The 144,179-nt window shown below is 38.8% G+C and overlaps 4 protein-coding genes and 1 long non-coding RNA gene across 7 annotated transcripts; 3 read left to right on the forward strand and 2 right to left on the reverse strand.

Moving 5' to 3' along the window:
• Positions 1-5,044: 5,044 nt before the first annotated feature.
• Positions 5,045-19,931, reverse strand: crip2 (cysteine-rich protein 2). The gene is made up of 8 exons (XM_027172885.2): positions 19,774-19,931; positions 13,700-13,794; positions 9,032-9,089; positions 7,654-7,788; positions 7,357-7,425; positions 7,171-7,265; positions 6,487-6,544; positions 5,045-6,185 (listed from the first exon to the last, which is right to left on the reverse strand). The coding sequence occupies exons 1-8, from the start codon at positions 19,814-19,816 to the stop codon at positions 6,118-6,120; spliced, it is 621 nt and encodes a 206-aa protein (XP_027028686.1). The 5' UTR covers positions 19,817-19,931; the 3' UTR covers positions 5,045-6,117.
• Positions 19,932-31,383: 11,452 nt separating this feature from the next.
• Positions 31,384-63,844, forward strand: mta1 (metastasis associated 1). Of its 3 annotated transcripts, none has more exons than XM_027172442.2 (18): positions 31,386-31,652; positions 40,609-40,676; positions 41,024-41,117; positions 51,012-51,138; positions 52,746-52,809; positions 53,115-53,232; positions 54,970-55,072; positions 55,317-55,416; positions 57,074-57,262; positions 58,048-58,122; positions 58,212-58,270; positions 58,411-58,538; positions 58,668-58,918; positions 59,883-60,072; positions 60,484-60,573; positions 61,500-61,652; positions 62,601-62,751; positions 62,867-63,844. In XM_027172442.2, the coding sequence occupies exons 1-17, from the start codon at positions 31,625-31,627 to the stop codon at positions 62,711-62,713; spliced, it is 1,950 nt and encodes a 649-aa protein (XP_027028243.1). In that variant the 5' UTR covers positions 31,386-31,624; the 3' UTR covers positions 62,714-62,751; positions 62,867-63,844. The 3 variants fall into 3 exon arrangements, with proteins under 3 accessions (XP_027028246.1, XP_027028243.1, XP_027028244.1); XM_027172443.2 differs by having other exon boundaries at positions 31,389-31,652; positions 58,668-58,819; XM_027172445.2 differs by lacking the exons at positions 62,601-62,751; positions 62,867-63,844 and adding an exon at positions 61,965-62,041 and having other exon boundaries at positions 31,384-31,652.
• A 1,246-nt stretch (positions 63,845-65,090) lies between these two features.
• On the forward strand, positions 65,091-80,283 carry tmem229b (transmembrane protein 229B). The gene is made up of 2 exons (XM_027172100.2): positions 65,091-65,412; positions 78,049-80,283. Exon 2 carries the CDS (start codon positions 78,092-78,094, stop codon positions 78,647-78,649), a length of 558 nt encoding a protein of 185 aa, XP_027027901.1. The 5' UTR covers positions 65,091-65,412; positions 78,049-78,091; the 3' UTR covers positions 78,650-80,283.
• A 36,822-nt stretch (positions 80,284-117,105) lies between these two features.
• Positions 117,106-122,666, forward strand: LOC125145995. The gene is made up of 3 exons (XR_007144476.1): positions 117,106-118,936; positions 119,138-119,222; positions 120,674-122,666. It is a non-coding gene; the product is annotated as an uncharacterized LOC125145995 (long non-coding RNA).
• A 1,957-nt stretch (positions 122,667-124,623) lies between these two features.
• On the reverse strand, positions 124,624-129,539 carry zfp36l1a (zinc finger protein 36, C3H type-like 1a). The gene is made up of 2 exons (XM_027172447.2): positions 129,344-129,539; positions 124,624-127,974 (listed from the first exon to the last, which is right to left on the reverse strand). Exons 1-2 carry the CDS (start codon positions 129,398-129,400, stop codon positions 126,919-126,921), a joined length of 1,113 nt encoding a protein of 370 aa, XP_027028248.1. The 5' UTR covers positions 129,401-129,539; the 3' UTR covers positions 124,624-126,918.
• Between the last annotated feature and the right edge of the window lie 14,640 nt (positions 129,540-144,179).

Genomic DNA, 144,179 nt, shown 5'->3' on the forward strand with positions numbered 1-144,179 from the left:
AATAAATTATACACATCTGTAAAGCTGCTTTGTGGCTATTTGTAAAAAGCTGTATACAAATAAAATTAAATTGAACTGAATTGAATTTTGGTAGAAGAACCAAACATGGTGAGAAGTGTATCAGCAAGATACATATTGTTTCATAACTGCATAATAAAATTGTAATGCAGTTTATGGGTTAATGCTGTAATTTTAGCATACAGTAGTGATGGTCAGAGGGGTTTGTGAACTTTCTCGGGTGGCTACTTGGATGGGTCTCGCTTAGTCCTAGCTCAGTGGTGTCAGTAGTTATGTGTTCTTATGTCTGCTGTGTTCACTTTCTAGATCTACTGCATTTTTTTATTGACTAGTGGGCAAACATATATAGAGGACTGATAGATAGAGGTTTCTGGGTGTAGCTTTTATCATTCTGAGCAACTAAAATCTACAGGTCTAGAAGAAAAACAGCCTACATCCACAGCTACATGCTGATACCGTTTAGACACTTTGCTAGTTCCCCTAACCAAAACAACTGTGATCCCTCAGGGATGGAACTAATGAAGAGGATATCTGGTATGGGATGGCTGCCCAGATTAAATGCCGCAGTGGGAAGATTTTAAGTATACACATGGCAGGCAGGAGACTCAGAGACAAAAAAAAGCTATAAACCACAGAAAGCACCAGTTTTTACAGATACAGAGTATCTAGCAGAATTTCTGTTGTTATAAATGGCTTTAAAAATGTCTTCAATTGGTACACTACTCAGTCACCAGTGGGCGTTCCTACTACTGGTTGCCATAGTGATAACGTTTATAAGTGGTGCAATTAGCATTTCAGAATCAGTTTTCCTGAGAAGCAGTGTATGCTTGGATCACCTGTGCTCTATGGCCTTGTCTCCCATTGGTAGACATAAAGTCGCTCCATATTTGCATAAAGTTAAATTTTTCTCAACATTGTCTCGTTGCTGGACACGTCCATGTCTAGTCGTTAACCCTTGCTGTCACTCATGTTGCTGGAAGTTGCCAAAAAAAGGCTTTGTCATTGCGGGTCTCTGTATGCATGCATGAATGTAGCATAAGACTTTCCAGTGGCTTTAGAACTAGAACTAGAATTTTTTCTATGACTTCCTATAGCAATAAATGAATCATTCATTACTTCCTCACTGAAGTTTCAGATGATGTCCTTGCAATGAAAGGACACTGATCACTCTTTAGGGGCAACATGAATGATAAAAACAGAAATGTCCTTTCCTCAGCCCATGAGTGACTACATTAGGACCATCTTTAAAAGACAGATAACAATAAGAGCTTCTGTTTGGCTCAGCATAAGCATTCAAGGAATTGCGTGCCCTCTTATTTGATCTATGAGTTGGACAGCAGGAAGTCAAGCCCAGATCTGTTTATCCCTGGCTATCAAGCCCAATCTGCTTACTTAAGCCCTGTCACTGGCATGCAGTAGGAGTGAGAGGATGTTGGTATTGCTGAGAGATAGTGTCTGGAAATTCTTAGCTCAGACAAGAGCAAAGAAACAGGCATCATTTGAATGTCTTCCAGCCTGCACTTACAACCAGGTCAATGAAAGCACTCGCTTATATTCTTACTGACTGAGAGCTTTGCAGAAACACTAGTTTTGGTTTAGTTTTATTGTTATTGTTTGCTTCAAATAATCATTCAGCTGTCACACAGGTATCAATACTGAGCAGCTGTATACTCTTAACATAAGACCAGCAGGAACATTTTGGAGTGAAAAGTTCAACTTAATAAAGTGTTATGTCTTTTCATAAAGTTTAGTAACAGGAAATAACAATGAATCATTTGACTAAACCAAGACCGAAGTAGCATAATTCAACATTTTAAGATGGATGGCCTTAAATCTCAGTGACCCATTTACAACAGAGTATCTGTATAAACTAATGTTCATAGTTAGAAAAATAAATAAATAAAATAACAAAAAACACATGAGACCATCTGTTAGTTGAATCAATGATTTCCACCCTGAAGGATGACATCTTAATTCTGGACCACGTCTGCACAAATGTTACTATAGCATGTGACTGAAAATACAGTACAGTAGATACAGTGTTCCAGTGGAGACATAAAAATCAATTTATTTGACTTTTAAATATTCTACATTTCATCAACAGGGCTTCTAAATGATGTCTTTAGCTACTCAGAGTCAATATTATCTGCCTCCTTTGTGTGAGGGTGTATAAGCACAGCTGCATCAGACGTTCTCCAAAATAAATCACACTTTATCTGGCCAAACCCTGTTGCTTTTGGCTGCTAGCATCAGAAAACTTTCATGGACCCTTGTGTGTGTTGCATGGACAGGACTGCATTGCATCTGTTATAAGAACAATACATCCCTAGTGGATAACTAAAACGCTCTGGAGTATGTATCCAGCCCACAGCATTACTTCCTAGGGTGTAGTTGGATGAGACAGAGAGTGCAGTGGAGTTACAGACAGACTTTTCAGTGCTCCTTAGCTGTAGGCCTGGGTACAAGATAGATATAGGATTCAAACCGTTTACTATAATGATGTGATATGACTTAATTGTTTTAGTATTATGAGATGTCATTAGACAACATTTATAGCATTGGTCCAATTCTTTATGCTACACTTGTGTGTGTTAGAGAACCGTGGCACAAACTAGCCCAGGATAGCATTAAGAATTTTATTTGCTAAAAAACGGATAGATGGATTTTGGATTTTTAAAAAGTCAGTATTGAGGAAACTGTCTGTTTGTACACTATGAAAGTATAACAATCTTCTTCTTCATCTTGGAACAAATCGTAGCAGTTTCTCCAGGGGTGTCAATAAGTCTAATGTAATCCAAAAAAATGCAAGCTAGAAGAAACCACAGTATGTCATCATACTGTCTTAATGAGTGCGCATTAGCATTTTACCATAGATTGCCTTCCTAATAAAATCGTTGGATTAAATCCAGCCACCCCATTGTATAAGCTCTGGCTGAACCATCGGTGATCACATTTTGAATCCTTTTTACCAGTACGCTGGGGTCCCATGATGCCAGGAGAAAGTAAATCAACTTATCTGACATTTTCCATCAGGATAAACAAATGAATTGTTGTATTCACTCACTCACTCATTTTCTACCGCTTTATCCGAACTACCTCGGGTCACGGGGAGCCTGTGCCTATCTCAGGCGTCATCGGGCATCAAGGCAGGATACACCCTGGATGTAGTGCCAACCCATCGCAGGGCACTTGTTGTATTCAATTCAATTCAATTCAATTCAAATTTATTTGTATAGCACTTTTTACAATTGACATTGTCTCAAAGCAGCTTTACAGAACATAAACACAGAACAAAAGGTTATTATAAGGAGTAATATAAAGATTAATAGAATACAAAATTCTAGATTAATATTAGATATATTTAAATGTGTATGTATTTATCCCCAATGACCAAGTCTGAGGTGACTCAGGCAGCAGTGGCAGGGAAAAACTCCCTTGAATGGAAGGAATAAACCTTGAGAGGAACCAGACTCAAAGGGAAACCTGATCCTCATATGGTTGACACTGGAGGGTGTGATTATAAATATAGAGTCTGACAAATGTTGTATTGATACAAAAGACCACATGGCATCTCTTCTTTGGTATCGCAGAGTCTAACTAGAGCTGGTAGATCTCTAGATGCCTCAGGATTCTCACAGAGTCTGCCTCATCTCAGTGGAGGTCCAAAATCCCTTCATCGCATGGAAGGCAATCAAAGCTAGTACAATTTCTGTATGTCTCAGTATGGGTAGAAAGAGAGAAGTATCGGGGAGGTATGGCTGCAAGTCTGATATAAAATGAGTCAGGACACTGTAGGACTTCAGTATGAGACATTTTTATACAGAAGCAAAGAAATGGGTTTGATATCTCCATATACTTTGAAGATATATACATTTGTATGAAAAAAAACCTAATCATTTTTATTTTTTGAAACTTTTCTATGAATGTATTGCACCTAGAAGGAGTGTAGTGTGACATGACAAGGAAATTTAATGGTGAACGTGGGCACCACAAAACAGGTGCAAATTCAAATTCTTTGGCCCGCTGGTAAAAACAGTTATGGGCAATATGTAGCATTGGCAGTTTTATATGCATACACAAACTTGAAGGTTGGTGCTGCTGTAGCTGTTATCACATTGTCCCAGGATGAGGTCAGGATGAAAATTGGCTCTTACACAGTGTGTGTACATGGCGTGCCAGTGAAAATCTGTTCCTCCTGTTCCCATGAAGCTAAGACATGTACAGTGTCATACCATTTGGTTTGTTCTTTGTTCTTATCCCACTTTTTTATCTGTTGTCGACAGGCTTTGCTCCAAACATCAAACACAGCACTGCAAAAGCTTTAACCTCGGCCCTGCAAAGTACTGTAATTAAAAAAAAAATGCTATTGACTTTGCATAACTAGACTTCAGTTAGCTTATTAGAATATAATAGTCAGATCAGCTGGATATTATTTGTGAGCTTGGTGTGACTGATGTGTTTTGTCACTGCAGGTCGTGTCTGATGAACTCGTGAAAAGTTATCTGTAAAATTTACTGCCAGGTCTGCCTTTGGCTAATAGCTGGGTGTGGTAGAGAAAAGGTCCAAGAATCAGCCTACTGTGATCATTATCCTGTGGTTAATAAAGCAGCTTACCCAATAAGGCATTTGGTGATAAATCATAAGTAGCACAGTAGAAAATACATAGTTTAACTCTTTTGGTATTCTTTGTCGTGTCATAATCCACAGTGGTGATTAATGGCTCATATGAGTGAAGACGCTGATCAAAGAACCTGAAATCCATGTGGTACAAGGCAGGAGACACCGTGAACAGGATGCCAACTCACAACAATCTCACACACTGCGGACAGTTTTAGAGATGATAATCAGCATATCTTGGGACTGGGTGAGAAAACCCAGAGCGCCCCATGGACACCCCTGAAGCAACTCCACACACAGACACACAGGATGGAGGCAGGAACCAAACCTCAGAGGTGCAGGGAAAACATGCTAACCTAATCAACCTACAAATTTTATAAAATGTTGAAATTAGACAATCATAGCAAGGAAAGGTTGTATACAAATTTATTAAGAACAGAAGCAATAAGTGGCAGCATTGTTCTGATTTCTCAACCAACTAAAAATACATCATACTATCAATAATGCACATTCGAGAAGAATGCATTGTCATTAAAGTTTAACTTAAAGCTTCCTATCAGCTAATTCTGACTGGCAATGTGTTTTCATGCAAGCAATTCTTCAAAGTTCAGACCACATTAATGGAATACAATGAACAAATTATTAATTTCCCTTGTCAGACATAAGCTAAAATGGTCAGCTACTAGTCTCAGCTACTTGATCATTAGAGATCCATCACAAAGCCACACAACACCCTTCAACCTCCTGGAGACAGGATTGGCTCCTCTAATAAAAATAAGATTTGACCCATTTATTTTACTGTATGAACACATCTTGGTTGAGTTAGAAATGCTGTGAGACCGCCAAAGTGTAAATCTGGCTTGTTGAATTTACTTTAGATTTATGGTAGACTTATTCATTGTTGATTTACGCACTGCAGAGCTGCACCTGGGCAAAGAGGTTCAAGAAAGTGCGACCAATCTGCCTGCATGCAAGGCATTAAACAAAACAAACAAACAAAAAAAAGATATAAAACACTTTTGATTTTTTTTTTTTTTTAACCTTCAGCTGGAAAACCATCATAGAGATAATGCTGTAAAATGCTGTGTGACCGACGTTGTTGTAGACAGTATTGTTCCATATTGCTGAAGGAACAGGGTACAATAGACAACAATAATGGGTTGAACAAATGCATAAGCTCTATGTATAAGAGTTTTTAAATAGACTACCATACTCTAACACAAATATAAGTGGATGGTTCAGACGAACAATATCTGTGTGTAACAAGAATGAAGATATCAGAAAATGCTGGGTTATGTTATGTGGTATCGAATTTCCCTACACGTCCATGTTGGCATTGCGGTCAGTCAGTGTGGCTAGAGGCTGGTTGTGATGGGGAATGTGGTGGAGAAGGTGTGCGTGAGTCTGTATGAGCTAATGTAGTGGATGTGTTTGTAGTGGTGTTGTGTGACTGTATTGCAGTGATGGTTTGAAGGCGCACACTCATGGCTGGGCCTCTGCATTCACCTCCTTGTCATAGATGTAGCTGCCAACACCACCTGTGTTCACTCCTGAAAGCAGCACAATGAAACAGTCCGGTCATATGACAAAGGATGATATTACACACACAAACATACACACACAAGCACACACGCGCGAGTGCACAAAACTGAACTAAAAGCAAGAACTGTGTTAAATTATAAACTGAAAAATTAGCTTAGACCATTTCTTAATAACTTGTATTTTACTCGAGTGCACATGCTTCCTCTTACAGTCCAGCTCTTGCAGTATATTTTTAGAATCTATATCAATGTACACTGAAGAGAATGATGAAGTGAAGAGCGCCATCTACAGGGTAAAAACAGATTGTACCTTTTGGTCCGAACAGGACAGCGTAGCACGGTTTGTGGCAGTAGGGCTGGCCTTCATGCTGACAAAATAAAACAAATACATCAAAATCTGGATAGTTCAGTAAACCCCTAACCAGGGGTTTCACAGTTACAGTCACAGTATAGTAAACTGGTCTAAAGTTCTTAGAATCTCATGGTTTTAATGGACTATTTAAAAACACAGTGAACACAAAATAAATAAAGGTTTATTACCAACAATATTATTCTTATCAATATTATTTATTACTATCCTTATTTGCAAGAACATGTTTTCTATCAAATAATTATACTCTCTAATTTTACTGTCAAGATTTTATCAGGGTGTTGTTAAAAGCTAAAAGCTAATTGTGCCAATGAGGAACGGTGGCATGTAGAAAAAATTAATTAGACGTCTAAAAACTGTGGCTGGGTGCAGTGTTGTTTTACCAAAAATGTAGTCAGCAATTCTTTGTTCCTCTTTATATTTGATAGATGCTGTGTACGTTAACATTGCGATATGCTAATGAGAGTGAAAGTAGTGTGTACAGTATACTGCAGTAGTGGATTACACAGGAAAAGGGTTTGCAGTGAGGACTATCAGATCATCCTGCTTCCACTGTTAAAAGGGAAATCACACAGTGATAAAACTATGAGTTTATCTGCTGAGTCTTTCTATTTTACTCCTCACCTCTGCATGACTGCCTGGAGCCAGCGTCTTGCTGCACCTCTCACAGCGCAGACACGGCCGATGCCAGTCCTTCCCAAGAGACGTCACCTTCTCGGCTGCCGCCACACAAAAAAATGATTACTTACTTACTTACTGAGTGTTAGATTCCATGTTAGCAATTAACGTCAGATTACGTGAGCAACCTACCAAAATAGACCCTCTTATTGCACCTAGGGCACATGTTTGCCTCCCCAGAAAAGGTGGTGATGCTTCCAGCTGAAATGAGAAAACCAAATGAGAATTCCATGTAGATACCCAAACACTTCCCTTTCAGTCTGTGCTGTGGATTTCACTGGAGACTGGGTAAGGATGAGAAGAGAGTTAAAAAAAAAGTGTTTGATTATGCCTCTGAAAAGCTGTTGAAAAAGTTGTTTGAAAAGCTGGGCTCAGAGGCCCAGACTGCCCCAGGTTTTATGATAACAGTCTAAGCAATTCTTTTTGTACCTTTAGAAGGAGGTCTGTTGGGTGCTGAGGCTCGTTTCTCGTCAGGTTTGGCTTCAGAGTCCACAGTAGCTGGGGCTGGGTCTTTGTTGACTGGTGCTTCATACACATAAGAGCCTGCACCGCCAATGTTGACGCCTGGATATCAAAAATTAAATCCACCCATGAAGACAAGTGCTTAAAAGAAACAGCATCATATAATAAAAAATCTTCAATCCAGTATTATTAATAATGCAGATTAATATGACATTAATAAAAGAACATCCATCCCCATTTTAACAAATAGCACCTAATACGTTTTGTCCAGCAGAGGGCCCTCAGTCACACAATACTGCAAAGAGAGCCATTTATATTTTGTCATGAAAAGCAACAACCGTAAACAGGTGGAATAACATTCGTTTGTTTCACTTCCGTTAACTTCAGCTTACATGCAGACAAGACAGCCAGGTGAAAGCACCGTCTATTCATTACTCAGAACTTACTCAGCACCTGTTATACTGAAAAAACCCACTGCTTACAGTTTGAAGTGGAAACTTAATAATCTGCAATTAGTTCAACTCCATTTATGACACAGTTGCGTGCATTTGGAAACCAAATGTACAGATACTTTCTGAACAGTTCAGTGCTACAACAGTTGAAGTAGCATAGAGTAAGTGATCATATTAAGCGTATCACTTCTGTATAGGCACATTAGTATAATAGGCATATCAGGTTACTGATACCACCCCAATTCACATGATACTGGGTGAAGTGGGTGTTTCCATCTACTGTTACACTAAGCTCTGGACACAAAGCGACAGCCATCTCAAAATATTGCACAATTACAGTTAATGATAGCAATAATGTAAAGCAGACTACAAATTGTGCTGAGAGAAAATATTTGCTTCAGCATCTGCCTACAATACAAGTAAGAAGATAAAACATCTTACAGCATTTTAATTGAATTTGAAGTGGTAAAAATATGAGGGTTGCTGATCTGATTGTGCAAAGCAAGTGTGGTGAACATAAATGTATTTCTGGAGCAGATTTTAAACCTTCACCTGTGAGAGAACGTCATTTCTCTGAGCAGTGAGACGTGTGTGTCACTTTGCATATGTAGTGCAATTCACGGCACCTTCAGCTAACTTTGAGCTTTAGCTGCTCTAAGCACTCACTGCTGCTTTAAACACTCAGGATTGCCTCCCTCTATTAAATCCACTGTTAGCATAAGTGGTTCAGTGCTAGCAACCAAAATAAACAAAGATAAATAAAATGTCCCATGATGCCCTTGATGGCTTAATACCAAGTAAGTTCTTCATTTCATGTTTTGTACTCAACAAGTGTTGTTTTGATGCAATGACTCTATGTTACTACCAGCATTAGTCATGAACTGATTTCTCACCTTTTGGCCCAAAGAGGGCAGCATAGCAGGGCTTGTGACAAAAGGGTTTCCCATCATGCTGAAAAAAAGAGGCAGAAGAATGTGAGCAAGGCATGAATTAAAACTCGGCATCTGTTTCCATCCTACTATGTTCCATCGGTATATCCTTCTGTTAGAAGTCTGAAGCTGTCTCAAGTCGTAAAGCTAATTGTCTGAGCTTTTGAGTGCATGTTTTCATTTACTATGGCATTAATGTTGCTAGATGCTCACTTTCCATACTAAGCACCTCCAGAACCAATTCACCTGAGATTTTTTTAAAAGCCAAAGAAATGCTTGCTGTCCTGCGATATTGGCTCCGCTATAACAAGCAAGTGTGTTCAGAATATGAATAATCTTTACTTCTGTGACTGGGATGAGGCTGGGATGTGTTTATTATGGAAACAACTACTGGCCAGCTGTGAGGATGTCAGGAGGAAATCATGAACAAGGCCACTGGCCCTGTTAGCAGATGTCTGCTGGGAAATTTTTTTTTTTGAAATGCTTACAGTCTCAACATAGCAGACAGATATACCACACATGGTCAAGACTGAGTTTCAATGGCAGATTCTTACTTATCAGGAATACCGAACTGGGTAATAAGCCTAAAACTATTTCCACTGAACACTGTACTGGTGCCATCACTGTGGCTCTTGTGTGATGGCTTGTTCTGCCTTCCGCTTGAGGCAGGGATTAATTTCATTCTATTTCAAGCCAGGCTGCTTTCTCTACTGGTACCAGTGAAATGAATTAGGAGGTCCCAGCCCACTCACTTCCCACAACCTAATACCAATGTCTTTGCCGTTGTTTTTCCATCAGGAACCCAACCCCACGCTTTCCAAGAGTGCAGCCTCATTAACAAGCCTTTCAAGAGGTAGATATATAAATGAACCATATCTTTTTGGATGCCAAAACACAAGAATATCTTGTAGATTGTTTGCAATTAATGACAATTTTCCAGATTTGTCATAGGCATTATCCAACTGGAACTGTGGTGCTTTTTATTCTGAATAGTACAAACGCACTGAGGAAAAGTACACTGCTTAAAAAAAATAAAGAGAATGCCTAATCGCCGCAGATTACACACCGAGTACACCAGGTGCTAATGCTGGAGGAGAAAAAATTTCAAGATGTCCTCAACACTCCGGTGAAAAAGACATCTTACAAACCTCTTTTCAATTAGCCCACAGTCTGGGGTTTATTATTTAACATTTTAAAGTCACTGTGTTCTGCTAAAGCTAGCCGCATCTCATTACAAGAGTCAGTGTTCCATCTGAGACTTTACTACACCACACTAGAAAGCAGAATAGATACCAGGCATAGTGTAAGTGAATAGTGTGTCGTATGTAACTTGGGACACAGGTAAAATTGAAATAAAAAAATGATACCTTAATTTCTTCACTTGTCTATTAGTTTTAGAATAGAAACTACTCGTGATTGGATTTCACTGATAACTGTTTTATTTGATATGTATTTTAAAGGCAGCAGTGTACTGTAGTTCAGTGGGGAGTTTTGCAAGCTCACAGCTCCAGGGTCCCTGGTTAAATCCTGAGCTTGGGTTTCTGTCTTTGTGGAGTTTTTCCCTATGATGTCCCTCACAAAATCATGCCCCTAGTCTGATTGGCTACTACACCAAGCTACCCTTAAATGTGAACATGGATCCACTGTGACTTACTATGAGATGAATAAATTCTGTTGATGCCTTACCAACAGCCAATAGCCATCCTCTGATGATGTCTGGAGGCTAAGGTATACAGCAGATGAAGGAAATTGGGAACAAGTATAGAGCTATAGAGCATCTTTAACCTATTAAGAAATATACAACATATAAAAGCTAAAACACTTTTAAATATAAATATATATTTATTCCTTTATTCATCTCCAGTATGAATGTTTGAGGTTTTTGGTTAGAGTCATATTAGATCCAGAGCGTACTGACACCAGGGGCAGTTTGGATTAGTTGGATTAGCTCATCAAACATTTGGGTTAAATTATGTTAGCTACCTTTCCAGGCTGTCATGGAAACATGGCACCCACTTTGGAGTACATACTTTGAGCTAGATAATTACTGGGCCCTTGCAAGGATTGAAGGTATAAATACTCTCACTGAGAGATTACTGATGCAGACCAGCATTCAGCTAGGGATGGCAGAGGCTCTGCTTTTATATTAAATGCAAATACCAGCTTCTGGAAGCATAAATAATAAAGGAGAATATGTTTTGGGTTCACAAAGCAATACTCATTGTAGAATGGAAAAAAAAAAAAAAAAAGCTTAGACATGACTCCTATAAAACATCACACACTCATTTCAAACTTTACTATCTGATCATGAGGTGCAAGATAATCAAATCAACAATGCCCAAAATATGAAACATTGGTAGACTGTCCTCATGGGATGGTTAAAAGGGTAACTAAAGTGCTGTATCTGGCAAAAGGCAAGGCCTCAAAATGACACCACAGAGGAATAAATATTAGTTAAGGTAGCGTTGTTTATTTAATGATTTAAAATTTACTGCCATTGCAACGTAGACCCTGATTTTAATGCTAAAGGAAAACTAACTAAAAAAGGAAAAGAGTCCAGCAACACACTCGCCTGACACTACACACACACACACTCTCTCTCACACACACACACACACACACATATATATACATATACACACACACACACATACTGTACACACACACACACGTCATGTTCCCAGTGCCCTAAAGCCCTTTACAAATAGACCACTCCTGCCCTAAGAAAATGAACATATGCTTTACACGTGATACACAGCACATCAGCTGTGATGCAATTAAAACAACACTAGACCGACTCATCATCTTAATCATATGCTATATCACACAGAATAGATGTCACTGATATAGATATCATACCTCAAAGCAATGGTATCACAGACCATTGCCTCATACTGTACACACTACCTGTAGAACAAACTAATAATGTCTCACCATGTTATCGCCTCGGTAGAACTATTATTCCGACCACTAAAGACATATTCACAAGTAACCTGCCTGATCTGTCTCAACTACTTACTATACCCTTAAACACAAACAACCTAGATGAAATGACTAACAGCATAGGCACTATCTTCACTAGCACATTAGACACTGTTGCCCCCATCCGATTAAAGGAGGTTAGAGTCAAAACACCTGCACCATGGTATGATGTTCATGTTCACACCCTCAAGAGAGCAACCCGTAAACTCGAGCAAAAGTGGAGAAAAACTAAATTAGAGATTTTTATAATTGCGTATAAGAACAGTATGTCCAGCTACAGACAAGCTCTAAAAGCTGCTAGGGCTCAGCACCTGAGCAAACTCATAGAAAATAACCAGAACAATCCCAGGTTTTTATTTAGCACAGTGGCTAGATTAACACAAATCCAATAACCTGAAAACACTATTCCATCACAGTTCAGTAGTGAAGACTTTGAGATTCTTCACTGATAAAATTGAAAGTATCAGGAACAAAATAGTTGATGTTGAACATATGAGAGCATCTTGTGACCCAGTCTCACCTAAAGCTCTACACTCACAACTACATGGCTTTACAAGTACAGGACAGCAATAAGGTTAAGGTATTTAAATATATCTAATATTAATCTTGAATTTTTGTTATATATTAATCTTTATATAATTCTTTATATTAACCTTTTGTTTTATGTTTATGTTCTGTAAAGCCGCTTTGAGACAATGTCAATTTTTAAACACGATATAAAAATAAATTTGAGTGTTATTTTAGGAATATGATCATTTACTGATATAACAATTTTATTACAGGTATGACCCTCGAGCTGTTAGCCTTTTGTTTTTGTAAATATGATAAATTGGCATTACCAATTCCAGAATTTTTAATTGTGCCACTAAAGTGTTAATTGTGCCACTATTATGTCACACCAACCTATTTTACCTAGTGAACTGTCCTCTAAACCCAGTATTTAATTCAGTTACAGTTAAAGTATCATTAACAGAAGACTATAACGATAACAGATACTCTTGAAAATATGATTCAGTCAGATGAGTAAACAATGTGCGTATTAAAGCAGAATGACAGGGAGATATATAATACATCGAAATGAAGCAGAAGTACTGACGTCTTCATAATTATATTTCTAGGCCTGAGATGAGCCGAGGAAGAAACTTAAAGAGGAACCAGATTATCCTGGGTGACATCTGATAAGGAAATTATAAATCATTACTTCTACAGAACAAGATTAAATGTTTTAAAGAGATGCTTATCATGAGTCTCTATCATTACAGGAGCAGTTCTCAGACAGAAGGCTATATAATATCCAGGTGAAATTAGCCAATATATATATATATATATATATATATATATATATATATATATATATATATATATATATATATATATATATATATATACGTATATATATATATATACGTATATATATATATACACACGTATATATATATATATATATATATACACACACACACACAGTATATATAACACTTAATCTCCAGGTACAGCACTGTAACTTTATATTGGGTGTGATTTTTTTTAAATATAATTTATAATGGGTCTTATATTCTGGAGTGAGTGAGTAAACAAGGTAGTTCTGACTGCTAGCCAGGGAAAATGGAGCTCTCATGGAGCTCTCAGTGTGATGTTGTACACTCTCACCTCAGCATGGCTTCCTGCTGTCAGGGTTTTGTTGCAGCGGTCACACTTCAGGCAAAACTTGTGCCAGTCTTTCCCCAGAGATGTCACCTTTTCAGCTAATGGAGAGAGAGAGAGAGAGAGAGAGAGAGAGAGAGAGAGAGAGAGAGAGAGAGAGAGAGAGAGAGGGGCAAGAAAGTAGATTAGATCGAGAACAGACAAGGAAAAAAAAAGAGGCGCAGACATTAATAAATCTTACTTGACCCATCATCAAGTCAAAGTGGTTTACTCTAATCATGACAATGAAGGTCTACCGGATACATTCAAGAATTGTATGATTTACATTGTGCTCTAGTGAGAAGATAAATCTTGAAACAGAGGTTCCTGTACTTTATCAAAAGCTTTTTTTGGCACTGCTGTCGAAAAAGTACTTAAAATAAGTACATTGCTGTAAGCAAAGCTGGTGATTTTGACACATTCTATGAGAATTGTCTATCCCAGGCTCCATCGAAACACAATGATGAATCATGAGTCAGAAAGTATTTAGTACTGGTCAGAAGAATGTAGATGAATATAGACATTTGGAGAAGTCACACAAACACCAGCCAGAAGTAAATATTGAAACTTCTACCCAGGAGCTTTGAAGTAACCAGACTTGTGCCACTGTGCCACCCAATAAGCTCTGTGTTTGGCTTATTTCTTCAGGGTTGATCTGGTTCAGAATATCTTAAAGCACTAGTGACAATTCTCCGATTTTGCATTCTTTTTTTTAATATAACAATTTTCATTACAAATGATATTACTGGCAACAACTTAAGTGAAATGTCAATTAAGGAATATCTGAAACCTTAGCATGAATTACAGAGTTGTGGTATTTTTATCACGTCTCCCTTTTTTTGCTTCTGATACAGTGTGCATACAGCTCGTATATCGACTCCGCTAATTTGTGTAAAGTTTTACAATCGAATTTAGGTACAAATCCAATCAGAGTGTCATCTGAATACATGATTCGTTAAGAGATTAGACATGAGGAAACATTTAAAACAAAGCAAAATCACACTGTTGCTAATATTTATATAAATAATGAACAGTCGAGACTTTTAACAGTTACTTTCTTTGTTTTTAAATATTTAGATTTGTGGTTGTGAATAAACAAACAAACAAAAATAATTTCTCATTAAAAAAAAAAAAGCCATTTTTTTCCACTCTGTCCCCAGACTTCTGAACTCCACTGAATCCTCACAATATATCTAAAGTGGAACTGCACCATTTATTATTAAAAAATGTGGAAAAAAAGGGGAAATTGCCTTGTTGTTGCAGCTGTAGCTTTATTTTTGCATCATGTGCATCAACACTTCTCCTGCTGATACACTGGAATACTAAAATTGAAGCTGCAGCTGAACAACCAGTTTGTCAACTTCTCACTCGGATTCTTTTGTAGCCAAATCTCTGCATTTCCTCTCGATCATTTTCCCTTCCTTCAGTAGTGTCCCAAGTGGCATAACCCCAGTCCTAAGAATACTCCTTCCAATTATAAATCTCCTCTTGTACACAATGTAGAAGTCCTGCTGGGGCAGCATTCATCCACAAGAGGAAACACCTCGTCTTATCAGACCCGGACACAAGCGACCAAAGAGGGCAAGCGGTTTCCTCCATCTTTCTACTCTTCCAAGGCTTTTCCGCCAGAAGAGGGAGCATTGTTTTAGGTCTGTCAGTCCTCGTACTCTCCCTTGGGAGCAGCAACAGGGATCATTTTCACTATGAAATAAAATTCATCACAGCACAATAAAAGTGCTGGACTCCAACAAGGTCATATAAAAGACCTGGTAATAATGTAGCTACGATATTGCTCATCCTCCATGAGTACAATGTTACACCTGTTCACCAGAGATTCAATGGCAGAATGCAAGTTCAACACAGCGTAAATTATTACTACTAAAACGAGAGACTAATCTGTTCAAACACAGATATTATGAGTCAACGTTCTGCAAATGTAATAGAGTGAGACATGAAGCAGTACCAGACCTAAGAAAAATAAGTAGAATAAAATAAAGCAGACGTACAGACTTGTGGTTAAACAATACAGCTGTTATTATGAGACACAGAAGGTTGTCTGAGTGCCTGTACAATGCAGTAATTACTGTTTCATCCAGCTAGTTAGCAGCTCACCACAGTCCAGCTCCTTAAACACATTTGAAACCGTGTGTAGCCAATTATTTCGGCATAAATCTATCATTTCAGTTACACACAGTCAGCCCTGTGGTCAATACCAATCATCATCATCCCAGATAATGATTTCTCCATCACTGGGGACCATTGTAGTTGTTAGACTTGCATTATGGAGTCATGTTTCCTGGAATGAAGGACACCAAAGCACAGGACAACAATGAAGCACTGCGTAAGATTATCCATGAGGGGACTTTAATCTAGTGTATAGAGTACAACATGCATACACTGCAGATAATAACACAACGATATAATATAATATAATATAATATAATATAATATAATATAATATAATATAATATAATGTCACAAGCATCATTTGCTAGCTGCAAACATCTATGTGCTGGATGTAGCACGTATTATGAAATTACATGAACAAGCATTAATTTGTTTTAATGCCCATCATATAAAATGGAAACATCTAAACTTGATATTATTATCCCATTAAAAAGGTTGTTAACTCTTTTTAACAATACTTTAAGTGCAAACAATTTAACCATTACACTGACTCAGATCATTTGACACTGCAACATTTTCACAGAATTAGCAACTACTTTAATTGTGTGTGGCCTGTGATAATCCAAGTAGGGGAGTTGTTTAAGTGGGTAATGGAGAGAGGGGAAATCGCAGGGCACTGGCAATTTACAGAGGCTCTTTACGGGGCTTGCTGAAAGGAGGGTTTTTTTGGTTGGCTAATTGCTTTCCCATGATTATCTTCAACAACCTACGCTAGAGAAACTGAAGAAAAACAAGAAGGAGGCTGGAAAAATATAATTCCTGATTGCTGGCTCTGCATTTAGGAATTGGGTAATGCATAATCACAGGCAAATAACAGCAGGGGCTCCAACAATATTTGCAAAGAAAGCTGAACTTCAAATATTATCTCTGACTTCTGTTCTGAATGCTTGCCATTTAACATTCCAGTTACAGGACTCTGATTACTGCATGATCTGCTCGCCTCATCTGTTAGGACATAGGACTATCCCTCCCCTACACTGAGGATGCTGACGCTACTGTTACAGCATAAATGACCTCTACAAAACCCATTCCAGCACCTCCTCTCCAATCTCTCATTATTAACAGCGTATTTGTTCTGAAATAACATTATCCGCTTGAACAGCTGTGCCTCGTCTGATCTATGAACGCATGGCCTTAACCTTATTTAAGAGAGGAGACATTCTACTATTGTCTGGAAACAAATCATAAATTTTTCAGGCAAGTGGGAGCTTTGGAGTTACACTTCGAGTTAATTTCGGAACTCAGGCGTTACATGGAGCTAGCGATGGGTGTGGCAGGAAATCTCTGGTGTGCAGATGTGTCTGACTTTCTCAGACTGATGCAAGGGCTCTTCAAACCAGGCTACATAAGGCCAGTGTTGTGCCAGAAAGGTGAGGTTTCCTTACTCATTATAACAGGCCCTTGTGGAAGCATTACTTATGAAGGGCACGATTACTGAAATGTGGAATCACCAGGTTGAGTAAACCAGACACAAACACATACAGACACATGCACACATACATATACAGTATACACATACATATACGCATATGTTTGTGTGTGTATGTGGTACTATGTAGCCAAGTATAAATTGCTGAATTACAGTTACACTCTTTATACAGTACTGTGTTATGATAATCTTGTTTTTCTGTTGTTACTGGATGCTTGAATTTCGTCTGAGATCAAAATTGTATGTACTGTATAAATGTCTATCTATGTATCTCTCCCTCTCTCTCTCTCACAGACACACACATACACATATATATCTATTCTGTCGGTCTGTCTGTCTAACTAAGTAATGAGGCAGATGTGTGAGGGTTAGTGGCTTGACTTATTGTGGAATACATATAAAGCCTTCCTTCCTTCCCTCCTTAGCTACATTAAATATTAAAGTACGCTTAAAATAAATATTTAAAATAAGCTCAAAGATGACATGTTAAAGAGGGTTCTACAATGCAGTTGCAGACCTACACAAAATAAGATTGACAATGGGAAATGTGCCTTTTTGGCCTTTTATTATGCTTACACCATCTGTAGGACAGAAGCAAGAAAAGAAAAAAACAACTGAGTAATAAAATGTAGGCTTTAAACATTAAAATGCTTCCTTAAAGACATCGGTTCACCACTTGCATTTTAAACAGGACACACAATGTGTAAAAGCTCATTTGAAAATACTTGTTGATGTTTGGGACAGAAGATTTTACATCCAGAGCCTACATGGTAAAATCTAACACCCAGTTTACAACACCACAGTTCATTTCAATTCCTTTTATTAAACGGAAAGTCTAAATAGTGCATAGAACACTTCCTTTCTTGTTTTCCTGGTGCCGGGCTGTAAAAAAGATGAGATAATTAAAAAGTCCCGACTTTTCTACACATTATAAGGAACGGAAAATCTTACATTCACAAGACACACTGTAATATTATAGTATAACGTTACTTTAGACGGCCAGTGGTGTTTTTAATGAAGTGGGTCGCACTCAAGCAGATTAGAAGGTAGATATATAAATGACATGGGAACCTTAAAGAAATTCCTACATCAGACTTTCAGAGCAGCGCTTAGACAGGATGGAGTGGGACACACCCGAGAGTCCACAGTTGCCATGATTTCAGCTGGGCGCTAATAATAGTACACTGTTTAATTGATCAGGCCCACCACCCTATGACGTAGACAAAACCAAACGTGTCTACCAAGAGGTTTAGGAAAATCTAGTGCACCCACATCCTGAACCATAAAGTCAAATAAATGATGTGATTACATACAGCCGATCCTGAAAAAAGCAAATTGGAAATCAGGCACTAACAAAACAACACAACCCAGTGTAAAGTCAAGTGTCACTGCTATGACTTCTAGACCAATTACGCAAATAACAGAACCAAACAGTCTCTTGAGGGAAACTGCTGGATTATACGAGACTAAAGGATGAATGGATGCAGGGCTGTGATTGCTCTTATATAAACCCTGATTCCATTCAACCAATTGATTTTGTTACATAATAGCATGACTGACAGGACAGGTTATTTTTCCATTCCATGCAGTATGAAGAAGGATAGTGATCGGTATTCTACACACAGATACTGTACCATTAGATCCGGTATTAAATACAGATCAATTAAAAGGTTCCTTATAATAAGACAGACGGAACAGGAAGGAAGTGCAACAGAGTACAATGATAATGGATCAATCATTTGGGTGTGAAAAAAAAAATGCACAGGGCAAATACTGACCTGCACTTTCATTACAGTAAAAAAAAAAATCTATAATTTAAAAGTCTGAACAAAATCAGAGGGAAAAATTATCATTCAAATTCTCCAGTAAAACAGTAGCAATATTAAACAAATGGCTGTCTGAGGGTGTGTTCAAGTTCCTGCTACTTTAGGGGCCAACATTAGTAAATCAATCAATCAATCAATCAATCAATCAATCAATCAAATAAATAAATAAATAAATAAAGATTATTTATAAGACGGGGTGTGAGTGGTCCTTACGTTAACACAACCGCACTTAATAAAGATGTTAAGGTTCAGAGCTGTACATCAGGTGTCAGTTCTGCATGCATTGTGGTCTTTGTGTAAAGTGAACGCACCATCAGCTAAAAGCAGAAAGTATTAAGCTAAAGTGCTAAAGGTGATTTACACTAGTGAGTGTAGACAGCGATATTGACCTCCTGTTTACATGACTGGTGTTTATTAAAACCCTGTACAACCTGTTTTAATTTAGCTTTTAAAGCCACACAAAGCGGGATGTTAAGATGAAGCCATTTTATATTTTATACACAACAATTTCACCCAGAATTCATATTTCATCTCTGTGTAAAGACTCAAAAATGTCATCTGATTTAAAAAACAAGGCAAATTGAATTGAATAAACTTACCAAAATACACCGTCTTTTCGCATTTTGGACACTTTGACGCCATGTTTATTGTCTGGTTTGAATTCAGGAAAAAAAAATGTATGGTGTTTAGCCGAAATTTACAGCTTCCCTCAGTAGCGCCAGAAGCGTTCACTGGAGCATCCCGCTTGAGAAAGGCTCTATATTTGCATAGCCCCGCCCATCAGGCGTGCCTGGTTGAAGGTCCCGACGCTCATTGGTTCGACAACCTGTCAATCTCAGTGTGGTTGCCTGGCTGGGACATCCACACAGCGTGCCTATGAGGGGTCCATGTCTCTCTCTTTTTCCATCCTTGAGCTGGTGTGCAACAAAAGCTCCTTTCACTGCTCATGAATAGAGATTCTTCAGGACACGCCAGACCGTTAGCAATGTGAAATCTTTCTGAATGACATTGGCACGTCCTAGTCATGCTTAGAACACTTTTCCTTTTTGTTTTCATTGAGCCAGTTATAAATCTGGACCATTTAATTTTTGCCCTAGTCAAACATAACCATCTTTTTAACCAATTAATTCTTTTTCCTTTATAATTCATCAAAAGAAATAGTTTTCCATTGTGTGACGCTCTTAACGCTGCTAGTCTCACAGACCCACATGCTGTCTGATGACACTGAGCAGATCCCAGCATCATTCTGTTAGATAAATATAAGATGCTCTTTTTCTCAGCTATCTCGGACCGTGAGACCGGTTAAGTCACTGTTTTAAAAAAGCTTACCACTACAGGAAAATCTACACATCTGCATTGACTGTTCAACTGTCTACAGATAAGCCTCTGTGGTGTTTTATTCTCACAGTGCCTGGGGAATCTGAGTCAGTAAGCTTGCTGTTACTGCAGCTTTGTGTGGCTTGGTAACCTGGACATTTGCTGCATAAGCATCGTAGGCCGGAATTTGCCCTTAGGCAGGCAATACACGCAGATTTGTGACACGAATAAATAGATAATTTTATGAAGAAACATTAATCCTGGGTATAATATTTAGTCCGAATGCTGATTACATTGCAGTGTATGTACTTAAGTTGTTAAGTTGTATGTAAGGTTTTATTTTCTTTGAAATGTGTATAGCATGCTTCATGGATGTATCTTTTCGTTTGTGTTCTAATACACAGGTATAAGAGCCAAACAGGTGCTGAATGCTCCCTGTCCTAACTGATTACATGCTTCTCTTCCTGGGACACCAGCCCACAGCAAGTGAAACTTTATGCTAGTTTGGGATTTCCAGCGCTGCCCTCTTTGCAGGCTCCACCTAAATCCACACTACATAGCATTACTCAGTAAGAGGGACATATTATAATTCATGTGGTATTTGGAACATCTGAATCTTTAATGTATATGTGCATGTTTTCACAAGGGTACTCAAAATAGCAAAAGGGATTTTTGGGCTGTGGTTTTTGTTTGCATGTGCCTCTTTTAAAAAAGATGTTAAAATGATGGGGATGTTAAAAGGAAGGGGTTTGCAATTTTAGTTTTGAATACTTCACAAAAAAAAGGAAAAATGGAAGAGGATTTTGGTGCTTATTTAAAAAAAAATATGTGAGAAAATTTATGAAAAAAAACAAACAAAACAAAAGTAGAAGAACTGTTATCAGACATTTGAGAGCACATTAGACACCAACTGTCTGGGAGTGGAGCAGCAGTGTCTGTGTAGACTGATAAAAGCCTGCACAGATCAGATTAGCAGCTTTAGTTTAAAAATTTCATTATTTTAGAAAGAGACAGAGAAAGACACAGTGAGAGAGAGAGAGAGAGAGAGAGAGAGAGAGAGAGAGAGAGAGAGAGAGAGACAGACAGACAGACAGACAGACAGAGAGAGAGAGAGAGAGAGAGAAAGAGACAGAGACAGAGACAGAGACAGGAGACAGACAGACAGAGAGAGACAAGTCCTAGTTTTCATGTTGTTTTTGAAACCTATTCATGGGATTGTAATGCTCTCTTAAAGAGTAAAGCTCTCTTCTCCTCCCCCAGACTGAACACATGGCCCTGTCACAGCTTCTGCTCAGCAGAAATGGCGACTCTCTCAGCACACATCCTTCCTCGGGGAGCTGCCCTCTCCTCTATAACCTCATGCTCTTGCTTGAGTAATCTGGGCCACTATATTTAGCCTGGGTATTTACAAATCTGTCCTAGCATTGTCAAGTGAATGTTTGTCTAAGCACACAAGGAGAAACTAATGCTTTTCCAAAGGCTAGTCAGAAGGGTGGGGCAGCCATGAGGTCAGATAGTTACTGTATGGGCAGCTTGGTGTTTCTGTTCAAAAATACCAGTGGTTCAAAATTCCAAGGTATTACCTACTAGTCAGATGAAGGAATCCTTCAGCTAGCATGGGTTGATGTGTGTAGTCCACATCAAAATTATTGTTCAGATAAATAAGCAATAATTAATATTTAAAATAAATAACACAATGCAATCACAGCACAATCTTTTACACCGAGTACACTGAACATTAAAAAATACTGACAGGTGAAGTGAATAACATTGATTGTCTTGTTACAGTGGCACCTGTTAAGGAATGGGATATATTAGTGAAATCACTAATTGTGAAAAGTCAGTTCTTAAATTTGATGTGTTGTAAGTATAAAACGTGTGCAAGCATAAGGAACTGATCGACATTTACCAGAGCCAAATTGTGATAAAGAACTTTGAGCATCTCCAAAACAATAGTTAGTGGCTACCAAATATGTTCCAAGGAAGGACAGCCAGTGAACCATTGACTGTGTCATAGGCACCAAAGTCATACTGATGCGTGTTGAGAACAGCCTTAAAGTCTTTTTTGTCATATATACATTACAGCAGAGTGAAATTCTTTGTTCACATATCTCAAAATTTAGAGGTTGTAGCCAGAGCACAGGTCTCTCGGGTCAGATCTGTTTTGGACCTACACAATAATGCTGATCAGTGAAGGCTTAAACATAACATATTGAAACTTATATTGTGATACTATGTGATATGCATTCATTAAAATACATTAGTGAAAAAAATATTGCATATATATTCTTCTGGTTTTGAATTATTTGCACACCCTCAATTAATACTAGTCAAGTGTCCTGTGGAATAACAGCACTGGACCTCTTCCTGAAACGTCTAGCAAGTCTGGAGACTTGGATCTTGGACACTTCTCCATGCATAACAGGTGTCTTTAAAATTGTTAAGTTTGCTGTTGTTATATTGTTACGTTTCTACATGTAATTTGACAAAGTTACTTTTCTTTGTGTTTTGTGTCATTTTGATTGTGTTTGCTTTTATCATCTGGCTGAATGCGCTATTGTCGAGTCATAACCTCCTTGGCAGAGGCATCCAGATACTGAATCTAATATCCTGGTTGCAGAATACTCAAGATCTATGATCTTCATAAAAGTCTTTAGACTATGTACCTGTTCCAGCTGTATCTCTACCAATTGTTCTGCTATTCAGAAAAAAATATTTCTGGTAAAGGAAATTTTAATTTAGTTTCTCCAGATGTTTACCTTGTATAAATCCTTGGGTGTAATAATGTGTTAAAAGGCACCCACCAGGAGATGGGTATATGTCAGAACATTTTGTAACAATAAACACATGATCACATGTGCATGATACAAGTCCTGAAGTCATCATGGCTATCATAAGTCATCATCTGACTGAGATGTCATTGTACTGTGTATTACTTTTAATAAATAAATTGCTTAATAAACTCACAATTTTGAAACTCTGTCTTCTCACTTACATCTAATGGGTTTTACTGCAATAGAATTTTGCTGTCAGTTTCCCAAAAATAATGGCGTATTCATTACATTATTGATTAAACATGATCTGAGTATTGATTACATTCTGGACAGTTAGTCACTTAAGAAACTACTACGTATTATACCTATATAATTTTGTTAAACACATTTGATTAGGTCAGGAGTTTGCAAACAGTGTGTGTTTTGAATTTAATTACATATATTGTATGCATTTATGTGTTCACATGGGGACTGTAATGGTAAGAGAAGTGATTCCAAGGGCCATAACTACACAAAGCACAAGGGGATCTAGGGAACGGAAACGTTCCCTACTGAATGAAAATGTCCAGGGCTGGGAGCCCAGTGGATTAGCCAGTCAGAGGCCCTAGAATTCCTCCTGGCATTCTTCTAGCAGTGGTTACTTAAACTCGGGGCCAGCTCAAAGGGTTAGCAAATGTTGTAGTTGTCCATGGCCTCAGACTGGTTTTGCATCACAAATTTGTTTCTGGCATGTTTCAATGGCAGAAGGCAGCAATTATAAAAATGAATTGTACTGTTGATTAAAATGAGTTGATATCAATGATAACACGCTGGCTGCTTTGCTGGAAATAAAACTGGGAGAAATACAGTGTTGGCGGAAACATCTTGGGTCTGCTGTCATAGTCTTGCCCTGTACCCACTGTTTACTCCGAGTGAAAGAACTGCGTTGATGGGGTGGTAATGATGTTTGTTACATGATTTTATTTATGCACACACACGACACACAAGCCACATTTCCTCAACCAAGGCCCCACAACAAAAAGACCAACCCCGGACCCAAACACCACTTCAGAGGCATTGCCTGCCAGTGCAGCTGGGTGAGGGAAATCCCTGAGTGTTGCATAAAGTTTATCCATAAATCCTGGATGAAATTACATTCATACACACTTTGTTCTGGGTATATCAGTTGGACAGAAGAACATGCAACATTATGTGGGTCTGGAGCCACTAATCCTGGCTGTACCTCCATCTGTTCAACTACAGTAGCTGCTATCCTTCTTTGCACTTCTTGATTTCTTTGTTTCTCTGCCAACAGCAGAATGGACAACACAGGCCATGAGGGGGCAGCTGTCCTCTTTTTTTACAGCCATGCTCCCTCCTTGGATTCCTGGCACTATCCCTCATGCTGGAGGAGGAGAAGAGAGGAATTTCCCAGCAGGGCATGGCAGGGCAGATGGACACTGAGCGTGTGCTTGATCAGAGCAGCTGAGAGTATGAACTTCCAAGTACACCAATACTCATAAAAATAATAACCACCCACATGGTGATCATCAACAAAATGCGAGCAAATTTATCAATCATCTATGATAATTTGCTCCTGACATTTGACTCTTGTCCTTGGATGTTTATAGAATACTTTACAAGATATTAACCCCTGTGTTATGTTCACTCTTTGGACTCTTCGGGTCAAAACGACCTGTAACGTTAGGGTTTTAAAAGCACTACAGAAATAAAAAGACAAACAAATAAAAGTGCTTTACTATTTTGCTTTACATATTGTCTTTATATAAAACCCCAAGGAATATAGATAACATGAGTGATTAATGTTTGCAAATACTAGATCACATTTAACAATAAAATTGTCATCCGTTTTTGTGATAATGTTATATTTTGTGTAACAAAATATATTATAATAAACCTTGGTGGCATAAATCTAGAAAAAAACCTAAAATGGATCAATGGTTTCATTATTGTATATTTTGAATATTCATAATACAATTGATGAACAACAATAAAAGCATGAGAAACAAAATATTACTGCAGTCAAACATTTGCAAATTTTCAAATGCGGATAATACATATGCAAAACACTAGTAAAAATATAAATTTGTGAATTTGACCTGAACAGGACACAATGAGTGTAAATTACATTTATATATATATATATATTTTTTTTTTTACAAAACTTGGGAGTATTCTGAATGATATATTAATTATTATAAAATTATTTCTGGCAAGCCTTACTGTCAAATTGTTTTAGAACAGACACACCAAGATATAGAAAAAGTTTTTACTTCATCTTTGTCATCGCTGCTGAGATTAAACTTCAAAGATGTGTCAAGAAATGTGGGTGAACAATCAGTGATGAAGGATTCTGAGCTGAACAAAGAATATAAATTATTCATGGAAGAATTCATTCACGCATCTAAGGGTCAGGTTACGATAATGAACCTTAGCATTGATGGTGACTGTGTCATGACATGAAGCTTTTGTTGTCATTTCAGCCAGATACAACTGGTACAGTAAAATGAAAGCATTGTTCATCCAGGACCATGTTGCTGCATAAAACACAAAACTACAAGAAACGCCACAGAATTACATTTACATTTACAGCATTTAGAAGACACCCTTATCCAGAGTGACTTACAACTGAGCAATTGAGGGTTAAGGGCCTTGCTCAGGGGCCCAGCAGTGGCAGCTTGGTCCTGGGGTACGAACCCATGACCTTCCGATCAGTAGTCCAACACTACGAATTAAATACACTACACAGTACTACATAAAGTGCATGTAGTGCAGCACCATCAAGTACACAGGTTTCACTGACAGAATCTTTTTGATAAATGTATTTGTAGTGTAGAATTGAGTTGATGAACTGAATTGAACTGTAGAATTGAGTTGAGGCACATGCTGAGACCGTTGAGTGTCAAAATGAGAGACCGAGATGAAATGCTATCCACCAGTGGTGGGAGTAAGTCACACATGTGCAAGCCACAAGTAAGTCTCAAGTCATGAGTGTCAAGTCAAAGTCAAGTCGAGACTTTTTTTAGTATTTGTCAAGCAAATCTCAAGTCTCAAATTTGCGACTTAAGTCTGACTCGTGTCAAGTCGAGTCCCCCATCTCTGAATCATTTAACTCAAGTCAGAGTCAAGTCTCAAGTCATGAATGCCAAGTCAAAGTCAAGTCGAGTCTTTTTTCAATTTTTGTCAAGCAAGTCTCAAATTTGCCACTTAAGTCTGACTCGAGTCAAGTCATATGACTCGAATCCCCCATCTCTGCTGTCCACACACACGCCCTTTGTGTATTACAATTCATAAATTTCTCCCTCCTGATTACTTTAAGCCAGCGGTGTCCAATGTTATCCACAAAGGGCTGGTGTGGGTGCAGGTTTTCATTCCAACCAAGCAGAAGCCACACCTGATTCCACCTGTTTTATCAGTTGTTCTTGGCTTTTAGTAGACTCTGGGGTGGCTTCTGCTTGGTTGGAATGAAAACCTGCACCCACACCACCCCTTTCCAGATAAGATTGGACACTGCTGCTCTAAGCCATGACTTTCTCTGGTCTTCGTTCAAGCTATGACACAAAAGGACACAGCAAAAGCTTTTAATCTTCAACTCAACCATGGTTATTGTTGTAGCGGAAGTAATGTTACCCTGTGAAGGCTAGTCCTGGCTGCAAAAACTCTGACGTGTGGAAAGGAATGCATTTTGTGCTGTCTCCTTGCCAAAAACCCCCAAAAGGCTTAGACCATCATCTTAACAGAACACACGATCTGTATGTAAAGAGTCCAGGTTATGTGTACTCCTTAAAAAGGAACGGAAATGGTTCATGATGAAAGAAGCACAATGAAACCATTATTTCATTGCTGTTTTCTCCTGTCAAAAGGCAAAACAGTACTGATTTGTGTTGGCAGTGCAAGCGGTATTATATAGATTGGGAGTTTTCATTATTATGCTCTTGTTGGATGAGGTCCAATGTTTCTAAAGTTTCTTATCTGTGTTTGGTCAATGCTTAGCACTCAAAGTGATTGGATCCAGCCTTTCAGTATCCTTGCTGAGGTAAAGAAACCTCCTGGGGACTGGTCCAGTTCCTGGTCCTGAAGTTCTCCTTGATTTCATTTACACTTGATCCACCTCATAATGAGCTCGTTAGTTGGCTCTGGTGAATCAGTTGAAGGAAATACTCTAAACTCTGCAGAGCAACCAGTCCCTGAGATTAGATCCAAGAAACCATACAATAAGGAACATATTAGAACAAAGGCTGGTCAGAGACTATAAATGAGTTAACAGCGCCCTCTGATGGTGATTCATACAAGTTACATCTAACAGGATAATAATTTGCTCTGACTATTCTTCTACTAACACTTCTACAACGTGCCAAACCATCATTAAACAGATGTAACATATATGCTGGTTGATTGTGTAACCTGGGGTTATTAGACACGTGCTGTTTTCACAAACACGTGTTGTTTAACTGCGTTGTGAGCCAATGCTGCCATCTAGTGACGTGTAAAAAAACTAAACACATTATTTATACCTTTGTTCATGCAGGTTTTACACCATTTACCACTTATTTGATGCATCTGTTACATTATTATTGTTGTTGTTGTTGTCCTTTGTTTTTTTATATATCTCTTTAGAATATCTTTTCTAATTCAAAGTAAGCTTGCATTGATATTCTCTCATCTTTAGCTGCTATGCCTATGCTGTATTAATGATGCAAATTTCCCCAATTGTGGGACGAAAATTTTTTCTTATGTTATCGTATTACACCATATCATAATTAGAAATCTAGAATCTCAGGTGAGTGTAACAAACTGTAATCACTTCACATGATTGTGAACAATAGGCTGTATGAATCTATAGTATGGGCTAGAAAGAATCAGCACAGTCTCTACTTTATTATATTTTGTATATTTTTATGACCATTACTGGTGCTATTGGACACAGACAAGTAAAATAAATAAATAAATAAATAAATAAAGCCAGTGAGGGTATATAACTGCTGGTATATTTATGTCAGCCAGCCCTGATACTATTTTATTATAATGTGAGGAATTTCTAATAATACATTTAGAATAAATATTATAAAATACAAACTTGCACAGTTTTATCTTAGAGATAACTTTTTAGGCCATAAATCAGACTTTATGGCTACATCTCTCTTTTTGGGTTCATTATGAATAATCACAGATGCTGGTGTTTGATCATAAAGTTTGTCAATTCGTCGATTTGTCAGATCACTCCAGGGGAGGAGATTTTACAGTTAGGACATTCAGCTTTCACCAGCATGAATTAATGAAAATCAATGTTACTACATGCCCAAGCATAAATTCTTGTGTGTGGTGTGTGTTTGTGTGTGTGTGGTGTGTGTGTGTATGGTGTGTGTGTGTGTGTGTGTGTGTGTGTGTGTGTGTGTGTGTGTGTGTGTGTGTGTGTGTGTGTGTGTGTGTGCGCGCCTGAATCTCATCTCTACATATCCAGCAAACTGTTTTACAATGTTACACATAGGAAAGAAGGAAAGGAACATGGATATAAAGTTGTGTAACCTCCTACACTCTGATGTGTAAGTACACCTGTTTACAATGCCTTTTAAAGCAGAACTCAGTGGAGTGTGTGGTTTTGCTATTTACTGCCTGTAAATGAAAGATTCCCATTAACAAGAACTGTGCAAGAACTTAAGGCTAGATATAGTGCATGTTCTCCTAACTGACTGAGGGTACTAGACAGATTATGAGATCAAGCTCAGGTTTGGATATATTAACAACCAAAATTATGACAAAATAAAGAAGATAGAAGACACACACACACACACACACACACACACACACACACACACACACACACACACACACACACACACACACACACACAGACATGCAGACAAAGATCAGCAGTATGGAACTGGTAGTTTGGTAGGTCAAAGTCTCATTGGTTGAGGCCTGTCACATGACTGCAGATTACAGATGGAGGCAGAGCTGCATTTGTTGGGGTTTCATATGGTGTGGATCAGACATGCACACCACAGCATTCCTCTCAGTCTATGCTAATGATAACCACCCAACATGCTCTTCTGTTCCAAAACCAGCACCGCCAAGGGACCCACCAACCTTAAAATACACAACACTTATGTTGAATTATTTGTGATGTTTTTTGTGATTTATTTATTTGTGTGTGTGTGTGTGTTTGCGTTGATTATGAATATAATGGTTGGTGTTGGACTTTTGTTATTCCAGTGAGAAGTTAGACGTTTTCTACCATGCTAACATCACTGGGGAGCATTCATAGATTTTAGTAGAATAAAACAGATGATTTCAACCATAAAAATATAGGAAATAGTGTTTAGGTTATTGTGTAAGCTCTTAAAATTGAAAAAGCAATTCAGTTTCATCTCATTGCTATTATTTTCAAAATAATGTTGAATGCTATACAGATGAGGATGTGAGAGAGATGGACAGACTGAATGATAAAGAGATGCTGCACGGCTCTCTTTAGTTACTGACAAATATGCCAATTAAATAAGTTTAAACTAAAAAAAGCCAACATTAAATAAATTTCATTAACACAAACATTTGCACCCACCGAGGTTCCTGTGCTAACTGTGAAGAGCTGGTTAATGAAAATCATTTGACTCGTGATTAAACATATTTGAAAGTATTAATGAATGCATGTATTTATTTTCTATTTAATCCCACTGTAAACAAACTGTAGTGTGTCTTGTTAGTGCATCCTGAACCGATGAAAAAGAAGTAACAGCAGATAAGTCACTAAGTGTGAACTAAAGAATCTAATAACACAGTGTTCCCCAGCTCTATAAATGATATATACTAAACTTCTTTTAGTAATAATTGTGAAAAAATATCTCCACAAAACTCACTGATTACAATCAGCCATCATTCACTGAATCCAGACCCGGTGTGCCCTGTACCTAAAACTTATGTTTTTTGTCAGTTGTAATGAGAGCTGTTGGTCTCATGGTAATACACAACTAAGTGTTTCCTGCTGTCACCCCAATCTTCGCTCAGCTTTGCTTATTTACATGCTGACTCACTCTCTTCAGAAAAGCTCTGGAACTTATGCCACCCACAACGGCAATTTCTGAAATGCAGTGATTCAAATTTTCCTTCCGTCAAAGGAAGGCGAGTTTTGGTGCTAATGTAGGGAAGCTGGGGCGTTCCACAAATTCTGGGTCTTGTGCAAATACAGACTTTGGGGTCCCTTAAATACAAATGTTATAGTCTTGGGTATTAACTTGCACTATTTCACTATAGTGTACTCCTGTGGTACAGTATTCTTATTTGAAAATTTGTGAAATTGATAGTGGTATGTATCATTCTGAGAGCTACAACATAAGGACACAACTCCCCCCATTGTTTTTTTGTTTTGTTTTGTTTTACAATCACAAACCTTAGCACAGTCTGAAAGACCTTTCATTTAATAGAATAACAGACAGAAAGAAACACTGCAGTTACCAGCATTGATACTACGGTTGATGACGACCAATTGATGAAGATGGTGAGAGTAGTTAGTCCATATCATCGTGTGTTGCTGACAGATTTGCTGACATACTATGGGGGACAAAGTGAGGAGTAAATAAATGGGTGCAGTTGTTTTACTTCAAGGATTTGATCTTGAGGCTCCAAGTCCCTGGTTTGAGAAGCTTGTCTTACGGTCTGTGTACAGTTTTCCCTGTGCTTGCAAGGATTTTCTCTGGGTTCTCTGGTTTCCTCCCAACTTTCAAAAATGGTGGATTGATGACTCTTTTATGCATAAATGCGTGTGCGTCACTCATGTCCCATCCTGACTGTATTTCTGCCCCATGTCCTGTGTATAAGATTCAGGCTCTTTTTCTGATCAGGATAATTATGTTACTGAATGAATGGCTGTTAAACACCTTACTTGCTCTAGATTTGAGGCCCCCTAATGGCTTGAGGGTGTCATTGGTGGCCTAGATTTTAGATAAAAATGAAACTTTATTCATTCTTCTTTTTTTTTTGTGAATATTTTTCTTTTGCTTGTGTTTGGGGTTATTGTGAACTCAAATGTTATGTTATTTTTCGTCTAGTAAAACTCTGAAGCAACGCAGCAGAATTTCATTCTTTTAAATTTTTAAAGTTTCTTTTTTTAACGGATTCACTTCCGGTTTCACCGACCGGCGCCTCGTTCCAATTGCACGCGCCGTTCCAACAGACGCCTTTAATTAACCCCGCTCGCGCGAGAAGAGATTAAAAAAATAAGTGTACTGTCTCTTTAAGATCGCTGACTGGTCCGCTTCGTATTGATCCAGCCACCATTTTCCAGCGCGCTGAGCGGCGGCAGTGGCAGCGACGGCGGCGGCAGCACACAGCCCTTACCTGGAGACACCAGGAGCAGGGGGCAGTCATGGCAGCCAATATGTACCGGGTTGGAGGTAGAGAGCACGTTTTGTATCGTTAAAGTCGTTTACGTTTATCCTTTAAGACCGAAGCTAGCAGCTTTGCTCTGTCCTTCCTCTTTATTTTCTAAAAAAGCTTAAGTGGCGTGTGCTGTGCGTGTGACTGGAGGATGAGGATGATGATGGTGACTGTGTGAGGAGGAAGAGGAAGGAGTCTAGTTTCGGGACCACATGAATTTCTTAACCCCCCCCCCCTCCCTTTCTTTCTTTTTTCTTTCCTTTTAATGCAATTTTTATAATTTAAAGAAAACTTTAATCGACCCTGCTGGTTTTTTAGCATGTTTAATTTAGACTTTGTTTGTCTTATTGTTGAGACACTACGGTTGGATTTTGACGGTTAAAACGGTTAAAACCCTGTTTGAAAGTTTTCCACACTGCTGTAGTTGGTGTTAACGGAAACACTGCCTTTGCTCTGGCTTTGACTTTGACTTTCTAGCTGAAGACTGACTGACTTAAAGGTCTGAACGACACATAATTCATTAAGATGACTTGTGAAGTGATACTTTTCAATCAGCTGAAGTGCCGAGAGTCAGATAGTGTACACACACACACACACACACACACGATACAGAATGTATTCATGACCATCTATCCCTCAGAGCTTCGTTAAGAAATAGAAATTTGAGAAACCACGTTTTATCTTAGCTAAATTAGCCTGCTGTTGTTAGTGTGTCACATCTGGCACCTTTTCATCCTGTTCACAGGCTATTTATGATCTTAAAGCCCCTTAAAAACGTTTAATGCTGCAATGAAGACGTTTTTAATCAAACCCAGATGATCTCCTTACTTTGCTTCACCAAATAATTGTGTCCTCCCTGATTAGGATGATGCTGGTTATTGCGTCTGTATGATCTCTTCATTAGAGCAGTAGAAGTGGTGACTCAGAGGAGAAGGTTCTGGACAGCTAACAGAAAGGTTGCGAGTTTGAATCGCAGTATCGTGAAGATGGCCACGTTGGGTCTTTGAGGAACCTTCATCTGTTCGGCTGAGGATGAACTCGTCTTGGAGGAAAGTGTCTGCTAAACGAGTAAATGTGAAATAGAAATGGCAATAAGAGAGTAGCTTGATCACTTTGCCTCTCAGAGACCCCTACCCTGGCACTTTGCACCCTGCTGATGATGAAGGGTTTTGTAATGAGCAGATAGATGTGGTGTTAAATCAGGTGTGACGAAGCACAGACTTCGCTCAAATTGGACTCTCTCACATGTTAAGATGAAAACGTATTTCAGACTGGTTTCATTTACCAGCCTGTTTTTATGTGCTGTGGGATTTTTTTTAACGATATTTACAACCTTGAGTGACAACTGAAATTCAGAATAATGTGAAAAAACGGCATTCAGATTCAATTGTATGTAGATAATTCAGTGTGTAAAGCCTCCACGATCGTCCCCTGATTTTGAGTGTACATATTGGGGCAGATATTTTCATAAGACTACTGGATCAGACTATATGGGGGTTTACTACTGATGCATTTTATGATCCAGTTTTTCTGTTTTGGATATGAGCTCTGCATCAGCTCATACAGACCCGATATTGATGTCCTCTTAGTTATCAAACCGACTCTCTGCAAGTTTCTGTTGCTAAGGTATGTCAACCCAGCAATGTGTGGTTGACTTTAAGCTTTAAGACATTTAATGTCCTTTGTGTCGTATTAGTCAAAAACACAGTTTAGCGTAATACATCAATAAACAGAAAATATCTCAAAGTTCATTATCTGTTATTTCAGCACAGAGTATGTCAGGGTGATATCAGCCTGAAACTGCTGCTCATTATCATATTCATTATGGAGGATGTGATTTTTGGCAAATGGGACACAGATTTTAAATGTGGACATTGGACGCAAGTTGTAATGAGCAGATAGATGTGGTGTTCAATCAGGTATGATGGAGTGCAAGTGTGAAGCCTTGCAGATGGAAAAATGGAAATGTACAATTACCTACCCTTAATAAGCTTCTTTTGCAGGACTTAATAAGTCACACCCAACTTATTAGTATTACTATTATTTATAAAAAGTTTCACATCTTGTATATCAGTCATTTTATATATTTTTTCCACTATGTAATATCCTGACTTTGAACATCTGAATGGTACGAGTGATATTTTCCTGAAATGGTTTTGGAGATGATTTTTTTTTTTTTTTGTAAATTGTAAATTTTCTGCTACAATCCCACTTTTTCCATTTTTCTATGTTCCCAATATCAGCACTTTGAATCTCAGCTTTGACCTGATATTGAGGTACTTTTAGTAACTAAGCCGACTCTCCGGAAGTTTCTGGATCTGTTCCCAGGTTATGCAAAACAGGCACAATGGTGTCGTGTGTACATCTCACTTTCATGGTGTAAAATATCAGTGGGCAGATTAGAAAATATCTCTACTAATATTCCTGTCCACAGCAATGCTCACAATCACGTTAATGGTGGAGGAAGCGTTCTGGACCAGTGGGACACGGGCTGTTAGTGTGAATTCAGGATATGAAGCATGTCTCCATCAGGCCTGTAAAAAAAAATTTCCGTATGTGTAATTTGACAAAGAAAGCTAGCAGAAAATTGAATCAGGTACTAAATGAATGTCGGCATCGATTTATATCGGGTACTGGCTATTTCTCAGAGGATTTATTTAAGGATTATTAGAAGATGGGAAAATAAGATATGTGCATTTCTATCATCTTGTCAACATCAAGCTTTCTCTATCAGCAAATGGCTCTTTTATTGTGAAGGTAGCACATTACTCGTTTATCAGGGTGTTGTTCTGGTGAAAGCTTGGGAAAGACTGGAGTGTGGCTCGGGATGTCTTTACACTCTTCTCTCAGCATTTGCAACGTGCTGTGTTGCTGAGGCTGAAATGGCCTTAGGCTCTTTGACCATTAAAGTACCTCTACGGACCGTCGTACCTCCAGCCTCTGCAACACCTGATACATATTGATGACTGCTCTTCCCCTCGGGCCCGATGTTCTCCCATGTTCTGTCGAACGAGAATATAAAACTAGGTAACAGAATCTGGCATGATCTGTCTATTCTAACCATTAAATTCACAGTATTCTCTCTTTCCTTAAGTAAGGAAAAGCACAAAGCAGTAATTGGCTGTGTATAAAACGGCATTTCTTTTTGCCATGGCTAACGCAAACAATTGTTCCTAGCTCTGCCTGTGTATCTGAGACCCAAGTCTGTCCAATTCTAGGCAGCAGGACGGATTCCTTATACAATCTTTCATTTTTGTGGCTTTCTAAAACCTGGTTTAATATTAGCGCATTGTTCACTTTGACTCGTTAGCAGAGATACACAGCACATTTTAATACGTAGTCTCTGCTTTCTCTGCGGGGATGCCTGCTGCTCATCAGACTGCAGACAGAACACTCAGTGGAGATTGGGCATCCGTGCTTAATTCCTTGAAGCTCTCAGTTTGTGGGTAATGTTGTTTACAACTAGTAACGCTTGAATTTTAATGCAGGAGGCATACTACTAAGTGGATGCATTAGCTGGAGCCTTTTGTGATTAGCAAATCATGGAGCCCAAAATTGCTAATAATGATTAATATGCGACTAATTGTACAAGCCATGCCGAAGTGCATAAGCAAAGCAGCACTGTTGACTCCGTCCTTAATGCTGAATTAGTGGAGATGCCCAAGGTAAATCTGTGCCATCAACAGCACAAAGGCAATTTCCCCCTCCTGAACAGTGAAGCTTTGCATCTGAATGCCGAGCTATCATTGAAAGACAATGCCTTGGAGATTGAAGACAAAGCTTGTCTCAGTGTTCTCTTTTCTTCTTTGTCTTCACTGCACACGATGGCAAAAGGTACTCTTGCGGAATTTCCTCTCGCAGAGCTCATTGTGCTGCTTTGGCTTTGTTTGCCTTCTCTTTGAGTTGAGGCTCACCCCAAACTCTAGCGCTGACCAGAACGTGCCAAGAAAATCTTTTAAAGAGAGAGAAAAAAAAAAGAGCCCAAAGCTGACCAGAACGATCAACCGCAGAAATGATGGAAATATGCAGATTTGCATGTCACAGGTCTGGGGTAGTGGAGACTAGGCCACATGGAGCTTGACACCAACAGACAATAAGAAATGATAACTGCTGATCCTCTGCTTTTTGGTTACTTGCTCATCTAAGTTGCCTTGATGTGTCCTGATCTTGGGAGAGCTGAAATGTCTTAAAGCCAGTGGACCCACATCTCTAGGGCCTCCTGCCAGCTATAATACATACTATTCCTGAGGCCTGAAGCCTCTTGTTTTAATACCACCTGGACTTGCATTTTTAACTATTTAATAAAAAAGCTGTTATGGATCTCAATTGCAAATAATTTTCTATTCTGGGGCAAATTCAATTTGCAGCCTCCCATCAGTGACACAGCAGCTCAGTTTTCCAGAACATGTGGGATGTGGTTTGTATTGGCGAGAGGCTGATTTGAGTATTTCTATAACTGCTGATCTACTGTGATTTTTTTTTTTATACATAGCAGTCTCTAGAGTGTACTCAGAATGGTACAGTATAATAAAGAAAAAGAGCTCTAGCAGTATCGCAACCACTCTCAGCAATTGTGGTGAGTAGAAAAGCATCTCCGAATGCACAGCAAACTTGGAGGCAGCTGGGCTTCAACAGCAGAAAACTATTTTCAGTGTTTTCATGGCACACTTTTAATTCCAAGCGCTCAGTGCTTGAGAACCATCCTGTTTGAGTATTGATGTTGATCATGTGCATACCTTAATGGCCACAATTTACCATCTTTCATGGCATGGCTTCCAGTCATCTCAAACTGGCTTCATGAACAAGACAGTGAGTTCAGTGTTCACCAGTGGCCTTCAGTCACCGGATCTGAACTCTGTAGAAGACCTTTTGGATGTGGCGAGATGGGAGATTGACAGCACTAAAAGGACCTGAAAAATTGTCAGGAATTGCAGATCATTGCAGTCATTTTTAACTGTCCCAGCTATATGATATTCATAGAACAAGTTGCAACAAATTTACAAATAGGGCAAATTGATTTGACATTAATTTGATTAAGACAGGTTTGTGGCTATTGAAACGTATTTTTATATTCTTGAGGTTCAGAAGCTCTAACCTTTCTCTGTAGGGTGACTGATGTGCCGTAGCATCAGGCCAGGATGCTTTGCCCAGTTGCCACTTTCCTCAGCTCCTCCCGAACACCAGTTATCTCATTAGTACACTCGGCTGATTGTCAGTTTAAACTGACCTTTATCACCCATTCTATAGTACCCCAAAGCTGGCAGAAAGCTGTTTTTTTCCCCAGTCTGTTAAAGATTTCACTTCTCCCATTCCTACTTTTGTTTTGCCTTTACCATCCAGTCTGCTTGTTTCTCTTTCTGTTTCTCTTTGTACACAGAAGACACAAGACTAGCAAATAAAGGTTCCAGGTAGTAGTTTGCCTTTTTGAAAAAGCTGTTTGAGGGAAAACGTTTGTTGGCAGTCAAAAATAGGCAAAAGTGGAGAAAACCCTGTAAATCTGTGTGTGTCAGAACATAAGCTTAAATGATCAGGCATTGCCATAGTAACTGATTTCCCCCGGAGCCCAGTATAAATGTCCCGAGGTGTGGATTGAGCGTGTTCTCTGCACTTAAACCTGTGCAAGATGTGGCCAGGTCAGGAAAGATCCTTTGTCTCCTGTTCCTCTGTGCACCTCTGTGTCTGAATCTCTTTCTCTCTCTCTCTCAACATGTTTTCCTCTGTCTCTGTCCTGGTTATTCAACTTGTCTCTTGTCTTCTAAGGGCTCAGCAACATGCATGTTTTGGATCCCAGGAAATTTGACTGCACTGTGATGTCACCAATTGTGCAGCATGCCGATTGGTGGTGTGTGTAGTTGGGGGCTTAACCAGTGCTGTGAGAGCAGACATGCAGGGTAGGACGGTAGGAAGACTGGCATGATGAACATTCAGAGACAGCGGGATTGCCTCTAGGTCTTCTGCAGCTCCTCACGTTGCGACACACAGCTCAATCACGAGGCTCTCCTCCATCCAAATCCATACCAGGTTTTGCTCAGGACCTCAAAGCCTCGGGTAGAAGTTGAGCTCATTTAAAAAAGGCAGCAAAGCTGTGTGGTCTGCACTGTCTCGGAGTCTTTGACATGCGTAGAACTGGAATCTGAGACAGAACAGACAATTGGTGCATTTCTGTGTCCAGGCATCTTTGTGTTCTTGGCAGTTGTATAGTAGAAGTCTACTTGAACTTATGTAAACTTGAAGATGCTACATTTATACATTGACTATCTGGTACTGCTGAACAGACAATGCCCATCATAGTGCCATGGCAAAATGGTAAAAACATGTAAACAATGCTGTTGTGGTTGAGCTGGATCAAGTACGTGTTTCATGATTTTACTCAGTGTATATATTTTTTTTAAGTCAGTTTTTTTAAGGATTTAGAAGACTGTACATCTATACTGTAGTGCACTTGGGGGTGTACTTTATTTGTTCCTGGTGAAGGTACAGCTTTCTGTCTCTGTCTTTTAAAAAAAAAAAAACCACAGAATTTCCAGTTTTCACTCAATTTCATAGCATTAGTGTGAAATGCAGCACTTATTCGTGTGTTCCTCAGTGTTAATCCCTAACCAAATTGAACCACCATTTTTCAGACAGTGTATTAATTTTGTACCCTTCAGTGGGCATTGTTATAGACCTATTCAAATTTGAATCATTTTATAGGTTTTGTACTTAAATGCATCAAAACAATGAACTATTAATAGTCAGAATCCAAGTTTGTTTATCTTTGAGAGGATGCCAAGACACTCCAGCTCGAGTCGAACATGTTTAACAAACTGGAACGTGAAATTCATTGTTCAGGTCATAAAATATTACACATGCTTGAAGCGACCAAAAGTCATAGTTTTGCCTTTTACATCACATTTGAGCTTTCTAGTTGGACTTAGATGACTATTTTGTGCCCTGGAGATGCACAGAGACGTCTCTGGCGCTGAGAGACTCGAGCCAGCACAGCAGCGTGCTGTAAGATTAGTGGAGCAGCCACAAGGTTTTGCTCCTTTACCTAGTACTCCGTAACAGTTACATCAATGTTATTTTATTCTTATCATCCTTCTGTAATACAGAGACAATGGCAGCAGATAATAGTTGCTGTGTTTTTGGATCTTGTACCAGACTGCATAATTCTTTACTAAGTAGATTGTCCGTACATCACTGGTCTCCTTACTGAATTGGACAAAGTCATGGCCTAATGGTTAGAGAGTCTGACTCGTAACCCGAAGGTTGTGGGTTCGGGTCTCGGGCCGGCCATAGCTGAGGTGCCCTTGAGCAAGGCATCGAATCCCCCCAATTGCTCCCCGGGCGCCGCAGCATAAATGGCTACCCACTGCTCCGGGCGTGTGTGTGTGTGTGTGTGTGTGTGTGTGTGTGCACGCACTTTGGATGGGTTAAATGCAGAGAACGAATTCTGAGTATGTGTCAAGTCACGTATGTCACGTCACTATAAAGCCCTGAATGTGTATTTTACCGGAGAAGTGTATATACACATACTTGTATTTTTACCAAATTGTCTCTATTTTCAGCATGCTTAATTTAGTTTGTCACCTGTCCACAGTACAGCGATAAAGTCATTAAATACACTGCCTTGTGAGAGAGGTAATTGACAGCACTATGCTGGGGTTTCACATGACCGGGATGAACAAATCATAAATCCATTAGCCAGCAAGAGAGCAACTCTTATGTGTTTGCACAGTCACACCTTTTAGGAATCTAATTAAGTACGCTTAAGGAGAGTACTAGCATGTTTTAACCCATAAAAGAATACATATAATGAAGTAAAAACCTCCCACAATTTTTTTTCCACATTTATATACAAGCCCATTTCTGATGCCCCAAGTGCTTGTTCATAAGCATCTAAAACTTGAAGGCGTTCTCTTCAGCCACTAAAATTTTGTGTATATTTTAAAGCCGACAGTGTCCTCCTGAATTTTAGCACGTTATCAGAATCAGACTTGCAGTCATAAAAGAATTTATTTGTTTACACTAATTGGAAAATGTCCCATAAGTTGATTTCCTGGTAAAATATTTCATCATCTATATGATTTTATTTAATAAAGTAGGTGGGAAAAACCAAAGCTGGTGCATTTACATTAGCAGCTGACTTTAACCTATTAGTCTGCTGAGCAGCTGCTGATAAAAACCTGATAGCTCAAACACAGTCTGGTTGTCCTGGGAGCACAGGATACAGATTTTTCTGCTCTTGCATCATGATGCAAAATTAGCCATAGGGTCTGTTTTTATTGTGTCAAGGGTTTTCTCTTTGGAAGCACAAAAAGGTCGGTGAGCCACACCGTGTTCAGTCCCCGGACTCCTAGTTTTTCTTGGGGTAGTAAGGGTTGCAACTCGGAGCTGTGTGTGTGCTTGTGTATACCACACGTGGGGTGTAATGTGCCAGAGGCCCTGACACTAGCAAGTTTACGCCCAGGATTCGCACCAAGCCTGAGGCCTGCAGGGGCATCCCACTGAGCCGTAAGCCTGCACACTGAACCGCTGGGCCTGGAGTAAGGCCAAAGACAATAAGAATAAGGATTGAAGCAGAAATGGATGGGGGGATTAGGGTTACGAAATAAGGTGCTAAGTATGGACACTAGTTTTGCAGATATTACAGCTTGGATGTGATCTGTTGGTTTATTGACATGATTTGTTCCATTTGCACATTATTGCATGTGGTTATAGTCAGCCATCTGCTGGTGTCCCCACGGTTGAAAGTTCTTTGGTATAACACATTTAAATAACAGAAGACCATTGAGTGCTTCATTGCTACAAAGCAGTCTTTGGTGCAGACAACTAGAAGGTTTAAAGCAGTGCACTGTCAGTATGCACTCATGAACTTCTAGATTACTGGTATAATGACCTGTATCTCTGTGAAAGAGAAGAAGCTTGGTGCTGATGAGTTGCGTTTACACCATCACTGATGATCTTTCTTTCTCTTTTTTTTCTTTGCAGATTATGTTTACTTTGAAAACTCCTCTAGTAACCCTCTGCTTATCAGAAGAATAGAGGAGCTCAACAAGGTGAGTGAAAGTCTAACGCTGTGCCCTTGACCAGCATCTTGCAATTCCTTTTGTGCAAGAAATTGCTGAATGTTTTATGCTGTGTCTGCCTCTGTCTCATCTGCAGATCACGACATTCACAATTATCCACAACTTTCTTTCCACTGATTTTGAACACGCCATTTTCTTTAGCAACCTCCTCCTTTCACTCTCCTGCTTTTTGCTCGACATAGCTGCATTCCTTTCAGCAGTGAGCAGGAAGCAGCAGAAGTCTAAATCTGTCATTCTGAGTCAATCCTCACCTGTATGTTTGGCTTTTATCTAAACTCTGGTGGCCGAGTTATGCAGCTTTTCATGCTAATTTGCAGACGGCGAATGGGAACGTGGAGGCCAAAGTGGTGTGTTTCTACAGACGCAGAGACATCTCCGCCACACTCGTCGCTTTGGCAGACAAACATGCACGTAAGTAATGAACATGGGACCTTCCGGCACTGTCCCTGTTAAATTGGCAGGTTTGACATAAAAAAAAGCAAACATCCAAAACTTTTTAAAGTGGTCTGTGTACACAGAAATAAAACACAACAGGGCAAGCTGTTATAGGAAAATAACATACAACAATAATATTAAGGAAGCAATGTTGTGAGGCATTTTTTCCTCTTCATCAGATTTGCAATTTGTAAGTACGTAGTACACAAAAGAAGCAATAACCATTCCTGTTATCACTTGCAATACAGAAGCTGTAAAATGACCTTGTCTTAGCAGCCTCTCGTGTTTTGTCTCTTAAACATAATAAGACAAATAAATACAGCTTTTCCTGTTACCTTCTTTTACGTCAGAAAACGGTCTCAAAAATCTTGAGGTTCAAGACAACATGCAAGACACATTAATCATCATCAGATTATCTGGCACAGAATTCGCATGAATATAATGTAGATGTTTGTATTCCATCTGAACCACTCCTTCCAGAATAAAGAATGTGTGAAGAATTCCTTCAGTAAGGATCTTTATTTCTAAACGTCTGTGTTTTTGTGTACAAATTGTGTGCATGTGAATAGAAAAGGCCTGGACACTGTTCGGGATGATTGTGGACGATCTCTTCAGGAAGTAATGCTTCATTGCATCACTTCCAAACTGCTGACCATGCAGCACACAGTTCACATGTGAACATTATTATTAGGGCCTGAGCACCGATGGTGCGAAGCCCTATTGTTTTTGCTTGGGTTTATTATTATTTTTTATTATTATTATTTTTTTTAAATTTGCCACACACGTCAGAGTCGGGTGACGCTAGGCTTGGGCAAAGGCTGGAATACGGGCGTGGCAGGACGGCTCTGTAGTGCCCCCTGTAATGCAAAAACAAACATTTGTGCACAGATCGGGCAATTATGTACGCACATGTACGAGAGTTAGTATGCATCAAGATCTCATCGACCCGAACAACTATGAGCTCCGCCCAATGGGAAGTCGGCCATTTTTGATTGTTTTATAAGTGCTTTTATAAGAATTTTTAAATACTCCTCCTAGGGAATTCATGCGATTGACACCAAAAGTGGTCGACATGATGCCGAGACATTGCACTTGCTAAATTGCGAAGGGATTTTTGATATCTCGAACAGTGCTGCCATGGCAAGGTGACCAAGTTATGGTGAATTCAGAGAAACAGGAAGTGTCTTCTATCTAAGGCAAAAAATGTCTTATTGTGATGACACGCGGTGTGTATATTCGGCCAAGGATTCCGATTGCATCGATGTGCTTATTGTGAGTCCCGGGTATAGCACCACCAACAGGCCCCAGGAAGTTTGTCAGTCACAAAGGTGGATTTTTTTCTCGGTTGCATGCAATGAACTTTTAAATACTCCTCCTAGAGGATTCATGCGATTGAATCTAATGCGAAATTGCGAACGGATTTTTGATATCTCAAACACCGTTGCCATGGCATCGTGTCAAAGTTTACTTTTATTTCAGGCATATTTAAGGCTTTTGGCGTTCTTAGATTAACTTGAAATTTGACACATACATCACATTTGTCGGCTGTTAAGTGTGGACAAAAAGGTCAGACAAAGGTGTGTCTCTTAAGTGGCTCACTAGCGCCCCCGTTTGTCTAAAATGTGGGGTTTCATTTACCTACAGTCCCCAAATGGGTCAGTAACAACATAATATAGTCCACTGATATTTACCTACTTCATGCACTTGCCCACCGTGCATTGTTTTCTGGGAGGCACCGTATAGCGATAAAAAAACATGCGAGGGCCCACCATCGCTGCTTGCAGCTATATTTACATTTTAGAATGTATTTATTTATTTATTTTATTTTTAGATTGTTTTCAGCATAGAACTGGTAAGTACAGCATTTTCTATTTTGGTCAAACAGTTTTGTTTGCTCAATTGTTTTTTTTTTTTTTATAATTTTTTTTTTTTTTTTTTGTGCCCATAGCTTTGTTTCTGTAGTAATGACATGACTCAAATGGTATAAACTGTCATTTTGCACTGGAATGATCCACTTAGGAATATCCAGTCTTTCCTGCTGTAAGCAGAGTTGGTTTTTAAAATGTCTGCTATAGGATTGAATCATTAAATGTGTTAGTGTGTTTCATACGTGTGGCGGGGCAAGGCGTGGTGTGAACAGCTGTCAGCAGTGCCAGTGTTAAAGATCATCAGTGTTTGAATATAGAATGTTTATATGCGTGCTACAGAGAAAGCACGAATGTGAATGCATGAAAGTAGCCCACACTGCACACAGGTTTAATCACGAGGCAGAGGGATTGTTTGTTCACATAGACCACACAGAAGCAGTTAGGAACTTAGTGGGGGTGGGGGTGTTAGGTGTGTGTGTGTGTGTGTGTGTATGGGTTCACGGATTGTGGGCCTCTCTGCAGTGCCAGCAGTCTCTCCATGGACATTCAGATATTTGCAATATGTGAAAAATGCATGGCAGGAATGACTGTGGACCACATGGGTGTGGACTACATCCTGAATCTGCTTCAGCAAGGAAAGAAGAAAGGAGAGAAGAAAACAGTGAGAAACAAAATGAAATGGGAAGTGAGGTGAGTCAGAGTTGGAAGAGAAGAACAGGAGAGGGTGTGAGAAGCAGAGTGATGGAGTTCCTCCTGCATGATTGGACACTAAGGGAATTGAATGCATCTACATATAAGAGCTGGAACTACTAGCTCTCTTTTCAGCAGTCTAAGTCAGTGTATGTGCACACACACTCACAGATGACTCACAGATTAAATATTTTGTTCTTGGTGATGCTGGCTCCTCCTTGCCAGAGCCTGAAGCTAGGGAGCTGCGCTGTGGCCGTGTTTGCACATATAAGTGTGTGTAGAGGCAGAGAGAGACACAAAGAGAGAGAGGGACTTGACCCTGAACTGAACTGACCACTCCCTGTAATCACCTCGCCCACTGTGTCTGAACTCACTGTGTTCTGCTCAGCCTTGAGATTAACTTTGGTTCAGCGAGGAATAGGTTTGAGTCATGCCAGAATGAGAGTGTATTCCTGTGTCTCTGTGTTTGCGAGAGACCCACTTCTTAAGAAAAGCTTAGTACAAAACACCTCAGGGGTGTTTGACTTCTCTCGTTGACGCCCAATGAACTGCAACGTTTCGCTTTCATGTGACCCTGATACCCTACAAACTAGTTCCAGCCAGGGCCTTACGAGGATCTGCTACCTTTGCGTCACAATTGCACCAACACACAGACTACAGCTGATGGCTGACACGTACATTGAATCTGTTCAAGCTTGAAATGCAATCTTTCACCAAAGTATTTTATTCATAAAACAAAACCCCAGCATTGCAGAAAATGGCCCCAAAACCTATACTATATGGCCCAAACGTTTGTGGATACCTGACACTCGTATGTGGGTCTTCCCTAAACGGTTGCTACTGTTTGTGGCACACTGTTATGCTGTGATGTCTTTTTAATGCCGCTGCATTACCATTTTCCTTCACTAGAACTAAAGTTGCAAACCATCTTCCAGCATGACCGTGCTCCTTTGCACAAATCAAGGTCTATGAAGAAATGGGGTGCCCAATGTTGAAGTGGAAGTACTTGAGTGTCCTGCACAGAGCCCTGATCTCAAAGTCACTGAAAACCTTTGGGATGAATTAGAACATCATCACCAAAATCACTGCCCAAGGTAACTAAAACACTTATGAGATCCCCTCAGCCTTTCTCCAAAATCTACTTGTAGAGTTGTCCAGTATTTCCCAAGCTTAATAGTTGTTGTTGAATGCAACACATGAAATGATGCACTTCAACTAACTGCCATACTCAGGAAGGACATTTTTCGTAGCCTGTTTGACTTATTTGTTGTATAATAGAATAATTAAATCAATGTGCACCATAATATTAATAAAAAATCTGTATCATATTACACAATGGACATTCCAATCTTTTAAATGCATTTGTGTGGATGGCCTTCTGGTGGATGTCTGTGGCTCAGCAGTTGATTACTGAGAGCATGCAATGTGGAAGCTCCTCAACAGAGTCCAGCATATGCATTATCTCCATTGTCACTAACTTTGTCCCTAACTTGGATGAATTCCAAAATTGACTATGCCACAGTTCAATGATATTTTATGTAGTTTTTTTTATATAGGACAGTAAAAATAACTGTAGACAGAATTCTTTCAGGAGCCACCCCCCCCCCCCCCAAAAAAAAAAAAAAAAAAGGTTTTTGCTCTCAAGTGACACAGTAAAAAAACAAAAGTGTTCCTCCTAGGGTTGGGAGATAGTAAGTTTAAATCTTGACAATGTCACTGTTCTCCGTAGCCAGGAGCAAAGCTCTGGGTGAAAGAGGTGGCATTCTCTCGCTCTCTCTTATGTCAGACGTAGTGGCACTAACCAACTGTGGGACTCTGTAAGCTCATATAAGCAGAATAGGTCAAATGGAGCTTTTTCTCAGAGTGTATAATGATGCCTGGAATGTAGCTCGAGCAGCAGTTTGTCAAGATGTGCTTGGTTATCTTGGCCGCATTTTAGTTTTCACCTTCCCAGATTGGTAGCTGTTGAATTATATGGGAGAACTGGCTATTGGGAAGGAAAATAGACTCACACTCACCTTTACGCTGCGTACAATGTGGTAGAATAGTGTTAAAAAGCTTTACAAAAGAATAACATTTTAAGTGAAATTTTAAATTGTAGCTTTGAACAGTGGACTAGAGAGAGCCTCATCTGGACTGAAATCTTTTCAACTAACGAATCTCACTTAGCCTGCTGTGTTTACTTTATCTCTCTGCCTTGCTGTTTTTAAACCCTCTGACTAGTTGGTGGCTGTCCACAGCAGCAGCAAGTCAACCAGTTTATTCAACCAGTCTACAAGTATCAGTACTTATAGATGCTTGTAGATATCATTCGGACTGCTAAGCCCTTTGCTTTGCAATAATAGTTGGCTACAGTAGTTGTACAAAAAGGCTGAATGCTGATGAAATGCCGTCTCTTAAGAGATTGTTTTCTTTCTTGCTGCTGTCCTCCAATGCCAATGCAACATGCTGGATTGATGCTGATGACTGGCGCCACTAGTGAACCAACTATTGGCGTAGTCACAGAACAAGAATGGTGGCGTGTTTGGGTTTGAGCTCTTTGGCTCATAACCAAGCCCTTGGTGAGTTCATTTGGGTGTGTGAATTATGCTTTGTCAGAAGCACTTCTAAGAGCCACCTAAAACGAACTTGGTACAGCCCTGAACTTTTATGGGCTTTCAGAACAGTCAGATGATCTTGACTGTCCACAAACAAGGAGGCATGAAGTAAACATTAAGGAGTAGGTGAAGATGCATATTTTGTTGTTTGTTTAAAATGGATAAAATGGTGGCATACTTTCCCTGAGTTTTTCTATAGTCTCGTCTGAGGAAGATTCCAGAAAAAAAACGTCTTAAAGGGGAAACTATGGGATGTTGCAAAAATAAGACTTTTAAAGCAGACACAGGAACTAACTTGCCCCATATTACATTTACATCTCTGGCATTTGGCAGACGCTTTTATCCAGAGGTGTATATAAAGAAGTGCTTTGTAGTCTCCATTAAAGCCAATCCTGACACATTACAACCTATAATGATTTAAAATTCAGTAGGTAAAATGTTTTAAGGTAACTCATGAACCAAATCTGTTGGCATTGAAAAGATTTAGCACATGCGTTTAGCTTTGTTAAATTCAGTTTTTAACATTTTAATATGAAAATGACTCGAGACTCAGTTAACCTATTGTTAATAGTTAAACTATTAAAACATGAATACTAGTCTGTTTTCATAATTTAAGATTTTACAAATTAAAATAAAAATGCTCAGAAAAGTGTTGTTTTCCCCTGTTATTTGGTTGATAACCTCTTTGAGCTACTCGATTTAAAACGAATGAGAGAAAAACGCGTGTCCGTGTCAGTACAAATGTGCTTCATATATAAATAATAATCCAGCTACCAAAATTTATGTTCATGATTCAAAAGTGCAGTGCACATGTACTATGATATACTACATGATTTATTTAAACCAGAGATCATTTCTGTACCTGAACCTTCCACATTAGGTCCAGGATTCATGTAGTTCTTTTTCTTTTCTTTTCTTTTATTATGTATTTAGCACCCATTATACAACAGACGTTGCCCAAGGTGCTTCACAAAACAGTCGTATAAAACATTTAATTTAAGAGTTACATACAACCACAATACAGTATATGAAAAAAAGACTTTAAAACAAAAGAAAGCTACTCTATCACTAGCAAAAGCACAAAGGCCAAGCCACCTCAGACTGCCCCCATGCTACCTCTAATAAATGGGTTTTAAACAAGGTCTTAAACACAACCAGCGACTTTGCCAGTCTGACAGAGTGCGGAAGGTCATTCCATAGTATAGGACCAACACGTGAGAATGCTGTCACCTTTTTGTTTATAATTTATCACAGTCAAGGAGATTTTGGTTCTCTGATCTCAACGACCTAGACGGGGTGTATACCGACAACAAATCTGAAAGAGATGGTGGCGCCAAATAATAGTTATAGCTGCTTGTTCTGTGTTTTAGACATTTGGGTCAAACCCGTTCAGTTCAAGTGACCAGTCAGACAAACTGAATACCTTTAGGAACACCATGCTATTTAAGATGTAAATTAATACATAGTTGAAGTGCCTGCCTTCCTGTTCCTCCTGACCGATCCGAGTACTGCATTTCTTTCATGTGTGCCTTTCTGACAGATGTAGGATGGACTCTGGTCGTTTTGATCTACAGCACCTGAATGATTATGTAATGGTGTGTGCGTGTGTCTCAGGGCAGATGCTCTGGTTCATAGTGCACTAGTGTATGGCTGTTTGGCAAGTGCAATGGAAAGTTAAGTCTTTTCCTCAGTGCGATGTCTCTCCTGAGCCTAAATTCCACCTTCCTGAGTGGGGGTGTATGTGCCTCTTCCTCTCCCCTCTTCTTCCTCTTGCTGCCTGGTAAAGCAACTCATTCATCAATAATTGATAATTGCTTGGGACAGGTGAGATGGAGAGGCAATTTGTGGAGAGTATAGGCTGGGTGCAGTGCCAGTAGATTGGTTCTGGTGTTCTGTTCTTTATCTGTCTCTCTCACCCTGTCTCTCTCTCAAAACCTCTCATTTTCACACTCTCTCTGTATTTCTCCCTGTGTCTCTTTCAAACCCCCCCCCCCCTTCTCTCTCTTTCTCTCCGCCTCATGCTGTATGCTTCTTTATGCGCTCACTCTCACCTTTCTACTCTCATGCTTTCTCTTTCTCTTTCTCTTGCTGTCTCACTCGGTCTTTACTGCCTCTTAAGCTGTCCCTCTTACATGATCTCACTTGCTCTCATGCTTGCCCTCTCTCTCTCTGTCTCTCTTTCAATATGTCTGCCTGTGTCTCTGTTTCTCTTTCTCGGTCTCTTGATGTATGCCTCTTGTGTGCTCTCTCTCTCTCTCTCTCGCGCTCTCTCTCCTCCCCCCCACCCCCCAAGGACTGTGGCTGTAGTGAGTTCCTCTCATCCTGCTGGCGCTCTCAAGGATGCAGAGGGCTGTTCATAGCCATGTGGCTCTCATGACCCGCACTTCTGTAGAGACACATCAATACTCCAGCCACAATTGTAAGACCTACAAGACACAGAACAGCAACCACTCTGATTAGGTGTTGAGTACATGCATTTGTGTGTTGTGCAAATGAAGATGAAACTGATGGTATGAGATACAGATTGTGTGTGTGTGTGTGCTCAGAATACTAGGGTGGCAAGAGGAGGAAGAGGAAGGAATTCGTATTGATTTCAGGTGCACCTTTTTCTCCCCTTGAAAATCCCTTGATTGCTTTTGTTCTTCTCTCCTCTCTCATTCATTCTGTCTGTCTTTCTCTTGCTCTCTGTCTGTCTCTCTCTAATGAAACTCCACATGAATTGGAGCACACTCTGGCTTCTCTTTCCCCATATCCTCCTCCTCCTCCTCACCTTCACTCTGCTTCCACTCTTCTCCACTCTGCACCCTCAGTCTATACACCACATATATGTAGGATATTTTTTGGCGAAAGAATGTCCTCTTTGCTTCTCTAAAATGGATTACCCAGGAACAGAGATTAAGTTCACTCCAGTGTGAATCCTGTGAGGTGGTGAGACTTTGTTGACACAGTCTGATTTCATTTCTTTGGCTTTTTTCACCCTAACAGTTTTAGATTCTCGTTCAGCTTCTTTTTATTTTTAACTAATTTGATTTGAGCTACTTTCTGGTTGCAATCCTAGATCTCAAAATCCCTGATGCTGCAATGGGCTGAATTACACATCAGTCAGATTCTGGTGGAAAACAAGAAAGTGTCCAGCAACGTGCCAGTCGTGCAAAACATTTAACTTTACACAAATACGGAGCGACTTCATGCATCAGCTACCAACTGGAGTAGAGCGGACGTAATAGTGTCGATAAGCGCACACTGCTTCTCCATCATCTCATTTGATATGACTCAGATATACACCGCTGAACTTTATGTACAAGAAACAAATCTCCCTCCAAAACGTTTCATTTTAGCTGCAAGAAAACCGATTCTGACTGTTGGTTGCACAGCACTGTGATAAACATTATTACTATTGCAAACAGTAGTAGGAACGCCTACTGAAGACTTCATAGTACAGCAAATTATACAGGAGACAAAATCACTGTATGTGAACACGGCATAAGGCTGTTTCTTTTTTTCCTGACGTGAAAAAGGACTTCAGGACTGAGGGCATAACATGACAAGCTGCATGTATTAATTTCAAGAGATTAAAAGAGCAGCTGCTGTGATGTAAGTGGATACTATAACTATAGTATACGTACATACTATAACTATGTGCACGTCTTGACGATAGAAATGCTTCAAATGCACAGAACGCAATCCACAAATGCGTGCAGTGATTCAAAATGCACAGAACGCAATCCACAAATGCGTGCAGTGATTCACAAATGCACAGAACGCGATTCACAAATGAGCAGGAAGCAATTCGCAAATAAATACAATTTACAAATTTTTTTTATTTGCAAATCCCATTTTATTTATTTGTGAATTTCATTTCTTTTTGTGAAATTTGTAAAAATATTTGTGAAACTCTTTATATTTATTTGTGGATCATAGTGTATTTATTCAGAATAACGAAACAATTCTGACCCCATAATAACTAACTTTGGATGCGACTTTAAATCTTACAATGATCTAATAAGTGCATGTTTGTGTTTAACAGAAGATTGTATTCTATGGAGTAAAAAATAAAAAATAAATACCACACAACCACATTTATTATTTTCCTGTCCCAACATGCCAGATCATGTTTTATTCCTTATAAAGAGTTACTCTTTAACTCGTACATACATGGTATTTGGCAGTACACCTGAAATGTATTTGTATGTTTTGAGATTTGTGATGCAATTGCAGGCATTCTTTATTATATAATATACCTAAAAAGGTTGCATGATGAAATTCTAAGCTGGTTTCTATACATTTCAAACAACCAACAGTACATGTATATTTTCATTTGTATCACCTGAGGTATGCAGAAATATACGAGGTCAGAGCAGTACATTTTCTCAAAGTCTGTGATATTAGCGTATATTGGTACGTCCACTCAGACATTGTGCGAATGTAATGTGCGACTCCTGTACCATCTAATGTCACGGCGATGTACCAAAGTATGGAGCAACAGCAATCATCTATGATACCTGTGTGTTTGACTGCAGCACACTGATCTGCAGACTGGTCTGTTTGGAGCTCTGAATCCTTGTACATGGTTAAAAAAATCAAGAATGCAGCTCTATATACCGCATATTGGAAAACATTCAGTCTGTTTCCCTAAATGGTATAGTCACAATTCAGTCAATAATTCAGATCTGCTGGTGGCGTAATAAAAACATTTCCTGACCTCCTGTCCACAGGAGAGCTGGAGGAGGAGATGGAGAACCCTGAGATGCTGGACCTGCCAGAGAAACAAAAACACCAGTTAAGGCACAGAGAACTCTTCCTCTCCAGACAGTTGGAGTCTCTGCCTGCTACACACATCAGGTAAAAACACTTCTATGTCTATACATGAGTTGGGGTGTGCGTGAGTGTGTGTGCGCGTGTGTGTGTGTGGAAGTCTTGTACATTTTCTATAAAAATAGGGTGAAATAATTTGACCAATGTCACATCTTGGACTTGAACTGCAAGTGAGTGAAATACTCCAAGGATGACTGTTTGGCTAACATTGTGTGTCTGAGACACATCATTATTTTGTGACAAGTGAAAAGCTGAAAGGAGGAATCCTCGAGTGTAAACGGTGTTTGAGTGGAGATGACATTACTGGCACTGATGGAATCGGATCGCAGTAGAGAACTTAGGCTGTTAGTATGCTCCTGGATTTAGACTGCAGAAATGGTGAAATGCATAAAGATCAACACAGTTTGCTTTAAAAATGGTGAGACTTATCTGAACTCCTCTCTGTGTACATCTCTACAGCTTAGGGTTGTATGCCAGCCTAGAAGTCTCCAGGTTTTAGAATTGCTGCTAGCTGCTTGCTAGCAACACCAGTCATACTGCAAGCAGTGTAGGAAAGGGTACTGAAGTATAACTTGCTCTGCATAATGAGAGAACAGGAGTAATTAAAGCATAGCATCTGGATGGCTGTTTCAAAGCTGTGTCTAACAAGAAAACACAGAGTACACAGGGAAGCGAATGGATTGACATTTAGCCTGTGTTACAGTTTCTAAGCAAATAATATGATGACGAAAGCGATAACATATATTTTCTAATATGCTATTTTTTTTTTTTGCGTTATTACTTTACGCAACACTCGTACCTAGAGGAAGGAATATGAATATTGTTGACTGCTCGGTCTGTGTCTGTATTATTATTTTTTTAGTTTATTTATTATTTACCCTACATTAGCATATACCAAGATACCTCTATATGTAGTTCTAACACACTAACACGAATCAAATGTTACTTTTACTACATGACTGTTTTATAACTGCTGAGTCTGGTTTTAGCCTTGGCTAATTACAACTCCTACTTTTTTTAATGATCTATTTATCATCACTGTTACATAGCATAGACTTAAAAAACAATGTCAGCAGTACAATGGCCCAACAGTCTGCTTACAGTAATGCTTGCTGTTTAATGCTTTCTGAATTGACAAGCAGCATGACTGTTTAACTAGCCACACAGAGACTAGTGCAGAGACTCAGCAGATCATCTAGGGACTTGAATATGAGGACATTTTCACATACTGCAAAAGGTGTTCTTCCTTAAAACTCATATTTAACCGTTTGAGCACCATGCTTCACCTAATTTAGAGTACGTAGAGAGGCAGCTCACTTACTGTATCGGGTATCTGCGCTCATCTCTGCTGTAATGTTATTATCATATCTAATATAGGATCAGTCTATCCCTAACTTGCAGTAATTGGGAGCTGTGATACTTTTGGTACTGATATCCCTTGCAGCCTGTGTATCTGTTTGACATACATCCAAGACACATCCCCAGTCTGTTTAGTGTATATCCTCAAGGTCTCGGTTCTCGTGTCTATTTTGCCATCCTTTGAGTGACGAAACAAAATTTGTGTTTCTGTCCTTTACTCCTGTATGGCTTGACTTTGGTTTCACCATCATAACATGTTGTGTAACTGTGTTCAGAGGAAAGTGCTGTGTGACTCTTCTCAATGAGACGGAAGCCCTCAAGTCCTACCTAGACAGAGAGGTGAGTACATTAGAGCATTCTGGACAAGCACTGCAAGAACACCCTGCACTGGGTGCGAGTGTGTGTTTTATCTTTACTAGATAGAGATGTGTGTGTGTGTACAAGTTCTAGTTTTGAGCTCCGTTCTGAATGAATAATTCAGAATGTTGACCCAGAATGTTCTCTTCGCATTTAGTAATGAGAAGACTGGAGACTCCACTCACTGTCAGGCCAAACACCACACAGCCTTCTCAATGCATGGGGCTTTCTTTGTTTGTGCCTAGGTCTCTGACTTTGACTTTGTCTATGTTGTGTTTTGGCTGCAGGACGCATTTTTCTACTCTCTGGTGTATGACCCTCAGCAGAAAACGCTCCTGGCTGACAAAGGAGAGATCAGAGTGGGGAATAAGTACCAGGCAGAAATCACCGACCTCCTCAAAGAGGGTATGTCAGCATTCTTACCCACTGTAGAGTCTAAATGTCCAAGTGCTTAAAACATGCAACCATGTCTTGCACTTCCTCTGTGAGATTCACATCTTTTCCTTAACCTCTTTGTGATACTCTCTGACTGCAGAGTTACTGCAGGTCCCTAAAATCGCTCTAAAACTCTCAGGGAAATTAGAGGCTTTGTGGATGTAGTGCATTAGATTTTGTTTAAAATTTTTAGCTTGAAGCTAATCAAGTCCCACTTTTACACCTCTTTCACCATAGGCCTACTTTTGTGCCTCTCACTTGAAAACAACATGATAAATTTAAAATGAGTATATCTTAAAAGCTAAGACAGTTTAGGTGCACTCTCCACTGCCATGTTTGCACACCTGTGCTATCTGAGGTTTCTCAAAGTGTATTTGAATAATTCTGGTACTAAAATAATTGTAACACTTGTGAAATTGCTTCAGAAGTGTTAGAATAAGTATGTATATGTATGTATATATACACATACTACCAGGTCAGGGAGAACACAGCAAAAATAAAAACATCCCCCAAACACAATTTTTACAACTTTATACTGTGTCTCTTAGAATTAATTCAAATGAAGCCTAAAAACTTAAGAAATCCATTTCATTCCATCTTACTATTGTGTGTCAGGTATCGTAGAGGAATGTTTAGGCACACTCTCCTGTGCCATGTTGGTACACTCCTGTATCTGAGTTTTTTTCAACTACAAAACTATAAAACTTAATTTAATTTATTTGTACATCACTCTAGGTGTTCATTCCATCCAAATATAACTATTTATGGTTTGTTTTGGATTCTCCCCACCATACCATACTGTAAATACAGTAATGGGAATTACGCCACAGCTGAACACACTTCCGGGTTGAAGTGGGGTGGAAAACCTAGACGTGGCAGTTTATTTTTTTTCTTTCTTTTTCCTGATGTCTGAAGGATGACTGATTGCTTGGCGCACATTTAATTCTAACGACACAGTGACACACACACTTTAGGCCAAATATGAAGGGGGGAAAATATTTATTTATTAAATTTTTTTTTATCACAACACAGATGTAGTATATTTCATGCAGTGATTGATCTTTACTTTATCCTGGTCACGGTTGTGGTGTATCCAGAGTCTTTTGTGGGTACACACACTGCACACTTATGCATGGGGACATGAGTTGCCAATACACCTACTGGGATGATGTTGGGAGGTGGGAGGAAACCAGAGAACAGAAGGAATAACACAGAACATGCCGACTTCCACACAGTAACAAAAGCCCAGTACTGAATCAGTGGCCCTGGAGCCTTGAAGCAATCACACAACCATGCTAGATTTTTTTAAAAATACTAATAATAAATAGAGATACAACTTAGAAGAATATTCTTCAGCCTCTAGCCCCTAGTTAATGAACCGCTGATCCAGTATAAATGATTCGGTATAAATGACTATTATGGATTCTATGACGATGGAAATTTGATCTAGTTAAGTATAAAATGTCATTTTAGCAATACTCCAGATATGTGGCCATGTGAACATGTGTAACCATGTCGTGTTTATTTTCTCCAGCTAATGCTAGTGTGTTCAGGGTGTTTGACTGAGAACTCTGATAGACATGGTTGAATAACATGAAGCGCTTGCAGAAGGAAAGAGCATGCAGAGCTGTATCAGAGTGTGAGTCTAATCTTGATATCCAGCTGTTCTTTAGATGACTGCTGTGTTTGTGCTTCTCGGTTCATTAGGAGAGGAGGATGGCAGGGAGCTGGCCAAACTGGAGGAGAATGTCTGGGATCCCAACAGTCCTCTTACAGAGAAACAAATCGACCAGTTTCTGGTCGTGGCTCGGTAAGTACCTGAAGTGCTGTTGGATTTGTCCCTGTCGATGTTTGTCTGGAATGAGCAACATGGTGACAGTTAAGGGGCTACGAAATAAGGCACATTTTTCCATTGGAATTATTGATTATATCTGAACAGTGAGGTACTGTTTTACAGGAAGACACCTGCAGTGCTCATTCATTCTTCTTTCTCCTCTGCTCACTCTCTATCTCTCTCTTGCCCTTTTTTGTTTCTCCTTTTGTTTCTCCCACAGGTCTGTGGGTACGTTTGCACGAGCTTTGGACTGCAGCAGTTCAGTTCGGCAGCCCAGTCTACACATGAGCGCTGCAGCTGCCTCCAGAGACATCACACTGGTACGGCACCACCTACACTCGCGCGCTCACCCACTGCACGCTACATCCTGTTTCCGCAGTACTTCACACTTTGCTCTGGCACATGAAACGCATTCTAATGTCATCTGTGCTTTGTCCATGAAGAAATACTCATAATGGCATAGAGCATGATTACCCAGGGAGATTTAATCATAATGTGGTAGAGCAGTATGGAGATTAAGAAAAATACATATTTTTAAACTCTTGCTCTTCGCAGTAAATGTTTATTGCAGTGTTGTGATTAACCTAAATAATCATCAAATGATCTTTGTAGAGCGTTGTATATCGACTGAACATACAATCCAAAAAATCTTTTTTATCGCCAGAGTCAGTGTAGAAAGGTAGCATTTAAAGACTGACTCAAATAAGCAACAGAGTTCATTTGCCGTGTTCAGGATAGAAAAATCCACCCTCAACAACCCTCACCTACCACTAGATGCCACTCATTTATTAAGTATAATAGACACATGCAAAAACATGCCCTCTGAACTTAAGAAACACGCACTGCTGTAATCTGGAATGACGTTATTATTGTCTGAATAGACTTTCACAAGTAGTTTCATGCAATTTCACTATGAATCATTACATTATCTGTGTGAAAAGGAAACAGTGATTTATTTTTTTTTGTCGTAGTCATTTGCTTTCTTCAGGAGACATCTGGGCCCTGCATGTTGTTTAAAGCATTATTAATTCTTTTTCCATAAAGTTAAAAATAGCATCTCTTCAAAAATGAATCATTAACAGGGCACAATTAAGACACTAACAGGGCAGCATTGTCAAGACATTACCAGGGAGATGAAGCTGATATTATGAGCTAATCCCAGCCAAATTTCAGAAAAAGCAACCACACAATAAAGAACAATAAATATTAGACTCTGAAAGAGCCGTTTTACTGAGGATGCGTATACTTTCTTCATTAAAGCAGACTGGACAACTTAAATATAATTACTACATAAGTAGTAGTTCTTCTTTCTTCTTCAACCATAAATGCATTTATCTTCTCTACTTGCAGCTCTCAAAACATTTACTCTTTGTGAGTGTAAATGGCTTTTAGATTCTATGTTGTTTTAACTCTGAGTTTTGCCAATGAATTTGTTCTGTTTTATGTCTTTGTTTATGCCATGAATACAAAACCATAGAGTCTTGGCTGTCCCACATGTAAAATATATGAATATTATTTAAAAAAATAAAAATAAAAAAAATTACAGCTTTCCTCTTAGTCAGAAACCTCCCAGTGATGAATCCTTTGGCCCTTCTGCCAACTCCTGCTGGTGTCCTGCGTATTTTCCTTTGTGTTCAGCTTCTAATCACACACATCATCTGAAAATTTCCAGAATTAATCGATAACTAGCGATATTTGTTGGGCTATAGATCAGTATATTGAATAAGCTGTCATTACCAAGTAGTAGGATTCCTTTCAAGTGGCGTGTAACTGTTCTGAAAAGTTTCTTCGGAACTATCGGGCCTTTTTGAATGTGCTGATCTAAATATATTTGTGCAGATCATGTGTGATTTTAACCATCTGTGAAAAATGATGCTTTTCAAGGAGAGTTGTGAAACTTGAGTGCAGATGTTCGTGATTAGCACTCACTGTGTTTAAGGTGTCCTGACTTTATTCACCTCTTCTTTTCCTCCTCAGTTCCATGCTATGGACACACTGCATAACAACGGCTATGACATGACACGAGCTATCGCTGCTTTGGTGCCTCAGGGTGGCCCAGTACTTTGTCGAGACGAGATGGAAGAATGGAGTGCCTCGGAGGCCAACTTGTTTGAGGAAGCACTGGAGAAATATGGCAAAGACTTTACCGATATCCAGCAGGATTTTGTGAGTTTACAGAAATCAAGCATTTGAAAAAGAATAAGTGATGGAGAAAGGGCCTATGGACAAAACACAGCACCAGCTCGCTGGTCTCTCCACACGTTGCTTTTAGCCGTAGAGAATGTCTTCTAATTCTGCCACCTGCTGGTGATTTAGTGTATGTATGACTCTAGTTTAGGGATCAAGCTCACTGACAAGGAGGAGCCACATTGAGAAAGCACACCCACTTTTACGGAACTAAGACCATATTATATAAGTAGACAAAGACCAGAAGTGGATTTGGTGCTTTTTCTGTTGTGTTCCTGCATTAAAATGGCTCAGATGCAAATGACTGCTATAGTTTGTGTCCCACTTTAGTGTCTGTGTTTAAAGAATTGAAATCTTTGCTCAAATTTACCCTTTTTATTCACAAAACAAACTTCTTTTAAACCTCTTTAAAAAAAATAGAACATTGTCTTGTTACTATATTTGAACATGCAGAGGGCAACATCTAGGGACATAAAACAGTCCACAGCTTTTGCTTTTGAATTCAGATTTAAGGCATTAAATGTACACGAGTGAATTTCTTGTCAGTTTGCTCCATGAAAACATCTTTAGGGTTTAGGGGGAAAAAACATAGGAATATTGCTATTTATAAATATTGTTTCGACTATAGATATTTGAACACATTTTGACCATTTTTTTAAATGTTGAAGTAACATTCCAAACTTGCATTAAGTTTTCCTAAAGATGTGGGAGATGAGAAGACAAGATTCCTATTGAAGATAAATAAAATAAATTCTCTCTTTCAGCTTCCCTGGAAATCACTGACTAGCATAATTGAGTATTACTACATGTGGAAAACCACAGACAGATACGTTCAGCAGGTATGGTTGGTTGACAAAATACCTTTTGTATACCTGGGGCGGTGTGGGAGTAATCTCAAGTTATTGTCTATGTATTGTGCTTCATACAGAAACGGTTAAAAGCAGCGGAAGCAGAGAGCAAGCTGAAGCAGGTCTATATCCCTAACTAGTGAGTACCTTATAAAGTGGGTCAGAGGGCATCCTTTCCTGGATATACAAACATTTACCTCTAAGCCTTCAGTGATGTATTTGATCTATTTGATTATGAAAAAGCTAATCCGTGTGCGACTGTGTGCTTTGCATGTGCAGTAACAAGCCCAATCCAAACCAGCTGAGTGTGAACAGCTTGAAGCCAGGGCTGGTGAATGGGGCTGGGGCAATACCCGGGGCAGTTAGTCAGCCAGCAGGCCTGGGCCGAGCATGCGAGAGCTGCTACAGTGAGTCTCTTACTTTTACTCTCACAAACCTTGCATTTGATAAATCCTGGGAAATTGCGTGCAAAGGTTTAATGTGAAAAAACCTTTGCCCACCTTTCACTATCTCCGTGTCTGTCTGTCTGTGTGTAGCCACCAGCTCATATCAGTGGTACTCATGGGGACCTACCAACATGCAGTGCAGACTGTGTGCTTCTTGCTGGACCTACTGGAAGAAGTACGGTGGCCTGAAGATGCCCACGAGACTGGATGGAGAACGGCCAGGACCCAATCGCAGCAGCATGGTGTGCATGGATTTCAGCAGCACAGAACTCTTTTACAATCAATCAAATCAGGACAACAAAATAGATTTTAAGAATAGATTACTAAGTTACTATACAAAGGTATTTCATTTAAGAATAACATGTCATGTACAGTTTACTCAGGACATGTAGCTTGAATTGGGAATGAATAATACTTAAGCTGTTTCTTTTTACATGTCTTTCCTCTACATATCTACATTTAAATTCATAGTTTATAACTAACTAAACTAAATTCCGGACATCATTAAGACAGTAGCCAGCCAGCAGGAGACAACAGCCAACAGCTTTTTAACAATAATGTAACGGCCTGCACACATTGTCATTTATAGAGAAAGCGTGCATGTGTGCGTGCCTGTGCGTATAAGTAAAACTTATCATACTTGAACTACTCAGTACCAGGGTAATTGAGGCTCTGCATTGTTCTTTCATTTATTTCTCTAAAAGGGAGGCATGACATTCTTTATAATATGAAATTACACCATACACCATCTACTCTCTGTTCATCAGTGTGACCTTTTATATCTAACATGACCTCAGTCACCATCAACATAGTAAGCGCTTGGTAGCCCCTCCCTCCTCCTCTCATGTAAGCAGGAGTGCATGAAGTGTTCAACATTTCATGCTTTGTTCTGCACATGTTGTATTTTTCAGCGTGAACACACCGATCACTATTTATAAAACAAAATGCCATAGAATAGTCCATACAGATTGTAACTTGATGCCTGGAAATAAATTTATATTCTGTTGCCTCAAAATGTACCCATGAAACCTGAACAGCAGTTCTACATTCACTTTGCTGACATCATCTCAATAACTATGTTTAAGATGCTATAAAGGTAATGAGTTACCGTAAGACGCACATTCTGTCCTCAATCTTCTGTTTGTCTTACTGTTTTCACACCGTATACTCAATTGTTTACCTGTCCCTGTATCTATGTAACTGTATAGATGGATAACTGGGTTAATTTGTGCTCTAAGCTCCCTGTGGTGAGGTTTGTTGTTGCACATGTTGAAGCACTAACTCGAATGTCTTTCTGGTTGGTAGAGTCCTCATGGTGCACCAGTGAGACATGGTGGAAGTCCAAAGTTTGCAGTGAAGACCAGACAAGCGTTTTACCTGCAGACCACTCAGCTGACACGGACAGCAAGGCGAATCTGCCAGGATCTGCTCAAGTCCCGCTTTCTTGCCCGTCACCCCTACACACCCGTCAACACGGCAGCCATCAAAGCGGAATGTGAGTGACATCATTACTAGTCTGTCTGTCTGTCTATCTATCTATCTATCTATCTATCTATCTATCTATCTATCTATCTATCTATCTATCTAATGTATGTCTATCTATCTATCTATCTATCTATCTATCTATCTATCTATCTATCTATCTATCTATATATCTATATATATATATACACACACACACCCCCCCCCAGGGCCAGATTCAGAAACTGTATGCTACCTCACAAGATTTAAAACGTGATTTTACACAGTGTTTATAGTTGATAAACCCGTAATAGTTGCTAGACGTCTCACACTTTGTATGATATGTCCACTAACATGCATTGTTTGTTTCTCTCATATTTGCTCTTGCTCATGTTTAAATATTTTTTATATTTAAATATAATTTATATTATATTTGTGTGTTTAGGTGCAGTGCGGATGCCAGATATGACCAAAAAGCCCACAGCTTTGAGGGATGCTGTCCGGAAGCCTCTGGAGACTGTGGTTCGATATCTTGGTGGGTCGATATAACCTCTGCAATTTTATTCTGTTTTCTTTCTTCTCTTCTCACCACATCCCTGTCTCTCCCCTCCCCTCCCCTTCTCTTTCGTTTCATATTTACAAGTTCCAGGACACTGTGGATGATGATTAGGGAAAATCTAGTGCAGGGGGTGGCATTATGGGTGACTGACAACACGCACACATCTGGTGTGCTCTGTTGAGTTGTTAAACCCCAAAATAGCTTGTATTTATCATTTATCACATTTTGACTACGTAAACTGAGGACAAAAAAGGAATATGTTAATAGTTTTAAAAAATAATCTTGCATCTTGCTTCCCAATGTGATTGTGATTTAATTGTTTATACTAATACAAATAGTGCATCAATAATGTGACTGTTGCAAAACACCAGCATTGGAGGTTCGATTTTCAGCTCAGGTGTGAGCTTGGTGTTTTATTCAGGGCTGAAAATGCTGCAATCGAGTAATGCTGGATGTATGAAAGCCAATTGTATTTCTCAATTCAAACATATGGAACTCCAGTGAGCCTTTTTTAATAGCTTTCAAAATAGCTGAGATAATTGCACCCTTGTATTTTGCCCTCTATTGGAACAACAAAGTAGTTATTTTTTAAATCTTTAAATTTACAGTCCGCCACACCACAATTCATACGTACAAAATGGAATCTAAATTCATTTAGTGGCTCAGATTACACCCTTTAGCAGGCTGCTTCTGGTTCACATGCCATATGTTTGACGCCATTATACATTATAATTTAGAATGATCTTAAAGTATTTCTCTGGAAAGTACAGTGTGTGGACTCTTGGAGAGGCCTGAAAGGGTTTCAGCACAAGCTTAAGATGGTCGTGCTTGACAAGACAGATCTGTTTTCATTTAGGTTTTAAGTGAATAATTAATTCTATTTTTCTGTTTCCTCTTTGTAGAGGCCCACCCATGCCCACCTAAAGCTGAGCCCCCACGAGGAGCCTCTATATCCATGGGTAGCTTGACTCCCATTAAGTCCTCCCCCATCCTGAACAACGGCTCACCCACCATCCTTGGCAAACGCACCTACGAGCAGCACAATGGCCTAGATGGTGAGAGAGCTAGGTGTCAGTTGTCAAATGGTTTTGTATGGTGTATGAATTGCTCATTAACGTGCACATCTCCTTTACTTTTTAACCTACTTTTCATAACCACATAAAAGCTTTCTTCCACTCAGGTCGAGCTTGTGTATTGTGAAATTGGTATTATGATTTCTAGTCTGTTCTCCTTTCAGTTTTTCCACTGTTCTCTCCCTTGGCCATGTGTCTAGCCTTAACAACACTGTCACCCGTCTGTCTGTCTCTCACTCACTCACTCTCTCTCCCTCTCTCTCCCTTCCATTCTCAACTCTGAATGGCTGACAGTGTTGTCATGGTAACAGATCAGCAGTGACTCACATAGATCTTCAGCAGGATCAGATGTTAAAAAAAAAAAAAAAAGGCAAACACCAACCAACAGCACTATCAGAGCCATTGAATGAAACATGAATGATGACAAACGTAACTACTATTTACAACCTCATCATACACAAAACTGCAGCGCTTCTGTAACAGATCCTTGTATTCACTCTGTCATGTATTTCTCTATCCAGGGGTCTGGATTGGTTCTATATTCCATGATGAATTTGTCAAGATTACACTCTGAGAAACAGCACTGTTTCTCTTAATTCTTTCCTTCTCATTTATCACCCTTTTTTTTGTTAGGCATATATATATATATATGTGTGTGTGTGTGTATATATATATATATATATATATATATATATTTTTTTTTCAAGATCACTATTGGTTGTTATTGTGCAGTTTGGAGAAGAGCCATATAAGTGATATGGAAGAGCAACACAGGAAGTGGTGATACATATAATGTCTTTGTAATGGTCAGATATGGATCCACTTGATGAACAAGGCCTGTCAATATAGTTTGATTATTTTCAGCTATCCTATGATGAGTGACGAGAATTAATCAGTTGCTCAATTGCAACTTTGTTTCACCTCCCACAGGGGCCAAGTCTAAAGTATTGGGTCCACAGTGGGACATTATGTCCAAGCGAATGCCCGAGCAGGGACGCCCCCCCTCTGCCATGCAGGACAATGAAGTACATGAACTTGACTGACCCCTTCTGTGACCTCTGCCCTTCAGCACAGACAACAGGTCTCTTAAGCTTTTATTTATTGTTATATTTTTGGATTTGTTGAAACATGTCTTAAGTCTGCTACAAGATTAATCATTTAAAAATGATTTCTTCTCCCTTGCTGTTGATCTGTAGGTAAACAGAGAAGTGTTTTTCCAGTTCTCAGTGGTGGAAGGATCTTGAAGAGGACTTGTGGTCGACATTGCGCTATATTAGAGCCAGTGTTTTTGTTCAGGTTTATTGGCCAGAACAGGCTCTGACCTGACTGTATAGGACTGCATTCAATATTTACCATATATTGCTAATTCTGTTTATTATTATTATTTCAAGTCTTGTTGTTTTTTTGTCGTTTTTTTTTTTAACCAAATGTAATCATTTTGTTTTTAGTTAAATGATGAATTGTTTCTTGATACAGCTTGCTCACAAGTCTGAAAAGAGAAAAACATGGACTGTCTTATTGGCCTGTTGCGTTATTTTCTTTGTCAGCTACTTAGAAAACATGAAGAGACGGGCATTTCTTTCAGACTGCCCTTTTCATTCTGCTGGTCTTTGTTTCTATGCTTGTATTATTCGGTTTCTTCAGTCCGCCCTGCCCTGACGCCACAGGCAATTAACTTATTGATTAAGATGACTGAATGTGTTCTTTTTCTAACTTTTTCACAAGTATTGCATCTATGCTTCTATGGTGTAATTAAAAAAAACTTCTTTCTCTTTTGTGAATATGTAAATGAAAACAGTATGGAGGCATTATTGTACAGTGGTGCATTTTGCGCCTCCATCGTTTATCAAGGCTTGTTATAAGGAATTTGCCATGTACAGCATATTCTTTTTGTAAGGAACCTCTCTTGGATGTCTAAAATGATACTGCTACATGAATACAGTGCACCTTCTTACGAATGATACCATATGTGTTGTACATATTGTGCAGATTCATTTTTTTTTTTTTTTTTTTTTTTAGTTCCTTTTTCTCCCCCAACCCCCCTCCACCCCACCCCATCCTCACACATATCCTGCCAAGAACAGCATTCCAGACCAGGCAGCTTTTCACCTGGTGATATGTGATCCATTGCAGTTTACACCACAGTTGGTTCATTAAATATTGATACCTCGAGAGAGCATGTGTCTGTAGAAATCCTCCCTTCACCTTCATCACATGTGAACTAAAAGCCTCATGGTTCTCTTTATGTCCACTTGTAGGTTTTCATTCATGTCTCTTTCCACTCACATGACGCAAGAGGCACTTGCAGCACAATGACAGTCATTTGGAAGACATTCCAGCTTATTGTTTATAATAAATGGATCAAATCAAAATCATGAAATCATTTACTTCAGCCACCTACATTGTGAGATTACGGTGAAAACTAGATTTACGGTCAACACTAATATCTTAAAAGCATCACCACTGCATAAGGCAGACAGCATCTTGCGTCACGCTGTGGTCTTTGGCAAAACGTCAAATCTACATCGTGGTGGTCTTCAGTCAGTTCCTTCAGGGGGAACTGTCCAAGCTTTATGCAGAACCTTCACAAGAACTTTTTGCATTCTTGAAAGAATTTCATGTGTGTGCCTTTTTTAATACAATGTTATAATGTCTTCATCACACACACTCAGGAAAATGGTTTTATTGATGGATTTGTGTGGAATGCATTCTAAGTCAAATAGTATTGATGAAAAAAATGTTTTATAAAGAGCTTTAGCAATGGCCTCCTGGTAGGGAATATAGTCTACAAGTGTTGTATGTTTCTAGCAGTGGTTCTTTAGTGTGATTAGACAGAATGTGCTAAATATAAAATAACATGGTTCTAGTTATCACTGAAAGTTTTATATAGTCTTCAGTGTATCAAGGTGAGTTTCCTCTGGGTTCTATGTTTTCCTCCCACCTCTCAAACACATTCCAGTAGGTGGTCTGGTGACCCTAAATTGCTATGAATGAGTGTGTGAAGGTGTATAGTGGACTGGATGAAAAGGTTAATGGAAGTAAAAGATGATAATCTGTGATTCTGAATAATCATTTCGATCGACAACTCCAAGAACAAATGAGTGAAGAATTGTTGATTGAAATGTTCTTTTATGGCATTGCACAAGGCTCGTACTTCAGAGGCGGATAGAAATGGTATACCTAGAAAATTTGGCCATGCTAAGTAACCCTTAGGAACATTTATTCCTTTGAGTATATACATGACAGGACTATGCAACATTGCGTAATTTTATTTATTTATATGCATAAAATTGCTTTTATATGCAAGAGTGATGAAAAATGTGAATGCCTTTCTGGGGAAGACAAACTGGGGAAAATTACCTTTAACCTTGAGCGTGTGAGTGTGTATGCGTGTGTGGCGTGTGTGTGCGCGCGCGCGTGCGCACTGTCAGTGCAGTGTGTTGGAGAGCAGCGCGCCAGCAGTGAAGCAGTTAACACTGAGCACAGTGCAGTAGTGCCGGACACCGGAGCGCGGCTCTGAGCATGTGCTGTTCCTGCTGCAGTGAAGGAAAATGTGTCAGTTATCATTGGAGAGTATAAGGGAGGAGAGAGGGAGAGGGAGAGGGAGGTTAGCCGGGGCAAACACACGACGAGAGGGAACTGATGCGACCATGTTCCTGTTTCGCCTTTTGTCCTCTGCATGATTACAATGAACTGTCAAAGGGTCGATCCCACACTCACTGCAGTGCCACAATAAAACACGGTAAGACTTTTCACTGAAGCTTGGACTTGTTACTCATTAAGATGCCTTTGGTTCACTTGCTGGCCTATTTCTAGATTATTATTATTATTATTGTTGTTGTTGTTGTTGTTGTTGTTGTTGTTGTTGTTTAAATCCTTGGCTTTAAATCGCGTAACTCTGCTGAAGATCCTGAGAGCGCATCCGAGCTTCTGATGAATTTCTATTCATTTTGTGCAACTGTCCGTCACGCACCTGGTGTGTGTGTGTGTGTGTGTGTGTGTGTGTGTGTGTGTGTGTGTGTGTGTGTGTGTGTGTGTGTGCAGCGTTGCATTCAGGCATAAGACCTTTTACTAAATAGAACCTGAGGTGTTTAACACACGAGCTGCGTCGCTGATGCAGCCTGAACTAACGCTGAACTGTATCATGTACATTTATGAGCAGCGTCATTCGCTCAGTCGTTGCTTGGAGAAGTGCCGGTACACACACACACACACACACACACACACACACACACCGCACACACACAAATACACGCATATATATATATATACACACACACACACACACACACACACACACACAAATACACGCATACACACTCAAATACACACGCATAAACACACACACACCATACACACACCACACACTATACACACCATTCCACACACACATACATCACACACATACACCACACACACAGACACACACTATACACTCCACACACACATACACCACACACACACACACACACACACACACACACACACTCGTGTACATTTTCACACTGTTTTCACACACTATTCAGCAGCGGGACGGTTTCATCTTAAACTGATGTGACTTTATGTTCAGGTGAAGTGGAGGGAAATAGATGAAACCATAGACACAGTAACACATCTTCGCTTTGCAGCTTGTCACGCTTCCAGATTTGAACTCATTTGCTCTGGTTACATCCACTTTAAACTAGCCTTCATGAGGAACTCATCTTAAAATCATGTAACTTTATGTGCTTAGATCATTTTCTCCACTGAAAATTAAAAAAGACACTTTTAGGGTATTTGCTTTAGACCCCAGCTTCATATGTATACTACACATTGTTCTTTTTATTTTGACTATAGTATAAACCAGATTGCAAAACAGTGGTGTAATATTAAAGCATACAGATTAGAGCAATAACATGATTATGATTTCACAACATTTGTACTTTTTAAACTTTCTTTTTCTTTTATGTGTGTTATCTTAATTAACCTATAAATGGCAATGAGTCTTTTAAAAGACAGCCTAATTGTTACCTATTGTTTTTCAGCCAAAAACATTCACAATAACTTAGAGCTTTTTCTAAAGGTTGCGTTCATATTCATATTTTTAAACGATGACACAGTGAATTGATTTCAGTAACGGAGCATGTATAGGAGTATGAGATCCTGTGCAATATATTGACTGCTTACTGAAACATATTGAGCCTTATCAAACACAAGAACACCAAAAGACATATCACTATACTTGTTTTTGTTTTCTCTTGCATCTCTTAGAGTAAACAGGTTTCATATGCTTTCCAGTAATAAGCCTGAATAATCTCTTTTTTCTAGTTATTAAAACAGATTCCCATTTATACACATGTACGACAATTACTGTATATAATAGTTTTTAATATTATTTTACTATTTTATAAATTTTTTCAAATTATTTATTAGACTATTTTCATTAAAACAAATACTGCTTTCTTTGAATAGACATAGGCAAAAAGTCCATGTGTTCTAGGAAAAAAATGGTTTTAATTAAATAATAACTAATAAAGTAGGGGTGCAGACCTTTCTGGTGTCTTAGTGGCAAGTTTTCCCCTCATCTTTGTGATTACCATTAGACCTCATAAAAAAATACTAACAAGGTCAAAACCTTGGCGTTATGATAACAAGTTTAGGTTTTGAGATAGTAGCATTCAATCTGTTACATTAGCTCCATGTTTTATTTGCAATTATTCCCGATAAGACAAACCTGCTGTAAAAAGCGCAATAGTGATACAGATATATGATGGTTAAGTTGTGCTTGACCTTTTCCTCATGGTTCAGATGAAAAAGCTGCAGAATATTTGCCCTTGTTCTCCAGAGCACTAGAGTGTCTGATCCTCAGTCAGTCTGATCCTCAGAGCACAACTGATTAAATGAGGATTTGGCTTGAGTGAAATGAGTTCCTGTGCACTGCAGGCGGTTTTAACACTCCACATCAAAATCTTGTGCTAATCATACTTGCTTTGAATCCTTTCTGGTCCATTTTCCATGCTTCAATTAAACTAAGTCCAAAAACAAAAAAAATCCTTGTATGGATCCTGTGACTAGACTGACAGCGGTGAGATTCCTATTAGAGCATATATATATATATAGTGTCTAAGCTGGATTGGTTTTTACCTGAAGAAGCTGTGTAATGTAATTAAGCGATTTGATAATCGCTTAATTACTTCTAACAAAGAACAAAAGAGCTGCACCTAAAGCTATACAAGCTCTGTTCAATTCTCTTTTCCCCTGAGCTGCTGGAGTCTGGTGCTGGCCTGGCTGGGCTGACAGGATGAATTAGGGTCACTGGGAAGTCCCTCTCTATTTTGGCAGAATAAGTGCTTGGTACTAAGCACATTAAAATAAAAGTGTTCACGGTTAGTGGAAATCAATTATATAAAACATATGTATTAAGAGATCGATGAAATACAAGGATTTAAAGAAAGTCTGAGACCACGTTAAGAAACTGGGATTATTTATTTATTTATTTTAAAATATATATATTTTTATTTTGAAAAATAAGGAATTTTTTAATATATTCATCAGGCAAGATTTCTAGGTCACTCTATAAGTAACTTGTTCATTATTGCACAAAAAGTCAAATTTTTGGAGGTTAATCCCATCCATTGAAGCGCATTTTCAGATGGCACTCCGGTGGTTTTAATCTAACATGGATCATTAGGTTTAACACAGAGGTATAGAGTCCATGACAGCATTTGTGAGTGCTGTCATTAAAGCAAAAGAAGTTCTAAGCTTATATAAACATTTGTAAGATGTACAGTACGTCTCAATGAAGTTGATGCTACTGTTAAGGTCATTTATTTGTATTAAAATAAATCAGATTTAAAAAAAAAAAACAGCAAAATAGAAGCATTTTCTTATTTTTTGACCCCAATGTAGTTCTTTCCAATTTTGTGTTTTTATTTTTTGAAGTAAAAACTATTGGATTAAAATGAAACATCTAGTCGGTAATCACTTAAATTAAAGTACCTCCCTGAATGAAACCAATTCATCTTGATTGGAGCTGTAGTAGTCTTGCAATAGGAGTAGTTCATTATAGCACAAAGGCAACTGATCTCACACTCAGCATGAATTCTTATGAACCCAAGCAAAAGCTTGCTACGTCATGCTGCTTTGTTAATTATGTAGCTTGCCAGTTTCCACATTCATGTTGCTAAATCTTGCCTTTTTAAGCCTCGGAAGGTCCTAATCCCCTCATTATGACCAATATTATGCTGTCTGGAGGGCTTAGGGCATTCTCAGGGTCTTTGATTCAGTCCAAGAACCTGAAGACAAAAGCAGCAGCTGTTAGACCTCTGAGTCTTTCACTGCATTTAAAAAGTATGTACCAGCAGCACTACAACAAATTCAACTAAAATATGGAGGGAAGGCTTAACTATTGCATAGTTTATAACATGCATAATTGTGTGAAAGCTTTATGGTGCAAAAATAAAAGGTAAAATTGAATACCTTTTAGTCGAAAGAGAAAGAGAGAGAGAGAGAGAGAGAGAGAGAGAGAGAGAGAGAGAGAGAGAGAGAGAGAGAGAGAGAGAGAGAGAGAGAGAGAAACAGACTAATAGCTGTTTTGGAACTTTTAAATAGAGAGTGTTCAAGATCGTTGGAGCGCTCTCATGTCTTTTGATCCCTTCCTTCCATTTGTACAACATCCTTTTAAGTTATAATGATCTTAAGACCTGGCTTTAAATGGGAAATATTGTAGAAGAATTTGTTTCTTTTACAGACCGCAACATAAAGCTCATGAAAGCCAAATATATATAACAGTATATAGTATTGGACTGACATATTACTTTTTTTCATTTTGGAGTCCTGTGTAATGTACTTATAATAATAATAATAATACATTTTATTTAAAGGCGCCTTTCTAACACTCAAGGTCACCGTACAAAAGAAGAAGAAAAACAACAAAAAAAAAATATATAGTTATACAATACTTACATAGAAAAAAAAAAAAAAAACAAAACAAAAAAAAAAAAAAACAATTGGACCAACATTACAAATCATGATCTAGAATATGCTAAACTAAACAGATGAGTTTTAAGCTGAGATTTAAATGATGAAAGAGAATCAATATTACGGAGCTCAGATGGAAGTGAGTTCCAGAGCTGAGGTGCAGAGTAACTGAAAGCTCTGTTCCCCATCGTTACAAGACGGACAGAGGGAACAATGAAATGAGTGGAAGAAGAAGACCTAAGAGTGCGAGTTGGTTTTGGAGTATGAAGAAGATCAAGAAGATATGAAGGTGCAAGATTGTGGATAGCTTTAAATGTTAGAAGAAGAATTTTATACTTGATACGAAAATTAATGGGAAGCCAGTGTAGCTGTTCCAGAACAGGTGTAATATGATGGATAGAGGGAGTACGAGTGATAATACGGGCAGAAGAGTTTTGAACGAGTTGCAGCTTATGAAGGGTTTTGTGAGGAAGCCCAATAAGAAGAGAATTACAGTAGTCAAGCCGGGAGGTAACTAGACTGTGAATAAGAGTGGTGGTAGATTGAGTGGTGAGAAAGGAACGAAGCCTATTGATATTTCGAAGGTGAAAGTATGCAGCCCGAGTAACATTATTTACATGTGAGGTAAAAGAAAGGGTACTATCAAAGATGACACCAAGACTCTTAACCTGAGATGAGGGAGCTATGAGAGATTCATCAATGGAAATAAGAAAATTCGAAAATTTGTTAAGCACAGTTTTTGTGCCTATAAGGAGAAATTCTGTTTTATTGCTATTTAGTTAAGAAAATTTGCTGAAAACCATGATTTTATGTCAATGAGACAATCAGAAAGAGCAGATGGAGGGAGTTTGGAATGTGGTTTTGTGGAAAGGTAGAGCTGGGTGTCATCCGCATAGCAATGAAACTTAACCTGATGTTTATGAAAAATATGACCAAGGGGTAAAAGGTAAGTAATAAATAACAAAGGGCCAAGAACAGAGCCCTGGGGAACACCAGAGGTAACGGAAACTACAGAAGAGGTGAATGATTTTAGTTGAACAAACTGTGTGCGATCAGAGAGATATGAATGAAACCATTTCAGAGGCGTGTTGGTGATGCCAATAGTGGAAAGCCTGTCTAAAAGAATATCGTGGGAAATTGTATCAAAAGCTGCACTCAGATCAAGGAGAAGGAGGATGGATAGTAAACCAGAATCAGCTGCTATAAGCAAATCGTTTGTGACTTTTAATAGAGCTGTTTCAGTGCTATGAAATGGGCGAAAACCAGATTGGAATTGTTCATATAGATTATTGCCAGACAAGTGGATATGAAGTTGAGCAGCAACAACTTTTTCCAAAATTTTAGAAATGAAAGGAAGATTAGAAATAGGACGAAAATGATTAAGGTTGTATGGAATGACCAGTGCCTTTATTTGTATCTTAAGAGCAAACTGGTGCTGAGCATTTTATTACAAATCAATTTAAAGAATAATTTAATCTAATTTAAAGTGATCCAGTACAATTCGAGATCTACCAGCTCCAGTTGGTCTCTGCGATACTAAAGAGGAGATGTGAACTCCATGTGATCTTTTGCATCAATACAACATTTGTCAGATTGTATATTTATAATCACACCCTCCAGTGTCACCCATATGAGGATGGGTTCCCCTTTGAGTCTGGTTCCTCTCAAGGTTTCTTCCTTACCATCTAAGGGAGTTTTTCCCTGCCACTGCTGCCCGAGTCACCTCAGACTTGCTCATTGGGGATAAATACAAACACATTTACATGTATCTAATATTAATCTTGAATTTTGTATTCTATTAATCTTTATATTACTCCTTATAATAACCTGTTCTGTGTTTATGTTCTGTAAAGCTGCTTTGAGACAATGTCAAATGTAAAAAGTGCTATACAAATAAATTTGAATTGAATTGAATTAAATTTTATTTGTGTAGCACTTTGGATGGCCATTGTCACACAGTGGATTGACAGAAATAGATCAATTCAGGATATACTGTACATTTTATATGTATAAAAACAATGGAATTTCTGTTTAAATTAAATTCAGCACCCAGAAACAATGCAAGACACAACATGCTAGTGTTTATGTGTGAAACGACAATACTTTTGTGTGAAATATGAGCATCAGATGCTGGCCCTCTGCTCTGGAGTCCTATCAGTGAAAATCATATCTGATAAGAAGAATAAAGGCTCTTTGCACTCAAGAGCCAATATGCTGCCCTGAAGTAACTGAGCTGCCTATGCTATTGATCTACTGCCATTTATTTTGTGCAGAGTGGAGTGAAATCATGGCAGAAACCCAAAGTCCTCATCAGCATCCTCTGTACATTGCAAGAATAAGAATGCACGCTCGTTAATTCTTCCAATGTCGGAAAGTAGTAAACAGGGCAAAATTCCTGTCATGGAGAATACTGAGCACAGCATTCAGGAAGCTTACTCAAAGTATTTTATCACTGAGTCAAAGAACAGGTAATGCTTCTCTAAAGGCTTGTCTGCAGCTCTCTTGTGGCAAAGGACAGAGTGATCTGGATGACGGTTAGTGGAGAAAATCTGTCTGTCAGCAGGAACATTTATCTTTGATAACACCTTGAGTCCTCCAGTTATTATACAAGAACAAAATGTCTCTGTTTTCATAATACAGACAGAGCTGATAGGGTACTCATAGAGACAGTGGTGGCTCAAGCGATTAAGGCTCTGAGTTGTTGATTGGAAGATCAGGGTTCAAGCCCTAGTACTGCCAAGCTGCCACTGTTGGGCCCCTGAGCATGGCCCTTAACTCTCAGTGCTCCAGTGGCGCTGTATCGTGGCTCACCATGCACTCCGAACCCATCGTCCAAAGTTGGTATATGCAAAAAAAGAATTTCACTGTGCAGTAATGTAGAAATAAAATATGCAAAATAAAGGTTTTTATGCGTACAGTACAGTGTATGTGAAATTTTCTCACAGACATATAACAACAAAATGTTCTTATACATGGCTTAAGATGAATGATGTTATTTTAGAACAATCCACTAAATCCTGGTGAAATTAGGAGAATTAAATCTGCCACCAATTCAAAATCACATTCAATTATTCTGCCCTTAGCGAGCCATTTTAAAGATATTTGGAAACCTTCTATTATAAAGCAGCTTTGCTGATGATGACATAGCACTAATTTCATTTTGTTAGATTCGAATACAATGTACTGTATTTCCTAGTGAATCAGATTTAATTAAAAATTATATATACTTTTATTTCTTAGTCCCTGCCAAATTTGGAATTTGCTACGATAACTGAATCTACTGGATTTTTCTGCCTATAACATAATTCTATGTTTCATATAATAACATAATTCAAATTTCCTTAATATATATAATAAGGATAAGGATAAATTTAATAAGCACTGTGGTTTAAAAACTCAGTCTGTCTAAAGTTCTATAAACCTTGTGTGATTTCCTCACATAGTGAATGCCATGCTTTGATAAATATGTTTTAATAGTGGACAAAAACCTAATCAATTCAGTTTGTAATCGCTTTCCAGTTGTCAAAATGTCAGTTCTGCTCCTGCACAACATGGCGCAGTGTTATAGGTGGTGTGATATGATCTAACACAAACTAGAGGGCTGTACGGTGTAAAAGAGACCACATATAAAAAAGTTCACACTGTTTAACTGATCTGGATAAATATCCTCAAATTTAAACGGAAGATTGCAATAATTCATTATTTTATGGAAGCCTGCTGATGTAACAATATTTTTTTATCAAAGTCCAAATATGTATAGACTGTATTTGTGGAATCACAGTTATCTTGAATATCTGTAACATAATATAACAAATTCCATCCCTTCTTTCCACCCCATGTTATTTTGTAAATTGGTATTGCATAGCTTGCCTAGAGATCATGTTGCTCGATCTATACCGAACTATTGTATCATATTGTATTGATGTACTCATTATGAGTAGGTTGAAAGGATCTATTCCGGGAATCAGAAACTCTGAGCAGACAGGTTTGTTTACATACAACATAAAAGCCAGCATTTATGAAAGGATACACGAGCCGTTTCCTTACCACAGACAGCACGGCAACAGGGTCAGATAGTGTAACGGTTTCCCCACTGTTTTTATCAGAAATATCACATTATGAAATAAATACTCTTCACTGATTGGTTTACACAATCAAGAGCTAGTACCAGTATAATCAGCCATCAATGACTGCTGCCAACATTGAAAGAAAATAATTTTTTTTTTGCATAAATGTCTTTATTTTATTTGTTTGTATGTATTATTAGAACATAATGATAGACTTGTTTCTGATTAACCTAATGAAGGGTTTTCTAAATAGTAGATTAGTTGGATTACTGTGATCAGAGATCCTGTGAGTCAAACAGTCAGGTTAACAGGCTTGATGGAAAACAGTCTAGTCGAACATTAGATGTATGTAGGAAATACTGGAACTGTAGTTTCAGCCACTTTAGTTATTCACCCCTGCGGTTTAGTATCAGGCACGTTGCATGATGTAACCCTGGATGAATGCAAGCCGTCTAGTCCCTATGGGAGCAAAACATTCAAATAACATGCTTCACAGTTGGGGAGCTTTTCTTTATTTTTGGGATGTTGCTTTTTGAAGCATGACATTGTATAAATTTAACGCCAACTTTTTATCCGAGCACAGGATGTTGTTCTAGTGTAGCTGTGGAATATGCAGGGGGTCTTTTCACAAGCTTGAAATGAACAGCAATGCTTTTACAGACAATAGTGTTATTTTTTTCTAACCTCAATGAACCATACTCCTGTTCAGTGAATTTTTCTTCTTATGATAGACTCACAAACCCAGAGCATTAGCTAGTACGTTGTGCAAGAAATGCATGATTTTTCAGGTTCTATAGATGTGCTTTCACTGTACATTGTGGAACACCATCTTTAGTTAAATTCACGCTTACAACATGTCTTATGTTTGAAATTTTCAGGTTGGAGGCCAAAGACTTTCAAATTCCTTTTAAATTCCTTAAATATCTCTTTTATATAGGATGTAAATAATTTGAGCAGAATCATGTTTGTAAAAAAAAAAATAAAAGCAGTTAATTAAATTGTGCATCTTTTATTTAGCAGGCCAGCAGGTCAACCTGGAGACTTTCTTGTCCTGCAAACTCTTCAAAACTTCAGTTATTCAAAAGGTCATGATCCTGGGGTTCACATACAATTTCCAGCTATGATCTAATTTAATACATGTTTCTTAATTGTTATATTGTGAGTTAAGCTATTACTATAAACTGCTATTTTTTTTTTTCAACAAAAGTGTAGAAAATATACTTTATATTATTATTCCAACTGTTTCTGGATATCAATCTATTGCTTTTCTTGTGTGTTGCTTGGAAATAAAGCAAATGTGTTGGTCATGTGATGGTACTAGCTGTTAATGAGACCAAATTTTTTACTAGGACAAATGGTGCTCTTTCTAATTAGCTCTCTTAGCTCTCTGCCGTTTTTCTCATACATGAGCTCACTGATGCCCATGATTGTGTAGTGTACCCATGATTAGCTCTGATTGACAGGGAAAAGGAAGTATGTAATCCCACCCTTAAAACTTATCAATGATGACTGACTCGCAGATTATTTGGATTTTAGGAAGATTTCATATATAAAATCTCTCTAATTCTAGAGGATTCATGCCAACTTTTTTATACAATGGTTTATAAAAGAGAGCTCATATCTGACTCTGTTCAGCCTGAGTTCCTGGGAGTGTCAATAAAAGCCTAACTGTGTAACAATCAATATCATTGCTGACTGAAAAGCCAACAGCTGGGGGATGGGATATGAAAACAAGTGACAAAAACAAACATGCAGATATACTGTACGTCAGGTAGTGCAAAACATGTTAGGGTGCAAAATTTTCATTATTTAAAAAGAAACTGTTTTAAATTTGTGAGTTTCTTAATACAATGTGAACGCCACTTTAATACCTAGTATCATTTTCTTTCTTCTTTAAAAGATAAAATACAAAGGAGATTTAAAACAGAGGTTTGGATTAAAAGAACAGTATTTTAGCAGTGTTTTTTCCATTAATTCATACATTTGCTCAAATTAACAAAACAGATTTCTTGCTTTTTTGTTTCAAAGACTTGAGATTACCTTAAAATGCATTATAATACTCAATACATGTGAATTATTCACTGTGAAAAATTTTCATAATATTGACATTAACATTCCTTTTTTTTACTTTTAACCTTAATTAACATTATTTTTTTATGTTGTTAATTTTGTTGTCATGGTAGAAATATATGAACATTTGCATCGATAATATACATTTAAATTAGTTTAAATAAAGTATTTTAAATAAAACTATATTATTAGTTTAAATAAAGTGTTTAAATAAAACTATATTATAGTTAAACAGTTTTTATCCTATTCAATTCCTCCTAAATTGTCTGCCTCCTACAACATTTCACACATTGTCATCCTGCATAAATGAACATTTATGCCAATTTGAATGTGAATTTAGTCTCTAAAGCTTCTGGTCTACAAGCATTAAAACCCTCACTCATTCATTTTCTACCGCTTATCCGAACTCTTGGGTCACGGGGAGCCTGTGCCTATCTCAGGCGTCATCGGGCATCAAGGCAGGATACACCCTGGATGGAGTGCCAACCCATCGCAGGGCACACACACACACTCTCATTCACTCATGCAATCACACACTGCAGACATTTTTCCAGAGATGCCAATCAACCTACCATGCATGTCTTTGGACCGGGGGAGGAAACTGGAGTATCCAGAGGAAACCCCCGAGGCACGGGGAGAACATGCAAACTCCGCACACACACAAGGCGGAGACGGGAATCGAACCCCGACCCTGGAGGTGTGAGGCGAACGTGCTAAACACAAAGCCACCGTGCCCCCCTGCTTTAAATCCACATCCCAATAATGCATATTTTGGCAGCACAGCTTTTGGGTGGAATAATAAGTCTATTTCTACTTGTAATCCTATTCAGTAATCTTATGTTTATAGGATAGGAAAAATTGCTATCTTTTTATACCGTTCAGATATTTTTGTAATCTTTGGTTATGAAGAAATATTCAGGTAGTTTTGGTTTCTTTCCCAGTCACCTGGCAAATTCTGGATACACACATCAACATGTATACAAACCTTTCTCTGCTGAAAACATACTTTAATAAAGCTGAATCTCTGAAAAACACGCTGACTACACAACACTCCATGTTGTTCATCTTTAACTCTTATACTCAATGCAGAAATGAACATTGTTCTGGAACCACTGTGAAATAACTAGTACTATGCCACTAATAGCTAGCAGCCCAGATTATGTGCTTGTGGTCGAGATGCCCAATGATAGAATGGTCTATTTTTGAGTAATGGATGCTGGGAATTGCAAGCACAACATTGATAGTGGCAATTAAAATCAGTAGTCTTCTGAGGCTGAGAGTTGAAATATTGCTCTATTCAATAGTGTGTAAATCGTACATTTTCATAAGCAAATATGAAGCAGTATGTCCTGAATTGCACTTGTCTTGCTGATGAATTGAACTTTTATTACATATCTAGACAGTTTTGTGAGGTCCACTCTGAGAAATATAATCTCTTTCATTGTTATTGTACCATGACCCCAAATGTACCAAATACTTTCCAGACTGTTCACTTTAAATAATTCAGATATGGTGTACAGTTACATGTCAGGGAACGTTATATATATATAGTATATTAGTAGGTTACATTCTACTTTATCGAGAGGTTGCATATTGCTATTTGAACCTGAGAAGCTACATGGGAGGTGAAAAATAAAATAAAACAAACCAGAAGCCACCTACATTTTTTTTATGAAGTTAAAAAAAGCACTTTGTAACATGGTCCAGTCCGGGGTGTTCTTGTAGTTACTTTTACTGTATGTTGGAACTCAGAGATTATATCAGAGCATATTGGTTTAAGTTCTCAGTTTACATCAACAGCAAGTTTCCAGTTCTCAGCCCTGAATGTTGCACAACACTCACACCTCCACTGTATGCTTGGGTCAGGCTGAATCGGGCGGATAGGTGGGTGGATTTGAGGTTGGTTTTCTGAGCTGAGCTTCACAAAGGCTCAGTGTTGTAGTTATTTGTAGGAAACACTTGTTTGGAGAAAAGAGCTCAGTTTAGTGGCATGATATTTCTTTTGTTCATAAAAGCACGGACAAAGCGTAATTCAACTTGGTGGTTTCTTCACAGTCACTTCACAGTCCTCAGTCCTCGATGATAGGATGAGGTGTGTGTGTGTTTTTGGATGGACAGTAAAGGCAGATAATTTATATGACCGTGCATAGATTATGTAACCAATAGAATATTTTACTTCATGTCTGTTGACTGGCACATGCATCATCACTTTTTTTTTTACAACATTTGAGATTTTATGTATAAACCTACTGTAATGTCCTGTTGCTTTATCTGTCTTTCAGCAAGACCCCCAGAGTTTTCAAAGGATCAAACGGCCCAGTCACCATGGCAACAGCGATGACCCCTGAGCCCCTGACGCCGCTGTCCCGGTGGTATCTGTATGCCATCCATGGCTACTTCTGCGAAGTCATGTTTACAGCAGCATGGGAGTTTGTGGTCAATTGCAACTGGAAGTTCCCTGGTGTGACGAGCGTGTGGGCACTTTTTATCTATGGAACATGCATCCTGATAGTTGAGCGCATGTACCTGCACCTGCGGGATCGCTGCAATGTCTTGCTGCGTTGCTTCATATACACCCTGTGGACATACATGTGGGAGTTTGGAACAGGGTTACTGCTGCGGCAATTCAACGCCTGCCCTTGGGACTACTCACAATTCAAGTACAACTTCATGGGCTTGATAACGGCCGAATATGCCTTGCCTTGGTTCTGTGCGTCGCTCATCGTGGAGCGTCTGGTCATTCGCAACACATTGCGGCTGCGCTTTGACGAGTGGCCTGAGCCTGGCCAGGTTGGAGGAGGTGGAAGCGGAGAAAGAGGAGAAGGAAGAAGAGGAGCCAGAGAAGTGGCCACCAATGCCAATGGCTATGTGAAAGTGGACTGAGTGAGAGTTGTCATTTTCCCCTATAGATCTTTAAAATTGTATTTGCTTTTCTTTTCTCTTGAAGGTGTTTTTCAGCTTTCTCCTTTTCCACCCATTATCTGGGAGAGAGATGTTAAGATTCAGGTGTGGATCAGTAAAAAAAAAGAAAACCGCAGCTACACTAAGGTCTGTGGTATTGGTGCCTCACAGATGAGAACTGCATTTTCTGCAATAGTGTCCAATTTCTTATACGCCTCATTTTGGCATCCCCTTGTATCCTATTACGACAGGGGAAACAGAGGATTTTATTGTGGACTTTGTATCATTTGGTCATTCCTGTACTGTCGGTCTGCTTCAGCAACAGTAGGAGGAATAAGGAGCAAGAAAAATACATGAAAGCTTACATTTTTGTCAGGGAAATAAAATATTGAAAAACGGACCAGAAAATAACAAAATTGAAAAATGGACCAGAAAATAACAAATGCTAAATACAAACCCAATATTTTTAGCATATTAAAATAAAGTGTGTAGTAGCACAAGCAAATAACTATTAGGATAAAAAATTTTACTTGTTGAATTTGTTATTTATTTATTCATATTTATCTAATGCTAGTTAAGTAACTTATTATAGGCTTATAGTATGTTGTATACTGTGCCCTAAAGTAATGCATTGAACTTGAATCTAGTGTTTTTATACTGAACAACAAAAAAAGAATGCTTGAACATGCATGAGAATAGTGTCTTCCAGATTTTTTAACAAGAGGCAAATCTAAAAATATATTCTATAAAGAGAATTGTGTTTATTTTTAATCACATGGATTAAGACACAAAGGAGTACTGTACTGTATTCACTTGTACTGCTGATAGTTAGGATTTAAATATGGAATGTTTTAAAATTTTGTGTGAATATCTTGAAAAGAGTGTTAAGAGTGATGAGATGTGATCAGCTGCTATGTTCTTTCTTTCCTTCTCTAATATATCCTGTATTAATCAAAATTGACCAGGCATTGTGCACTAAAGTCCTTAAACTAATAATAATAATAATAATAATAATAATAATAATAATAATAATAATAATAATAATAATAATAAAAACAGCTTTTTAAGGCTTTAGAATGAAAAGTCCAAACATGAAAAAAAAACTAAGCAAAAAATGGGCTAAAACAATTTTTGTACATTAATTAACAACATTAACATTAACAACTTAATGCATGTTAAAAAATGGTTATCTTAAATATAATTTAAAAATGTTTTTATTGTATCCAAGTAGATCAACAGTGAAGTTAAAAACCCAGAATATCCCATTCGTTCAATAAATAGAAATAATGCATTTCTTTTTATTGAAAAAACTATTCACAGTAAAAAAAAAAAATCTGAATTCAAGATCTTTTTAAAGATAATACAAAAGAGTCAAGTGTCATTTAGCAGCTTCCATGTAAAAAAGGAGGATGTTAACTGGCATGCAGTGTAGACTAATGAAAGTGTCAGTGAAAATTGTCCTAAGGTTTGATAATCAGGAGAACATTTCCAATATTAAAATGAGAACACATGGTCATCTTTGGCGTCTTATTTCACAGGGGTATAAAAATAAAGTGACACCATGAAGTAGCAGGAGATTTTAAATAAAAAATCTGGCAGCCTCTGCCACAAAGTTACAACTGGGTCATTCTTGGATCTTTCAACAGGACAGTGATCCAAAAAATACATCCACATCCACACAGAAATGGTTCAGAGACCACAGTCTTTTTACATGAGTGTGTGTGTGTGTGTGTGTGTGTGTGTGTGTGTGTGTGTGTGTGTGTGTGTGTGTGTGTGTGTGTGTGTGTGTGTGTGTGTGTGTGTAGTATTGTGATTTGGGAATCATAAGCATCAAAGTAATAAACCAATAAGAGATGAGAAAAGCAGACATTCTATCTAACACTGATTCTTGTGGGACTTCTCTGTGTGTCAGTGGAGCAGAGCAAACCTGAGACAAAATGCTGCCTATGTAAAAGCTAAGTCTGAATCACTTACAGGCTGTAGTAGTGACTCCCATGGGCTTCCCCTGGTGGATGATGAGAATATGATGCCATACTTTAAAGCCATTATTGCACCAGTAGAATACCAAATATACAGTAGCACCAAGACAAGTATATCATATTTGACCTCAGATTTACAGTTATGAGAAGAAGAAAGTACCCAGCACATTGGGGGAAGGATGATGACTTGAGCTGGTTTTGCAACCATATAACCTGGAAATCTTGGGAGACAATGCTAAACACCACTTTATACCAGAACAATCTTCAAATGTAAGGCTATCTGTCCAACAGCTTAAACTGGGCTGAAATTAGTTCATGAAACAGGACAATGGTTCTAAAAAGACACCAGCAAATATCGAAGGCTGAACAAGACAAATGTGTTGGAAAGTCCAGACCTCACTCTACTGTGATACTGTAGCATCTTAAGAGACCTGAACACCCTCAGTTCACAACATAAATGAACTTAAGCAATGTTGTAAAGAAGAGCAGGCCAAAGGTTCTCCAAGATGATGTAATAGACTGAAACTCCTAAACACATCTTTTACTTCAAATTATTGTTGCTTAAAATGGTAAATGGTAGTGAATTATAATTTGTACTTATACTTTCCCTCATGGTTTAAAAGATTTTGTTTACTTTATGGAAAAAATGACCACTACTGAAATTGCTTATTGAGATCTTGTGTTTGTAGGTTATTAAGAACCACATTATTGTTACTGAGGAAATGGTAGCGTAGTGGTAGCCAAGGCATACTGGGCAGAAGGTTATGAGTTCAAAGCCCAGGATCACCAAGCTGTCACTGTCGGGCCTTGAGCAAGACCTTCAACTGCTCAGCTGTATGAATGTAATTTGCTTTGGATAAGGGCATATTTCAAAACATTCTTATTTATATACAGTATGCTTTTAGTTTTCCCCTTAACTGAAGTTTAAAGTTTTTCCCCTTAACTGTAAATCTGGGGCTCTGTAGTATAATGTTGCAATGTGTATCTGTCCTTAATTAGTTATTAACAATGTACATTAGTCCTTAAACCTTAATAACATTCATTGCATTTAATGACAATGTTACATACACATACTATTTATTACTAAATATTTATTGCCTGTGGACTCCATGTGGTACTGCATTAAACTTGTTCTTTTTTTTTATACACACAAGCAGTGAAGAAATTGTATTAGATTACATGGCTTGGATTCTACCAAATCTGCTCTTCTGGCACAAAATCAGTGAAACCATTACAGTGATTACAAACCTTGGGTGTCCAATAGCATATCAACTCAGTACTATATAACTATACCCACTTAAATGAACCTTGAACAACCACACCATATAACACACATTTTTGAAACTGCTTATGCTACACAGGGCCACTAGGAATCTGGAGCCTATTCCAGGGGACCTGGGGCACAAGGCAGAATTACATAATCACACACACACACACACACACACACACACACACACACACACACACACACACACACACACACACACACACACACACACACACTGAAGGAGGAAACAGAATACCCAGAGGAAACGCCCCAGGCACATGCTGTACAGATGTGGGAAACAACCCCCATCATTAGAGGTGTAAGGCAAATGTGGAATAACACATGAAGTAACCATATGTATGTAAATCATCACAGACTAACAGTACTTTTTAACAGTACTTTTTAAACCATTGTCATACACCCTGTGGAATGCTTCATCTGACCAGTTACTAGCTGCATAAAGACAGACAGAGTCAACTGGTCAAACTGGTTAACCATCTTTGCCAGCTTTCATTGCTGAAGGAAATGATCAATTTCCTAAATTTTACTACTAATACTATATTGTATGTAAGTTGGTTTGCAGTTAGAAAATATAAAACATTAACTCATTCCTTCATATTTAGTAACTGCTTTATTTCTGGTCAGGGATCCAGTGGATTTGGAACTTTCAGGCAACAAGGTTACCTGTTGCACCACCATGATCCCATTTCAAGCATTTTATTGACCAGTTAACCAAGTAATACAGATGCTTGCACATAACTTCTACAAAAACTACAAGATCCTCTAGCTTGGCTTGTGTTTCATTATCTAGTAGATGCTCAGTCCTGGATACAGGACTTGGTAAACCAAGTTTGACTACTTATAACCAATAACCATACATGACATACTCAACAGCTATGATTAGAAATTCCTCATTAAGCATTAATAAACACGACCACACCTACAAATATCAATCAACACATTTTGAATTTACCATAACAATAAACCATATCCCAAAGTCTAATTCAGTTCCTCTTAAGTGGTGCAGGAATTGTTATAAACTGTTTAACATTTCCAGTTAGTCCTTAGAGTCTAGTTAGTTGATTAATAAATGTTCATGAGACAAAGGTTATTAGTGCTTTAAGCTGTAATGTTGTCTATTGTCCACCAGGTGTCCTTATCACACCACAAAATAACCACATCACCCTACACTTAAAAGCTAAACTATTGTTGTTGGGGGTTTTTTTTCAGTCTAATGCCATTCATATATCAATTATCAATATCAGACTTTCAGAACATTAGTCACTTTTACAGCCTGTACTTTATGGGATATTATTCATTATGCAGGTTGAAGTGAAATGCTTTTCTTTCCCATTGTTTATTACCTCATTCTGACTTATAGTCTGCTGCTGCATCAAAAGAAATCGTTGCATAACAAAGACAGTTTGACTGTGTAGGTATTGGGTGATGATAGCTTTCATAATGCAACTGTAAATATTGAGAAAAATCAGCCTATATGTGAAGAATGCCATATTTTTCCACATAGCTTTCTTATATTTTCATAGGCAAACGTTCAAATCTGCCCCATCGTTTTAATTCTGGTTCCACCAGTTCAGGTCTGTAAACAGTTGTCTGTAAATAATGATAGTTGGATCATCTGCTGTTACTTAGAAATTCTTTCTTTGCCATGTTCACTGCCTGTTTTTTCTACCCTTAACAAAACAATGACATAACACATATGAGCTCACCTGCCTTGGGTGTGCCTATGCACCTGTGGAATCTATTAAGTTGCTGATGTGACAACCTATCAGATACAAGCACTCCAAATATAGACAGGCTTCACTTGTAATGCAACAATTACTGAAACATAGATGGCAATCCAGGAAAGAAACATTGAGAAAAAAGGTTATGTGTTTTTATCTCATGGCGGGGCCCAAACATGTTCACAAGAATTTGAATATCTGACAGTTTTGACCTGAGGACATTTGGTTCGTTCCCACAAGGAAAACAGAACAATTTTCTTAAGAAAATATAAGCCAAAAAGTTTCATATTGGGTTCTGAAGTTATTCTAAGGATAGGGAATTTACATAGCTCTATTTAACTGTATTAATAATAATGTGAATGGAACTTCACAACTATGTAACACCTTATAACTATAGTAAGATAAACATGCATGTATGTGTAGTGACAGGGCAAACAAATATTTTTGTGTATTTGGACAACGGATTTGAAGATTTGAAGTGGAGCGACTGAAGAGAATGGTGCCTTTTATGATGGCTTTAAAAGCTCACAATTCACAGAACAAAAGATGATGCCATGCACCTCTTAAGGCATATCTTAACCAGGACAAAGTGAAAAGGTGTGTCAAGGCACAATGCCTTACATTTACATTTATGGAGTTTAGCAGACACCCTTATCCAGAGTAAATTACATTTTATACAACGGAGCAATTAAGGTTAAAGGCCTTGTTCACGGGCCCAGCAGTGACAGCTTCATGGACCTGGGATTCAAACTCATGACCTTCTGATCAGTAATCCAACACCTTAACCACTAGGCACCAATCACATCCCTCAGTGAAATCCTGCCTACCTACAGTATATCCCTGCTCTTACAATGCAGAGTACAAAAACACACTGGAAAAAGTAAAACTTGCACATGAGCAGGTTAACAACCACAATTAGTCCTGTTTATGATTATTTAAAAACCTGCCTCCTCCATACTTTTCCTTAGTATTTCAGATTGTTATGTTGTTCATGTTGTTATTCTTCCATTCTTGATTATGACCAACAGAATGAGTTGCATCCTTGAATACACATGCAAACATTTGTAAATTTATGATCCCAGCCCTCTGTATGTCTTTTGCTATATCCTCCCTAACAGGTATTTCCAGTGTTTATATCCACTTATTCAGTAGTTTCCCTTCAACAATATCATTCTCAAAAGCCAAAACAAACATTGACCCATGGAAGTGTGTCTGTGTGTTATGGCAGTTTTTAAACGGTGGGCAGCTGGACCTCACACCCTTATGGCAGGTTGCCGTTATGTAAACGGTTGCAGCTTATCTTTTGGCCAACTTTGTATAACGAGATGTGGAGGTTTCCCACACTGCTTTGCATTTTTACAGGGACGTTTGAGCGGTATGCTCTGCTGTTATTTGACGTAAATAAAGTAATCGCTACCTCTTTTTTCTGCCTTTTTTCCCAGGTGTTTTCAGTTATGTTCCCTGGTGCATGACGATAAGGCAAACTGCTGGTAGATGTCATATGTCGGCTTGCTGTGTGTGTATGTGTGTGTGTGTGTGTGTGTGTGTGTGTGTGTGTGTGTGTGTGTGTGTGTGTGTGTGTGTGTGTGTGTGTGTGTGTGTGTGTGTGTGTGTGTGTGTGTGTGTGTGAAGATGTAGAAAATGGACATGTACAAGCAGAAATGAGGGCCAAGCTTTCTATTGGCTTGCTGTGTTTGGAGGATTATACAGTTGAGATGTTATTCTTTATTACATTTTAAAAGAAAGATAAGTGCTTCATGGAATCACTTTTTTTGGGATATGTTTGTTTCTCTTTCCAATGAGTGACTGTTCTAATGCTGTCAGCATCTTTAACACTCAGGTAGAGATCTCAGGCCCTTTTCCTCTACTCACTCAGTTTCTCCTACTTGCTCTCCCTCTCAGAATCACATCCAGGGTTTCAAACCGCACTACAGCCAGGTACTGTGCAGAGCGTGAATTATGGTAATGGCTCCTGGCAGGAGAGAAAATAAGTGCAGTTATTAAAATTAATGGCTGCTGCTTGTCCTGCGGTCCAGACCCCAGGCAGGGGAGGAGAAGGTGGGGAGCCAGACCTCTCAGATTCCCTCCCTCAATCACCAGTACCTCTTTAAATGTGTGCACATGTTTATGTGTGTGTCTGTCCTCTAGTTTCATTTCACAGGCCTCTCTTGCATGGTTTGGCGAGCATACTGGCACAATGAGGCGACGTGCCAGGCACTTGACAACCATTGAGGTCTCTGGCCTGCTTTTGCCTATTTATGTTTTTAACAAGGTCTGCAAGGCTACACAGAGACCCGTCTCAGTGCTGAAGTTTTCCTCTCACATTCTGCCCTTTGAAGTGAGAATCTAGCGCTCAGTGCGGTCTGACGTAATAGTCGGTTCTGAAGAAGCCTGAAGGCCGTTCCTGGTCTGCACACCCGTCTTATTGGACTCTGTGGACATGCACGTTTATGTTTTCACAAATGCCTTCTACACCTTTCAGCTCTAGCTCCTGTCACACTCCAGTGCTCTCGTCTTAATGACCATTCAAGCCGCAAAGTTTGCCTCCACATGGCCTTTCATTTACTGCGACTGTAGGATTGTGCATGGCTTATTAAATTTGTTTACTCGGTTTGAAGAAGTACTTTGGTGCATTACATGGATTATTACTTTTTTTTTTAAGAAATGTTTATAGTAGACTATATAAAAAATCAAAGCCAAGCTGAAAGGAAAACGTGTATTCAATGTTTTGTTATGGAATATACTGATGCATGATTTTTGTAATGGTATAGCATCCCTCTGATATGACACACATATTAATTATGCTATGTAGTCATTAATTATCTAGTGTACACATCAATTAGACTCTGACAGAGATGAAACAGTGACACACATCTCTTCAAAGGAAGCAACAGCTAGTGGCATGAGCTTTATTGTGTGTGTGTGTGTGTGTGTGTGTGTGTGTGTGTGTGTGTGTGTGTGTGTGTGTGTGTGTGTGTGTGTGTGTGTGTGTGTGTGTGTGTGTGTGTGTGATATTTTTTATATCTTTTTGGCCATGATGTTTCCACGAATTTGTCTGCCAATCTGCCAATTTTTACATTGTTAGGATCATTTACTGAGGTTAAGGTTATGGTTTGATTTAGTTTCAGGTATAGCATTTGTTAGTTACATTAATATTTATGTCAGCAAAAGGTCCTCACAAGTATTCTAAGATAAATGTGCATGTATTTCTGCCAAACCAAGCGAATGTTAGTGACTAACCATTAAGGTTAGCATTTTTGTAACTGAGCCTGCAGAGACAAGATTGTTTAGAAGCTTTGAAACTCAGAAGTCAGTTCTGTTTATTAGGTTGTGTGTGAGTATGTGTGGGTGTCTGTGAATATTGCAGAACAGTCTGTTTATCACTCTATCAGATGTGCGGAGTTGTGCATGAGCCTACCCAGATTTACACTGCTTTAGTTAAGCAGTGAGGGATGCTGAGAGCCCCAGGAGTGTGTTTCTGAGTGTCAGTTTTGGCTATGGTGTTTGCTGAAAGAGAGCTCCACTGGGGTATACAATACAGTGTGACTTGTGTTATTGCAGGTGTGTGTGCATATTATGTCTGATTATGAAATATGTGAGACGTTCACTACTTTTATTTTTTCAACCACTGAATCATGTTAGAGTGGCCTTTCGAGGTTTTACATAAACAGCATGACTTCCTGGAGAGAGGCAGAGCAGAAAAGATGTAGACTTAATTTAAAGAAATACATTCTGAGCGATGGCTCACATGTTCAGTGTGGATTATGAATCTGTAGTAGAGCTCTCAGCTATGATCTCAACGCTAAGTCAGATATGTCAGCATCACTGTACTAGGCCTGCTTGAGTTTTTTTTTTTTTTTTACTGGTATCAGCATTCAGATGTTATTATAAGTGACATAAATGATAAAAACAAACACTATATGCTGTGAGCGATTCCCATCATCAGACAGGCAGTATGAGAATATAATGCTACACAGCATCGTCCAATTAGCACAGGTTCTATTCCCAGGTCCCAGGGGCTTCAAACGTACAAAGGAGATGTTAATGTTCACCTTTAAAAGTCCAATGGAGCCACATAAGTCTAAACGAGAGGCCCATTTGCGTTTCTATAAAAAGAGTCAGATAGTAAAAAACACACTTTCCTGGGGAACTTTGGCATGTTGTTTTTGGATTGGAACTTTTAGTTGGAGTTCTTCAGTTGGTTGGCTCATTTCGCACAGGGGAGTTTTTTTCACCTCTGTTGCACTGCTTCTCATGAAGAAGTTATTTTACACTGTGTCTGCACTGCAAAACATTTCAGCCCCCCACTTTTCAACCTTTAAGGGTTATTAGGAAAGGAGTGGTAACTGCAGCCTTTGAATGCCAAGATTAGTCTGAGACTCAGGGTATATGCATGAGAATGGTGTCTGAAGCCTGGACTATACCTGCCACTGAGGACTTATCTATATGGAATTACATTACAGCAGATTCCTGCCAGGCCCACTTATTTCTGCCAGCCCCATAAACAACCGCAGTTCTCTTTTACCTGATTGATTTATGACTTTATTCAACTTAGTGAGCCTTTGTGGTTATCTCTGCAAGCATATGAAATGTAAGATGTAAAAACTGGTGCAGGCCATCCAAAGTTCAAGGGTCCCAGAGGCAAAGCTCCAGGTGTAAATTTTTCATGTATCTGTTATATTGAAGGCATTAGGTAAAGTCAAAATATATAAAAATACTAATGGCCAGGGGGAGAAGAAGAAGAAGACGATGAAGAAAAAGAAGTAGAAGAAGAAATCCTTGTCACCTATATAGTGCATTATAGTACAGCAAAATATTTCACTTCACATATCTTCATGGCTTCTTAGGAAGTGAAATGGTCAGAAATGGTACGGCACCTCTGGAGCAGAGGGTTAATGACCATACTCAAGGGCCCTATAGTGGCAGCTTTAACCTTTTGGGCGGCCAGCCTCCTTATTTGTAACCCAGCCACCGCTGATCCTAATTAATACACACAATAATTAGTAATATTATTAAATACCAGCGTTTCGAAATGCACAAACACTGCAATCTGTGACCAACAACCATAGCATCCAAAATAAATCAGTAGAACCAGAGAAGCATCAGAGACGTATTACTTTGTTCACATATTCCAGCATTCTTGAATATTCGTCTCAATTTCCCACAAAATGGCCGGTCATTTGTGTGCCAAACTGCTTGTGAGACAATATCACAAGCCACTAGAGAAAAATACTGTAGTTTCTAATTTCTTTTTTTTATTCTTGCTTTATATTATATGAATTTATGAATTACTGGACCATGTTTTATGTGTATAGCACCATCTAAAACACAGATATCCCACATCTCCGATTGTCAGTCAGTCAATGGGCAAAAACTGAAAGGATTTATAGAAATCTATGATTCATCATGTGCACACCCTGCACCTGAACCTGTCCATTCTTCATAGGTGACTTCATTTTAAAATTTTCGATCCACTGACTTTGAAGAATGAAACATGGAAGAAACATCACAATAGCAAGGAACAACTCAAGCTGCATTAAGAATACACAGTGTTTGTAGAATACACAAGTCCATAACAATAGGATTCCACGCCTAGCTGAACTATGATACCTTGGGCCTGATCCTGCCTAGCAGGGTTCTTCCCATTGCAATTTGATTGGCTAAAGACCAATCAGCAGATAGTGGGCAGGTTTTAAAGGCATTGTGAAGTAACAGGGACACTCCTTTAAGGGAACTACCCCAGGGCATAGTCAATTTATGCAGTTTCAGCTTGCTTTCAGTTGAGATTCTTCAGATTGTGTCAATCACACACACACACACACACACACACACACACACACACACACACACACACACACACACACACACACACACACACACACACACACACACACAGAAACATTCCTTCCAGTCTATCATTATCTTTTAAGTCATCTGTTTGCTAGCACTGTCAAAATGTCAATCAATGTTTGGTAAATCCAGTACCACCAACTTGAAAACCAGAGTTAGTTGACAGACAAGTTATAGAGCTTTAACCAGCTTTGGGCTTCATGAGCGTGTCATCATGAACATGCACATGACTAAGCCAAAAATATAACATCATCAGCCTGACAACATCATCTCCTCCTTCACACTGTAATCATTATATGAATAAGAATTTCTTTATCCATAATTAGTGTGTTTGTTCATGTACGTCTGAAACAATCCCAAGTACAGCATTAGGTTCTTAAAATTCAGGTCAGAGGTCATAGTGACATTAGGACAACCACTAGACAGTCCAGAAGCACACCGGCATTGCCCTTGACTGCTGCACTGTGCGTGTGTCCGGGGCTCTCCCACGAGATTCTGTAACAGATCTGAGACACGGCCTCTGTGATCCAACCCAGAAGCAGCAGCTTGAGCTGTGTGCGGCACATACTCTCTCCGTCTCATACTATATCAGGTCACACCAACACAACAGGGCAGCCTGGCCATCACGTTTGATGTTGGCTCCTCAGTTTTATTGACATTTGGTCCGTCTGTTCACACAGCGATCCAGGCATTCCTTGGTTGCGTATCAGACCACCCGGCTCTCATGCGACACCCGTACAGGTTTTCTTGTCTCTTCCTGAACCGCGTGCTTCACCCTAAATCCCTCGCCCTCTGCTCTCAGGCCCATCTGGACTCCTGTTAACCTGCTTGCGTTCCACAATGAGGACGGTGCACAGTTTGTGTATATACTTGCCTGTGTGTGTGTGTGTGTGTGTGTGTATGTGTGTGTGGCCAGATGCCTATTACACAACAGACACTGTATCTGTGCTATCTAGTATCTCCTGTCTGGATAAGGAGAGCCATGTTGGACATACAATATTCCCTTGCTCCTCATTACAAGGAATCGAGTCCCTCCTTTCATCATTTTTAAAGTTTCAAACATTCCTGGTGTGTAGAAAGTGTAGGAGACTGTTATGGAGGCAACACAGGGAGAAAATTGATGAGCGATGTTTGATTGAAATGTTGACAATTAAAATTTTGACTCAGGATGAACAAAAAACTCACCCAATGCAGAGGCTACTTCAATGAGTTTGTTTCTAATTTCTTAATCAAAAGGACCTAACCGTTCACCTTAATTGCCCATTCAGGTCAAGGCCTCCGGCTATGGCTGCTGCTGATTTCAGACGCCTGGAATAAACAAGGGGTATATGGGAAACTTTATGGATGTCTGAAACAGGTGTCAAATGTGAGTGGCAGTAATGGAGGCTGTGTTCCTGATAGATAAGACTATGAGCTGTCTTGTTTAATAGGAGTGCCTTTAGCATGGTCAATATGTAACCTGTCTGAGCTGCATGTCTTATGACTCCCGCAGTTCAAAAGACACCTGTGAACACAAAGGGACAGACACACAAACACCTGCACAGACATGCATGCAAGCATTCTCTGCACTGACTGTGCATCTGTGGTAAAGCTGGTTTTAATGTAAATGAATTTGTCAGACTTCACCTCAGTCTTGTGCAGGACTTTTTCTGCATGATTCATATCATCATATTACTCATTCTGTACTCTGGCCTGTTGTAACTCTGGCCAAGTCTAACATAATTTTTATATCACTGTCACCTGCCTGTGAGGTGATGTGAGAATTTTTAGTGAACAGTCTTCTTTACTAATAATTAAAGTCACTTCTTTAATCAATGGTGTTCTTTTGCTGTTGAGCTCCAAAACAAACAGCTTTATTGTCCAGCCATGAAGCTCTTACAGAAACAATTTATCAGTGTAGATCTGCCTTTTGAACAACATTATTTGAACAATTTAACGTTTAATGAACAAATAATTTAAATAAGGGAAAATGTTTGCTCGTTGTTCATTTTAATGATTGCCTTTTCCATCAGGCCTGCCAATAATAATGTTTCTTCATGAATGCAATATTAAGAGTGGGGGAAAGACTAAAGCACTCCAAATTCCCCCATTTCCTGTTGAAAAATAACAACTCTCCTGTAACAACCCGCTCCTTACCCCCATGTAATGAGTCTTAATTGGACCTATAAAACCTTTACAATAAGCCTGCCTCCACATGGAGTTGGCTACAGAGTTTGTGGTATAATCAATGTGAGCTTTATGTACCCGAGCTACAGAAAGGTTTAGTAAACTGGCCAAATTTAGAATACATGAGAAGAGTGGACAAGGTGAGATCTTTAATAAATATGGTGATTAAAAGAAATACATCAACATGTACCTATTCAGATAACAGACATCTTTTCTGAAAACCATTGCAGTGTTCTACTTCAAACCTGAACACATAATAGTGTAAGAACATAATAGGCATTTCAACATCTTGTCTGTACTGTTGCCATTCTATTAAAGCTTAGTTTTATGACTTAAACACTCCAATGTAAAATTGTCAACCCAAGACCACCCTTGTTGCTTGTTAGGGTAATTCTTTTTGTCTTAACTACCACCCATAGTTTTTATGAAAACTAAAGAGTTAAACAACATTAGCTCTTTATTGCCAAGGAAGCCTAAAATTACCAAAGATGACCAAAATATCAACAAAAAGAACTTATCAAGAAAACAACTGCACAACTTTTAGTGGACTTTGGTATGTCTTAAAGAAAATTTGATGTCATCTGATCACCTTATTATAGTTTGTGATTGACCTTGTTGTGCGTTTTCCAGGTTTTATTATGATAATAGATATAATTGGAGAAATTATAATGCAGTGTGGAGCTCTGCCCGATGTATTCAGCAAAAGAAATCTGAACATGGCAGTTTGTTAGGGTGTGGTGCACATGTATGGTGTTTGGTTAGACCAGATTTCTTCCTCACTTAACAGTGAAAAAAGAGGTAAAGGTGTATAGAAAGAAAAAACAGACTGAAAAAACAAACAGGGACAAATCTGAGAACTAAATTTAACACAATGTTAAGCAACATAAACATTAGGTTTCATTATGTTTTGCTAAAATATTAATTGTTTTTTTTATATATATATATATAAAAAAACAATAAAAATGAATATCTGTATTATTACAGTTTGTTGTTTGTTTGAAAAGTGTGAGTACAGCCTGTCAACATTGTAGATAAATATTCATAAGACCATTTATATAGTTTATAAAGCAGAAGGCTAATAGATAAATGCAATTTTACATGTTTATACTTTAATAAAGTTTACCATAAGGAAATGTGAATGACAAATGAAATGGCAAGGCTCCAGCAGGGGGCAGTATGACGGTTCCCTCTGGGATTTACTGCAAGCAGTGAATTATTGTGCATAGATCAGGTGTCTGCACTTCTCATTAAAAAACTTTGATCCAACTAACCAGGACCCAGGTGACTGAGCAAATCTGTAAAAGCCTTATACAGCTGATTGAGAAAGCAGTCACACATATCACTTAATGGCATCCAGCAACACTGCTTCCTTTGTATGTGTATAACCACTCCTTTTTGGCATATCTCGTATAATATACAAAATGTTTATAATCCTTTAACCCACTCATCTGATCTCACCACTTGCATCATTCTAATTTCTTTATGTACAGCTGAAATAAAATTTTGCACTCAGCAATTCCTTATATACTCTGTGGATAATGCTAGGGATTCCCACAATTCAATACAAACTAAGACAGAATTTGGTACGACAGGCCCAATGGGACATAACTGAGTGACTGAATATATTTCTATATATTATAACATATATTTAAAAGAGTGTTCAATATTTCAAAATGTAAACACAGCAACGCCCTGTTAGGAGCAGTTGAGAGAATCAAGTTTTACTGTAATTGGTCTATTGCTCAATTACTCAGTGACAATATGTAGACAGTGCTACATTAATGCTGCATTGTGTTGAGCTGATTTGTTATATGTGTCTTGTGTGTTTGTGTGTGTCTATGTGTGTGTGTGTGTGTGTCACAGCAGTGAAGTGAAGATGATTGTGGTTTTCTTGGAATGTTAGATCGACAGGATTTGGGGAACTGAAAGCCAGTCGGCTTGAAACGGTCTGTGAATGTGTGGTCGCTTTTTAAAAAACATTTAATCTGCTGAAATGGTTTGATTTTTGGGTGTGTGCAAATGAGTGTGTAAAATGTGCTTGTGCAGGCATGGATGTGTGTGTGTGTGGGGGGGGGGGTGGATGGGTGGGGGGGTGGGTGGGTTATATAAATGACTATGGTAGCTGATCATTCCAGAGGGGAGCAGCAATCATTCCCCTGATATGGTGAAAAAGTGCAGCACTGCAAAAATGCATTCCAACCCAGAACGAGGGAGCAGCTCCACTTCCACGACTATCAGTTTCTCCTGCACGCCTGTGGCTTTGGCCCATCACAGTTCTGATGGTGGAGAAAGAGAGAGCTGAAATATATGGATGTTTAGTTCTGATGTGGGCAAAGCAATATGTCCTGTTTATAGATGAATGCCTTTATTAAGAAAAAAGATAAAAGAAAGTAGATGAGGTAAAAAGCCAGCTCTGGAGAAGAACATGCAGCTCTTTTATGGCAGCCTTTTTCTCTTGGTCTTTGTACATGCCTGGAAACTAGCAGCAAATTAAACCAGTATTTACTCTCCAGTATAGGACATTTATTCATTAAACCAGTCAATTCTGTCGACTGTGAAGCTAAATGATCTCAGCTGAGTCTAGATTAGGCCATGTACATGACGTGAGCAATTTCTAGTGTGGGGGAAAAGTGCAAACACTGCAGAATACAGTATGTATGTAAATATGGTTCTGCTCTTCTTACATCCATTGTCTGTCAACAGTCCAGATCAAATCTGTCTTTGCGCTGTTTGCGTGTGTGTGTGTGTGTGTGTGTGTGTGTAGAGGAACAGAGAATGTGTAGAAAGCAGTGCAGCAGGCAAAGGGGATTTTGTGACTACTAATGAGCTGAGGAAATGAATGTGTTCAATAGACCCTTTAAAGCATCTAACTCTGCATTGGAATTAGTCGCTGAAGAGCAGACATATATTGCTTTAATATGTAGTACTTCATATAGTCATATTAAATCATGCACCCCAATTTCACAACCAGTGAAATCTATTTAATGGACAGTGGTGTCCATGGGCAACGGATTGTCTCGTGGAGGTTCGGCCTCCTCCTGGCCGTGTCTTTGGCTGAAAGATGAAATTCTTTGTGTGAGGCCTTCAGTTGCCAAGCGAGAGTGAGAGACTGGGCAAAGCAGTGGGAGATGTGTATGGGTTAGAGGGAACCAGAAGGGGGCTTTCTTTGCCTCTCTTTTCTCCTCTCAATCTTTTTTCTCTCTTTTTGTGGCCTCTCTTTGGCCCTTTTCTTCTGCCCTGTGAATGAAAAGATAATATTGATTTGTGTCACTCTGGCTTATTATTCTCCGCAAGGCTGGGCGCACTGATGCCAAAGCCGATATGAAGCGTAGCCTATTTACTTATTAACTTAACTTTCGATGTGTGTGCATTTTTACGAGCGGGAGATAGATAGAAAGAGAGAGAGAGAGAGAGAGAGAGAGAGAGAGAGAGAGAGAGAGAGAGAGAGAGAGAGAGAGAGAGAGAGCATGTGTGTGTGTGTGTGTGTGTGTGTGTGTGTGTGTGTGTGTGTCTGTTGTGTCTTTTGGCCTTCTTGCTGACCCAGAGACAAACAGAGTGGTTTGTCAGGGAACGGCTTTGCAGGAGCTGTAGCAGCTGTTGTGCTGGACTTCTCTCACTTCCCTTTACCAGACAAACTGCCTCCACACTTCTTCTTTCCCTTCTTCTTTTTACACACTGTCAGAGGGATGAAGACTTGTTTTGAACAGTGTCTGCTATAGTTTCACATCACATTATCTTATTAATCATGTCTTAGTCAGATGGAGGAGTTGTGTAATAATTATTTCACTGCTCATTTTTGGGTTTTGTGTACAGCTGAACAATATATTTAGTGGCGCACACACACAGAGTAAGAGAGAGAGAAAGAGAAAGAGAGAGAGAGAGAGAGAGAGAGAGAGAGAGAGAGAGAGAGAGAGAGAGAGAGAGAGAGAGAGAGCGAGCTAAGGCACAGTTGTAGGGCACAGTGAACAGTAATGTCAAGGCTGGGGGAATTTTTGCTGCTCTACTTCGACTTGTAAAACCACCTGCAATACTCCTACACACGGAGGCCTATTTTGGTCTGTGTGGGTGGTTAATGGAGGAGGAAATGACTATTTATGTGTGTACAAATAGAAGTGCTTTCATGTGCTTACATGTATGTATATTTTTTTACAAGAGAACTGTGCTCTTGTTAGATTGCACTAAACCTGAAATTTCTATATATACTGCTACAAGTACAGTGGTCTTATGTACATTTTGGGACTCATCGGTAATTTCCCGAGGTTCTCTGTGCAATGTGTGTGTTTGTGTCTATGTGTGTGTGTGTGTGTGTGTGTGTGTGTGTGTGTGTGTGTGTGTGTGTGTGTGTGTGTGTGTGTGTGTGTGTGTGTGTGTGTGCAAGCTCACATAATCGAATCTCTGTACAGTATTATGTAGCACACCTGTTAGTATGTGTGTACCATGTAATCTAAACCTATGGTTCTGTCATGTAAAAACAGTATTTTCTCTCAGCCCATCTGTCTTGAGATGGGAGGGATAGTAGCTTGAGGTTGACACTATGCTGTATTCAATATAGCACTCTCTTTTTAGTGAAATCAGATAATGTTAATAATAACTTCTCCTACATTATTCTGCTCTTTTTTTTCCATTACTACTGGCTTTGTGAGCCTTTTCTTCTCCTGGGTCTCTCTTTTCAGTAAAGGTGATACACTATCCACTTCTCCTGGTAAAAATGTCAGACATTGTCTGTTTACCATTACTGCCATTGTCTGTGCTACCTTAGCCTCTGCAAGGGATCTGGGACAACTAACCTATTGTGATAGACAAGCATGAGATGTTTTCAGTCTGTTGCTGAGCTCTTCACAACACCTTTAGTCTGTTAGTAGGAGATTGTGTTATGGGATGTTGATCATTATTGACTGATTTTGGAAACTTTTCAGAGGCAGCCAAAGTAAAATGAAGTGTTAAGTAAACCTCACTCAGAGAAACACACATGTTCTGTGTTGGAGTATAATGAAAATGATTTTACAGATAGATCACACCTTTTTCTGGCCCGTTCATTTTTTTGCTCTTGGACATGTGGTCAGCATATGCATCATGGCTCTGACTCTCAGATCGTGTGTCTTAGGAACATCTGACTAAGCTATTTACTTTTTGAAAAGGTTCCCCTATTGTTTCAGCCTTCAGACATATAAAACATTCCTTCATCCATTCGTTTGTTTGTTCATTTTTTCGCTCGTTCAATTATTCATGTGCTTAATACTGGCCATAGTCACAACAGATCTGGATGCCAATTCACCTAAGGCCATAACCATGTTCAGACATTCCTTCACACCTATGGTAATTTAGTATTTGAAGAAACCAGTGGGAGGAAACTGGAAAACCCAGAGGAACCATGCAGACACAGGAATGATATGTGAAACTCCACACTGACAGTAAATCCAATGTTTTATTGCACAAGTCTCCACCTCTCCTCCAACCCTAAGAAATGTTTTGTTTATTTGTCATCCTAAAATGTATTTATTTGATACATTTTGCAAATACTGAATATCATTGCATATGACATTGCAATCTACAAAAATAATTACCTCTAATATCTGTGTATATTCAAAGAATGTACTTCTGTACTTCTTCTAACTGAAATCTATTCGTGTATGTAAGTAGAAGTTCACAGCTAGTGCTAGTGATAATCAAATGCATACTTTCCTGGTCCCATGCACACAAATGCAAAGGCCTTCTAACCCAAAACCTACAAAAGCACATATGATGCAGTGTTTGCCATAAATAATGTTGTCGAAGAGCTATCATACCATTTCCCCTTCTCAGCAAATTCTTGCAAACTCAGCTCTGATTCTGAATGACAAAGAATCTTGTGGTCCATGGAACCATGCTTATGTACTCTAAGTGTTCTCTTATACTCAACCACTACTGGCAGGAGTAGTACAAATGACATAGATTATGTATATCAAAATGTCATAAGGAACTGACCCACTTCCCAGACTCATGGGCCTGGTATTCAATAAGGACCATCACTCTCATGCTACTGGGAAGTGATGTTAACCATGTAAAACCTGTAGGAAATGCACACGTGTAGCATGCCTGTAAGATAATCTTATAAAGAGGAGACACTCCTTGTATATTGGCATGTCACAATAGGGGCAGGATTTTCTGACCTGCATATGAGCTTGGTAATGACATTGCCAACCTGCTCTCTGCTTAGCTTTTCCACTTTGACAGATGAGCAACTGGTTTGAGAAACAGATGGCCACCCTTTTGTGGACATATTTTGGGCACACACTGGGTACAACAACAAAAAAACCCAATCTGCAGATCACGTCCGATTACCACAGCAAGGGCTATCCATTTGTTTACAAAATTAAATAATAAAACCCTAGATTAAGCCACAAGGTCATCTATCTATCTAGCCTCCAATTTGTGTAAGGCAGACTTATCGTGAAGGCATGCAGTTCTCCCAGTTTTTTTATTTATTTATTTTTTCTTGTCACTGTCTAACAGTTAGTGATGAAAGGTTAGTATTTTGGGAATGAGTTTAGTCAGTTGATGGGAACCAAGGCCCTGCTGGTCAACTCAGTGGCCTTGATGCTAAATTCTCTGTGGCCTAGACACTAAATTCTGTGCAACGTTGAAAGCATTAGCAGACAAAATGGCAAGTCATAGACTAGCTGAAAAGGACACTAATGGGATTGTCCACTTCTGACTGGAGAACCAGAATAAGCAATTAGTTGATTGTCATCAGTGCTCAGGATCACCTGCAACTTACCAAACTTGTGTTAGGGACATTGTCCTAGGTGTAAGCATTGTCTAGACAGTGTAACTGTTAAACCTTTGTACAGAGGAAAAAAATACACTCACCACAGCAGGATAGAAGCAGGATTTAGATATTCATTGTCAGTTTTAGAGAAATCAATGCCTGTAACTATGTCTACAGTCACAAGCATATAGCTCTGTTGGGTATACCAATATGTATAGCATGAGATAAAGAAAGAAGAAGATGGCTGTGTGGTAGCTGTATTTAATGTAAATACTGTGTCCCATATCATTTCTTGACCGATCAATGCGAATCTCACCACCTCTAGTCTTTATGGTGTTGAAATAGTATCAATGAGCACTTCATTGCAAATGTGTCAAACTATAGTCATGTCTTCTTTAAGACCCTTGATGGTTCCTGACACTACAAGTCTGATTTGAGAGAGACCACGACTCTGTCGTATTATTATCTAAAGATTATATCAGTCATCAGAAAGAAATTAAGAACACAGTGTGATGCACTGTCTAAGGATGAGGGATACACTGTGTTTATAATGATTACAGGAAGATGCTAGTATCTTCTCTCCATACAGGGTGCCAAGCAAACTATTTCTTCATTCATCTGATGATTTTTGTTTCTACACATGTCACTACAGTGTACAGGTATGAGGTCTGGATTTGTGATGTGAATTTAGTATTTAGTATATTATGAAACAATATGGTTTTAATATGGTTCTATTGTTAGCATTAATTAAATCATAATACTATCATTGTATTACTATGGTAAAGTTAATCATAAATATGTTTGGTTTTAATTGTGTTTGTTAAATGAGCTGACACAGTGACCATATTTGTAGTAAAACTGTGAAACTATGTGACAAAACACCTTGATTCCTGATTTCATACAAGTGCTTCCTCTCTCTACTCAGTCCTATAGCCGTTACATGCAGGTTGATGACACCGGTGAGGTAAACCTTTATCATAGTCAGACTACATGATGTGCAGAGCTCATAAAGCTCACCCCTCCTCCCCTTAAGCCACTTTTCCTCCTGTCTCTCTCCCTAACTATAACCTGGCCTTCTAGCTTCCAACATCCCTTTGAATGGAAAATGTGCATCATCTTATCATACTTTCTCTCTCTCTCTCTCTCTCTCTCTCTCTCTCTCTCTCTCTCTCTCTCTCTCTCTCTCTCTCTCTCTCTCTCTCTCTCTCTCTCTCTCACACCCAGATTCACTCCAGTGTTATATCAAACCCCCAGCAAATCACACACATATGCACACATATAATGACAAAGAACTGTATGAATATGTCTGAACATGACATGATGATGAGAGGTGGCAGCATGGAATAGTCACAGTATTTTCATAGGTCATGCTAATGAGTAGCTCTTCCACTGAACCAAATTTATAGGGCTGCTGCCAGCATCATTAAGAGTCGCACATAATTAGCCATTCCAGCCAAATCCTAAAGCTAAAACATCTGCGTTTGGTCCCCTTCCTCTCCTTTCCTCCAGCCCTACCATGCTCTCCAACATTACATTCACATCTTCTTACAGCCAGACTGTCATCATCAAACCCTAAACTCTTTAAAAGTTGGCTTGGCATCGGCACAAAGAAGCACAGAGAAGAGAGCTGACAGTGTAGTCATTCATACTGATTACACTAATCACACTTTACAAATAAGATAATATGAAGAAAATATAGTGTACTGTCATGTACACACGCAGATTAGATAAGCCTTTCTGTCAACATGTTTCTCAACGTCTTTATTCTCTTACATTCTCTTCGCCTCTCAGTTGAGATTTGCTGGTGGGGGTGGTTTTGAGGACAATTATAAACCTTCAGAGACAATTCCTCATTGTCCTTCTCAAGGTCCCTAATTCACAGCATGTGACAGAGGGGAGGGTAAAATGGGCATCCAGTTAACAGCCTGATAACACAGCCACTCACAGCCTGGAGTTCAGTGTGTGGTTTCCATATTTTCCAACAACTTGGATAATCTCTTAAAACTCAAATTCTATTAAATTTAAATTAAAATTAAATTAAAAGTAAACTGTACATTCAGATGTTTCTTTCTTTCTTTCTTTCTTTCTTTCTTTCTTTCTTTCTTTCTTTCTTTCTTTCTTTCTTTCTTTCTTTCTTTCTTTTTATTTAAACCTCTTCCTCCTCCTTGTTCTATCCTATGACACAGTATTTTGCTTGCTCACTCCTGACATTTGAGTAAACCATACAATTTGTGTCTTGAGACTGTAATAACATCTGTGTGACTAGTGACATCAGACATGAGTTAGTTTGTACCAATTTTCTAACTAACTCAAAACCACATGCAGTTTTTGCAGACTTGTGTGTTATCTGATTCTGCACATCACATGCAAATGCCTTTGTTGATATACCCATTATGTGTCACTCTAAGAAGCTGTGTCATTCTCACAGATACAGTATGTTCAAGTCAAATTTGTTTTGTCTCCTCAAATTGACTTATTTGCTACATGCATGGTTGCTATTAAGGTTTACTGTCTAATTCCAGTGTTGTTTCCTGAAGAAATCAACCTGAGTCATTCCATGCTGAGAGTTGTTTGATGGATGCAGCTTGTCACAACTGTGCGTTCAGGATGATTTAGGTCCCTTTTACTTGGGGGAAATATGAGGACCTGTGCAAACCGGTCAACAGCCAGGGCTGTGTTTTGTATGGGTGTGTCTTTCAATCGATCACCTGCCTTAATGAGTGAGAATGGAGAGAATGGATGGATAGATGGATAGAATGAACAAGAGAGCAGAATGCTTGGGCTCTCTGGGACAGCAATGTGCAGACAGCTGGACCAAGGGTTCGAGTTTCCCCACACTATGAGGCTGAAATTTCAGCCTTTCACATATCAGGGCCAATAAACAATTTGGCTATTCGTTTCCCGCCTTTTCATGTTTTTCTATTTTCATTTTCATAGTTTTGCCTTAATGACACATAATGTGCCTATGTAAATATATAAGGGTCAGAATAATGCACAACTGTGTAAACTGTCTTGTGAATTTAGTTTGCTTTTTGGACATGAAAAAGCTGGTCTCAGAACTGTTCATTAAAGCTGTGAATGACATTCTTGACTGATTCCTCTGTTTTCTTTCTGATCTGGGATCAACCACCATATTTTCAGAAGGAAATGTTTTGGAAAGAGAGTGCTGCTGACAAGACACTTATGCACTCCTTGCTTAAAGGATGGAAAACAACAGGATGGAGAAAGGTCTTCAGGGTGACTAAGGAAAAGGTTCAGAGTTTTGAAGAATATAATATCCAGCACACAATGGGTACATTGACTCATAATCTGCCTTGCACAGTGGAAACAGACTCATTGTAAGGCATGTGCAAAATGTGCATCTGTTAACTTTGCTAGAAAAAAAGCAGTGCACAGTTCTTGCTCCTTCATCAGCCAGTGGTGCAACACTTCTATTTTAAAATTGCTCTTTTAAATAACCAGATTGGACTTGCAACACTATACTGTATGTACTGTATGTATGTATGACTTTTATAGCAATGCTGTCAACTCCTAATTGATATGATTCCTCATTTCATATTAAATGTTTTTTATGAAACTACAAGAATTTGCCCTTATTGTTCACAAATGCTGTTTTGTTAAAATGGCAGCATTTGTTAATGTTTAAAGACTAACAAATACATGCTATAAAGCTATAAAGCCTTATATAATAGAGGAAATATATCTATTATTATCTATATTTGATTTCTTTTTTCATGGGGGTGGTTGCATCCACCTTTGCATTAGACCTTTGTCATCTCATTCTCTTTGCCATATGTCTTGTTCTTCCCTTTCCCTGCATTTTCTTCTTTCTTTCATGTGATGAGTAGGGTTTATGAATTCTGTCCGGCCTCCCAGGGCTTCTGTGGCAGGCCTGAAACAGCTGAACAAACATAGAGCATTCTGGAGTGCTGTTAAGCACAGCATCACATAACTGATGGGTTTGTGGAGGGGGGTCAGCAGTGGGGGAGGTGGATAGCTAAGGAACTGTTCTACTGTGCTCCTTACATTTAAGATATGGTTTATAGATCCCTTTGTTTTGTTTATCACTATGTTTGTTTGGAGAAGATGAATTTACTGTCTCTGTACTTTGCACTTCCGGTGTAAGGTGCAAACAATAGGAATAAAACTTCTGGTCCATGTTGTGGAATTTTGAACTTCTGCTTGATACTATTTCCTCATGGAACTTTCAGAATACATGTATACATAACTGCAACATAGTTTAACATGCTCAGTGTCAGTGCTCTGCTTTCTTTGTTAGCCAGATATCAAGCTAACACTGTTGAAAAAGCCTGTAGTTTAGATTTGGATTAAGCAGCCTTACAAATAGCATTTAGTTCCAAATTGTATTATGGCTGCAGAGCTGGTGGCCATCAGTATGATAGTATAAAATGCACAGTAGACCGCTGGAGGCTTGACAGCTCTTTAACGATTTGCAGGCGGTGTGATTCTGCTATTCTTTAAACTCCTCCCAAACCCAACTCACAAATGGCCAGAACATTCCTCACACATCTGGCCCCCTAATACACACACACACACACACACACACACACACACACACACACACACACACACACACACACACACACACACACACACACACACACACACACACACACACACTCTCTCTCTCTCTCTCTCTCTCTCTCTCTCTCTCTCTCTCTCTCTCTCTCTCTCTCTCTCTGTCTCTGTCTCTTAAATGTTCTGATTCTCCTCTGCAATAATTACCCACAAGCCCAAGTGTTCTCATATTCCCTTTTCTCTTTACAAGCAACAGAGTGCTTTCCAAAAAGTACAATGCTTATAAGCACAGACATGATGAAAACTCTGAAAGGTAGACACAGAATGCTGTCAAATACATGGCTGATTCATTTGTCCCTCTTATTATTGCCCATTTATAACACTAATGCCCTTGAAATTCAAATAGAAGGTATAACAACCAAAAGCAAAAGAATTGTGAGTTCTGCATAACCGTGTAAATGCCAGGGAACTTAATTTTCATGTGAAAGTCTGTTTAAGGAAGTCTGGGTCTCATGGGTCTTTTCAGTTTTCAGGTGGTGGAAGGTTAAATGAGGGTCGGACACATGGTGTATGAGCATACATGTGTACGTATGTTTGTGTAGAGAGGTAGTTGTAGGGAGAAGTACGTAAGGCACATGTCTGAACGTCGGCAATAGTCTTAAACAGGAAGTGAGAGCGCAGGGGCAGGCAGGAAGTACCTTTGTTGGTGTTCTCTGTCAGGAAGCAGCATTGTTGAAAGTGCTGTGCTGTGTATTTTTTTCTTTAATGCAACCTCCAGTTTGGTCTGTAATCTAACACCTCTTTCCTCCCTGACTCCCCAGGCACCCCGCCAGCTATTTGTCTTAAATCTCTAGCGTCGTAGCCGATAAAGCTTGTTTCTCACACTCCGCTAACAATTGGCAGGACATCTGAGTGTCTTCTTTGTAAAAGGTTGTTTGAAGTTGTGTGGACCAGTACACTGCTTTCATGCAGTCACTGATAAAGGCTGTATCCCAGTCTGTATCCTCTTTTCCCTTCCCACTGTGTCCCAGGATGTTTTGAAAAGAGGGAGATTGACTCTAATGGATTCCAAACACCACAAAGGTTTATTAGGATGCAGTGTCATAAATTAATAAGGATGTGTGTGAGTGTGTGTGTGTGTGTGTGTGTGTGTGTGTGTGTGTGTGTGTGTGTGTGTGTGTGTGTGTGTGTGTGTGTGTGTGTGTGTGTGTGCATGTGTGTCTGGAAAGAGGAACAAGGTATGTAGGGTGGGGATGGTGATATACGATGTGGATGAACAATCATATTAACCTTTTTTTTACCTGCTGTATGAAGATGGTTGAAATAGTCTAGGTAACTAGAAAAAGGTGACAGGAATAAAGGCTGTTCTAATGAAAATTAATGTATCTATATTGTTCATTGTTCATTTAAATCATAAACTGAAAATATATATTACATGAAAAATTGAGGTGATCAGCAGAATTTAGGAATCACTGTAGATGAACAGTACCAGCTAGTGTTATTAAAGACCAGCTACAATAGTTGGTAGATGTACCGGGACGAGTTGTACTCTTCTATTGTTACAGAGTAGTAGATCGATTTAATTGACTCTGAAAAGGTTACCTTGACATCAATATAGCTATAGACCACCTGGACTGAAAACACCATGTGTAGAGTTATGAGGTGAAGAAAGTTACCCCTTACCTGAGGCAATCTAAGATAATCTAACATAGGGGACAGATGATGAGAACCAATGTAGGACAGAGTTCTTGTTGCCTAAATCAGAAATAATGGAAATAAACATCTGCTACATTGTCAGACAGCCAGTCAACAAAGACAAATAATTTTATCTGGTCATGTGATTAAGCTTCACCGAGTGCCTGAGACCACTGGAGTGGTTTCATTTAAAAATATATACCAGCTGATATACAAGAGATTATTATCATGTTTATCTTTTCCAAAACTGCCACATTTAGGGTTCAGAATAGAAATGAGACCAAAGTGACTGCTGGGCTTCAGGGAAGGATAATTTGAAGATGTGTGGTTTACTTTTCAATGAAAACTATCAGGAAGTTCTTTATGAATTTGCATATTGAATCTAAACATAACACAAATAATAATCAAGAACATAACACAAATAATACTAGATTCTTATCTAAAACTGTACAAAGTTAACCATCAGTTAACACTATCAGTATTTAGTATTGATGAATTATCTCTAAATTTTTTCACTGACAAAATATTGTAACTGAAAATATTAGACTATTAATTTAAACCACATACCATGTGGATGATACATAACCACATCAGATCAGTGACTAGAATACTTTATACTCTTTAAGAGACCAAAATTATTTCCTTAATTTCCTCATCAGAATCATCAGTCTGTGATCCCTAACCTATATGTTTAGATTTACAGCATTTGGCAGATGCCCTTATCCAGAGCAACCTTTTTTTTATCTCATGCAACTGTGCAAGGTTTAGGGCCTTGCTCAGGGGCCCAGCAGTGGCAAATTGGTGGTTCTGGGATTCAAATTCCCAATTATCACCAAAATCATCGAACAGTATATAGCACAGCAGTTATGCCAATACCTACATAAAAATAATTCATTAAAGCAGTCATTATTATCAGTCACAAAATATCCCCGTCACAGCACAGAGGCAGCATTGGTTAAAGTGGTAAATTTCCTATTACTGGCCTCTGATCAGGATTGTGTCTCTTTACTTGACCTTGGTGCAGCTTTTATACCATTGACCATATTATTCTCATTGATAGACTAGACTATGCTTGACTTTAGGGAATGCCCCTCTTCAGACTCAGGTCTATTTTGACTGATCATTATCTGGATACAATGATTTGTAAACATGATTCTTCAACTATAAACATATAGTTAAAGTATATAACTATATGTATGTATGTATAGTTATGTTTATAACTATATGTATAGTTATGTTTACAATTGAAGTATATAAACATATAATTCAACTAGGAGCACTAGGCAGCTAAAAGTAAGCTTTCTGGTTACATATTATCTATAGACGGCCTTTGTGTTACATCATGTGCAGCAATGAAAGACCTTGGTGTGATCATTGACTCAATATATCACTACATGATGGAAAAAAAATAGCTCATACTTTTGTCTCTCCCTTTAGGTTATGCTTTCATATCTATTTTTGCCAGAGTCCGTACTTGCACTCCTTTAAAGGGCAAGAGCACACCTAATAAATAAAATCTCTCTCTCTCTCTCTCTCTCTCTCTCTCTCTCTCTCTCTCTCTCTCTCTCTCTCTCTCTCTCTCTCTCTCTCTCTCTCTCTCTCTCTCTCTCTCTCTCTCTCTCTCTCTCTCTCTCTCTCTCTCTGTTGAGTTACACATGCTTCTCTCAAGTTACCAGTAATCCTTACTCCTTCTGCTCAACAGACCTGCCTTGATCCATTGATCCATGAAGATGCCCCACTTTTGTTTTAAGAATTTGTCATCTGAACATCATTTGCTTACTTCACATGTATAGCCTAAGATAACCATGAGTTTTCTGTGGATGGTACAACACAGACCCTAAAATGACTGTGTGCTCTTTCTTAGATAGCCTATAGACTTCAATTTCAAACCATATAACAGTTTACGGTCTCAACCATTGAACAGTTGTAATAGCTTTAGTTTGATATGATATACGTAAAGTTCCTATCAACACAATTATCCGAGGGAGCTTCACCTTACCACAATTGGCTCTGGCTTGTTTAATATAAGTATATGTAAAGTTTTAAGTGAAATCTTATATCAGGATTTATGTAAAGCTGCTTTGTAACAATGTCTATTGGTAAAAATGCTATATACCGAATATATAGAATTGAAGATCTTGATCATATCTGGGATCAATATCTGGGAATGGTTCTAAAAACTGTCTACTGCTGGTATATGAGAATAAGGATTTTAATAAAGATGCAAAAAGGTAAAGGTGTTTTACTGAGTCATCTTGTAGTGCAGAGAGAAGAAAAATACAAGAAAAGCAACAATACAATTATGTTTATGACGATGATACTATAAGGTTGTGATTTTAATATTTTCAAGGATTTTATTATCTGGAAAAAGAGAAAGAGTTATGCTTATTAGTAGAGTCATTGGAAAGACATGGGAGATGATGAACAATAATGTGAAATGTAAAAGATTTTAGATGCACTAAAAGGATAGAAAAATAACAAATAATAAGTGACTCAGTAAGTCACCATAATCCACCAGAACAGCTTTAGTGCTTCTTGTCACATGTTCTTAAAGTGTCTCTAGACCTGTGCTGAAGTGAGCAACATTCTTCAAGTTATATCCCTTCTACTGGTGTTTTGAAGTTGGTGGAGAATGCGGTTTAGCATGTTAGGCCAAAATGTCTACTTGGATTCACATTTGGTGACTTTAAAAGCTGTATCATATGCCTTACATAATTTTTTTTACTCACAATCCATTCAGTAAGCTTTTGTACCCTGAGGAGGTGAACATTGTATCCTGGAAGAGACAACTCCAATCATGATTAAAAATATTCCTTCATAGGTTTAAGGTGATCTGACAGAATAACTGTGTTTTGATATGCAGTGACTCTTTTCTTTTAAAGGGACAAATCAACCCAAAACTATGCCAGGAAAATGTCCTCCAAAGCATAATAGAGCCAACAATTTTCCTTTCATTTGTCACTTATCTGCATGTTCCCCTAACACTGGCCTGAGACTGTATGTGTGGGAGAATAAGTAGGTTTCAGAGGGTTCTTTATAGTCTGTGATAAGGTCAGGAAGTGGAAAAACAGCCTGGTAGCAGTAATGAAGTTTTAACCAGCTGAATGGCAATCCCCACTTGAAATGACACCAAAACCTGTCAAATGTTGAAAGTGAAAGACGCTTCCTGTTTTATTTTTGGTGATGCTATCTTTGGTGTACTCATCTAAGTAGACGGTAATGCTGCCGGTACAGTGAGTATCCTGCAAGCAACACCTAAGAAGGTAATTGATTAATGGATGCCACCTAAGAAATTAAACATGCAGTTTGCTATTGATTGGAGTGGCTCTGATCTCCCTGTACTGGTTGCCTAGAAATGTAATTGGTTACCTAGTTACTTAAGTAAATTGTACTTAAATATGTACTCAAATGCTTAAAAACTATGTAATACCTACTGGCATGAGTTGTGTGGTGGGAAGAAACTGGAGAACCCAGAGGAAACCTATGCAGAAGGAAAACGTTTCACACAGAAAATTCCACACAAACAGGATCTGACCACAGGATCGAATCAGGACCCTGGTGCTGTGAGAAAGCAAATAGTGCACACTTTCTATTTCAAAACAAAATATGAATCCATACAATATAGCCTTACGTTGTAAACTTAAAAAATGCACATATATACATGAACATAGAGAGGGGCATAGTGGTTAGTAGCTTAGTGGTTAGGACATTTGTGATTTTTCTGACAATTAGAATACATAAATAATAATATGAAAAACAAAATTTGAGATTGCTGGTTTGTCCAAATTTCCATTCTTAACTGAAAATTAAAATCTCATAATAAAGGAAACATTTAGGAAATCAAACTGTGATTGAGTTTATCAGTTTTATGTGTGAGTGTGTGTGGTGAATGGCCCTTCATTCGCTAGGCATGAGTGCCTCTATTTGGATATTCTCTTCACAAAGCCTTCCTTTGATGTGCTGCTGCTTCCTGCCTCTTAACAGGGCCGCTGTATTAAATTGAGTTTGCCTCCTGCTGAATGAATTAGGCTTTAATAGTGTTATTGATCAGGGAGCCTACAGCTCACACAATGCTGCCACCCAGCACCAGACCAGCAACTAAGAAAAAGCATAATTATGCAGACCTGGAGCTTTATAAAGGTATGCTGTTAAAAAACTTCCAATACAGGGAATTTCAGGAGATACGAGAGAAAAAATATAGAATGCCTGCTCATATAGCTCACTCTGTGCATGTGCATGAGTGTGCTGATACATGGGTTTGAATCAGGGAATTTCTGTTTCTAATTGTGTGTCATGTTGGTCAGGGTAACAACTGGGTCAGGAGACAGAGTGCTGTAGTAATCATTAGATGATTGGCTGCAGAATTTAGGCACTGAAACTTAGCAGACTGGCAAAGGATATAAAGGCATAAAGGCCTACAAAATCTATGTAAGCAATCTGCTAACTCATGGGTGAGATATGGTTGTGGGTCATGGGGTCAGAAGAGGGTCCTGGATGGGAGAAATAAATCTAAATCTGAGTATCTCTGAGCTCTACATTTCTTCATTCCTATTATTTACTCAATTAAACACCCTCACTTGGTACCCTCTATAGACCACCCTCTATAGACCAATCTCAAATTATTTCCAGGTGAAATGGCTATCCCTCTCAAATGTGTACACACACATATGGCTTTACATAGTGCTTGTGTTCTTGGACATACACATACATGGATGGTTTGATTACAAATTACTTACCATATTACAAAAAAGGGAGTGATGAAGAGAAGGCCACACTGGTTGGGGGTAGAGTAAAAGGATTCTATTCCTTTCCTTTCATTACACATCAATATTCCAAAACACTTGTGGTTTTTGCTTTCCTTCTCTTTTTCTATGACTCCCACTGAAACTGTCATGGGTTTGGCTTGAGAGTCACCACTGTTTAAAGCTCCAGCCTCATGGTGCCATAGAGGAATGTTTATTTATCCAACATCCTGTCTCTTATCCGGTCATATTATACAGCCAACTGTATGAATTAAACATTGGACTCCAACGCCATTGTTAGTGAACCATTCCAAAGCAGACTCTTTGATTTCATAGTATTCAATATTGACACATTGCTTTGTGTCTTTCCTTGAGTGACTGTGTGCAATGCCATTTAAGTAAATAGTAACTGCTAAAAGACAAGAGCGTTAAACAGGAAAAGGGGATGTTGAGGAACTCTAGCATTTGTGCTGCCTTGTTTTTTTATGTCAGTTATTTGTTCTACTCTTGTTACTTACTTGTAAATTAGAGGTGAACTACCCTCCACCCTCTTTCCTCCTTAAGCTCTTTCCTCTTAGACTGTTACAAAGATTTTAGTAAATAAGGTCACTGAGACATGGTTTATTGAAATACATGTGTTTCTGATAAGGTTTTAGAAGACCTAGACTAATATATAATGGAAAACCTGTTTTAAAGTTTTAGTCATTAATTTCAACACACAGAGACACAGCTCATGAGCTTTGGTGATGTCAGAAGATTTTAGGCAAGCACTGCACAATCTGGTTGTGGATGAGCTGGATCTGTGTCATACCAGTTTATCACTTGCTCTACCCCAGTATATATTATTTTGTCTATAGAGATATAAAAAGCTTAGTTTAGGCCTTGAGGCATGATATCTTCTTGGGTAAATCAGGCCAAGTAATCTTTAAATCTACAATTTGACTCTTCATACAAAACACAGCCCATGTACAATTGACATTATGATCTGACCACTTCCTGTGTGTTGGGAATGTCCCATAACCTTTAATGTTTAACTGAAATCTGTTCAGACATTAGAGAAAACAGACACAGGTCAAGACAAACATACTTTGAATGCCATGTTGGATTCTAATTATACATGAAAATGAAGATTATGCTAGAAGAGTGATAAGCGATGGAACATGTTTTATCACTTAGATTTATCTTACTTTCTTTCATTTTTTTCTTTCATTGCAGTCTAATGGTCTATTTAGAGAGAAAAAACAGAAAGGGGAAAAAAATGAAGAAAAAGAGGACATTTAGTTGAGAATGTAAATGTCAGCAAGCCAATATACACACTTGTTAGGAGTTTTGGCTGCCATGACAAAGAGGAACTATAGCAACCTAAAACATGTGGCTCTGCTCTTCACACATAAGCTTTGTCACAAGAGGGGAGAAGGAAAGAGTGAAATGCGGAACACACAACCAACAGATCTGATCACACGTGTGATCACTGGGTGTGTTGATTAAACACAGTGTTCATAGTGGTGAAAACTAATGTCCTCTTTGGGTAAGGAAGCGTGAAATCCAGGCAAGTGCATGCTGATCCCCAAATCCCTATTGTCACAATAAACAAAAAGTAGAGGAACTTTGTGTGAATGTATGTGCAGTGCAGCGTGGGTTAATGCACAATGTTAAGCCTGACTTTAAAGGGATTTTCCTAGATATGAGAGCCTTTGTCTATGTAAGCTTCTGGACTTTTTTAATTCAATATTTTCAGGTTAGTATTTTTGAGTACAGTTCTAATTCGGTAAAAAAAAAAAAAATGCATGTAGTCCAGTTTACCCGAGCTTACAACACACTCAACACCTCTTGAGTTCACCATGGGCCTGGTTTTCATTAATGTTACATAGCAACCAGGAAACCTTAAAGCATAATTTTGGACTCTAGAGCATACCATTTAGTTTGACATTTAAAATGGTGAGGTCAGCTCTGTCCTTGAGTCAGATTTTACTTTTAATGCAGATTTTGGTCTGATTTATTGCATTGGCATAGGGTGTAGATTTGTATGTAGATGATTTTTTAACCTTAAATTATTCATGAACAACAAAAATACATCAAAACTTTTTATACATCACCCTTTATATTGACACTTACTTTACTGGATTCTCAGTTTTAGCCCTTCAGTTTCTCAGTTTTAACCCTTCCTTTATCTGCCTATTCTAACATTGACTGAGAAGAGGCTTCTGCTTACTGTAACCCTTTAATCTCTTGATCTCCTGCTTCTACAGCTCTTACATCTCTCACATTCACCACACAGAGATAGAGAGAAGTGAGAGGAATACAGAGTCAAACCTCAGAGTACCACACTTAGCCATTCAGTGAGCAACGGTTACTGCTGATTGTTGTGCTCTGTGCTGGGGGCTGGGACAAGGGTGTGAGAGCTTGGACATGGAGTTCAGTGAAGAGCTGGGTGGGGTGGGTGAAGGGGTCTGAATGGTAACCCCAGGGCACACAGGGAGAGCAAGGGGGACAATAGAAGTCCTGTTTGAAGTAAGAGTGGTCAGAAGGAGACTGCGGCTGTGGGGACAGGAAACCAGGGGAGCCTATGGGAATGCAGATCACTTGGCTGAATTAAACTGGCAGGCTGGGCTTTGATGTGAGTGGAGGGGGACTCTCATATGGTCCAACTTTCACCAAATCTACAACAGCATCCCCCACCCCCCTTCCACAGACTGCTGTGCGCTCACTTCCAACTGACAAAATCCGTACAACTGACACTGGATTTTGTGAGGTGAAGAGAGACACACTAATACTAACGATGGGGAGCCCATTTTAAAAAATATGCTATTTTTAAGCAGATGTAGATTTTAATGTCTTGATTAAAGGGCCCCTTGCTGTTCTGCCATTCATTTATGTGTGTGTGTGTGTGCACACTACAGAGAGGCAGTGATTAGGCTCTAGGCCAAGTGCTTCTCTGTCTTGTATACAAATGGAAAGGACTAAAGAGGACTGTGCTTAAAATTCAACTTGCACACCAGCATGTACCACCTAAAAACTCTACATGCCTTTCATCCTCTGTCTCCATCTCTGCAGTCTCTAAGACCACACTCTGAAAGAAGGAGCACATTCGTAAGGAGGAACAAGAGGGTTTAGAAAGTGCTGAGTGGAGGAATTAAAAAGAGAGATAAAAAGAAGTGAGAGTGCAAACTGGGGATTGGACGAAGTGAAGCACTAATTACATTTCTTACTGTCTTTCTGAAAACGGCCTCGGTTCTCTTCATGAGGGGGATCCATTCTCATGAATAACATTTTGTGGCTTTTCTTTCTTTGTGTCTTTCATTTTCTCCTCTTTTTCTTATATCCTTTCACTCTGTAATGTCTCAGTAGGGTGGTCTGTGCAGCTCAGCCCTGTTTCCCTGAGCTGAACTATGTTGTGGGCCATAGATTTAAAGTTTAAATACAGATCATGCAGTTAACTGTACAGTATCATACATGTGGAAGAAATATGATACATTTAACATTTACATTATAGCATAAAGAACAAACATTTCACAGATCACTAAGAGCAGTGAGAAAACAATGGAGAACCGAGTAATGTAATTGCTCTTACATAGCTTTGTTGTAAAGTCTAGCAAACAGTTAAAGGCTAATGAAATGAAGGGGTATGTACAGTTCAGTTGTGAAATGTTTCCTCTGGATTGTATACTCTGATGATGACGACTTCCAGATTCTTTTATGTTGGCTTTGAAATGGCCAGGGGTTACTGGCCTACCCATCCTCCCCTGCTTCTCTCTCCCTCCCACTTGCTCTGCAAGTCAAGCCATGTTAAGATACTTCTCTGCCAAATTCTATTTGCCAACTAAGATAGTGAGGCTAAGATTTGTGATATTTTAAAGCCCTCTACTTGTAGGACAATTGTGTAGTGTGTGACCTTTGGTAAGGAAGAAAAGTCATCCTGCTACAACTATATTATACAACAATTATAACATGAACACTACACTCTAGTTATTATACCAGATTAAAGCCCTTATTTATTAATATTGAATTGTCATAAAGATAATATTTAAAAGGAAGTCAGTATATCGAGCATTACTATGGCACTTTCAATACAAAGTTGTAATAACAGAGTCAGTATAATTATCTCTAAAGAGCACTGAACTCCTACAACATGAATGTGCATACTCAATCAATGCAAAATACCAAGGTGACATAATGTATCTGTGGGGCAGTAGTAGCTCTGTACTGATTGCAAGTTTCTGAGTTCAAATCTCAGCATTGCCGCTGATTGCCGCTGTTGAGTCCTCGAGCAAGACCTCTCTAAATTGTAAGTTCCTCTGGACAAAAGCATCAGACAAATGGGACAAAAGAAACATTTATAGCCTCCTAATTAGTTTTTAAATGTTAGGATTGTTTGCATAGTTTTTCTCAGAATTATTGTGGTGAATACAACATTTCATAAACTTTAGACCAGATAAAAGACTGAACTAAAAGAAGTGTTTATTAGTTTAAAAAAATCTGTGTTTCTGCTCTAAGTAAATATACATGTATGGACAAGTGGTATAACAACATTATTCCCCTGAATATGAAGTAAGTCACATGGGGAAGTAACTATTTTGAGAGAAAACATATCATCAGAAAGAAGCAGGAAAGGTTCAGACCAACTGGAGCATTAGAGTTACAATAAAAAAAGAGTCATGGGAGAGAGAGAGAGAGAGAGAGAGAGAGAGAGAGAGAGAGAGAGAGAGAGAGAGAGAGAGAGAGAGAAAGAGAATGTGAGAGAGAAAGAGAGAGAGAGAGAGAGAGAGAGAGAGAGAGAGAGAGAGAGAGAGAGAGAGAGAGAGAGATGGGTAGGAGAGGGTTAAGTGTGTTTCTTGGAGAAGTCTAAATGAGACGAGTCTTGTAATCTCAGTGCAGGAATGCAGTTAGTGCACACTGCTGAACACTCCCTAAGCCCTGGCTCCAATCCACTCTCTCAGCACTTCACACAAAGGCCTCTTTGTTCTGCCTGCTCTTGAAAAGCAATGCTCCGTCACTCCCTCTCCTTTTCTCCTTCTCTCGCTCTTTTTTCCCTCTCTGTTTTGCTGCCTCTCTTTCCTTTCTTCCTGCCGTGCACTTCAGCACACTACTTACACTAGAGTTCACCTCATTTTTTATCTTTGTGTACTTTGTCTTATGTACGTGCTATCTCTCTGTCTGCCTCCCTTTTCCTTCATTCTGTCTGTTTACTTTTATTTATTTCTCTTATCCTCCTTTTCGTTCAATATGCCCTACACCACATTTTATTACATTCATCACATTAATTTAGGACTTTGCTGTTCACTGGCTTTAGATGGTTTCTTTTTTAGTCCATCATTTCTGCTCCTCTTTCTCAGAATCTGGCATTGTTTATTTGTCATAGCAAGAGTTATTGCCAAGAAATCAGTCCCAATATATCCTCCAGATCCACAACTGGACCCAGAAGAGAAAGATTCTCAACATGTCTACCCTCACCAACAGCTAATTTAGGATAACCACATATTTAGTAAGATAAAATGGGGATGGGGTTATGTGGGGTTGGGGATGGGGTTATTTGCCCTTCTGCACTACTTTATGTTCATACATTATGCTTATGCTAAGATCACTGAATCTATCCACTAAAAGTGTACCTGTACATACCCATATTTCTTACCTTTCTGAAACCAACAGTAATATTTTAGCGCAAATGTGCTTTGGTAACCTGAGACATCGCTGTGCCTCTTAGACCAAAGGCATGAAATCCTGTCACATCTTATTGAAGCTGTCACAAGCAGGCAGAAGGTTAGACACAAAACCATAATCTGTAATGCTGCCAGCCTCCAGCATTCCCACAAATGACTGTTTCACACCTAGGTTTCACCTTGCAGTACAGCCATATAGTTACAAACCTGTGGAAGCTTGCCACAAGCTAAGACTCAGACACTGTGATGAGTGCAAACTAGCCTCCAGATGTACCATCAGAATTGTCATGAAAACCTTCAAAAACGTTGTGAAATTTCTGTAATAGAACAAATTACCATGCCCCATATTTATATAATGATACATTATTCATTACATAGAAATACTAAGCATTTGCTCTAGAAACCAATGGTTTGATCATAGATGGGCTAGTAGATGGAGAGACACATGATACACAGGTCCACATGGATATTTCTGGTACATAAAGTCACATTCTCACAAACAGAGGGCAAAGATCATGGTGAAACCAGTCATGTTGCTTTTTTATGAATTTACACTGCTGTGGCATTCAAAACATGCATATTTGATCAGAGAGAGAAAAAGAGAAATAGTGAGAATTAAAATTCCTATTTTCTATTTACTTCATTTCTATTTGCTCACTGTGTCCATATAGGTTTTCTCTGGGTTCTCCAGTTTCCTCCCATTTCCCATTCCTCCAGTAAAGCCGTAGGTGTTAAAGACTCTTTGTGTTCATTTTGCTGTACAATGGTGTATGTGTCCCATCCAGGGTGTTTTTCTACCTCACAGTCTGTACTGTATATAAGGCTTTGGATCCACCACAAGCCTGAACAAGGATAAAGAGCTTACCTTAGCTGAATGAATAAATATTCTCTACCATGGTGCTCTGGATATCACCTACATCTGTGTGGATTTGCAATCTGAACCAGTTCCAACTGTAATGCTCAAAAACTCACCACAGTACAATATCTGGAAAACCCATTTAAAAAATCAAATCTTCCCATGCTTTCTTCCCTCCCACATCAGTATAAAGATTTGAATATTTTAAATGGGATTCTTGCATGTAGGTGTTGGTGTGTATTGGTGGTTAAACCACAGCATGCCAGGAAATATGTGGGCTGATTTATAATCATTAAAATGTTATGACCTGGTTTCTGTGGAGTTCAGCCTCATTAGGCTCATGCAGTAATATTATGGAAGGCTGTTTTAAGTACGGTGGTGGGTGGGTGAATATCTGAACGGTGTGATCTCTTAATTCTTGGTCAGTAGGACTTAATCTAGCAAAGCTCATTTTGCAAGGTTCTTCTTTTTTACATTATTGTTTTAACTAAAATACAAAGATCACCAAGGCCTAGTCCCATGTTATGTAAAAAGCAACAGATTTGCACTACTGAAATAGGTCAGTGTAACCTTTTAGATCTCCTACATATTAAAGTACTGAGGTATGTGGCATATACCCATTATGTAACATGGTCTGTGCTATAACCTTGTCTGTGCTGTTATGCCATTATTATGACATGAGTTACACAGGCATTAGTGAATATTATGTAATTAGGTAAAAAAGTTGGTCGCTTCTGTGTCACCCTTTTGATAAACAAGTGAATGCATGAAAGCAAAATTTGCAATATGCAATATGTAAATTAGTAAAACCAATTTTTTTCTGCTTTCTGCAACATATACACTTGAAGTTATCACTTCCTTTTTTAAGTTTTCCGTAAAAATGAGAAAGTGAAGATTTGATAGAGTACACTATCCCAAACCTTGCTTGGACTAGGTGGATAGGACCATGTTTATGTTAGTAATATTTGTGACAAAGCAAGTTTTTGCAGAAACTAGTAGTATCTTCTTCACTCCTTAAAAAATGCAATCTATAAATATGTACATTATTTTAATATATTATTGCATATAAATTACACGTATAACTGTAGTCTCATCATTGTATGAGATTGACTCTGTGCATGTGTGTGTGTGTATGTTTGTGTGTGTGTGTGTGTGCATGGGGGGGGGGGGGGGGCTCCTCTTTTGGGCAGTCAGAAAGCAGGCCTACAATGGAATGCATTGTTCCAGCCCATAATCAGAGCGGACATGGAACTTGGCTGGGAGGATCGTCCCTGCAGCCCTGGACACAGCTGCCGTGACTCGAGTTTATAGTCCCTGCATTCTGCTTTCATCAGCAGCCTTCTCTCTGTCTCTCTCAATGTCTTTCCCATTCAGACCTAGTTTTTCCCTCCTCGTGCTGCTCTGTGGTGTAGTGTCCAAGAGATGAACCACACAAGACAACATTTAATGGATTCTCCAACTTTTTTGTGTATGTTCATGGTTTCCTCTTTCCATAAACAGATACAGTGTGGCAAGCAAAGAGGGATGTTAATACAACACATTTGGCACCATAATCATAAGTTTCGTACTGAGAATGGAAATACTTGATAAAAGGAAAACTTCAACTCCACTGTTCTCTTTCCAACCGGCCAACTGCCTTATAATCTCTACCACTGTCTTATAATGTCTAAAGCTGCCACTTGCTCAGTGGAAAATGCAGTGACCTCCACTAGAGAAGTAAGAGGTTTATTGGTTGATCCAGTTTGCAGTCTCATGATGGTGTGGCAGTGTTTATAATAATATAAATCCACAGTTTAAATAAAGACACAAGTAATATCCAACAGTCAACTCAGTTTCCAAACATAGAGCCATGCAGGGAGTGCCACACCTTCACATTCACTAATATACACAGATGATTAAAAAAATTGGCTCTGGTGTGATTTTCCCTCCGCTCATGTTTAACTCCCCGCCCTCTAAGCTTGCATGTCAGAGCCCTGTCAAGTGGCCTGTCAGCAATGTGTTAAAGAATACTTCTCACCTCTCAGCTTTTCCAATCAGATGGAGTATTGGTGTTGTGTATGTTGGCTGCGTACTTTGCAGGCTGTGGTTCTGCAGGGTGCTGTGTAGCAGCAGGAGGGGGAGTTTATGTATGTAAGGGACATTATGTAAGGCTTCAGTCAGGTCTCTCTGGAACCTTTTAGCAGTGCACTGAGCAAATTGTGTAGGTCCATAGGTCAGGTGTTCAAACTCAGATTGAGTCCCATATGTTGTGCATTTCTCCTGTACCTCTGCTGTTCCTGTGTAATTGGCAGGTAATGTTTCAGCCCCTGCCCAATCTTCTCTTGCTATTCTTTGCTCTAGATTAATGACATAGCCATTGGTGGCTGCAGACCTGGCAGTATGCCAGAGAGGGGCCAACCACAGATACATTATATACTGCCAGCTTTCACCAAGGTGTGCATTTCAAGACAACCCTCCTCCATTTTATATGGCATGTTTATCTCCTACTAACTCAAGGCTAGATGGGACATTGTTTTTTTTTTAACTTCAGTTAGATCTCTGTAACCGTTCCCAGGAGGCCAGGTTTGCCATTATCAGTGTAAATCAGAGCAGCAAATTCATTACCAATACCAACTGCTTTAGAAAAATTCCATCAATCAAAGAACTATCTTCAATCACAATAAACAGGGTCAGAGGTAAGAACTATCACACAACTGAAACCCTATCCAATCCGTGTCCTGTTGAAAACAGTTGCTAATATTTGAATTGGAAAGTAGCATGCTGTGTTTTTTCTATGATGTTTTTCCACCGGGCATGACAAGTCTGCCAAATATTATCTGCTATGGTTTCTTATTTTGAGCCTAGTGTGTTAAAACTTTATCTTGAAGTGGAAATGCCAACTATAGTAATGTTTGATTGCATGAAAATAGGGAAGAGTGGTTCTGTTCCTCTAACGGTGAGTGACTTTAAATTATGTGAAGTTTCATACTTAGTTCATTCTGACACACTCTGTCTATCAATGCTTACCCAGTGTGACTAAGAACCAAAGGTAAGGCATAATATTTCCTGAGAATCTGACTCAATGATAATGTCATAGGCCTGGTCTTCATTTGAAGAGTGAGAGCTGAGTATAGCAAAAGTGTTTTATTAATACAGTCTATCTCTCAAGTCTATTTCCTCACTCTTTTGCCATCCACTGGGGGTTGGGAACTACATTAATGATTATTATAACATGATTTTTCTGTTTCAGCCCAGGGTGGCTGACTAGACAGTCCTCTCAGCACAGGCACGAGAAGTGTGACCAGCTAGGAGCATGTTTCTGAGCCGATACTCAAGTAAACAAACACCCACTCAAATCCCATATACCCATCCAAATGACCCATGCTGTTCAACTGCAAATTCTCTTCTTACTGGCAAAGCTACAAAAAAGAAGAAGACCATATCTCATTATAACTTTCTATTGTAATAATGCCACATATGGATTGTGAAATCTTTCCTGTGTATATGAATATATTGACCATATTACCAAATTTAGTGTAAGACACTGAGACGGGTTATATATCATGGTGTGAGAATGCAGCTCTTAGATTATTGATCAAATTTAGGAATTAGTGTTTTTGCTTAATAAATTGTACTTCTTAGAGTTACAATCATATTTTTCTTTTTTGTAGTACACATGACTTGAAACCTGAAACACATATGCAAGCACCAGAGGATCCAGAAACATATACATACACATCCCTTTGGATGATCAGTTAGTCTGTGATTTATAGAGGTCTCTGACTTTCATTGTATAACTTTTCCGCTAGGTTCCTCGTGCTGTTGTGTTTGGTATGCATTGCCTGACCTCCTTTCTGTAAGAATAGTCCGCTTCATCCTGGACACATTGTTCTACTACTAAGGCTGAGACATATCAAGGCACTGTATTTCCTTGTAATGATGACCATCTTATTTTAGATGACTGCCTCATTTTACAGGAGTATTTATTTTCTTATTCATTTCATATGTAGACAAAAATTTGAGTGGTTATATGTTCCAGAGTTTTTTTCATTAGGGCCAAAATAACATTTCTTGCTAGTAGATAAGTTCTACCTTGAGACTGCAGAGCCCCTTCTACAAGTTTAGCACATATAAGATGAGGTGAGCCTCTGTTGTGTGCAGATGTGTGTTTGTATATCAGTCTTAGCTTACTGGGTCAGAGGGTCAGGGTTATGTGTTGATTCGTTATTTGGCAAGTTCTTAAAGGGTTACCTCACACCCCTAACCTCTGTTGAGTAACCAGTTATTCTAAGATTGCCACTTCAGCATTTCTACTTCCAGGTGCTTATTGTGGTCTAATTCTCACTGTGAGAAAATACACCTTTTATTAAGGCTTCCACATCCTCTGATATTTATCAACTGTGCTGTTTCAGTTGACTTTTAGCACCTAAGAAACGCTTCAGTCACTTTCAAAGTGAGGTGTTTGTGAGAGTCTTTATGTGTGTACTGTAGATGTGTATATGCCATGTCTGAGCAGGTTAGAAAGCCCTGGGGACAGTGGGATGGCAGGAGCAAGCCTGACAGGTTTCAGGCCTAATCTTGATGGAACATGGCCTCAGAGAAATTTTATAAACACTCTCTGTAGAGCTGTTCCCACCCATGGAGCTACCCCATGGTTTTTATACACTGGGTGACAACTCTGTTGCCTGTGGAACAGTTTTCGTCCACGGGCTTTGTTTATGAATGGGTATGATTTTGTGTGTTCATGTAATTTGAACAATTCCAAACTACATCTGTGCTTCCACAGACACCATATCACTTGACATGACAGGATGTGATCAGCTTATAATATTATGAAATCTGGAGAGAATGACTTCAACACAGTTCCTCAAGCATTAATGCCATGGACGTTTCATTTCTCCTTTGACTGTTGATGTTCGTTATATCAGGATTTGCTGTAATACCTGGTATGTCTGCTGTTTTCTCAGTTATGCAAATACACCACCATTCTCGGCAGACAGGTGAGTCATTTTAAACCAGTCCTAAGATAAGGCTGATATCTGTCTTTCAGCCTTTTGTGACTGTGATTATACTTGTTATCTGAGGTTTCTGTGAGTAATTAGGTTATCAAAGAATGGCCCTTCTTAGTACTCACTCAAGCGTCCACTATGGGTAATAACAGTGGAATATGTTGTGTGACTAATAATATGTGTGGCTTTGCTTGTGTGTGCATGTGTGAGAAAAAAAAGGGGGATAAGCCCTATTTACCTTTGGCATTTACTTATGGTTTACACTGAAGATAAGCAGTTCACTGGCCTACAGGGAGAGAGTGTGACATGTTGAGGCCTGAAAAAGAAGAGACTGTAGTGTTGCTTCACTGATGACAGGAAACAGATGCATTCTGAAACAAACAGGGAAGAAGCACGAATTCTGAAACATGCATTCGAAAAGGTTTTAAGAATCGAAATTTCATACTGCTGCCTCTAGAATGTGCTGATAGAGCCAGACAGAATCCATATTCTTGTTAGATCATGGTGTTTACTGTATTACATTACAGTTACAGCCTGACACAAAAGAATCACCATCACACATTTAGCAAACATCAGTGCACACTTGCCAAATGGTGTCTAGTGAAAGTATTTAGTTTGCAAATTGCTTGTCTCACAAATGAATAAATATGTCTCATTTCTATTTTTCACAGAGCAGTGCGATTATCAGCAAAAAAGAATCAAGGGCAGGTGTTGTCTTGACAACGGTGTGGTTTTTCATGTGGCTCTAACCAGGTCTGTTGGAGGTGTGATGCAGGAAGCACATGAAAGTTATAGGTGGTTTTGTGCTCTAGTATGTTTGTATGTGTGCATGTCTATCAACGTCGCTCAAATGTCAAAGCCAATGCTGCAGCAAAGACAGACAAGATATTTAACTCATCAGTTTGCCAAGACTCTTCTGACTTGTGTTTGTGCGTCATTTTGAGAGTCAGATTTTCATATAAACAGTTCTCCAGTAACTAGTTCAAATTTCTTAGAATGAAAAGGCCAATTCTCATGATTGAAATTTTGCTTTTTATTCAAAAGATGTATTTGAGGTGTGTTTTTCTTTAGATGTGTTTTGAATAAAAAAAGAGTTAAGCCCCTTTTGTTTGAACACTCCCATTTATCATGTGATAATAAATATTGGAACACATGACTGTCAGGTGTTTCTTGTTGCTCTGGTGTGTCCTGTTAGACTGATTGCTTAGACAATTAATAGCTCTAAATGTCTAATATTGTTTTGATCTCTGAATACAAAGGTTGAGAAAGAAAAAAAGAAAAAACTAAGTGCTCGTAGGTTAAGCAAAGTGGTGGTAGTGTCATCCTTGCTTCTGGAACTGGCTCACAAATTTTTATTGGTTATGTAACTAATGAAGGAAACAGCAAAATGAATTCAGAAGTTTACAGAAACATTCTGTTTGCCAACTTAGAAGTGACCCAAAACACACTGCCAGTACAACAAAGGACTTCATCAGCAAGGTTTTAGACTGGCCAAGTCAATCAACAGAGCTTAACTTTACTGAGCAGCATTCCACGTCCTGAGAGGAGACTGAAGAAAGAAGCCAAAATAAACTATGACTGAGGATGTGGTACAAGTCTAGAAAAGAAGAAAGCAACAGTTGGGTGATGTCAGTGGGTCATTAAAACTTGATGCAATTGCATGGGATATGCTATTAAATATGAAGTGAAGTGACATACAGCTAAGTACGGTGACCCATACTCAGAATTTGTTCTCTGCATTTAACCCATCCAAAGTGCACACACACAGCAGTGAACACACACACACCGTGAACACACACCCGGAGCAGTGGGCAGCCATTTATGCTGCGGCGCCCGGGGAGCAGTTGGGGGGGTTCAGTGCCTTGCTCAAGGGCACCTCAGTTGTGGCCGGCCTGAAACTCGAACCCACAACCTTCGGGTTACAAGTCAGACTCTCTAACCATTAGGCCACAACTGCCCACGTGCCCAAGTGTTATTTACATTATGACTATACATTCCTATACTTTTGTACACCTAAAAATTGGGTGGTCTACAAATGTGCCTTGTTCTAAATTGTTTAACACATCTAGCTGTAAATGTCAGGAAAAGAAAGCTGAAATTCTACCATCTCATGTTCCTTTTTTGATCTCAAACCCAAATGTCTTCAGTGAATAACAAACAAAACAATTGGCCTTTGTGTTCCAATACTCATAGAGGGGATTGTAGATATGTTGTTGGCTTTGACACTACTGAAACTCTGTATGGTTATAGCAGAGACTACTCCAAGAACAAAGCAGAGCTGCAACGTTCTCAATGTAGAAACAAGCCGCCATTTCCTAAACCACAAAAGAATAATGTGATGGGGAAACTGCCAAAAAGTTGTTATGAATGACGAAGAGAAGAGTGTGATGTTACATAGCAGCATTTCGAAGGTACGCGATACTGAGGGATACTCACAGTCCTGTGAAAGAATTTATTGATTACTAATGTAACTAACATATATATTCTGTCAATACCAAGAATTCTCAGGTTTTCCCCTTAGCATTGCTCAGGCACACACAGGTGTGTGTATACACACATAATAGGGGAAAGAACAGAATAAGCAAATTTACTCTGTTTACTTTTATTCTTTCTCAAACAGAGAAGTCTAATGCTCCCTGATAGAGGAATTACAAAGTCTACCAACTGTAGGAGTGTTGCACAATCCAGCTGCATAGCGGAACAAAGAAGGTGCAGACAACTGACAGCTGTGCCTGGAGTTACAACTGCTGATACAGTAATTAACGTACAAATGTGTGCTCTGTATCTAATTTCCATTTTGCAGGTGATGGAAACCTATGCACCATGTTTTGGGGAGTCTGTATGTATGTGTGTAGGCCTATATAAAGAAATACGCACATCCACACCTCCATCTTCAGAATAAAGCCACATCCTGCAGAACTTCTGTAATGTGTGCAGAGCAATGTGACTTCAACCTACAGCATGCACCTCATAAACAGGAAACAGCTCTCTGTTTCATATCACGCATCGGGCAAGTGAGAGAGTACATAGTCCGGAAAGTGTGGTGAATGATAACTATTCCATTACTTCTCACCTTTGAGAAAACTAAACAGTGCCACACAACATCTGTACGACAGCCTTTTATAAAGCCTGTGTATATAATATGAATTTATGTATTGAACCACTATATCATTTCATAGTTAAGTTTAAAAAAAGAGAGATTATACAGTATATAAGCCTCTGCACACAGATCTGAGACACGATCAGTTGTAAATGGCTTGTGTGGGGGTATGTAAACAGGAATTTTCCATCAACCTGACAGAATTACACAACACCAGACCACAACACCTTAAATAATTCAAAATGACCTCATATGATATTCAATGGCCATAATGATTCACTAGCACTCTGGTTTATTTACAGTATCTGGTGGTTATGGAACGTGTCCAGAGTTCAGAGTACCTCCTCTTAGTCCCAATACATCGAGTGTTCAGAGTAATCTAGGGACACCGATTTCCCACCAGTCCTTTTGTGTATTCAAGCACACTCAGATGAAGTTTGATCTGGAGAGGATCAATACTCCCACCAGTCCAGACTACCAATAACAAGGTTTCTCTGAGGAACTCCCTCATCTCTCAATAACATTACATAGTGTTTGGAAGTCACAATTATTAAAACAGTTTCAACATTATGGCTGATCTATTATCATTTTCCACATACTTGAACACAAACAACGCCACACTCATAATTTTCTGAAAAATATGGGGTTTATTGGTTTTAACTGCAAATCAGTCATTACAAAAAAAAAAAAAAGCAATCATCTTTATATAAACTCACAGAAATTACTGTAGTGAACAGCAAACGCCGTTTAAAATACATTCAACAGTTTAGGCTAGATACTTTCTTTGTGTCTATCCTGTTAACCAATCTTCAACAACTGAGGAATAACTACTCAAAACGTAGCTTCTGTGTCATTATTCAAGGCAATGAGCATAAGCTCTATGGAATGTATAAAAAAAGAGGCACTTTACATTTGGGTTGGAATAAGTATTAAAATAAATCCAATCATTAAACAAGAAAAAAAAAGGGATGCCTATTCTCCAACCCATTTGGTCACAGTTATTGCCTGCAATTCGTCTAATTAACACATGTAACTGGAGGAACTGCTTTTAACACTGAAGTTTTGTAACCTGCATTGATATCACACCACAATCAGCTTCACTGAACACAACGCAACATTAAAATGCACTTCAGGATGGTAGCTAGAATGTAAGATGCTTTAAGGCCATCATCTTGAATCAAACTCTCTCTGATAATTTTCCAGGATATCTAGTGCTCATAATATACAGTTTAATATTATTGATACTGTATCTTTCATTACCACTTCTGGCACTAAGGGGAAAATGCTACTTGCAAGGATTAAACTTGCCCAAAAAAAAAAAAAATAATAATAATAATAATAATAATAATAAAAAAACCTTGGGGGGTGTGGGGACGGGACAAGAGACAACAAAAATAAGATGAATGCACTGTCACACTTAAGTAAGTACAGATCAAAGAAACATTAGACCTAATGTTTTTGCAGTCCAACATTTGGGAAGAATGAATGAAAAAATCTACAATAAATAATCAAAACACAGAGGAGCTTTTTTTGTTTTTGCTTTAAATTAAGTTTCATTTTATCAAAGTGTAGTTGCAAACAAGTCATTGTAGTACAATATATTAAACTGTGGAAAAAAAGAAAAAAGTTGACAAGTCTTCACAATCTTAAGATTAATACAGAAGATCATAATTTAACATAAAAGAAAATATATTCTATCGTTTCATTAAGATAAATACAAACAAAATTAACAAAAAAATGCATATGATCACCAATAAATATGTCTGATAAGTTAAATAAGCAGTGACAAGCAAAACCTTCTGTCTTGAAAGTTTTCTTTTTCCAAACAATAATATAAACATAACAATGACAAAGTCAAATGAGAGAAGAAAAAAAAAAAGATGGAAAGATATTATGAAATTACCAAGTGCTCCTTTGAGCAGATTTTATGGAAAAGCAAGTTAGCTTGAAGATCTAATGTGAAGTTGCAGGAAGTTCAGCTGCACCTTGGGAATGTTGGAATTCCCCTTCACTGATAGGAAGGTGAGTAAAAAGTCAGTGTTTAAGATTATAAATCACCAGTTAGGCCAATCCTTCACAAAAAACACCAAGTGACCAGCCACAGTGAGGGTGGGGGGCTGTAGCAGTGTGGCAGTAAAGTTGTTCGTTTGTAAATGAAAGCGTCCAATCTTACAGCTTGTGCTAGTTTTTTAGGACCAAGCTGGAGCACATGATAAAAACAGATGTGCCAAATACTCTAACTCCCAGTTTCAATTTCATAAGTTCATCCCCCAAACTGACGCAGTCTGCCATCTAAGGGATAAAAGAATGCTCAAAAGCAAGAGCTACTATACTAGGACGCAAAAAACTAATGAAAAAAGTGAGCAGTAGTCCTTTACCTCAACATTTAAACCCCAATCACTTTTTTCTTCTTGATGTTAGTCTGCATCAGGCAGCTGAGAAGGATTTAAGCATGACTTTAGCAAACCCATTTAGATAGTTAGAAGTGTCCTTGAGTGGTACTTTGTGGGGGGAGGTTCCTCAGAGCAGACCTTTTCCCTGAACACACCAGCTGTGGCTCACCTTGGCACTACTGAGGCAGTAGGACCTGGCATAACAGTCTCTTACCTTTCACCAATCCACTTCCTGCTCTAGCTGTTTTGGCACAGTCACATGTCATGGCAAGGCATTGGAGATAAGGCCAAGGCAGGAAGCAAGTTTTGGGCCAAAGAGAATTTGGGGAAAGGTTTTGCTTGTTGTGGTTAAATGAAGATTCAAATAAGAGTTCCCTTAATTGACTGCACCTTTTCAAAGCCTAAGTGATACAAGGGAAGTTTACTGCCCCTAGAAGGCTGCAAAGTGGACAGGAGGTAAAGGGCAAGTTCACCCCTCATGCTCTCTGCCCACTGCCGAGTTCAAATAGAGGATCTGCAGCTTATTAACCTAATCATCCGAGATAGACAGCCTGCTGAAAATGGGAAGTCGGCGGGTGGTATCAAGGATGGGTGATTCTGAGCCACTCAGGCTCCCTCCTGAGCTGCTCTGGTACCCCTCCTGATCAGACAGTGAGTCTGGCTGGCTGGACGGAGACTCAAAGAGGTGGGGAGACTCAGACATGGGTCTAAAGGAGTAAGGGGTGTTGGATGGAGAAGATGGTGCATGAATAATGTGATCAGCACCAGATCCACTGCTCAAGCTGGGGCAGAAGAGATTGGCCAGCTCCTGGCTGGAGTAAGTGAAGGGATTGCTGCTGGGCCACTCAGGCAGCTCATCTGGGGAGAACATGGGTGGAGGTGTGACAGAAGTGGGGCTGTCTCTTAGGCCTCCGGAGCTGGGAAACCCTGCAAAACTGTAGCTGTGCTGGAGCCGTGGCCTATCCAGCTTGTTAGAAGGAGAGAGTGGGGATGGGGCAGCTGGAGGTCCACGGCGCTCTTCTGCATTATGGATAAAATGGCAGCGTGGCCCATATGGGCAAAAGCCAATGGTGTGGAAGGTGCGGCAGAGTTCCGTCTTGTACTTAGGGTGGCGGTTAAGACTGCGGAGCTCATGGATGCCATGGGCAAACTGGCACTTGTCACCATACTTGCATGCACCATTCTCCTCAAATGGCCTGCACAGCTCTGTTTTGTAGCGGCTTGAGTTCACCTGATTGCTTCCAGTGCCCCCGGAGCTCATGCACTTCATCAGCCGGTCCCCGGTCTCTGAGAAAGACCGATCACGGAGTCGGTTCTCCTTGTTGCTGCTGCCCATCCCAGGGCCGACCAACGCCGAATCTGCCTTCCCATTGCTCAGGAACTGGTTCTGGTTGAGCTTGCTGCTGGGCAAAGTGACAGAGTGCCGTCGTTGGTAAACCCCACCAATGGTTGGTGTCCCCACAGCCTTCCTGTCCAGCAGGCTCCCAGTGGGGTTGGAGATGGTCAGATTCGCACCATTGCAAGGCACAGACATGGAATGTGAAGCACCAAGTATGTTGTTATTGTAATTCAGCATTTTGTTGTTCTGGAAATCAAAGTGAAACAGGTTTGGTCAGTATATGACTTCATTATTACAACCTGTAGAAACAGATTGTGGATCACAATTAATTCATGGAAATTTAAACATTTTAGTCTGATAGTGTTAGGCAATACAAACAGTGTAAAGCTTGTGTTTGTGTGTTGCTGCCGATCCATTAGACTCCTTTTAATTTAATTTTTAAATTTCATGAGCTCATAAGCCTATATAGTACAGCCGGTTTGGTTAGCTGCCACTACAAGTATGCACTTCTCTTAAAATAAACGAAACACATGGAAATGGAGCGTAAACAGCAGGCCGACGTTGCAGAACAACAAACATTGTTCTGCGGTGGAAACTAACAAATTCACACAGGAGTATTTATGTACATCACCTACAAACAAAGTCCATGTGGTCTCTGATTTCTTCTTCAGTTAAAATACTCTACTTTTCTCGATAGAAACAACAAACGTAAACTTCGCTTGGTATGCAAAATAAACAAAACTTTTTGAAGAAATGAACATCCTTGAGGAGGGAAAAACTACACTAGCTGGAAAAAAAGAAGCAGGCACTGTGTGGAACAGCTGCTTCCTAGCCAACAGTCTACTTTGTTAAAGATATGCAAATTCACTGCAGTGGCTAAAAAAAAAACAAACAAAAAAAAAACCAGACTGATTCATGTGTCTACTCGTGTACAACTACTCAACACTGCATGGACGTAGAACGAAGGTTAGAAAGCAGGTTAAGAAGCTAGTCAGACAGATAGCAACTTCTTCCACAGACCAAGTAGTTTATTTAAGTGCAGTGTGCACAGTTTGGGCGGCCTATCTAAAATGTCTGCCATTTCTGAGCTTAAACGTGAGCACACAAATGAGCGTTTGGTTATTTTACAAGCATTAAACAAAACTCGTTTGATTTGTGTTGAGATATTTTGAGAGAAAAGCCGAACTGTTAACGTTAACGTCTGTTCACAGGCGGTTTACTATTCACTTGTACTTCTAGATAGTTTTTCCACTAAAGGCGTGGCGTGGATTTGCGTTGAGTTGAAAACTTAACGTTTGTTGTCTAACAAAATGTCGAAAAGAAAATATGAACTAAATTGGGACCAGCGCGCGAGCACACACACACATGCGCGCACACACACACACACACACTAATCCCAGCCTAACGATTTTGCTTCAGCTAACAAATAACCACTTCTTCGACTTTCCCTCCAAAACACACACACACACAAAAGATCACTGTTTATGAGCCGGGTTTTAAGGTTGTTGTTAATAAGTTTGTTTGTTTTGTTTTTTTTGCGCAGGTTAAATAACACATTCCACAGCACCAACTAATGTAACTGAGCTAATGTTCAACACCATAAACTTTTTCGTACCTTGTTGTTGATAACTTCGCTGTAATCGAACAGAGGCGACACCACAGCCGTGGTCATTTTCGGAGAGAAAGAAAGAAATAAATAAACCCTGTGAAACTAAAGGGCACTTTGCGGTGTGTTACAGCTGGATTCTCGGCGTGTGAACTTTCCTTTGCCCTTAAAGAGAACCCCCTCTACCCAGTTTATGTTGCGAAGCGTTCACTTTATAAAACCACGCAGGAGGAGCTACAGGCGCGTCAAGACCCAAGGGCGTTTCTATCCTCTGTTTCTTCCTCTGGTGAATCAGATTTTCCCCTCCCTCTATAACCCAGACCTGCAGAGAGCACAGGCCTACTTTCACAATAGTTATTTCATGATCCCGTGCACGCATGCACACATGCATGCATGCATGCATGCTACAGCTCGTCATTTTTTAATAATGCTAGGACTTGCATGCATGCATGTATGTATGCATGCTTGGATAAACTTAATAAAGTCACAACTTAGTTTGCATAATACATGACGTGAGGGAAAGTGGGCAGAAATGCTGCTTTTGTACATTTGTTGTGTTTTTTCTTTTTTCTTTTTTTTGTGTGTGGATGTTTTGTATCCGTGTGTTTACTTCTTGCTGTTTTGTCAAGTGAGCAACAAGTGAGCAACAGGTAGCTCAACCTTCTCATTCATTGGAAAATGCTGATTGACTTATATTATTGATTCACAGGATAACATCTAGGGTCAAAAATGGATTTGTTTGCTCACTTAGACTAACAACACATCTTTTGCTCTATAATATTACAAAAAAAAATCTCGGACTACACTTATATTCCTTTATTAAAAATCTTCTCATGTATTCTGCAGAATTTTAGGTCTAAATGGTTCAGCATAGAAAGGTAAAACCTCTTTTTAAGATTCTACAAAGACGCTTTAGAGATTTTAATGCACCCTTTTGGGTGGCAGCTTCTCTAAGAGTTTATGAAAATGCTTATAATATAGATAATCAATAAAGTAGACATTTAGGGTGCTGTAAACTGTAATTAACACAGCCCTTGTTTACACTTTTTAAACACCACATTTCTTTTCATCACACAACAACAGTTTAAAAAACTATATGAAAATGAGGTCTGGATTTTAGATTGATTTATAGAATTGTACTTTTGGTATAGATTATAGAATGTGGTTTCAAACCTTCACTTATGGTTGTGGACATGCTTTATTAGTACGTGTTTTGGAAGCTTGGTTCCCTTGATTGCACTTAGTGGATTTGAATTGAAAAGAGATTTTTTACAAGGATTATTCTTTCAGGATGGTTGGATTTCCTTGCCTGAAAAAAATTCTAATCCACAGGGATGCCACCAAAGTCCTGACATCCAGGCTGCTTTTAGATAACAGCAAGAACTATGAAATCCTTTTGTGTGTGTGTGTGTGTGTGTGTGTGTGTGTGTGTGTGTGTGTGTGTGTGTGTGTATGTGTGTGTGTGTGTGTGTGTGTGTGTGCTACCGGAGTAGTGTAATTCTATCCAAATCTATTGTAGCCAACCAAAGTCTTCCTACTCCTGTTCCCCGACTGGGCAGCTGCTTGACATGCATATGGGCAATGTCATTCACTGTTTGATTGGTGGAGGACGAAAGTAAAAAGTAGAGCTGGGGAGAAGAAAAGAAGTTGTTTACAAAAAAAAGTTAGTAGGAGGAAAGAGATAAGGAGGAAGATTTACTGAGTACATTTATTACCACATTTCAGGGTTTTTGTGTGTGTGTGTGTGTGTGTGTGTGTGTGTGTGTGTGTGTGTGTGTGTGTGTGTGTGTGTGTGTATGTGTGTGTGGGAGGGTGTGGGTGTGTGTGGGAGGGTGTGGGTGTGGTAGGGGTAGGCGTGGGGGTTATGGGTGTTGAAGAATTCCCTTCTTTAATCCACTGCTTGGCTTGAGGTGGAAGTCCTCAGATTGGGTTTTTGTGTGGATAGATGATAGATAAAGTGTTGATATAGCTAAAAGGCATATGCATTTGACCTGAAAAACCTTCAAGGTATTTGCCAGGCATTTTATATGCACTCAATTTGCTTTTCATCCAGTCATAATGTTTAGAAAGTGTGAACAGAAAGGTGTGAAGTTTAAAAGTTTTAAAGATGTTTGACAGGTTTTCCACTTAGAAGAATCTCCCTTACACGAGACTGTAGTCCTATGTAATAGCTGCACTTCAGCCAGACCTCACCTTCCTGATGAATTAATTTTATTTAAAATCTCAACAGGAAATGAGAATTACTGTTGGTGCCCTAAAATCTTTGAAGATTTCAACTGTAAATGATGCATATAAGAATTCACTGCTTATTACTCATTAGATCACTTTTTTTTTTAATTATTTCATTATTAAAAAACAAAACAATTTTGTAGCCATAAACAATTTTGTCATCAATATGTGAATTTTGACAAGCTGAGAGTCAGTGTGGATTTAGAATAAAACTGAGTGTAGGTTTTTATACATATTTTTTAGACAGACCTGCAGTGTAACACACTTACCTGTAGAGGGAGTTTGCAATTTCACCAATACCATCATGACTACCACACACCATGCTGTCTAGATTATATTTGCAGCACATGTAACAACGAATTAAATGGATTTTAAGATTGTCCAATTCTTATGTTTAGACACAAAGCTGAAAATTTGTAATAAAGTAGAATCCATGTAAGAAATGTTCTTTCACACTATAAGATAGTGTTGCATTATTGTTTAAATAAAAGCAAGTTTTTTGTCGATCATGTACAATACGTGTGCTATGATTTCAGTTGCTCCATTTGATTCGTGCCACTCAAGCCAAGTTTTTCAGAGGAAAGAAAATTTTAAATGAGAAGAAATTAATTGACCATATAAACTTGGCCACAACATTGTTAGTGGTGCACCACCCGTCTTTAGTCATTCTGTTCCCATGAAATGCTTCTGAGAGGCCAGTGTTTGTCTACTGTCCCTTTTTATACATGAATTTTAGATGAACCATGATTGTATTGGACAAGCCAGGGCCTTTCTGTCACACTAAAAAGTGTGATTTCTTATGCCAGCTGTTTTGCAAGGATGTTCTTACTGGTGTGTATAGTTTGAGTTAAGCACACCACACCTTTCCCTTACTTGGATGATGTTTTCTATCTTAATTTCTATGCTATTTTAATTTTGTTCCATTCCTCTTAAAAGATCACAGACACACTGACCACTGCAGCTGACTATAAATCTAAAGTATGGCAATGACCCCTAAATCCCAAGAGAGGAAAAAATGATCAAAGTTCAATAACAACAGGAAATAAAGAGAGCGATGAGTGGGACAATTGAAATAAAAATTGCTGACTAGAGTGTCTGTCCATAGAGATGAGCATGTGAAATGTCAGGTCAGTTTCCTTCTTGACCAGGTTTCCTGCCCTACAGACCAAGAGGAAGGGTGGAATGAGCCATCTTTATACGTAGAAGGTCATGGTTGGCACAAATAGCACTCGCAATCTGTCATTATTCACATATACAGAATTAGAAGTGCACAATGAACAAGATATACGGATGGATGACAAATTAAAGGACAATTAAAGGTGGCTCTTTTATTCTATGGGTTTTTAAAAGTCATAGTTTGGAACTATTTGTCCCATTAAAGTGATATATATGAAAATTAAGACAAGTCTAGCTGATCACCTTTATATGATGCTGATATATTTCTGTCAATAGAAATTATTTCTTCTAGGAAGAACAGTGGAGATTTTGGGGCCAATGTTTGACCAGCACTAAACACCACCATCATGAAAATCAAGAAATATCTTTTGGAAGAATGCTGTTATGGTCTTTGTGTCTTCACTCCAGGTCTAGAGACTTGTAGTATATTTGCCAGGGTACATTGAAGCTGCTCTGCTGGCTCTTGGTGGACCAGAATGTAACTTAGAGACATTATATAGTTTTTTCCTTAAACCTGTCACCAATCTGTACATACCACATAATCCATATCGCATTGCAGTTGCTTTGAATTCGGTGATTTTGAGAGCTTCCCAAGGGTGGGCGTCCCTGTGACTTAACCCAGAAACAGGTGTCATGGCTGGGTTGCAGACACCACTGAAATGAGATATTAGTGAACCGTTCACTCAGCACTTGCAAAATCGATGAACATTGAGAATGACAAACAGCGTGGGAACATCATAAGCCTTTCTCTCGATGAGAACTGACCTCAGGCCATCTGTCTCCATTCTTCAGCCAACCATCCCCTCTGGACCTTACCTGTTTGGCTTTCACTGGACTAGAATTACTCAGCCCATGTGTGCAGAGCTGGACAATAAACAAGGCTCAGGACATGTGTCAGTCTAGGAGATGATCAGTCAATCATGCTGATGCTACAATGAATGTGTTGGGTATTTATTTATTTATTTTACATTTATCTAATTAGAGCTATTTAAGAGTTAATGTTTTTCCAGGTAAGAAAAGTTGCATTAAATTGTATTCGCAGACCTTATTAAAATCTCTCTCTTGTCTCAGTCAATCTCAACTTGTGGCTTATTGAGCCTGAGACCTTTTTTTTTTTTAGTTTCTCTCTTGCCTTTGTTTATGAGCTATACTCTGGTCATTTCTGTCGACAAACTACTCAGCAGTTCTCTACTCAGTCTAAACCTGTACTTCTGATACATGTTTGTACATTTTTTGTACATTCCCATATACTTAATCAGTTCTTGTTGTTTTAGATGCAGATGCATTTTACAGTAATCAATAAACTAAATAATTCCACATTATTTATGTTAGTACTGATAAAAAAAGTTACAGGTGTCTCCAAACTCTCAAAAAAAACCCCATACCTCATCATGTTCTAATGCAAACCTTGGAATTTAATCCGTCTCTGTTCCTGCCCTGTTGTAATGCTCATTTCTCATTTCATAGTCATTTCTCGTATTAATGATTAGGATGGGAAAGAGAAGCCCACTGTGCAATGCTAAAGGTATTTGGGTTGAGGTTGTGCAACCGCAAGGCTGTAAGTTGCTCATTTCTCTGTTTTTATTCTGAGATCAAGCAAGACAGAGGATTTAAACAGACTTTCATGTGCTCTGCCAGAAAAGCTCAGTGTTTGACCTTTGATTTTGATTTCACAAATGGTTTCAATCATATGCTTAGAAACTGCCTTTCACTTCTCACAATCCGTGTATGAAGTCTAATGCTCGTTAAATATTGTTTGGTAAAAGAGTTGTCTGTTCTCACTGTTTTCTTTCTTTTAAGAATCTGACACTTAATCTTTTAAATACAAGGCTGAAATGAACAAAATCTACTTAAAGATAGCAGGGTGATCAGGACAAACATGCTTTTAAATTTCCTCTCACCTACTTTTTTTCTCTTTGTGAGACAGAGTAGATGTGAGTCATAGCCAAAAGTGATATTTCTGTGGCTTTTTCAGGAATGTTTTTCATACATCAATTCTCACAGCTCATTCAGTTGCTTTTCTAGGTAGCAGAGAAGTAGGGAACATATTGATGAAAGAGGAATTCTACCTAAATCTTTAAGGCAAGAAACTGTTATGTGCTGTTATGTATTGTTTTATCCATAGGACGTGCCAAATTTTGTTTATGGAAAAAAGCTCTATTATCAGATGTGAAAGAGAAACGTCTGACTCTGCTTTGGGGCCGAGATGCAGCTGTGTAGAGTCCTCAGGGTTTCATAATGGAACTAATCATCTCATTTGCTTGCGTTGTTCCCCCGAGTTTCTGCAGTTGACTAAGTCGTGCCAGATCCGAGTGTAGACCAGTGTTCTCACTACCCTGTTCTACATTTAAACTCTATACTGTGCTCCAGGCTGAGAATAAAGCATATTGACTATCATATAGCCATCTCTGTTAGTCAGAGGGTATGCTTCGCTCGATTTTCTTCCCTATTTATGTTTCAGAATAATGCATGTGTATGAATATGGCAAAGAGAAGGAGAGTGAGTGTGAGAGAGGGAGCAAGCCAACAGGAAACTGGAATCAATTAAGCCCTCCACCCTGTGTGTCCACTGTGGATACTGCTGGCATACCCATGCACATATACAAGCCCCTAACCTCAGGCTCTCCAAGCCAACCCCATTTCTCAAACGTTAGTCTCTCATAGCTTCCCACACTGTTTTGTCAGCTCTTTCGATGTCCCAACATTATGTCTCTATTGTGTGACCATGGTGTATGGAAACTCTTTTGGTGCATGTTTAATAGTGCTGGTTTGCATTTTGTTTGCCTTGTGTGCTTATACGCTATTTGAAATCCAGTAAAATTAGATGGTTTTCCCAGAATCAATGCTTTATGAGACCTCATTCCCCCATTCCAGGACTTTTTAATCAAACCTTGGCCACTACTGGCACTTTTCCCAGTTACATCCACTATCTGTTTAGATATCTCTCCTTCCGCACTTTTACATGAGCGATACACCATGCCAGCGATCCTGGTGGATTAAATACCGCCTTGCAGAGGATCCAACAATAGTCTCAGGACTGGCAATTGCTCGATGTCTTACTTATTTCTCATTGACATTTCTGGCCTTGCGCTTGACCACCATCCATGCTGTTCAGTCCTCCAACAAATGTGAGCTGAAAATAATGAAAAAATGGACAGAATGGTTTCCAGATGAAAAACATAACTGTCAGAGTAGCGAAAGTCTATTAATACATTTAATATGTGACCCCAACAAAACAGCCTTCCTGAAATTAAAACAATCAAGGGTAAGCATGCATATATTTATCTTAAAGTGCTGTTTCAATAAAAGCAGAGATCAGAATGAGGTCAGGTCAACACTTCCCAACTGTGTGGATACATTAATAAACTCTACAAATGCTATATTTATCAGCAGATTAACAATAAATGCATTGTCCAAGTTTTTGTAATGTTTTGTATTAATATAGCACAAAGATGTATTTTGTATTCATATAGCACAAAGGCATATTAACTGCTCTGTTTATTTTGCATGTGATTTATGGCTGTCAACTGGTAAAAGCCTGGGTGTTAAAAGTGACAGTGTAGGATGGAATCATATTTCCTGAGTGGGAGTGACTGCTTGGTCCTGTACTGTAAACATAGACGTTCACTGTATTGTAGACGTTTACTGTGGGCATATAGTTCCATTCTTAAAATGAGTAATGATTACAGTGAATGGGTTTTTTTCTGTGTTCTTTCAAAGGATAGTTAAATTGTGACCTTTAGAGTTGACATGGGAAGCCTTGGTGGGTTTTAGTCAATGTTCAACTCCTACACTGTCATGCAGACTCTACTAAAGGAACAGAAAAGTGGAAATTCTGTTTTGAAATTCTTCAAAATTTTATCCTAGTTTTATCGTTAATGTGGTTTGTGGGTGTTTGTGTGTGTTTGTGTGTAATCAGTTGGTTAATGTACATTAAATTTAACACTATATATATATATATATATATATATATATATATATATATATATATATATATATATATATATATACGTATGCTTTAATACAATATGCTTTAATACAATATGCTTTAATACATGATAATACATAATAATGAACCTCTTACCTCTCTGTGATTCCCTGCGAGAAGCCTAGGTTTCATAATACTGGCATGGAACAAACAGAACTCAAAAGCTAGACAGGTGTAAAAACATTGACCTTTCCTAATTTGTTGTGCTGTTGTTAAGTACAATTGGCTTAACATGTGGCTCACTCTCATGTTATTTAGCTTAGGACACACTTAAGCAGTTTTGACTATCGAGGGAAGAGAGGGAGAGAAAGCCATGCTAGAATAATTAGCTAAACGAAGACTGGGTTTATGTTTGTAAAAGTCAGGGACATTATTTATCAGGGATGAAATAGAATCATGCTATGTCGCCCCAGATACCTCTTAGCTTCGACAAGACTCCAAGCCATATTAAAAGCACCCTGCACTTCCAGTTTAATGGAGTGATTGATGAAAATGTTCCTGCTTGTTTATGAATTTGACACAAGGCATCTGCTGGATTGTGATAGGGCCCCTGCCATCAGGGTTAGAGTTTACAATTTTTATCTTCCTAACCCGAAGATTTTTCAAGTGAGTGAGTACTGATAAGGCAACAGAAAAAGCCTCGTTAAACTAATTTGGAATCAAGATTTTTTTTGCTTTCAATAAGAGCTTTGGCCTTGAACTCCTCATTAAAGAAGCTGTATTTAAAAGGGAACACATTTCATTGCTCTGTTTCATTAGCGCTATTCCTTCTGCCTGCCCATGAGCTCAATTACGCAATCCCACAAATATAAATCATCGTCTTTCTCAATATCCCATCTGTGGAAGACAGATCCAAGACAACATTCTTGTTGTGAACGGAAATGAGCAAGAAAGCTCCAGTGTACACCTAACCTAAAACCTAAGCTGAATCAGACATCTCATTGTACATTTAAAACCAAGATTTTAAAGGGTAATATAATAACAAGCTGCACTAAGATAAGCGTGTTTAGCTGAAGGGACTATTTCTCTCGCTTCATGTTCTTTTTTGGCTCTCAATGCAACAGTACAGGAAACATCTGGAAGTGGATCAGCAGTTGTCTGCTGGGAGAGTCTGGATGACAGCGAGTTTAGGTTTTGCCACTAGACTGCTCTATGTACAGGGAAGTGCATGGATTCTGTCGAGGTCCCGTAAGAGACCCTGCATAAACAAATACACTTATGAAGCAAAACAGCCACAAGAATGAGATCCTTGAAGCAGCTTGTAATTGCCATATGATAGTTTTTTTTATGTGGTATAAATATGGCTGCAGTGCAAAGTGAAATATGTTGGCCATAGACAGAGCATGAGGTTAGGTTTTATTCTATGGGTTAAGAGGACCGCAGATGTTTACTGTTTCTGTGGTGATTATGGGTTGAAAAAGCAAATGTTTTGTTCTCTCTGTTCTCACACACTATGGCCCTGAACTACTAAAGGTTTTCTTGTGTAAAACACGTGCAAACTTCACAACAGCTACAAAAAAATGTGCTAGCAGATTTAATGCGTCTCTTTCAAATGAATAAAATATGATGTTTTTGAATGATTGTTTCAATAAATGTATTTGCATGTTTTAACAGTTTTATCAAAAGGTATGGCATACAGACGGATACAAACAGATTCTTTTATCACCCATAGGATGGTTAACGAAACGTGTCTTTTCTGTGTCCAGAAATTATGGATAATATTTACGGACATTATTTTTTTAATAATGACAAGATAAACTGCTCTAGTCAAACTAAATATAACGGTTGAACAGGATTACGTTAGGATTAGCACAGGATTATGTCTCCCATCAGCCACTGCACACCACTTGATCATGACACTCATGTCACATGGCTCCTTAGCACTTGATTCACTTCTATGCTAATTGGCACTAGTATTTTAGTCATGTCTTATACAGCACTTTGTTTTCTGTTATTGATATTTTTGTACCTTATTCATGTAATATTCATGTTGACCTGCTGTGCTACTCTCATTTTGTTATTCTCAGAAACCAATCCACTGTTTGTTTACACTCTCACAGACTCACATTCTCTGGCTCCTGACTATCACTATGTAGCCAGACCTCTTGTTCATGCCTAAAGTTCGGATACTACAACATTTGACATATCTGAGCATTTAACATAACTGTGTATGCATTTCCAGCCAGTTCCAACCTTACAAACATGACATAGCCCTGTCTGTAAATTACTTTTACAAGGTGACTTACAGCAGCTCAGGGACATCATATTATACATTGTGTTCTTCTCTGAACAAACATGTTTCAAAATTCATCTAACACGCTGTAGACTTAACGCTAACAGCCCAATGCCACTGTGAAACTGTGAACAAATGTGATTAAACACTTTTTATTATGTGTTTGTATTGTCTTTTTTTTTGTGTGTGTGTGTGTGTGTGTGTGTATTTCAAAGCCTGTTCTGTAAATCACACAATAATTCTTAGTATGTCAGACATAACTTTTTGTGTACATACAAATTAGCAGGTTATTTAGGATCTTGGTAAATCAGGGCCTAAGTTGCTGCCACACACACACACACACACACACACACACACACACACACACACACACACACACACACACACACACACACACACACACACACACATGCAGTTCTTCCCATTTCACTTGTAAACATCCATAAACCCTTCACACTTTGAGTCACATGGATTTAGAAACCCTGCAAATCTCCATCTCCCCCCTAACATGTGCATTCATGCATCCCACAAATATCTCCCTCACTCTGACACACTGTTAGATACCAACCAGTTCGCTTGTTTGCCCTGCAACTACAACATTGGTTTCTACTTAGCTCTCAAACATAACTACAACCTGGTTTCTACTTAGCTCTCAAACATAACTACAACCTGGTTTCTACTTAGCTCTCAAACATATAGTTGTTTCTCATTTTTTTGGAAACAAAACCTCAATCTCTTCCTCTGTAGAGAAAAACTCCCTGAAGTAACAAGTGAGACAATCAGTGAGAGGAAGTCCAGGTTAAGGTGATATTAAGAAAGAAAGACAAGAGAGAGAGAGAGAGAGAGAAGAGAGAGAGAGAGAGAGAGAGAGAGAGAGAGAGAGAGAGAAGTGAGTTAGGAGGAGGGGAATGCCATTAGGGAGAAAGTGTGTAGTCATGCTGCAGGAATGCTAGAGGGGAGATAGCTGGCGTGACTGCCGCCATTTTTCACAGCTTTAATCAGAGACACCTGTCAGTGTGTGAGGCGGAGGAGTGGAGTGGGATAGCGTAGAAGGGGCAGAAGTGGAGATGTGGGTCCTGCTGTGCTTGGTAGAGCTGGAGTCCACATAAGGTTTATTTATTTTTCTTGAGCAGAGGGATAGGGTAGAGAGAAAGAGAGATTGAGAGAAAACGAGAGAAAAGAGCCAGGCAGAGCTCTCTAAAGGGGGCAGGATGAGTCTTCCATCCTTCCTTCCTGCTGCCTCTGTGCTGCTGGCCTGCATTCATCAGGATATACAGTATGACCATATCCTCATCACCGTGTAATTGCACTAGTCATGGTGTAATCTCATACTCATCTAAAATCACAGCCATTTATGTTTACTATACTACTTTATAGCTCCCAAACACAGTTACACCATCAAAGTGTGGTCAAAGTGCTTTATTTTTAGTGGCAACGTTTATTATCTTGTTTGTATCGCCACATATTCCATTGTTTCCGAGTGTATTAGAGCTCTAAATATATCATACACACCCAATGAACTCACTTCTCTTTGCATTTTCTGAATTTGACCACATCTTTTATGTCTCATATTAGAATCTGGTGATGTCACTGTTCTCCTTTGTCAGCATAAGGATGCATTTATTTATGCTCTTCTGGATACATAATAGAAACCCGAGGAAGGGAAGCATTACCACAGAGAGTTGTGTAAACATCGGCACAGGAAGACTGGCTCAGTTTAAACAAGACAAACATTTATGCAATAGAGTGAAGGTGAAATAAGCAAGTTTCTAGTTTGTTTACGTCCACTGAAAGTGTATTGTGGAATGGGTTTGGTCTGCCATGGCAACTTTTAATGAGCTTACTAATGTTTTTTCATTTGTTCCAACCATAACTTCCTTCCTTCATGGAGTTTGCAAAGTGTTTCACAGCACATTTATTTACATTTATTTATTTGGCAAGCACTTTTATACAAAATAATCCAAGCATTCTACTAAGCAATTGAGAGTCAAAGGCCTTTCCCAAGCATAAAGCAGTCAGCAGGCATGAGAACTGAACTCACCAGTTAGTAGCATAGACCTTTAAGCACAGGGCCAGAACTGCTGCTAAAGTAAGCTCTGATAAGAATACTGATGTCAGGTGCTGATTCACTCAGCGACGACTGGAAGGCGTGGGCCTGGACAGGGATCAGACACTTGGCTCGGAACCCATTTTCCATATCATATTCTTCTTGAAAGAACCATACGCAGTAGATAAAATGCAGATGATGATGAAGTGTGCTGAAATAAAGTAAGCCATTGATAAATCAATGAAATGTAAACAAAGTTTTACTCAGAAATAAAAGGAACGCAGTATATCAACTATTTCCAGTGTGTACTAATTAATGATTAGCAAACATTAAACAAATAGGTTACCACCGGACTGTTTGCCTAGACTTTTTCTGTTATTCTTCTTCAACTGAAATAGAATTAATCAATTAAATTCCTAGTACACATTGGTGGGTGCTGACTCACATTTCTCTGCATATTGGATTGTAAAGCAATGTCACTGTATTTATTTATATATATTATAAATATATTATTTATATATATATATTATAAATATTTATACAAATATTTGTTTCTGCATTTGAATGCATAACAGAAGTGGGTGTGGCCTAAACCAGACCAGGCAGTAACTAAGGATAAATAAATGAATGTTTATTTAAATTATTTATTAAATAAATTACTGTTGTAAATAAAAGTTTGATTTTTTTTTTTAATTCTTTACTCTAAACCAGGAGATACCATGTGAATCTTTAAGGCAACTAAAATAACAAAAAAAAAATGCAGTTCCTATTCATATAACATTTTGATTCAGAGCAATGTATTTTGCATTTTGTTACACTTTTACTACACTCCTTTACTAAGTCTTACTATGGTTACTGAATAATTCATATTAGTTACCAAATACTACGCTGAATAAAAAGTCTTCAAGGAGTTGATGTAAACATAGCACTGTTTTGGAGGCTGTGACGACACATTCTGATGTTTTCGGTGTTTACCAAGACCACAGCAAGTGTGCTTGACGAAAGTGTATGTGTTTGTGTTCTATTTTAGTCTTGAAGAACTCCCCTATCTGGGTTTTCATTTCCTATGCACATGATCTTATCTGATGGTTGATGTTGGTTAGTGTACTTCCTCAATCGACATCCCCACATGTTTGGGTATGTGGCTTGCTATGGATTTTCATGTGTTTAAAAAAATAGACCTGTCCTTTGTCCTCACATATGCTCTGCTATCAGGGTTTGAGTGCAGGCTGACACTACCGTGACCTCTTTTCTGTTTGACCTCCATAGACCAAAGCTCAGAACCACTGTGGCCCAATCCTGCTGGGATTATTTATCAGCCCTATTGCTAAACACACTCTGTGGCTTTTGTCACATTCTAAGAGCCAATGCAAATGGATCAGTGAAATTTACTACATTTCAGAAATGTTTTCTTTAATTCCAAGACATGGGGTGATTAGCAGATTTGCTTAACATAAATATTTAATCAAATTAAGAGTTATCATGAGGAGACATTTCTCAAGGGGGCTTTCTTGGTACTTTCCGGGACACTTGGTTTGGTCACTGTGAGTCAACTGGTTGTTTAGAGTTCAACAGTCAACTTTAATGTTTCACAATGCCTACTTGTCTCTGACAGCTTTCTCTCTCTCTCTCTCTCTCTCTCTCTCTCTCTCTCTCTCTCTCTCTCTCTCTCTCTCTCTCTCTCTCTCGCGCGCGCGCTCTCTAGCAAATCACAAGCACAGGTCATTTGGCTGCTTTATTATTCAATATTTTGTATATGTTTGGACTAAAGCCTTGTGGTATGCCATATGTGAGTGACACCTTGTACTTTACTTCCTTTGGTCTGAGCAGACAATTTGTCATATCAGGAAGTGAAGTCATTTCCTACCTCAGGGTTGAATGTTGACACAGAGTAAAAAAATTCTCAGTTGTTACATATTTTTTGTATATTATTAGTTGCGAACAGATTAATTGAAATCATTGAACACTGTACTGTTCATATAACATTGAATGATGTATTGTTTTCATAGGTTTTTACTGTTTGATTTTGTTTTACTGCACTTTATTCATCAGAATGACTTAATAATTAACCCAGTGTTGTACACCAATGGTGAATGTACATAGTGATGATTAACTTATTGAGGCTAAAGTCTCCCGTTCAGCAGAACACCATTAAAAATGGCAAATATATTTCAGACAGATGAGACATACTAAATATAAATATAAAATAGCCAAGAAAGAAAAACTGCAACTAAAAATACAGTAAACTATCTATCTAAAAGTGACCTAAAGTGAGTAAATGGTAAAAAAAAAAAAAAAAAAAGAACATGTTTGAGAATCATTTGACATCATTAATGAGTTAATTGAAACTTATTATTTGCGCTGAGTGTGTTGATGTGCTCAGACTGAGACATGACAGACTCTGTACAGTAATCCTGTAGAAAGGGACAAACTGTTCCATTTGACACAGTGCTTGTTAGTAAATGCTGTTTTAGTTTTTTGACAGGTCTTTATGATGCAGTTTTCTCCTGGAGACCTGAGAAACCTGTTATTCTTTTGTGACTGAATGACAGCAGTCTACATCAGATCTTTGAGCTTTTAGAGAAGAGTTTTTCTTTTTAAATGTCAGCCATCAGTAATCTTTCTGTCTGATGTTGGGGTTTTAGGCTAACTAAATTCATGACTTTTTAGTATTACTGTTAAATGCAAATATATCTTAGAATTAGTATAGTGGCTTATAGGGAGGGAGAGAGAGAGAGAGAGAGAGAGAGAGAGAGAGAGAGAGAGAGAGAGAGAGAGAGAGAGAGAGAGAGAGAGAGAGAGAGAGAGAGAGAGAGAGTACAAGAGTGGTTAAAACAGGATAAAAAAACTCAAAACATCCTGCCCTATTTCTAAAAATCTTTTTAAGTCTAAGTGGAACATGCAGAGGTGTTAAGAGCAATATTTTCACTGCACATACATGTGCATACATTTGCAACCCACAGAAAGCATATGCATTTAACCCTTTTCAAACCCACACTGGAATCTCCATCTCACTTTAATAATACATAAACACCTACTAACTACCATTCTGTTTACAGGAAGTGGTTTCTCAATAATTCTACTGAACATTTACTGAACTTTTACAATTTCATCCAGGAAATGATACCAGAAAATTCTGTATGTATGCCTGCTTTAACTTTCCACCCTGGAGC

The sequence above is a fragment of the Tachysurus fulvidraco genome, chromosome 12 (genome assembly GCF_022655615.1).
Source record: "Tachysurus fulvidraco isolate hzauxx_2018 chromosome 12, HZAU_PFXX_2.0, whole genome shotgun sequence".
NCBI classification, from domain to species: Eukaryota; Metazoa; Chordata; class Actinopteri; order Siluriformes; family Bagridae; genus Tachysurus; species Tachysurus fulvidraco.

Bases quoted from the DNA above. Each gene is read 5' to 3' on its own strand.
- crip2 (XM_027172885.2), bottom strand. From the start codon at position 19,816: ATGGCGTCAAAGTGTCCAAAATGCGAAAAGACGGTGTATTTTG. The intron at 13,795-19,773 runs GTAAGTTTATTC...TCTCTCCATTAG, and splicing joins CGAAAAGACGGTGTATTTTG to CTGAAAAGGTGACATCTCTG. The intron at 9,090-13,699 runs GTGAGAGTGTAC...TCTTTTTTTCAG, and splicing joins CAGCAGGAAGCCATGCTGAG to CATGATGGGAAACCCTTTTG.
- mta1 (XM_027172442.2), top strand. From the start codon at position 31,625: ATGGCAGCCAATATGTACCGGGTTGGAG. The intron at 51,139-52,745 runs GTAAAAACACTT...AACTGTGTTCAG, and splicing joins CTGCCTGCTACACACATCAG to AGGAAAGTGCTGTGTGACTC. The intron at 55,417-57,073 runs GTACGGCACCAC...TTTCCTCCTCAG, and splicing joins CCTCCAGAGACATCACACTG to TTCCATGCTATGGACACACT.
- tmem229b (XM_027172100.2), top strand. From the start codon at position 78,092: ATGGCAACAGCGATGACCCCTGAGCCCCTGACGCCGCTGTCCCGGTGG.
- zfp36l1a (XM_027172447.2), bottom strand. From the start codon at position 129,400: ATGACCACGGCTGTGGTGTCGCCTCTGTTCGATTACAGCGAAGTTATC. The intron at 127,975-129,343 runs GTACGAAAAAGT...TTTGATTTCCAG, and splicing joins GCGAAGTTATCAACAACAAG to AACAACAAAATGCTGAATTA.